The sequence below is a fragment of the Megalops cyprinoides genome, chromosome 9, assembly GCF_013368585.1.
Source record: "Megalops cyprinoides isolate fMegCyp1 chromosome 9, fMegCyp1.pri, whole genome shotgun sequence".
NCBI classification, from domain to species: Eukaryota; Metazoa; Chordata; class Actinopteri; order Elopiformes; family Megalopidae; genus Megalops; species Megalops cyprinoides.
The window spans coordinates 26,776,651-26,920,829 of NC_050591.1; the positions used below are offsets into that span (position 1 = coordinate 26,776,651).

A 144,179-nucleotide genomic window follows, 5' to 3' on the forward strand; every position below is an offset into this window, starting at 1 on the left:
GGGCACATGACAAATTACTCTACGAAGCAGCAGGTCAACATAGATCAACAATGTACTAAAATATGAATACAAATCTCTGTGGGAATCAAACCTAGCCGACATTGCAAAGTTAATTCAAAGACACCAGTTTTGTAATGTATTGTGATTAAAATATTTCAGTTGTGATCTATGTGAATATTTCAGCAATATCTGAGTCATTTAATATTGAGAATTGGAAATAATGGTAAATAAAGATGGAAGTCAGTGAGCAATACAGTATGCAATACAATATGATCAGGCAGGATTAGGTGTGTTAGTCCTTTACGTATAAACCAATCCAGTCCTTCAATCTCTCCACTCAAGCAACTCTGTGTTTAATATACTGGTTTATTTGCTTTCTTCTTGGTTCCCTATTTTATATATGATCTTACAAGCATAACATTAGAAGTCAATCAATTCATACCAATCTTGCAAATAAGGTATCACATTTGAAGAGCTTGTAGTACTAGAAATAATATGGACCAAAGGAAAAATCATCATAACATCAGATGTCCCTTAATGGCATACACATTTACTGAATAAACATACATTGAAAATACATTAATCAAGATCTATTCACATTTTAATCTCACTAGCAGCTAGCACTGAAGCCACCACAGCCTGTTTCACCTAACTTTTTGAATCAGCTGTGTTGGAGCAGGGAGAGATCCAAAACATGCAGGACAAGTGGCCCTCCAGGAGAGGTTTGGACACCCCTGATTTAAGGGTTTCCAGTGTTGGCTGTACACACTCAAACAGCTTCACTCTACTTCAATTTTCATTGCTCCTGCTACTACTATTTGATGTCTACATTTATTGTCTAAATTGCTTCACATTATATATGTTGCCTAGGATGGACAGCCACAGTCCCTTAAGATGGCTGTAGTATGTTTTTAATTACTACCATTTTTGAGTAATGACACAGTTGTATTTCTCAGAACATCACCCTGCCTTGCAGGGGTCATTTCTACACTTCATTTCCCACCATACACCCCAATCAATAGTTATTCATTTATTAAGACCGATATGAATTTTCATCTCCTTTGTTGAAAATCCATAATGAGACCAGGTTGCCAAGGAAAAGCAGCTGGAAACAGCCATCTGAGATCAGAGAAAAGGTCATCCTTTCAGACCACAACTGTCACCCCTGCACCTGAGCAACATCAGTCAGCACCACATTTGTATGCTTCAAACTTGTCTCAAAAGCCTTTTCCTCTTGGAAACAAATAATACTATATTGACTATAGCTGACTCTTAGAATAGAATATTTTAAAAAGCCTATTTTGTTAAACCAGTTGTTGTAAATTCTGATTCTGTCTTCATGAGGGCCTACTGTATATTTGAAACATTCTTTATCTCGAAGGAACTCTTTTTTTTATCTGATGTAAGCTGCCATCTTTCCTTTACCTGCTATGCAGTTCTTTCACTGCAGTGATCCAGAGAGTGTGAAATATAACAGCTGCTTTATGTCCTGTAGGAATAGACAAGTGTAAAGAATAAATGGAATGAAAATTTACCAGGGTGCCTGTTCTTGTAAAATACATTTATCCAACCAGGCGGTACATGCACACATTCCTTTTTGCCTTATTTCCTCTGGAACTTTTGTTAGCTACCTACAAGTGATACTACAAAACCTCAGCAGATACTTGCATCAGGCCAGGTACAAAACCGCACGTGATGTCAGCCAGGCATTGCAAAGGAAGATGAAGAAATGGCTGCACACAAGGAGGAAATATTGCTAAGAACCTGTACCTTTCAAAGGGATTATTTCAACGTAGACTTTTGCAAAACACTATGTGACTTGTGTTTTGTTTTCATTTGCACCATTAAAAAGGGTTCATTTCATGTTGCTAGCAATCTCTGTATCACATGTTAGGGCCTATATTTTCACCTTGCCAGATGTCACCAATTAACATGCAAGGTGATGTCGTTGATACATTGGAGATGTTAGAGAAAGTATTTCAGAAATATTTTGTGGCCTGTCCAGATAATATTGTGATATTAGTACTAACATTAATCTTTTGGTTAGGAGATCAGTTAGCTAGTTTGCCAGCTGGCTAGCTTTCATGCACAGCCAAGATGGCTGCCATCTGTGAAGGGCGGAAACTGCCAGATAAGAGAGATTTGTGAGACACTTTTTTGATGTAACATAGTTATACATATGCAATAGAATTATTGGGGAGTAGAAACAGTGAAGTGAGAATGCTCCAAGTTTGGATGTTTTTTCATGCGACTGTATGGGAATGCATATAAATTCTCTATGTCAAAATGAGATTAGATGGCCCAGAAATCTTTGTAATGAGTCAGACCTCAGGATCATTGTGGTTATTTCTGTATTATTTCTGTTTTTACAGGCTGTACTGAAAGAAACATTTCTTGTGTAGTGTGGTTATCCACACCACTGTGGCTCCATTCATTCAGCCCAAGCCACTGTTTTAGTAGTTCTGTCAAGGGGTGTTGATTCTGCTGTGTAATTTCATGTGAGAGGGATAAAATGGGTGTAGCATTTTTGTTTTGGTACCCTTTTTTACCATAGGATCGGAACAGCTGTGAAATAACAGAGTATTACCCATTGGCTGACAGCAGTGGCTAACTGAATTTAGCCTTAAGCTTAGCTAGGAAATCCTACTTTTCCAGTGGATTTAAAATGGCGTTCCTCGCCTAGTCTCAGAGGAACATCATCCCTCCCAGCCTCTCTGCCCTCAGCCTTCACCAGGAGACCCTAAACTCATCAAGACTCGCCCCAAAGTTAAGAGCCTATGAGGGAGATCAGTGGCCTCCTGCCACTTCACTCTGGTCTCGGGGGAAGGCAGACTTTTCGGGCCTGCTGAAGCACCACAGGAGAGGAGTGTCAGCAATTTCTCAGCAGAGGGATTAGGCCTTTTTATCGCTATCCACAGGTTGTTTCAGTTTAATTGGAGAATTCTAATGTGAGCTTGGATATCAGTGCTGCTAGTATGCTGGCGTTGCCCCTGTCCCCTATTTATCACACAAACCGAAGGGACTGAAGGTGCTACGGAGCCGAGACTGTGGAATTGCACAGTGGTATGCCGCCTCTTTAAGCGATAAACTCGGGTGACACATTCTGTCATGAGATCTATCTACTCATCTACACAATCAAAGCTTGTAGGAACAAGGCAATGGGAAGTGGTCCAGGCCTAATTGTAGAATAAAGAATAGAGGAGATTTTGAGACAAAACCTATGATTTTGATATGTTGTGTAATTCATGGATCAGATGCATGTGGTAGGAAACTTACAAATATCAGCTGAAATTGAAAGCATGGTAGGATCCTGAATCTCATCTCAAAGTACAACTAATTCAGTTGACAAGACAGACCTGCACACTATAAGTGGTCTGGTTTGCAGTCACAGAAAGCAGTTGCTGTTCAGTTATCCAATACAGAATAAAAAATAACTCATGCACACTGCTACCTGCATAGATGTCACTGGTGTGAATACAAAAAATTGTATTTTATGAATGAATAATTCTGAAAAGTATGTTTTCTCTCTAAGGTTTTACCCAACACCTATCTCACAAGTTTCTTAGGTATGGGAATACAATCATTTTACTTATACACAAGCTCCAAAAAAAAAAAGACATTCACATTGAGCCATTTACAGCAGCATATGAGCAACTTACATCGTGGGACAAAAAAACAAGATATGCATTCAAGTAGTTACTCTCGGTTAAGCACAAGCATATGAAAGTCCAAGGTCCCCCTAAAGTATTGAATTCACTGCTTTTACTTAGTTTGCATGCTCGTATTTGAAATTTTATTTTAATGCTTTTTTTGTCCTCTGACCTTGAAGACAATATCATTAATGATCTCTGACACTCACACACACACACACACACAAAGATGCTATAAGTGTTCTTTATACTTTTATGCTAACTGATGCTGCAAGTACATCATGCAAATATGTCAGCAGATAACTGAATACAAGGTAAACATCATACACTTTACATTTTCACCTTTATTTACAAAAAAAGAGCATTTGATACATATAAGTCTCCACAGACTTCAACACAAATGTATTTGCACTACAGTAACAGAGCAGGATTGCCCCATGGTAGTGATGGGAGATACAAATGGAATACAGCAGGGAATGGAGAGCAAAATGGGTCAGGCATTTTTTGGAGCGTTGCAGAAATGAAAAAAAAAAAAACTACAGGATTTTTCCATATCTCTATACATTTATGTTTGACCTTTGAAATACCAAAGATCTGTTTGATTATTAGTATTTTACATTTTTGTGGCACCCATGGAATCAATTTTTCTGTCTTAATTCTTTATTTCAGTTTAACTCCATTCCAGTGACAAGAACACCTGCAGTGAAAACATTAAGGCAACCTTTAACAAGTCAGGCATTTACGTCATGCATCTCATCTAATTGCACAGATCAACAGCATCACATTACATATCAGTGTATCATAAATTCTCTGAACTTGTGTAGTATGACACATGTAAGCCCATTGAGGGATTGCTTACCCATTCCTGTAATAAATGTGTGGCAAGGAATTGTCAACAACACATTACTGTTATGAATGTAATTCATTCATTACAATGCCTTCCACAAACATGTACAGCTAATAAGCAGTTGCTTGATGTTGTTTGTTACCATGTTGACAGTGTGATGCCAACTTTTACCAAGCTTTACTTTCACTTTTCACTAGTCATTAAACCTGGAAATTAAGCAAAACAGCCAAACAAACGAAAATGGAATAAAGAACAGAAAATTATGAATAATGCGTAGACAGTTCCTGGATGTCTTGTCGTTGTGTTATTTTTGTCTTTAAAGTGTTCATAAGACATCTTTTTTCTCAAGTTTCTACTACTTAAAAATGATCAACGTCCATGTCTGTTTTCTCCAATACCTTGTTTTCACTGACACATTTCTGTAAAATTTGTTCACACTAAATTTCAAAGAGGGAACAAATGATTCAGATCTGTTGCTGAAAACTTTCATGGACATTTCTGAGACTCAAGCCAAACAGAAAAAGAGATAGATAGATAGATAGATAGACAGATAGATAGACAGACAGACAGACACATTGATCTTCCAGATCTCATTTTTCATTCAGGAACATAAAGAAACAAAACAAGTATGCAAACTGACCAAAAACACAGAGTTTGGGAAAGATAGCAATACTGGGGAGCAGAATCTAACATTACGGACATCACACTTTGAGAAGTTTATGGTCTTGTACAGTTCTCATCTATCATATTATTTTATCTGAAAAGGGATAGACACTTATAGGACACTTTACAGTACATATGTAAGAGGGAGAGTTGGTCACTTCATGACGTTTATGTAAAAAGGCCTCATGGTGTCATTCTAAAGTCCATCTATGCTGAAAGACAACGCAATAACATTCATGTGAAACATTGGGTAGGTTTACACATTTCCAAATTTGCCTGAAATGCTTTTGTCTCCTCTTTTAGAATTCGGAGCACCAGATATCTTAATGTGTAAATATATGCATCAGCACACAAGGCATAAGATTTGCAACATTAACCCCCACCCCCAACAGCATGAAAATGTTTCAGTTCAACCCAGGATTTCATGCATATGAAGTATGGAAATCATGGAATTATTTTTCATCCCCATTACTCAGTCTCACTCAGTGAAGACAGCAAGTGATACTGAAAATGGATATGTTAGCTGGTTTCTAAAATTAAACACTTAAAACATTTGAAATATCATGTACAATGGTAAAGCAATGTATCAAATTTGTACTCTCTCTGACCTATGATGCTACCTGCTGAATTATATGCATACAGTACAGCAGACACTAATTTTTGGAATGTTTTTTCCACACACAGATATCTGAATTAAGCAGTAAAATGGCATCATGCAAAGAAGGGCCAATACTTGTCTTTCATTTACGTAGAATACAGTACACTAGTACAATACATAGCAGTGGATGTCAAGACACAAGGCCCAGACTGACACCAAGGATTCACTAATGTATGGATGGCTAAGATGAGGAAGCTTAGTGTGTGGAATGCAGGAGTTCAGATAGTCATCAATGGATTCATCAAATGACAGTGGAATCTGTTTTTGTGAGGGGTGAAACAGGTATTTAGTTTGAAGACTAATTATCAGGAGATGAAAGTTTGATCACAAGTTATTTGAAGATGAAAAGATATTGATGTAGTCATGGGAAATCACATTGCAAAATCAAGGATGACAATCCTCACAAAACATTCATTTGTTTCAAAGGACACACTTGGTTGACTAAGAAAAAAAAAACTTTATCTTGCAGTGGTATTTGATCATTCAAAATGTGGTTAATAACAAAATGAAGATGGGTTTGTTGTTGTTGCTTTATATTTAAATTATTAACTTCATCAATTTCACGAACAACAAAGTTTAAGGCCAGAGATATCACCATAGTTTTCTAAAAATAACGTTTATATTCAATTCGGTCTTAAGCATTATATATATTTCTATACTTTTTATAAAGAAACAATATGCATACACTGCCTGATATTTAAGTTTATTTTTTATTGTTTTGTGGTCAGACATATCACTTTTAAGATAACATTAGATAACATTTAACATTTAACACTTAATTGCTGAAGATACTGCAGATAACTGATTGAACTCTGGCGTTTGACACGTTTTTCTATCTCATGTGTTTGCACCTGCAAACAATGTTATTTTTGGCATCTCCAGAAGATTCAAATTACTTCCATAATATGCTCATTATTGGAGATGAATGTTACATGCTGTTTGCCTATATTATGTTGGTAGTCTTTAGGTTATGAGCAGCTGCTACAAAATTATTTACTCAGACTTATTCTGAAGCATGTACTCTCCAGCATCTCCTAACTACAAAGGTCCAGAATGTAACTGCATTGACCTTCTTATCTTGGAATGGCATGTGTTGCATTTTTTATGTTACATCCATATTTCTTGTTAGTTTCAGCTGCTGCTGAATTCATGTTTTCTAAGTCAGAGACAGAGAGAGAGAAAAAAAAACGAACGCTTAATTCAATTATTCAAACTCAATGACAAAATGGGCTGAGATTGGGAGAACGTTTGGTCTAAGAGTGTCCTGTAAAAGGAAAAGAAAAAATAACTCAAATTTGCTTTTCTTTCTGTTAAAATAGAGGCAGTGATTTATAATTAATGTAAATAGTGCAAACACAGCACTAACATCATATATTCACAAAAGAGAAAACACACGATTCCATGTCAATTACTGTACATCATGATTTATCTAAAAAATCGTTTTGACTTGGTCCATGTTGTGGATTTCTCTAATAGGATTGTGTTGCACACATTCTGGACATTCAATGTTTACATGGACACAAAGATGAAAGAACACTTCATGGCAATGCCTTTTTATTGTAGACAAATCAATTTTGCCCTAAACTATAGACATTCAAACCAAGTAGAAAGTAGAACAATTTAATGTATTTGTTGCTGTTGGTTGCACTGGACCTACTTATATCAGGATCTGTGTGTAAGAGTTGTGCTTCAGGATATCAAATGATAACAAAAGGATGGACATCTGTCCCTTTTCAATGTACTACAGTACAAACATGACCTTGACGTACCTCCCAATTACAAGTACGATACCATAGAAGTACGTTACCACAAAATAAAAAGACACTACTGGCTCCTACAGTGGAGCATACTGTACAGTTTGTTAAAATAAATTATTTACAGGTACTGTCAGGTTCTGACCTTGTGTAGGATAATGACATTTAGGTCTAGTTAAGTGATGAAACCTTATCAGTTCATTATGCAGAGATGGAATTTGCCTTCACAACACAGTACTGGGATACTCAGCAGTCTGTGAAGTAAGGATTGTATCTGCATTGGAACACTGACCTTGTCTTTAATGGTTGTTTTGCAGGTGTCTGTGTTTCAGTTCTATATCCTGTACCTGATTTGTCTGGATTTAGCTTGCCTTTTCTCTCTCCACCCACCAAACACACACACACACACACACACACACATACACACACACACACACACACACACACATACACACACACACACACACACACACAAACACAGGTGTCTGAACAGTTTCACATTTGCTGTGAACTGGTTTCAGAGGCAGCGGATTAGCACATCTCATAGCCCTTACACCTAACATTCATATCACACCAGGATAATTTTTTGATCCAACACTCTTCCTGTTATACCATTGTCATTCTATTCCTGTTATACCATGTCATTATAAGAAAATATTTTGCTTGAGTTACAGATAGATTGTTCTGATAGAAGGAAAAAGGTGTCCCTGTACATTCTAAGAGATGTAATGAAGTGTAATATTTCCGAAAACTGATTTTGTTTACACTTAAGGCCCACATGAAATGACCCAACACTGTCGAGTACACAGCATATGTTACCCAGAGCTATTAAAAGTCCACAGTTGCCACCACATATGGGAAATTGTTACTTGGAAATAAATAACATGTTAATCTGTTTTGTAAAAACAGACTGAAATCTAAAGAAAGGCATGCTCTTAGTTTTCAGTACAGCACTGATGCATTAAAAAGGGAGGAGGCATTCATAAAAATGTTATTTGATAATGGTAGCACAGGGCATAATAGTTCTAACAGGCAGGATATTACAGATATTCAATGACAATTTAGAACAATCACTGGCTCCCTCACGTTGTTATCATGTGTTAAAAATATTTCATCACACCGGGGATATCCTCATGAAATTTCATTCACGAGAAACAATGGACTTTTTCTTTTGAAATCAGCTTTTATACAAAGCCAGCATGCACTGCCCTCTGCACTCAAGTGTCAGAATCTTGAAATTTTAATATTGAAATGTTACAACTTCCTGTGACTGTATAGCGAATGGTATAGAGGATAATGTGGTCAGTTTAAATGGCATACCTGACCAGCCCTCGATTATTCACTAACACTCTGTGGTCTGTGCAGGACACCTTACACATTGACAGGGTCGCTTCTGCAATATTCACTGAAAAAGTAATATTAACCACATATAAATTATTTACAGTGGGAATCAACTCTGATATGGGAGCTTGCAGCCATGAAGACAGATACCATGTAATTGCAAAGAAAAATGTAACATGGGACAATACTCCAAACAAGTAAAAACAAGAAAAGTATTGGATATACTGTTTGGGTTGGTACTGTACAGTACCCGGCTGCTTAATTTTTTCTTTCTTTCTTTCTTATTCTCATTTTCCCAGTAATTTCAGAATTTCAGAATGATTAATTTCTTAATGTACCAATAGGAATTCAGAAAGATTCCCCTTGAGCTTAAACCAACAGACCTTTCAGGATTCAAGGCTTCAGGAAATTGTTCCCATACATTAGTGTAAGGAAAGTAAGATCAGACAGGATAAATAATGATGGCTGCAGATGTAAGCTTGAAACAAGGACTAAGAAGTCCAAAAAAATCACCTTGATTCCATTAATTACTTTGTTTTCAGTTATTTAGACTTAGATCAAAAATCCAAATTATACCAGTGATATTATATCAGCGGTACAATTCAGAGTTTGGACCTCAGTTTAAATAAATTTACAAGTACACTGATAAATAATTCAACACAGTATCCATTTTAAGAACACCCAACCATTACAAACCATTTTCAAGATACAAAACCTCATGCCTTTGATTCACAGCCATTTGTATAACCTCATTTTGTTCAATACGTGTTTTGGCAAACTAAATTACATATATGTAGACTGCTATTGGACAACTTTTGATCAACGGTCACTGGTTTTAGGTCAGTGGTTCAATATAGAAAATGAATCACAGCACACTATAGGTGTCTAAATGGCCTTGTATATTTTTGTGCATGTGCAATCCTTGTGGTTGCCATCGGTGTTAACATTTACAATACAAACCAAAATTGCAAAGATACTGTGGAGACACTTAACCATGGAATACAACCTACGATAAAGGTGGCAGTTGAGAGAAATGGATAGCCTCTATGGCAACCAAACAGACAGTTCTGATTCCTGCCTTTTTTGGGCCTTTGAGAAATGTGTGCATTGATAATGATGCACTGAAAAGATGAAAAGGTCTTTGTCTCTGGATTGAAACCCTTTTGTCCATTCCTGCCCACAAACTCCTCAAACACCAAATCCCGCATCTGTACAAATCTGGCGAGTAGGTCCCTCCTTAGCCAAAGAGACAAAGGCCAGAGCTGCAGCTTACTGCAAAACAAAAACAACACACGCACGTTTGCACAAACACGCTCACAAAATAAGGCTTGCTACACGTATCTTGTAGTACCAGACAGGCAGGATCTTTGAAGTCCATTGCTTGATGGATCTCCCACTCCTTTTCCTTCTTTCTTTATTTTCATCTTTAAAGAAATTCTGCTGCTTATGCACTCTGAACACCACGAGTATAAAAAAAAAAAAATGCTTTGCCGTGTACCACGGTGCTGGCACTAGCACTCAACAATACCTCCCTCCTCAAGGAGGTGGTGAGCCCATCTGTAGACACAGCTGCCAGCAGGAGTATTTGGGCAGGAGAAACCCGTCCCTTTGTCTTCTTGTTCATGTAGTGCTATGACAATCTTAAACAAGAAATAAAAAAAAAAATGTAACCAAACAAACCCCTCCCTCCCTCCCCTTCACCTCCAAAAAAAGGTCCACATTCAAATGTTCTCCCCTGCTTTTTACTTTATGTTCAGGCATGCTCATTTCTGTATCCCGTTGTCTGACTTTTTATGAACAATGTTCGATGTAAAAGCCAAGGTGCAAGCAGAACTCTACTTATGTGTTTGTGTTTTGTTTGATATCCATCGTGTCTTGCGCAGGTTGCTGGTTGGCAGATTCAACATATGTCTTGCCACTTAGTTCTTTAGAAGAAATTCCACAGCAGAGCTGATTTTGTATTCTTCCTGGGCAAACTCAAAAGATTGAACCAGTACCAACATTAGGGTAACCCTGAATCTATCCCAATGCATGAAAACATTTATTTTCTTTGTTTTTTTGCCATTAGAGGGAGTGGACAAAATGTAAGGATGATTAAAAAAAACACACCATGATCACAGAACATTGAAAACTCCCAACATTCCACCCATCCTTGGGCATAAAGAGCTATCGAGAGGGTAAGAACAAAGGCTGACTTTTCAAGTTTAAGCAGAGCCACCGGGTGAGGGGGTTAACAGTTAGACAATGTGTTTCCTATTATGTTTGAATCCACTAACACACTCTTTACATATTTTGTGTTTCCATTACAGTACCCCCTCCCCCAGCTGTATCTGCGCACAGATACCCTGCTTATAAAAAATGGCAACATACATAGCCACCACAGTACTTCTACTGTGTATCCTCTACAAACTGGTTGACATGAAAGTCTGATACACAACACTGTAATATGATGGGTATACCCATCTGAGTCTTAAGAGAGATGTGTCTGGATGCTTTCAACACTGGTGACAGTAATGCTAATCCCTGACTGCAGAGACTTATGGTTTTGAAGAATCAGATGATAAACATCTTTGGAAAGTAATCATTATCTATAAGATTTACTGCAGAATCTAGTCTTCTACACACCAGAACACATATCCTGCAAGCAGCAGCAAGATATGCTCCTATGGGGACTGTTATTTGTCTCTGTTGGAAAAGACAGGGAAAAAGACTGGATCAGTAGATACAGTAAGAAGAGAAGGGTGTCACTACCACTGTCATTCCAACCATCAGCATGTCCTGATATTTTTGCCCTCATTCCAGCTGAACTATCAGCTAACAAATAACCTCCCCATCACCTGAAAGCAAAGAAATTACAAAAACCATAAACAGTTAAAGCAATAAAATAATAATAAAATGATATATCCAGTGTAGAACATTCACAATATATGCACAGTACTCCTCTCCCCAACTCCCAAAAGTTAAAAAGTTTTTTTATACATATTTAATATTTATAATAACAAGAAAAAAAGAGACAAAAATACACAATTATTGACAAGCAATAAGCCTTCTGGCCTAAAAAGTCAATGGCAACTGGCATAAGTCCATTAATAAACATTTTTAGAAGCAGAATCTTAATAGCGATTTTCAAATGCCATGATGAAATGTTGTCACGTTGATGTTGCGAGCTCTCTGAACTTGATGTTGTAATTTTGATGTTGTTTACTTGGATGGTTTCTGATGGGAGGCGGGGGGTATTGGGCATTAGGATCTGGGTATGACATTAAAGGAGGGATGGATATGGAGGAATGAGAGGGGGGGGTGACAAATGATGGGTTAAGGGGCGTGACTGGATGCAGGAGGGGGGCAGGAGGTTGTTTGGTTTCGCATGCCACTAAACATACCACTCTTTCTTTGAAATGACAGAGCCGTCGGTTTGGGAGACCATGTCATCAGCGATCTCGGGTTCGGGGTCGTACCGGAAAGCAAGAGTCCGTTCATCGTACTCGCGGCTCTCGCCTTCATCCACCGTGAAATACGGCCTCTTCAGATCCTCAGTGTCTCCGTCAAAATCGCGATCGCTTCCCTCAAAGCCGCCCGGCCCCCCGATCTGGGCGGGCTTCTTCTCGTCATCTGAGTCCTCCGGGTACTGCAGGTTCTTGGGCAAGGGAGGGTGAGCGGGCAAGCCGCCCGCCTTGCTGTAGCCATTCCCAAACACATGCTTCTTCGTGCTGTAATCTCCCTTGAAGGTACGCTGGCGCCGACGCAGGAAGACGAAGAGGAGCGTGGCAGCCACAGCGAGCAGGACGACTCCCCCCACAGCGCCCCCGATGGCGGCGCCTGAGCTGTGCTGCTCCTGCGGGATCTCACGGCCCCCGGGTGGCGGGATGTTAGGGAATTCTGGGTAGGAAAAGACAGATGGAAGGGGACAGTGTATCAGTGCTCTGGTGTGAGGAGGTGAGGTGCTTTTTGTGTGTGGGTGTTTTTTTTTTTTTTTGGAAAGATGAGGGAAGGGAGACAAGGAAGGAAAAGCAAAGGGAAAAGGAAGGAACCCCCCAGCCCCCCAGCTCCTGAAAGGACTTCAGTCTGCAAAGCAAGTTTTAATTATTCTTAACCACAATCCTTTCTAAGAATTCAGAGAGCAGCCAGTCTGCCATGCACACCAACCAGTAAATAAGAATAATACATTTTCACCCAGTCTTTTTTATGGTTTTTCATTTCAACATGAGGTCAGAGGTCATGTAAGTCCAGAATAAACAGAGAAAATAGAGCATGCAGAGAGTAAATGCCAATGTACAGAACAGCATTGCAGAAGAGTGTAAAAAGCACATTTTCAGCAACATGCATCAAGCTTTAAAAACAGAATAAATAAACATTGCATCCCCATTCTTCCATTTGCCGAGATTTCACACAATGACAACTTCCATAATTCTATTATTAAACCTAATTGTCACTATTAAATAGATTATTATACATAAAGCTAATATCACATATGCTTGATACTTATTGCAGATACTGAACCCAAGCGTATTTCTTGCAGATACTGAACCCAAGCGTATTATGGAAATTCATAACACTGACCAATGAGTTATTCACACTTCAGCTGTCCCTTCCAAACACCCAGACTTGTTACAGAAAAAGCGACTTCCAATATACCTGTGAAAACTTGCCCCAGAAAGCTGTATTTGCCCTGAAAACACCACCTCCAAAACAGCTCCTTCTAGTGAGCATATGCCAAATCTCAAGCTCCTAGAAATGCCTCTCATGTTGGGCTTCTACACCACATTGAAAGAGGAGTCTCGATCACTTTTCATCATATTTGCTTTCATTGAATTAATTCTCATCATCCCCAACCAAAGACAAATTGTACACTCCAGTTCTTTCAACAACTGAGTAATCTTTCAGAAAAAGTAAAATCGTTATCTTAAAAAAAGGATCAAAGCCCTCCTCAGAAGTTGCACTTGACCAAACACGAGAAACTTTCAGATTCAACATAAAAAAATGAACAGCAGTCCCCCCACCACAACCACAAAAAAAGAAAATATTCCAGAAGATGAAAGCATGATGAGAAACAATCAGAGATGACATCCTTAATTCAGTTTGTATCCTCAGCGATTCAATTTCTACTAAAAACAAAACAGTGATAGTAATCACAGAAACCTGGGCAACAGCATTGTGGAGCTACTGTTGGACTTTGCTGCGGTTCAGACCCTGCTTCTTTTTAATCTCCTCCAGCTTTATCTACAAGGGTCAAAAGAAACTGCTTTTCAAAGACTACTAGTGCAGTAACTCATTCAGACTTAGTGCAAAAGCTTTCATGTTTTCTCCTGGTGTAACAATAGATAACAGGGTGTAAAGATGAAGTTAGATAACGTGAATTTTTAACCGTGTTTTTTCCTGGCCTAACCATCAGAGATTTTTTTGAATATGACATGTGTTTGTTTGAAAGTTTTGAAAGAAACCCGTACTGAACATGTAACAACCTGCAGCTATTGTGAAAGAGTTGCATAAATGACAAGGAACCACTGACTTCAGTGAGCAACAAGGCATAATTCACATAATCTATATGACATAATCCACATAGACCTAAACACCTTGCATGGACTTTTCACTGAAGATATCTATCTGCATTAATTCATGTCCATTCACAGACAGGTATTTATTGATAATAATAGTAAAAAATAAGATAATTCATGTGACATCATCCCTATAACTTAGATGCAACTTGTGACCCAACTATAAAACATGTTAGGAGGCAGAGGACCAAAACACATGCCACCAGTCCCCTTACAGCTATGATGAAATGGTAATGCTGAAACTGTTCTGATATAATTGGCAAGTGAGAAAAGACAAAACTAAAAGAGAGGCTAAATGTCAATCATAATGACTTTCTTATGCTCCAGATTTGGTTCTAACTTTAATCTCCAAAGCTCCAAACTTTCTTTATAGCTCTGCACTGTAGTTAAAGCTATTCAACCGCATGATCATTATCTACAAACTGCTTTTGCTCCAGGTCCCTAAGTTTGCCCATCACTCCACCCTTTCTCCCAATATATCATCTGCTTCCATTTGCTTTGCAGTGTCTCAGGTATCAGTTCTCTGGTCTTCAGTCATCTCCAAATGGAATTATTTGACCGTCTTCATTACACACATGAATAGAAAAGCAGAAAGAGGGTCACCTCTGGCAGAGAATCACTCCCCATGTCAAATCCAAAACAACAAAACTGTGGGTTGGAACGATTAAATTAAGGAAACCTCTCTCTTATAATCCCTGCATCTAACCTTCCCTGAACTCATTCCTGCCAACTTTCAACCAACCCCCTTCCTCTTCCACTGATTGTCCATTTTGGGTCAATCAACAATCTGTTGGCCTTGTTCATGTTGATCTCTGCAGTGAAAATGAATCTAAGACATTGATGCCTTTAACCTGAAATGATCTCCCTGTTAAGAGTAACCGCTGTAGTTCATTAGCTCAGGTGATCTGTTTAAAAGATTTAAAAAGACCAGGTGTCAGCCTTTATAACTCTTATGTTTGAGGGTAGATGAATAAGCTTCATACATGCAAAGAGAGGATTAAAATGCAACTACATATGAAAGGATAAATGGAATTAATAAAAGTAAAAGTGGATGCATGACAGAATTTTTATCTGCATATATGCCAACACAGCAATTATATGCCCCATCACCAGAAATTTCGAACTGGATGGCTTACTATGAGAATGGACATATTCAAGGGTAAGGCTGTGATATATTTATATTTTACTTTATCAAAAAGGACACTAAAATGAAAGTTCTAATAATAGGAGATCTGTCATAGCAGGCTTCGTCTTATAGGAGATCCAAGACAATGTTGGGGAATAACACATTGCTATCCAAAATACCACTCCTCTGCCTTCTCTCCGTCTCTCGTAAGGCCTCAAGCACATGCCTTTTTTCGAATCAGCTGGCACTTGTACTGTAACAGCTATGTTCAAAGGTTACGCTGATTTTACAAGCAGTCACACGCTGTAATGTCTTACTTGAGAGCTAGCTGGAGGGGGAATGGTGTGGACATATTTTGAAAACTAACAAATTTACACTGTCTGGAGTGAAAGAGAGGATGGGGAAAGGAACTTAAAGAAACACGCACCTTGCGAAGGTCCTCCCTCTTTATAGGAGAGGATTTTACTCTGAAGGAGTCACAGTTAGGAGTTTAAAGCATGTGTGTACACTGCAGCTGGGTGGCCTCTCTAGTTTTTATAATATCGACTGTTTATGGATTGGGTGCTTTTAAAAGCCCCTGCTGCATTTGCTCTTGACCAGGGTTACCTTTTCACTTACTCTACAGAAAAAAAACACTGTACATGGACAAGCATGCACAGGTACTAAGGCATTTCAAAATGTATTCTGAGACTCTGGCCCAGTGTTATTTTGTCTATGTGCACAAAAAAGGTGCATGATTGGTGATCACATTGCTGAACGACTGAATAAGTGGTGAAGGGCAAGCAAAATGCAAGATAAATACAGTTGTATTGGAGCGAAAGGGGTGATTCTACAGCATGCAGTAGCTAACAGCAACACCTGCCAGGAGTAAGATAAAAAGCCTCAAAGCAGCACAACAGCAGTCTAATACCATCCCAGGCAACAAAAGCCTGCTTCCATTAACAAGCCTATGGGAATATGCAGATAGCGAGGTAACCTTGAGTACCAACAGCCAGCCAGTTCTATTGAGATTAATAGGTGCCAAGCAGTGTGCTGAAAGGCTATAATTCAATCCGAAGTCATGATAGGTTTATAACATATGACAGGAGAAATTGCAGCCTTTAAATATTCCTGTCAAGGTGTGTTTTATTTTGTTAATCTTCAGATTTTTTTACAACACTTACACTCAATTTTATAGAACATATTTAATTCACATCTCTAAGCAATGTTATAAAATAAACTCTGTTCTTGTTTTTCAATTGAAACATTTACAGTAAGGGATATATATCTGCTGATTTTTTTTTTTTTGGAAGGAGGGTATTATGGACTTTTTTGACATGAAATATATTAAAACATTTGATGAATCAAACAGTTCAAAGACATTTAGAGCATGCTGATGTCTATTCATGTATCCCTCTTATGGTTTTTGATATGGTAAACTCAGTATGATTGTGTTTCTGATGCCCATTCTTTTTTCTTGCACAATATGAAGCTATTACTGTTTTAACCCTTCTCACTTCACTTGTTTCTGTTATGCCCGGAAATCAGAACAGTCCTGCGTTTGTGAAATTAGCGGGAGATAGGAGACTTCAAAGTAAAGTTTTATTCATAATTTATTTCAACTGCGGTTCATGTGGTCTCATTATATGCAGATGCGTACCTTTGCTGGACAAGAGCATCTGCCAAGTGACTAAAGGAAATGTACATGCAATATCTGTTGCAGTCCTAAAAGACAAATAATTCAAGGTTCTGGCTCAGTAAAATATGTGTCTGCCACCCACGTAGCTAACATAGCACTGAAAAATGCCAACACTGTGTGCTTCTAGAAGGTAGAAATTTACTAAAATACAGGAAAAAAAACCTTGCTGTCTGTCTGTGCTTTCATGTTTGGGTTGTGGAGGTGCATCTGGGCAACCTTTCCTCTTACGAAACCGGTGTTATGGGAGGTAACCGTGGGATGATACATTTAGGACCTGTTTTTGTTCAGCAACACTAACATTGTTTGCTGCTGGTCACGTGTCTGTGGGTGCGGATGGTGCCTGTCTCAACATGCATCAGGGGTGTCAAGATGCATTCCTGACTCCTGTCCCATCCAGGCAAACAGCGGGACCAACAGTCATGCCGGGAGGGAAAACACACAGAGAGAGAATTTGGGGGGGGGTTACATGGTATGTGTTCTAGCGCAAATGGAATTTCTGAGAACGGCGGAAAAAAAAAAAATGTTGATTGAGTAAATGTGACAAGAAGTCATGAAAAGAGACAGCGAAGTAGGTAAAACAAAGATAAATTGGGAGCCGGGGAGTAGCAGCATAAAATAAAGAAAAATTACATAACAAGAGTTACAAAAGGGGCAATAGGATCAGATGAATCTGTGACTCTAAAGACCTTCGTTCCTCTCATGCATGGATTTGCCCGAGGTGGTGAAATCATGGAGACGTAATGCTTCCACAGACTAAAACTTCATCAGCTGCAGAGATTTTGCACAGTGCATAAGAGCCAACAGCAAATACAGGCAAGGCTTTTCCTCTCGAACGCGAAGAGACAAGATGTGGCTTAATGTGAAAGTGCAGAAAGGGGGAGGAAATGTTCCTCGCTGTGCACAAGGTAAGACGTTGCCAGGGCCGTTTTCAAGAGCGCAGGATGTGAAAGTACAGCGGACAGGGGCTGCTGTGTAGCTGTGGTATGAGGCAAGGGCACCCTCAGAGTCCGATGCCCCTAGAAGGGACACTGACAACACTGAGTGTCAATGACATGTCTGCTGATAAGGGAGGCATGTGTGCTTTAAAGAGGATGCTATGTCACAAGTGTGCTTGGAACGGGAGATGTGCACTGTGGTGGTCAGAATTTCTTAGCATAAATGTATAATACAAAGGTTAAAGTTAATGAATGGATATAAGCTGTTCCTTTGGAATGGCTTCTCCTGAGCTGTGCATTTAACAGCAGAGGAGAAATATTTCCTTTTGTGAACAAACCAATGCAAATGAAGCACTGTTACGGCATTAGGACTGGCAGTTCCACAGGGTATTAGATACAAGGGAGATGGTGTCATCATGTGGTTGGCAGTTGGCAGTCAGCAGAGGGGAGGGGAGGAGCTGTGCCTTGTTTACAGAAGCCTTTTTTTTTAATTTCGTTTTTTTTTTTTTACATAATGAGTGAATCACAACTGCAGCAGGCACTCCCCCCCACCCCTGCACACTGGCCTTGGGTGTCTGTCTGCCCTACTTTCTCCTTTTCCTGGGGTGGCGGTCTGGATGAGGCTGGACGGTGAGACAGGCGGAGAATCTGAGGTGGACACGCTGTGCCAGCGCCCACCGTAACATCAGCAAGGCCCAGCCTCCCACTTCCCAGCGTCCCCCCCTGGAGAAAACATGGCGCGGTAATGGAGGGTCTGTGCAACACGATAGGTCACTTCCACACATTCCATTAACCTCACTGAATACCATCTGACAAATTTCGATGGCTTTCTGCTCCGTCTCATTTGTCCTTTCCTAAAATAAACAGCTCCGCCGTTCCCTGCCCGCTTCTGTCCAGGGCACACAAAATAGCCGCATTGTGGGATTTTCTATTTTCCTGGCCCACAATAGAGGCATAAGGAGCGACCCGCAGCGTGCGAGGAGGGGAAAAAAAAGCACATGCTAATTTCTAATTTGGATAATGAGGCATGAGCTTCCATGATCCAAACGGCGAGGGCCCCTCCTGGTGTGAGGAGAGCAGGCTGGCTCACTGAACTGTGAGCCCCCTCTCCCCACGTCACGCTCTGTTTGCCAGATGAGCTGTCGAGGGGCCCGGGCTTTGACGCTTCGCGAGCGGTCAGCGCATCATGGCCTTAAACCGGAGTGGCACTCTTTAGAGCGCGCCGCTCCGCCACCTGAAAGAGTCACCGCGGCAGCCGTTAAATCCGACCTCCTCTTTCTCTTCGTAAAGGCAGTCATTTAACAGCGTGTCCTCCCGATCCCCATAGAAATGATTTCACCTGTTCATAGGCTAATACACTGTGGAAATAACATTGCCTGCACCCCACCTTGTGCCTGCACAAGATTAAAATCGGGGCATGAATGTATTAATGTACATTTTTAATGAAGCAGATGACATGATGAAAATTATTTTCATTATTATTTATTATTATTTTTTTACTCTGTGTATTGATTCCCTTTCTGCTTATTTACAAAGATTCAAGGAAATGGTCAATATGTCAATACATAGTTATGTAACCACTGATTAATGTATGCCTTCCCAGATTTGAAAACATACAGATAAATATTTTATTGTGATATTTTAGGTTTTTTATATGTAAATATATAATGAAAATGCATATATAACTGTTAACCTAAATGTAAATGACAAGGATTCTAATTTTAAGTGCTTTTAGAGACAGTGCATACTTTCCTCCTAGACACAGTTGATTTGTAAGACCTGTAAAAATCTATATTTATATTTTTACCCATCATTGTATTCTCTCGTTTATATGAACGGATTGATGTATTTATGCCTCTCTGGGTGTCATTCACTGACCACCTGCTGTTCCAGGGGGAAGTGGTTGATGGAATGGTAAAGCTCATATTTTATTGGACGTGGATCTGGGTGTGGTCACCTCCACTGTATACATGAACTAGGCAGATAAGTGTGTGCATATCGAGTCTACACCCATGCATAGATCACTGAGCATTCTGAAGGGTCTGACTTTGTGATTTTGTCACATCGGGAGAACAAGGCTTGTCCTGACAGGTGTTCGGCAGATAAACACATTCCACATCAATGATCTAACCTAACAAAGGCCCCCTGACTGGGGATCAAGAAATAACGTAACAATTATTTGTTCTAGCGTAGGGGCATAGTTGGGATAGCATCCGGAATACTGGTTCATACACCGGTATATAATACAATGGAGCATATTTGAAATGAACACAAATATTGAAATGAATAAATTAAAAATGACAGTCACGTCAGCTCATTCCCTCATCAGTTTACAAAATGAATCACTGCAGGGTAACAGCATTACTAACGACAGGAAGACTCTGATGCTGTTTCTAAGTAATGAAAACTGACCACTCCTAAGGACCTTTTTGAGCTATGACTATTTGAATAATCACAGTCTTGTAGTTGTAAATGGCATTGTGCTCCTCTAACTTAAAGTAGTTCCTCTAATGGAACTACTTTAAAGGACCTGTCAATACAAGATGAGCACTGATGCTTTGTTGCTCCCAAGATTGTAAGCCAGTGCATTTAACTCTCTTACAGAGCAGTTCTTTGATGACAGAAGAACAGACAAGTGAGAAAAACCAGGGTTTGGTTCCTTTATATAAAATGCCTGTAAACACCACCTCGGTCTATCCCTCTTCCACTGCCCTCCCCTCCTTCTCTCTTCCTCTTTCTGAGTGAGACTATTTTTGGCCTCCATTTTATTCTCTCCCTTCACAAAATTCCAATATTGAGGCATTGGAGGGTTTCTATTCTTCAACAGCAACTATTTATTTATTCATATTTTTCTCTGGTGTGTCCATGTTTTATTTATCTCATTTTCACCTTGTGGTGAGTAGTTTTTTCTCTCAACTTCATTTTCTCTCTGAGGGCTGGGCGATTGCTTGTTCACGGGAGCGTGAACAGATGTCGACGGCGTTTGCCTGCGCTTTCAGAGGCAGCCATCCCCACGTTTTTTCAATAATTGAGGAGCACGCCGCCACTCACGGCCAGCTTAACCCCGGTGGCTCACTGCTTCAGCAGGCCCGATGACGCAGACCCTTCCAACACCAGAGAGAGAAAGCGGGGGGGGGGGGGGGTCGATGTATATCAAAAACAGCTATTCTCTGGATGGGTGGGTGTTTCTGCAGGCCTGGATACTGGACCATCAACCTGCAATGACCCCCTTCGGCTGCTATCCTTGTATATCCCTAACACTGTCCTTCACTTTAAGCTGCTGGGCAACTCACTACCTCTCACTTTGCTCCTAGCTGTGATGCAGACCATCTTTTTCTGTGATCCAGCTATGTTTCTATGCCAAAATGGAAACTGTGCACAAGCCAGGTTTACACTGAAGGTCAGAACTTATTCCAATTTTTGTGGGGTGAAGCAGCATCATGCACAAGTCCCACCCCTTGATAGGATGACATTGGGCCATTCTCATGTCTTTCACTGCTGAGTGAAATGCAAAGAGGCAATGGACAGCATTTTGAAGGGCACTGAACCCGTAACCTTCCAAGGTCAGAGACTAACCACAAGACAGTTCAACACCAAAGTGAGAATACTTTCTTAACAGTGGCACTGAAGGGTGGTTATGGCCTGCACCGCCCACAGACCAGCATGATTCTTTATGCTGACATTTTCCCAGCTACACCCTTCCCAGTCACTCTAAAAACAAATGGATGGCAGTACTGACAGAGGGCTGAACTGACTTCACTACACAGGGAGATGATGAAATGAGACTGTTAGTCAATTTGTACAAAGCCTTCATTCATTCACTCGCTCACATCAACTGGAAGGGACTTGTCTTGTTTGCTCTGTCTCCCTCAAACCGAACCATGTGTTCTGAGGTGACCATACGTGCTCAATCACTCTGATGAGCTTCCCACTCAAAATGATGTTTCGAGATGAATAACCATGTGCATAAATTCTCAAGTTAATTATCTTAATTACAGCCTTACTAGGTTTTCGTATGGTAGAAGAATCTTAAAGGGTCAACCACATCCTAGTTTTTCATCCACCCGTTCTACAGTCCAAATGACGTATGTCACATAAGAGCAGAGGTCTATTTGACTAATTACTGTTCCCATCAGAAAACATCAAATTCACAAATGAATTTATGGAAACAGCCTTAATTATAAGGCTCTTTAATTGCATCTATTCTTATGCTAACCTTTGTGAAGTCTAATTAATTAGCAGGTTACTTTGTTCCGTTGCAAAACTGGGACTCCATGTTGCTATGGTATGGCCATGCTTGTTAGACGTGCCTGGTGCCTGGTACATGCAGCTTTGCCTCTCTTTCTCACTCATTCACTCACTCTCTTTCTCTCTCCCACAACATGAGAATTGATTAAAAAAAGAAACAGGGCTCAATCTGTATATTATTATTTTTTGCATATGAAAAAAATGTGACATTGTGTAAAGTATTCCCAGAAGTCTTGTCTGCTGAGAGGTGGCCCTGCCTACGCCACTGACTGAGCGTACAAGCGTGTTAATGGAATTGCTGAGCAAACGAAGTGAGAAACTAATTGAAACTAGGCCTGTCGTGCACTTTGAGGCGAGGTTAAAATGTGCATTTGTATGCGGCTGCCGGAGTGTTGTTTTATTTATTGGAGCTTTTTCATTTTATGATATGGAAAAAAAGGTGCATTCTGCGTCACGTTGGCATGGAACACGACTTATCAGCCATTTTGATCTTGTCCTGTCAGCTCTGAGTCAGGACATCGGTTTATAACTCAGAAACCTTGCAAGTATGAAAACATGAGCATGAAACTCATTTCGTGTCTTGGGCTAACGGTGAAATTAAATGAAAACTATGTGTTGTTAAAAATAAATTAAAAATAAATAAAAGCAGTTCAGCACTTTGGGCCCTTAACAGAACCAGATCAGGTTTGACACAAGTGGCTTTAAATTTTAATCTAAGGACTGTCCTGAAATTATGTTAACTTGCATAACTCTTAAACTGACTAAAAAAGCAGAGCATGTTATTCTTTTCTGGATCATCAGCTAACATTCTCCTTCGGTATTCTTGGCTAAAAGACCTTTACATTCATTATTTGTGACCCTTAGCCAACGCCGACGTCGTCTGGTGGCATGATGTCACTGGTACAGAAGGTAACACGTGTCCTGGGACAGCAGCTTTAAATGGGCTGTGAGCAGTTGTGCCTTATCGTTACCCATATACAGGTGCTGAATACTGAGTATTCCTCTGTCTCACTGAAAGTCTGACGCAGGCTTGAACACTAGCCAGCGAGAAAACACTGCTAAATGACTAAGGCTGTCAGAAAACAAGAGGATCCCATATGGTGATGCAGCCTGAGCGCACTACTTTATCATGCGTATCTAGACATTACACATGACCAACGCTAATGCTATACAAAGCAGATGTGAAAATGAGACAGTCAAACTGTGCAATGAGTTCGTACTCGAGGGATTTTAAAAATAATCTTTATTGCCACTATAATTAAAGCTGTTGTTACAGGAAAACATACCAGTTTCCGTAAATGTTCAGGCTTGATCCGCACTAATTATGAGATCTTTCTCACTATTATGGAAACAAAAGCTGGGTTTTTTTCTCAGCTGTTAGATCTAACGTGATAAAAAAAAAAAAAATGTATAAATGGTTTATGCTGTGCAGAGTGGAACTAGATGGAGTTTCATTATTCTTCTTGAGCCCATGTATATTAGAGCACATGACTGCTGTTGCATGTGCTGGCCAAGCAATATATTCAGTGGGATGTTTGCATAGTTTATTTTCAATGGCTTGCCCCAAGTAGGCTTGAAAATGCAGTCAATTCATCAAATCATAATTGTTTATCACACAAGTTGTGCAATATATCTCCCTCTTTAAAGCCACTTGAAATCAACCAAGTGTCTGTGTCAGTTAACTTGCCCCAAACACACCCTTTGTGCTACCTCCCCAGTGTTGATAATAATATAAGTGCTGGAGCAACTGTTTCCATGGATCTTATTTCAAAAAATGATAAGCTGCTATAGGCATGCGAGATCACTGTTACACTAGTGCGTTACAGTGAGCTCATTACTGGTATTGCTGCACTATTAGAGTCAGATTGAAACACTGTCTTGGATACAAGTCCACACTTGCTGCTGCTGAAGTGACCATTCACCATTTCACGAGCTCCACCATGCAACGGACACACAGACTGAATGAGCGAGGCCTGTCCAGTGTGAAAGGTAGCACAGCTTTCCAATGTGTTCAGTCAGAGCCCTTAAACAGATTCTGAAATAATGCTGCCGATAACTGCAGCTGCAACACAGAGTGCAAAGACACCGGCAGCAGAAGTCTGAACGACTCCCACAGCGAAACAAAAGGGAAAGTGTTTTAGATGAGTTTGGCTGTGACTCATCCTCTCTTTTTCCCTGCTCGAAATCCAAAACAAAGCCCTCAAGTACTGGCTGTTCTGAGTATCACCCTACAGCCAGAGTCCAGGAGGTCTGCGTGAGGGACAGATGTGCGCACACACACACACACACACACACACACGCATACATGCGTTTTCACCTTCACTCGCATACACATGTTTAATAAGGGACATTGACATTTACAAAAGTGACTAATGGGAACCACAAGGAGACAAACGTAAAGAAGATGGATTATGCAGCATTTCTACTGACTTTGCTACAATGGACTACTAAAAAGACTTCTTCACTACAGATTATACCCCCACTTCCCCATTTGATACACAGATAAGGGTGAGCTATTTCTATTTCAAATTCACAAATGTCATTTTCACCTTGCCAAATTAGCTTCCTACCAAGCCAGCTCTTATCACTGCAATCACTAGTCTATCTTTGGTACTGTCTTTTTTTTCCCAGCTACGCAGGACAACGTTGCCATTGCAGGCCCAAGAAAATGTAAACGCAAAAAAAAAAAAGGCAAAAGTTGCAATGTAAGAACATAACACAGCGGTTGTTTTGAGAACAAGCAGAGACAGCGCAGAAGAAAGAGCAGAAGTAACCATGCAAGGCAATACACAGCAGAACACCCCAAAGCGGACGGGGAGAGTTCCCCCAGTCAAAAACCAGAGAAAATCTGCCAGAGTCACCACAAGCCTGACTGCTGGGATCAATTTCAATGATCCGCACAGCCGCATACTGTGAGATCAGGGAGACAGCGTGCTCTTTGACTGTAAATGTCTCCCACAATGCAAGACAGCCCAGGCACACCATTTCCATTCAGTCAGAAGCATACTGGTGCCCGTCACACAAATGAAAAAAGCATGGAAATGAATCAGTTTTTGTTTTTGAACGCCTGAGTAATGATATTTGACTACAAAAGGCACGGGTAGTTCTGAGAAATGTGAGCGTGTTACAGAAACAGCGATCGGCACTCCAAAGTTTTGCCCCCGTTTCACTTGTTGTTATTTTGTTCTATTTTGGATGGAGATGACAGGACAGCTTTATTCCCCCTCCACCTCCGCGTTTGCCTGGATCTTGCCTCTGGGAAGCCACACGCCGGCTGCCGGCCTGGCACTGTGATGTGACAATGAGGAATTCAGAGAGAGAGGGAGGCACAGACGCCTGATTTCTACAGCCCGTCACAAAGCACTGCAGGGGGTCTTGGTGTTGTGACAGGTGGGATTGCAAACAGACAATCACCTGGGCCAATGAATTTCGTGTGTATGTGTGTATATGTGTTTGTCCACATGTGTGTACACTAGGGATGGTAAGATTCACTGATTCGTATCAGTGCACCGTCATAAAAGTTCACGATGCGATTGCCCCGATTAAAAAAGTGTGCACCAGATACAATTTGGGATAAATTCGGCACGCATCGTTCCTAACATCTTTGCATCAGTAAAATCCAATTTATTTATATATAATTATTAGTAGAGGCCCTATGCCTTTATTATTTAGAAATGTTACCAATAATTTTATATTTAGATTGATTCCTCCTCTCTAAACTGTTTCTCAAGAGTGCTCTCTCATCTCCACTGCTGTCAGTGGCCAATTCTCGTCAAGTCTCTCGGGCAAGCGAGTTGGAGGCATGTCCGGGCGATTGTCATGGAGGTGGAAGAGCTACACATTCCACCGAATTGCTACAAATCAAATGCTGGGTGACACTTCGGATTTTTCAAGACAGACAGACAAAATATGTGAAGTAAAAATGGCACTTTTTAGTTAATTTATGATTTGCTGTCTGCTTAAGAAGAATGTATCGCATCGGCCTCAGTGATGGAGATGCACATCCCTAGTGTAAACATGTGTATGCTGGCGCACACCTGAGTAAGATGAAGAAATCCAAACAATTGTGCCCTGTGCAATAGGATAAAGAAAAGGATTTCAATCTGTACTGTCGGTTATATGGGTTTAAAGGTTAGCAGTGTGGCAGTGTAGCACAATGGTAAGGATCAGAACTCGAAAAGTTGTCGGTTCATTTCCCTGCTGGCGCACTGCTGTTATATCCTTGGGCAAGGTACTTAATCCAGAACTGCCTCAGTAAATATCTACCCATATGAATGGGTAACATATAAAATAAAACTATAACCAACGTAAATTGCTCTGGATAAGAGCGTCTGATAAAATGAGAATAATGCAACAATGTACATATGTTTAGGGGAAAGTATGGGTTTTAATATGTTCTGTAAGAGGGATGGTCGAAAAAACTCCAGAGGCATGTGGAGAAAAATGTAAGTATGTCCACCTACATGGTTTTCTGAGGGGACTGCACTAAACGCATTAATCAATCTGTGCCGGTATCGCATTTCCAGAACTGCTGGTGCTCAAGTGCAGGCCAAATGCGTTGACTCTTTCCGATAGCTCAGACCGAAAGGAAGGTTCAGCCAGGTGACCTACCTGTCACGTTGACCTCCACCAGCCCCGAGCGGGTCCCGATGTTGTTGGTGGCATCGCACACATACGTGCCGGCCAGCTCGTACGTGACCGGCCCTTTGAAGAACAGGGTGTTGTTGCGGATCTCCACGTTGTTGGGCAGGGAGCCATTCAAACTGAAAAGGACAGGAGCAAAATTAGACCCGAACAGCAGGGAAAGAGGAACTGCAGCCACAGACATGCTCCCTCATGTGAGAAACAGAAGGAAAACAACTCAAATTGGCAAAATATTACCGAAAAATGAAATCTCCTATGGAAAACAAACTGGGAGAGGGAACACATACCAGACATATTTCACTGTGATACATTTCTTCCATCATACGTTACAATCAACCTGTCAATGTTTTGTATGGAAAAACACAACAGGTCTTAGCAGGTTGGAGTTGATGCCTTAGGACACAGCGATTTGTCTTTAGTGAGAAAAACACTTTCCATCCTGCACCACTTTGCCTGCCTGACCCCTCACAGGGGGCTGTCAGAGGGCCAGTGATATACTGACGAGCACCTGAAACCTTGCGCGGGGCCTGCCTGTGGGGCTGACTGACTCTGCCCCCTTCATGGATCACTGCTCCAACACATTCCAAGCTGCCTGTTGCTTTGATCGAGTCACCTTACAAAAGAGGCCAAGCATTTTCACCCACTTACTCCAGCTGCTGCTTCTGCCCTTTGGTATGAGGGCAATTTTGTGATGACCTAGACTGGAAGGGAATGACACTGCAGAGTGGGTCAAATGAATCAATTACAACTGGAATAATTAGTCTTTTTTTTGTGTTTTTTTATAGCATGATGGTATGGATTACTCATGTGGCCTCTAACTTTGTTAATTTGTCTTTACAATCCCAGGTTTCAGCACGTGCTACTTTTTTATTTGCACAAACTTATGAGTGTGGTAGTTGCTAAAGTTAAAGGAATATGCTGTGAAAACTATGGAAAATGCATGCTGATTCCTCAGTTTCATCAAGGGCAAAGTGCATTGCAGTACACCACAGATGGAAAGTTCTTGCACAAAGCACCACTATCTGTATTGTGAAATCCACCTGTTTTCGCTGACAGAAGCAGAGGAAACATTGGACACTTCGCTTTGCTCGCCAACAGTGAATTGTCGAATTACTGTACTTCCCATTACAGCTGTTAACAGTTTAAGCCCTGCAATGATCTGTTATTAATTTCTGTAAACAAACAGCGCACTGCAAACAATCTCCTCCTTAACTCCGCAGCCCGAGTGCCAGAACATTAAAGAGAATGAAACGCCTCATTTATTGAGAGAGAAGCAGAGAACCTCAGAACACACGGAAAATTAGGTCAAGCTTCCATGTTGGGTACCTGTCAGGCATTTCAATTGTGATGCATTGATCTGAAATGAAGGACTTAAAAGGAATTGACCAGATGTCACCAACAGATGCTGTGCAGATCAGCAGCACAAGTTCAAATCTGAATTCATTGGAATTGTTTTCATGGACAAAATGGAGGACACATTTTAATTTCTGAGTTGTAATTTTGGGGATTTCAAACCAAGTACAGATACAAATATTTTTTAAAAATGGCTAAAAATTCACAGTCTTACTCTGCACAGTCACACTTCAGAGATGAAAGGATAATCCAGGGGCTGTTTTCTTTAGCCGTATCATAGATATCCATAAGAATCTCCAGCCATGCAAAGTGATGCAGTCTCTCTTTTCAGTGCACAGTAAGTCACTCAGCTGTCACTGTTGACTGATGAGGCCTATGCAGCGTAACTGATGGAAGGCAGCAGTGAAAAGCAGCCTAGACTTTGGGAAGTGATGAAAATAACTCTGTGCTCTTGTTTTTAATCATATGCCATGCAGTATATGTGTTTCACCTCTTTTGTTCTCCCCCTGTAACCTATCCCGTTCATGAGTGGAGGTGAGCGTGTGTGTGTGTGTGTATGTGTGTGTGTGTGTGTGTGTGTGTATGTATGCCTGTGCATGTGCACACCAGCTTGAGTGTGAGTGTGTTTGAGCGTGCGCGTGTGTGTGTTTGTGTGTGTACGTGCCTGTGTGCACGCACACCAGCTTGAGTGTATGTGTGTGTGCGAGCATGTGCGCCAAATAGCGCGTGTGTGTGTGCTTCAGATTAGACTGGACTGTCACAGGACAGTCCTGTGATGACCTCTAAAGAGGAGCCCAGGGGAAACATCACAACGGATTTGGCGTCTCGTTTCCACAGCTACATTGGCCGTCCCCTCCTATCTGTCAGTGCTGTGCCCTCGTCTTCCCTGATCACTGTCTCCGCTTCCCACCCCCTCTCTCTCTCTCCCTCGCTCGGCCCTGTGGTGACATACCCAGGCAATCGCATAACCCCTCCCATCCCTGCCCACCCCATCTCCTATACATTTTAACACATAATCTCTGTGACTTTCATGTCAGAGATTCGCAGTACAGTATGTGCTCTCCACTGCCCTAAAAAGTAGAGAGCACAAAACCACAGTGAATTTCTATCCAATTAAAAGCTGACTGTGGCTTGTGGATGAGATGCAGTTAGGGCACAATGGGCCATTAATCCACATTTACTGAAGTTCAGCGACACATTTCCCTTCCTGCCTTTCACACAGCAATTACAGGACAATTCCTGCATTTATCTCTGCGTTTCAGCACAGGACTCCCTCCCCATGCTCACCAGTGCACTGGGCAACCCATTTAATATCCCAGTTTCCAGAGAGGCATATCTAGGGCTATAAAGGAAGCTGGGACATTAACCAAGTCTATTATTTTCCTATTATGGCACCATGTGAGAGGAATGTAAATGGAAATAATCATTTGATTGGTCCACATCTAGGTCTTTTATTACAGCACTGCTCTGATTACACAGTTACGTAAGCCTACTCAATGCTTTCATCAGGCTAGCTATTGAAAGTAATAAACTCAAATAAAATTAAACGCTACCATAAACACGACTACTTGAGCACAGCTCCAGATGCTTTTAACGTGTGTAGCACTGTCAAAAGCAAAAGGCTGATTTATTTGTACTGATATATGACATTGTGTTTTATGTTAATGTGACACTTGTTTAACTGCAGTTGTCAAGGGAAGTTGACCTGAGGAAGAATGAATATATGTATCGATTTGTGTCCTTTGTGATGTTTCATGAGTACTATCATGCTGAACAACAGCATAATTGAATGACTGTCCAAAGAACACACACATAAAAAACTATACATGTATATAAACATAGACAAATATATGAATACATGGAAGAGGTTTTTTTTTTTTTTTATGGGGTAAGACTGGCACACGATGGACAAACCATATCATTGAAATTGAATACTTGGAATTGTGTGCAGTAGCTATTATTGTTGTTATTCTTTGGCAATGTAGTTCTCCACTATCACATCAATAGACATTATTTAGATTTTCTAAGCAGTTCCTTTAACATTTAAACCTATGGCACCTTTCAAACAGTTTTCAATAATTTGGTACTACACTAACATTTTTTTATAAATTAGCAGTAAGGACATTGGTACATTGAGTAAGAGGATATTTGCTGGGTCTATTAATAATGACTAATCGGTTGCTGATTTACTGAGCAATTTTTTAGTCGGGTACTGTAATGGAAGTTACATCACAACAACCTATTTATCACCATTTGCTGGGGAAAGCCATATGCTGGCCTTACAGTCTACCTCTCTGAAACCCAGCTATAGGAGGGCATTGTTTGAACGGTGTGGTTGACATGGTTAAGGTTGTTCCTGTGTAATATTAGTACAGTGGGAGTAACCGTGCTGTTATGGTTACAGTGGTTACATTTATCTATGTAAATCATGTGGAAAACGCTGCAGCTCATATTTGTCTGGGGTAACATCCAACAGTAATATTAAACCTCACAGGAGGGAACACTTTCGATAAAAAATGATTGATAGGGCAACAGAAGCTCCAAAAGAGGAATTAAAGCAGATGATCTACCAGTGTTCAATAGCCTTTGCTCCCACCGCAGCCTGGAGCTAGGGGAGTGAGAACAATGCTCCTCAGTTTGGCTGACACATCCCTGCTGCTCCAGTCTACCACAACAGATAAACCGCCGATAGACAGGACATCCTCATTTTGAACACTGTCAGCATAAATATACTGCAAGATCTGAAGACAAATAAAAAAACTATACATGCCTTTCTTGTTTGATTGTCTGAGGCTTATATAAATTGCCATATACTGAGGTATAATCATTCCAGTGTTTGTAACAGACCCCCATCATAATTCACAGAATGCGTTATCTTGGTTATGACTAAACATGCTAAGGTTGACTGGTGGGGATAAGCATGGGGAAAGAGGAAGTGAAGTGGAATTCATAAGCCTACAAAGGCCTTTGTTTTATTCCACAAGTGGAGTGTAACAAAAGTGTATTTCAAAATACCACTGTACATCCCCCACAATATTCATTTCACACAAAACTGATTTCTGCTTAGGATTAAATGGCACTATCGTCAATGGAACGTCATTTCATTATGCTGACTTAACTTATGTAAAGCATCTCACTTTTAAGCTGCCAGTATGCCCTCTGGAAAAAAAAATAATTGTCTTCTTTAGTGTGGAATGAGTCACTTAAACTGCATCGCGTGCTATTGAGCGTGTTCTCTCTGCACATCTGAGGGGGTTGTGTCACACTCACAGCTTCCACTGGTACACCGTGACGGGAGGGTTGGCGTCGGCCTTGCAGGTCAGCTGCACGTCCTGTCGGTTCAGGTACCAATTACCGTCAAATCCTTCAATCTTGACCTCTGGTTCATCTGCAGAGGGATGGTTCTGTGGTTAGTGCTCCTCGCACACAATACAACTTAACCCTACTGGCCCTGACATCTCCAGTAAGAGCATAAGTGGCAAAGGAGAAACATCTGTTGGCCAATTAATGGAAACACCAAGTGACTATGAGAACTGGGAGGCTGTAACTATGACAGCAATAGTTATCTAAATGTACTCATTATAGAATGTAATGTTCCTGAAATTCAGTATGTGTGAAAACACAAAAATACAAAATATATACCATTTGCATTTACCCTTGAATATTAGGAATAACAACAAGCTGGGTTAAAACAAATAACTCTAAACAGCAGGATGTCCCATGTCCCTGTGTGAAATGGAGCATGATGTAGATCTTCATGAATAGAAGAATTTTAAAAAGGGAATTTTCAGACACTCACTGTCCCACATCTGGGACTTGGTGTCTGTGGGACTGCCCATGTTAAAAGTGATGGCCCTTACACTGCACATTGAGGACCACGCTGTCTGTGATCCTCTCGTTGCGGTAGGTAACAATGCAGGTAAGCTTCTGCCGATGCGTCTCCCGGCTGGGCACCACCACGTAGTTGCTGCGCACCGTGACGGTCCCGTTGGCATTGCGCGTCTCCTGAAAAGAGGCCTCGCCCTTCAACCGGGTGTCCCAGGTGATCGTGCTGGGTGGCTTTCCGTTAGCCGAGATGCAGGTGGCCACAGTCATCTTACGCCTCTGTGCCCGTGCCACTATGGTTGGAGTGGTCAGTGTTAAACGGGTCATGGGCCGAGCTGGAAAATAAGTGAACAAACACATAAAGAGATGAGGAAGAACATCCATCCCTGAAGCGTCCTAGGTTACTCCCAGTGAAAGAGATGTGGAGAAACATAAAGTGCCCAAAATTATTTGTAACTTCAAATAAAGTTTGGTTCCCATACTGAAATTGCATTTTTTTAATTAAATATTGTTTATGGTTATTTTAAGAAATGTACACACATTTTGATTTTTTCCTAAAACATTTTCACTTGTTAAAGGTTGTATTCATCAACACAGTGTTAGTCATTTTGTTTTTGTTTGTTTAGGACTTGCATGTATGGGCGAAGCAAATCCCACCGGGAGCAGTCATGAACCTAATGAATTAAGTGGGGATCAAATGCAAAAACAGCATCACTTTGCAGCAACATAAATTAAACAACCTTTTAAAAGGAGCCCAAAGCAAATACACTCGCCAACAGCTCAGTCACACTCAACAGCAACTTGCCTTCCCAAAAGCCTAAAGTCATCCAATTTCAATCCTTTGTCAGCTGCCAAATAGCAATTAGCCAGCGCTTCATCTACAGAAAGATTTGAATATAAGGACGAGCTACTTGTTATCAGATAGGAATGCATGGTGCTTGCTGCAGATATGATATAAAGAGCGCACTCTGTATCTTATCAGTTACTTGCCCACATACACGTTCCTGGACTTGACTGAGTCTTGTTGTCTTCAAAGGAGACAGAGGCTTCTTTCCATGAAAAGAGGTTCTGAGTCGACAAGATGGGCTGGCAAAGGGACCACTTAAGACCAGCTCTTTTCTCCATTGCAGGCTTAATGAAAGCCACCAACATTCAACAACTAATTAGATCTCTAATAAGGCTCAGCACACAACCTTTTCAAAGGATTCTGCTTAGCTGGTTCAACTGCACCTCTCTCCACGTCTAAAGCGATGTGATTTGGGTAGTGACCTGACACATTCATGAGCATAAAAATAAGTGCATTTATTGATTTATATTTCACTTAATTATCTTCCCCATCCAGCTCAATGCTGATGTGAGAGTGATCTATTTATCAGCATTAAGTGCTCCCTTAGCAGAGTACATTATGTGAACATGCTATACTACTGGTAAAAAAATATTTAATTCGTCCAGATTGTTTGAAACATTAAAGTTAACATTTTCTATTTATAGTCATAATTAAGTTAACCATTAATACTCATGCATATTAGAATGAGGACAGAATATAAGATCATGACACAGTGTAAGGAAAATGCAAAACCTGCATCAGTGTTCTTGGATGGTCACCTTATACAATCAAAACTAACTCAATTATCAAGGGGGGTTAGAGACAAAGGGAGTTGATTGGCATGCCTTGATGTTGACAATGACCATTTGGTTGCCTTCCACACCACACTCTTTGTTCCCGTATGGGTATGCAATACCCCTGTCCCTTCCCTTGAATAGGATGAAGGAGGAGATTCTGTGGAGCCTCGAAAACCTTACATATGTAAATGTACATTTGTTTCTCTGCCATGCAATCAGGGATGGGAACCTGCATTTTATTTCAGCATTTTATTTCAGGTTTTGGGTATAAAAGCTTGTACACATACAATATCATTTTATAATTGATCTGCCTTGCTTTTACCCGGTATGTTTCATACTGTAAATAAATACTAGTGTTCGCTTTGTTATTAAATTGCTATTAACATAAACTTTGGAACTATGAGTCTTACTTCTCAAGAAGGAAAAATCCCTACAATAGCATGAATCTTTTTGTTCAATTTTAACCAAGGTTGATTGGTCACAGTGCATCCCAGGTTTTTTTTTTCCCAAACTGGGAAAAATGTAAAGAGGAGATAACTTACCATAGACAGTGAGGTTGACCATGTTCTCACGGTTACCAGCTGGGAAGGTGGTGTACTCGCAGATATAGGCGGCCTCGTCAGAGAGCCGGAGGTTGGAGAACATGATGGTGGTGTCCTCCAGTGACGGCGTGCGGTGGCGGACGGCCGGCTGCTTGAAGGTGACGCGGTCCTTGAAGGGCGGGAGCACGGACACGCCCATGGTGGGGTTGGCGATGGCCACATTCTGCTTGGTGCCGTTGAGGAACTTCTGCCAGGTGACCTGCGAGATCTTCACGGGCGGGTTGCTGTTGACGAACAGACAGCGTAGCTCCACCTGGGAGCCGACAAAACCGGACTTCGTGGCATCCATCTGCACACTCTGCGCTTTACCACCTGAGAGAGGACAAGAGACAGACACAGAATGGGTGAACTAGAAGGTTCGCCTACAGGCTAAAATACACCACATGCGATATATCAGGCAACCGGAGAGTTATGGTCAATTTTCACTGCATGATACAGAAAGTGCAGCCAAGGAGAGTAAGTCAATACAACCCACAAAGATTTACAGACAGACTAATCAGAAGCAGGCTGCCACACATTAAAAACACAAAGGCACACACACATACACAGAAAAAAAACATTACTTTATTGTAGCACAGTAGGAGCACAGCAAAACAAAAACCTAATATGAAGATTATGACAGTGCAAAATGTATTGAAATTATACTGTTTTAGCCCCGGTGTGAATGATGACAACCGATGAATCAAGTCTAAAAGAAAACAGCAGTAGTGAGCTGTTTGCCAAGTTAATTACCACAGATGTAAAGTGTTCAAGGACTACCCATCTTAAAAATAATTCAACAAGACGACGCACTTTGGAGTACTACAAGAGGGTGCCTGCGGTTAAAGGGTTCACACTGGCAGCATGAAAAGCTGACTATCGACAGATGACTTGAGAGGTTTTGAGGTGGCTCGCACAGCTGGATTACAACAACGCTACTACTGGATTCAGTGACACCTGGTGCTGTCACTTGTCACTGGCAATCATAAGGGCATGCCCCATAGACCAACCCCTTCCTCCTTCCTGTGGAAGGCCACACCCCCCTGCCACCAGTCCTGTGATGAAAGACATCCCTACACAAACTCACTTCCTGGCTTCAACATTCTCTGCCTCAGTGGCAGCGATGTTCCCATTGTTCTCCTCCTACCCTGGCCCTCGGCTTCTGAGACATCCTAATGTCCCCGGTCACTCAAGCGCCTCGGACAGACGCTCCCTCTGTGAAATGAAAAGCCCACTCGTCACTCCCCCAGTCCTGTAGCTCGTCACAGACCTGTTACTCCATTGTCTCTGGCAACATTCATCTCCTCTGCAATGTCCCTCCAGGTAGTGTCCAGCTGGTTCTCTTTGCCTGGTCAGGACTCCACACACAAACATGCTTTTCCCTTCCAGCTATCAAATTAACCACCTCCCATCACCTTCTCTACAGACTGAATTCCGCTGCAACAAAGGAAGAAATTCCGGTGCTAATCACCATAGGTCCATGCAAGCCAAAGATGCCTTAAAGCGCAGTTTAAAAGGAAGGTAAGGATGATACACTGACATTTTCAGCCTCTGGGAAAGCATAGGGTACTTGACTTGTGTTATCAATCACACTGACAGGAACAAGGTGGCAACGCTGTATCCCAAACCAACTGGCAGGTAAGGCAAAAATGTCAGACAAGGGAAAAAAAATAGTAAAAATAATACCGTAGTAGATTGGTTCGAGAATTCTATAATGTGTGATATCAAAATATGTCAGTGTTAGTGGATCTGACAGAACACAAAGCTATAGCTCTCTGCTAGGGTTTGATGAATATCACTGTGTGTTTGGATCTGGTGCTAGGGGAATCAGTTATTTTTCTCCGGATTGCCTTGCAATGCTCCTTAGTTTATACCGAGATTAGCCTTCAAGACTAAAAACAGGGGGATTGCAGTGCACCACGTCCACTGAGACACTGATTTCCTACAGGAGACTGCTTAGCCAGCAAACTGAAACTACGGCTTCACCCCACCTGAGGTCCTGTAACATTTGTCTGTACATAGCCATACTGGAGAGCACCTCAAGTGAATGATCTGTAAGTGCTGACTCCACACAGCACCACTGTGAGCCAAGGCCTGACAACAGAGGAAGGTCTTACTAGGTCCTTGCACCCTTAAAGTGCTTAGTATACATATGAATTATTCTTTAATGATACCGAAGAGATATTTTCACCTTCACGCAAAAGTGATCCAGAAGTTTTTCTCTTTCGGAATCCTCCATCCTTGCTAGGCGCACAGACTGTGTGTCGCAGATGCAATTATAACGTGCATCAGGGTTCCAATCAATTTGTTTGTCTCTCCTGCTGACATCTGTTTTAGACTTGCCGGTGAAGGAAAATCAACTTTCATTCAAACTTGATCGCAAAGAGAGGCCTGAAAGCATGTAATCTGCCCTTCCTAGACTGCGTAAACAGTCTGGAAACATGGCATTTTGTGCACTTACTCACAACTACTTCAGGGATTTCACAATGACAGGTTGATTGATTCAGACCGAAGGAACAGGCGGCCTCATCTGCTCTGCCTCAAAGGACCTGTGTCCATGTGCACCTTATGGGCTGTAGGTGTGTGTGTGTGTCTGTGTGCGTGTGTCTGTGTGTGTGTGTTTGTGTTTGTGTGTGCTACTGTGTAACAGTACGTGCATAACGATGCCATTTGAAATGCAAATACAATTTGGAGGGTGCCAACACAGAATTATTTTTGACTGTGAAGTGAGGCAAAATACAAAAAAAAAGTGTATTCCCAGTAAAATGAATGCATGACACACATACTAAACACTGCCACGAAGAACAGCCACCGGTAGCAACTCCTAAGGCCCAAGTGGTCCTCTTGCAAGAGTGTTGAAAATAAACAGCAGCAAACACAGCTGAGGACTGGGGGGGGGGGGGGGGGGGGGATTGGTGTAATTAAACAGCAACGGCCCCCAAATCTTCTCTGTGAAGGACTGCTAGCCTCACGGGACAAGTACTGAAGAGGTTCTTTGCAGAGGACGACAAAAGGAGCTGTAATTAGAGCCCGCATTACCTAGCTGAACAGCTGCATGGTGAGAGTGCACTGCATACTTTTACTGGAAGTGGGATGTAGTTGGTTGAGGGGGCAAAAAGGCCACAACCTACCAGCATTAGAGGTTGTGCCTTGACTTGTAGCTGCCAGAGGGGAGGTGAGCCCTGTCTGAATGAGGTGTGTGTAGTCAATGTGTAGTGTGGAGCAGTGCTTAGGGAAACAGATTTGAAGATTTAAATCTCGGGCCGGGGTAGTGCTGTTACACCCTTGAGCAAGGCATTTAAAGTGGATTGCTTTTATTAATTCAGCTCTACAACAAATGTACATTATATAATAACATCTAGTGATGGAAATCATCCTCAAATAAGGGTATGCAAACAGATGATGTAACATGCTGGTAGAAAACAAAGCGATAACCACCACCATGTGTGAGTGATTTTCTCCCACATGACTTCTTTCAATTGTGATATCATGAGCTGCACAGGGTGGCTGGGCAATACCTGCCTTAGATAAGACAAAAGGGGCCTTTCTTTTGCCTCCAAACACCAACCCACGATTATGCTGGTATGGGTCCCCGACATGGTGGCTGCGTACACATAATCACACTTTGGTCATCAGGAGACAGGAAAAACACGTTGTCTAACGCTGTGCGTGGGCAAGAAATGTTTGCGGAGCACGTCACAAAGCAAGAACTTTTGAGAACCGAAAATCAAATCAAATGTCCTTGAGATGCGCACAAGCAGATTAAAGAGAGCTCAGCCTGCCAGCCTCAGACAGGGCCAGCGGATCTCGCTACCAGAGGCGTTAACGCCAAGCCCCCCTTTCAAATCAATTACGGCACATTCGCAGCCAAATGACATATTCTCTTATTGAAGTCAGTTATTGTTTCTTTGTCTTTATCAGGGTGAGGCAAAGCTCTTGTAGACCAGTGGTAACATTCTGCTGAGAAAAAAAAAAAACAACAACCTTGTGCAATGGATTTGAATAGATAGAAGGGAACGCCCTTTTACTGAGCAATCTCTAACATTAAACATGGATTAACATGGCTGATGCGGATTAATGAGTATTTGTCTGGTTTGGCAGAATATCTTTCTAGTATGGAACAGAAGTATCTGTAAGCCATCCCTGTGCAGGAACACTAAAGTGCTCTAATAAAATGGCTCTAAAATATTCATTTTAGAGCAATTTTCACTGTGAAGTGACTGTATTCTTTTCTGGAGATGTTATTTGTGCCCATTTTCAGTGCATTGTCTGTTCTGACAGCTTGAATCATGGGAAAATCTGCCAATCTTTACCCTCTCTGAGGGCTCACTGCATACAATTGCGCTTTGATCAGTGTTCCTACCTGTGGGGCTTTCAAAAGATTCAAATGCTTGCCAAGGCTATGTATATCACACAGGTCAGAACATCCTGTTTCAGTTCAGTCTGTATGGACATTGTTCTTCACACAAATTAGACCTCTTTGTCACTTTTATTGTAAGCTTCTGATGTCTTCGTAGTCAAATATGTGAGGCAAGAGCAAAACATATTAAGTGCCCATTACAGTGAATGAAGCCTATCTAGAATGCATACAAGCATATTGTGTTAAAGCATGGGTCATTAATGTGCTGCTCTGCCTCACGGCCAGACCACTTTTTCACCTTTGGGGAAACTGAATGAAATGCAGCTGTGTAAAAGCACGTCCTGAAACTTCAATTTTCGAGGCCATCACACTGAATTTACAGATAAACTGTTGTGCAAAGGATCAGCCAGGATTAACATCTGATGACATTTATTTATTTATTTATTTGAGAAGTGCTATTTTATGCAGAGCTGACATGAATGGTCTACAGCAGCAGTCCAACAGTGCATTCTATGTGGGTCACAGAACTCAGACAAGGGGGCTGTAACCTGATATCACATCATGGTAGAGCGCGCACACACACAGCAGCAGCAGAGAGGGCAATGGCTGACTGCAGAGGCAGAGAAACACAAGGCGCTTTGTAATGTACACATCAAAAAATGCTTCCAGTATGTATCAAATTTTGTGGATTTAGTACTGTGTCCTTTGCTGGCGTCTGTCTTGGTTTGGTTAGTATCAGAACATACCCTGATGGGAGGGGAAAATCAACATAACCAAGGAGTCTTGGCTTTTCTGTTCAAACTCCGCTGCAGGTGAATGAGGTTAATTATAAGCATGCCCACTGGGTCTAATTACTGCGGTGTTTCATTCTATCTATTGATGTTAAGACAAGAACATTTTTTTTTTATTCACAGTTCCACTGAAATAATGGAAGCTGTGCTGAAGCAGGACAGCATCACAGGCGCCTGGGTAAACACCGTGGTGGATAATGGCCATTTAATGCAGTCCCAGTTCCCACGGCTGCAGAGCGGACTTCTGTCCCATTCATGGCCGCACGTGGGATGCGCAGGGAGCCTGTCTCTCTGCCCGGGACGCCACCTCTCTCTCACTGGTGGGACAAGCGTAAACAGAGCTGCCATTCTCTCCAACTGTGCCCCTCTGTCCTCCTTCAACGGAACAGCTTTTCCCCCCATGACGGCCTCAACACTGGGCCCGATTTTCCACTCTGGGAGAACAGTGGCAAACTGCCCATCTAATTAATTTACTGGGGAAAGGGAAGTTTGGCCCCATTGGAAAAATAAAGACCATTGTGCCATAATAATCCAGCAGTCAGACTGACGGTCATGCAGATAGATAGTTGGATAAATAAATAAATAAATCCCTCCTTACACAGTAAGACCAATCTGTGTTTTTCTGGAAATGTTTTGGGAATTAGCCAGGAAGGATAGAATTGTCCGTATAGAGACAGAATGGTTAGCAGGCGTGGGTGTATTAGGTGTGCCTTATCAAATGAGCTCAAGGAAGAAACCAGCTTGTCGTTTCAGTCTGCGGGCTCTGGGGAAAACAATACGCACATTGACATCGATGCCACAATGCTGTAGCCTAAGGCACCTCTGTCAGGTCAGTTTTTATGTAAATTCAGAGGGCAGCTGTAATGGGTAGAGCCCCCACCCTCATGTAAACAGAGTTACGATTCCTGTTTAACCAATGACCGCCAGCTCTCCTTCTGTCCCTAAGCAAATATTTACAGGTGGCGCGAACTTGCTTGATACAGATGGTTAGTACCTGCACTTTTACCGCTGTGCCCACACTCGACAGTGTTTCTATTCAAGTTTCTATTGACTCACTGTATTATATTCCATCCGGTAAAGAGCAAGAGCTGCTGCTCCAAACGAAATGTATTCATTTACTTAGCATACACCCCAGAATGACTTTCAGGCCTCCCACACTGAGGACTGCTTTCAATGCACAGTGGAGAGTTAGAGGTAAATATACCTCTCAAGGGTAAAATGGCAGCGACCCACCTGGGATCTGAACCAAACACCCACAGGTTCATGTCTCCAGTGCTCTGACCAGAACAGCGCATGTAACTCCGTGCCCTCTTCTGTCCATGGATCACATCCCACATGACCAGCCTATGAAGTAGCGGTTGCTGAATACATACAGTCCCACACAGTTTCCTGCTGTGTAGCTTCAGGGCAATTTAAACGTCAGGAGAATGCATCATTTCGCCTCAGTTCAAGTGTATTCTCTTCATTGAGGTGGAATGACTCATTTTTAACATGTATCCTTGGCAACAATTATACTGTGTGCTATGTTGAAATAGCGTACCGAAAGCTAATAACCAACACAGAAGTCCCCACAAAGAGGTAGCAGTGACACAATAAAATCAGCCTGGAATGATATCAACCCCTTATCAGTAGCAAGGAAATACAAACATTTCCTCGCTGAGAGTAGCCATGTACAGTATATATAATGTTTCTATAGTTATAATGTGTTCAATGTTAGTCGAGAGATACCGAGCCATTCCCGCTGTTTCACATCATCCCACACTACAAAGTCTCAATGAGGAAACTGCGGTTTCGGTGGTGCCGCAGAGAACAAACACAGTGCTGTCATTACATGCCAAACTGACTGCATGACATCACCCCTGATACTAAACCACAGGCCACCTGCCATTAGCAGAAAGAACATGAAACTAAGAGGAGAGAAAAAAAATCCTACATTTTAGCTTTGCCAGTGCTTACAGGGGCACACACTTTGATATTTGATGTGGCAAATTAAACATAAGGGGGTCCAACACTGTGACTGGCAAACACAATTCTGCTGTTTGACCTGTTAATTAAATTAACTGAATAACTGACTGACTGATTTCTCTCTCCCCCTCCCTCCCTCTGTCTCTCTCTTTCATGTATCCTTAACGATAAAGCATTTTTTATGCAAGGATACTGGTAACCAGATCCAAGGATCTAAATTATTAATGTTCTCAGTCACCAAAAGGTGCTATTACAACACCTACTGCAGCCCCACCGCAGCAAAATGGCGAATCATTGGCAGTGAAGGACTAGCAACCCAAAATGAAACTGACGGTATTCTCTAGAGCAAGCGCAGCACTATGATGAAGATGTGCAGCCTTGTCACACCAAAGCCCGCATGATCATTCAATAAAGCCCTGCTTCCACAAAAAATACAAAATACAGCACCGAAAGGATAAGAACAGTTCACTGTGAAAAACGCAAGATGTCCTTCAGCTATTTACGCCAAACTATAAAGGGTCTTAATACAAAACCTAAAATAAATAAATAAATATGAGATGATAGACATTTTACTGAGTCTACAGAAGTGGATTATAGGCTGCCTCGGCAATTCGGGGGGGGGTGTACCACCTTAGGAGGGGGGAGGGAGGAGGGGAGTGAGTGGGCTTTCAACACCCTGTACAGCATTGGAGCGACACTGCAGGTCAGAGAGGCTAACCACAGGCAGCACATTACAGCACTCGGGATACTGAAGTCAAGGAGGTAGTCTGGCTCTTAAAGGACGTATCCCATTCTATTTCTAGCGTTAATACCTGGCAATACCAGCTTTCCCCATGCTGTGTCTGTCTCTGCAGCATGACTGCGCTTCAGGTCTAAATAACAACTAAACAGCAAGTGCAATGAGAAATACATATAAAACAATGCCATAAATACCCCTCTCCACATCTGTGGCATTGATTAAAATACAAAACAAGTCAAAAAACAATAAGTCTGGAATAGGGTACCTCATGATCCAGAAAAAAGAGCAAACAAAGAATAACACGCACACTAAAATATTAATAAACTGTATGCATACACACACACACACACGCACACAGGTCTATAACTGTGATAGTTAGAATTTGCCTCTCTTTACTTCCTGTCAAGATCACAACTAATGTATTTCATTTATTGAGCCAAAAGAGCAAAAAAACACTATGCTGCCTGAAAGGCATAAAGTCAAAATGTCTTCCACATGCCAGATAAGGTGCTGACGCCATTTTATTTCTGTTATCCTCCTCTAATGAGCACACATGGTTGCTCCATACAGCATGTTTTTCTCAGGCTGCTTCACTTGACTAACTCGCCCCTTCCAGTATGCAGTGGCTTTTCCTATTTACGTCTCTGTCAAATCCTCAGCCCTGGTTAACAGGGAGAGCTGAGAAAAATCACTGACCCATGAGGGAGTCTTATTTTACGATATCAATATTGATGCTTTGCAGAGGGTTTTCCATGACCTTAACGTAGGAGAAGCAATGACCTAAAATGTTCCTTCAGACATACGACCTGCGGCCACGCTGACCTTTGAAGCCAAACCGCATTATTCGATAAAGACAGCCTGATGTCTTCACATGCGAATTCCCTGATGAGGTGTCTTTGCACAACCAAAGTTGCTCATAGTATGAAGCTGAGAAAAGAAAAAAAAATCTCATACATAAAGAGGCTTGGAACGGATCAATATTTAACGAGTATTGTTTGTGAAATCCTCCAAGCATCCCTGCTGCCTTTTTACAATGGAAGAAGGTCCCCACAGGAATATTCTTGGATTAAAAAATATCACATTCTGAATTGCTTATATTTATAAGACACATGGAGAAAATTAGCAGGAATCATCCCTGAAACGTAGCATGTCTCCAGCAGTGTCTGGGACGGACACAGTACACAGCAGTGGCGTTTGCCATCCATGCTCCTAACGCTGCTCCTATCATGCAGCATTGAAATAGGCCATTTGTGATATCAGATCCATTAACAAGTCTGAGCGGGAATTCACACTCCAGCTGGAGAAGGCAGTGGGCAGCAGACCCTGTTTGCTTTCAATTAGAAGGCAGGCTTGGTATGTGGTGAGTGTGCTGCCCACGGGGGCTTCTGACAAAGTCCATCCTACTGCTGACTCTCACTGCCAGAGGAGACAGAGTGCTAAGCCCGAGTGAGGCCATTTCCTTAATATAGCATACACAGGCAAACAAACACACACACACACACACAAATGTATGAGTTTACAAATACACACGCTCATGCAGACATGCACATAATCAGCACCAAAAATTGATTCACAGATGGATTCTGGTATTCTCAACTGCATGTTGCATTTTAGCCACATATTCTCTCTCTCCTGTATGCCACACACCTTTCTATGTTAAAATACTTGTTTTTATACAATACCCAGGGCCACACAGCTATGTACACACACACACACACACACACACACACTCTCTCACACACACACACATAGGTTGATAAAATCATTATGTTTAATCCTTAGTACTTCAACAGTTCAATACAGACTGCTAAAATAAAACAGCATAGTTTCCACCTTCTCCAAGAGGAACTTCAAGGTTAGCTGCCACCACTGTTTTGGCTTGGTCTACCACAGGTATCACATCTCCTTTCAAAGAGAAGAGAGTGATGTACCATCTACCATCTACCAAGTACCATCTATCTATGTCACTTTCATTTTAACTGAATTTATATTTTTCTCATTCCTTCCATGTTATGAGTTCAATGGTCAAAAGAATCTGACATTTGACAAATATTGTGCAAAATGATGAAAAAAATGATGAAAAAATTAAAAAACTTTCTTAAATTCATTACTCAAAATTAAGCACAGGCCTGACATTCAGTAAGACCTAAAAGCTGGTGACTATTTGAGGGCATGATGCGGCACAAACATCTGCACAGATTCACTAATCTTTATGTCATTCGAATGGTTCATCCCATTTGCTATGCCCGCTACATCAGCCGATCCACACAGTTATCTGCAAAGAATTTCTCGCAGCATGACGTCCTTAACCAGCACCAAATTTGGACTTGAACAGAAAACGCCAGTGCCATTTGAGCATATGCTGTGATTTATCTGGCACTGGTGCGTTTGCGTTTTATCGGCTGTATGGTATGTTGTGTTTCCTACAATAACATGAAAAGCATCTGTCTAAGAGACACGGAGGAAAAAAAAAATCCCCCAGGAACAGGGGAAGATGGACTCAGCAGAGAAAGCCAGATTAAGATTCCAAAGTTACTGGACAGTCCAGCCTCATGACATATGTTAACACAAGATATCTGATATGTAGCTGAATTTGGCAGCCAGTCCATACATGAAAATGAAGAGCGCAGGAGATATTTCATACAGGCGTCTATGCCTTTAAAAAGACGGGTCAGGAAGCTGAAGCCATGTTTGCCAAGTGAAATTTCTGATAACTTCATCTTGCATACGCACGGTTCTTATGAAGCAGTGCTGTTTTCCCTCTTGCTGTGTCCTTAAAAAAGCATTAAGGCTGTCTTTTGGCACCATAACTGGGGTAAACCCAAACAAATGGACCTACAAGAGAGTAATGGAAGCCAAACTTTTGCATATTAATCACAGAGTAACAGCACAATTTTGAAATTGATGAAAATAGACAATCTGAAATGCTGAACGTTGAGCATTACATTTGTTGGCGGTTCATAGTATTCCATTCAAACGGTCATTTTCACAGCTGTCAGACGGCTGTTGAGGTTCTGAAACTGGCAATATGATTCGTATGCTCAACAAATTGTACCCATTATGAAGCTGTCAGCAGGCGGCAAAAACGTCCTATGCAAGCATTTACCTTCAGCATTAATCCTCACCCAACAAAAACAGAAGCTATGTGCTGCATTCGTAGATTGACCCTCTGATTTCACACTCTTTACCTGACATCTCTAAGACAAGCTTATATTTGTAAAGCACTCAATATGCTAAGACATAGGAGCAGTCCTGCATGTCCTCTGTGTATACAAGAATGTTATCATCAGCAGCACCGCATCCACACTATAAAACCCAGAGCTGTAACAAACTGAGCAGGTTATCCATTCGCAGGGAAGATGCACACAGACACAAATGAGTTAAATGAGTTATGTGTGCCCGCAGATAATTGCAGAGCGCCAAACAATTTCCGAACAGTTACATTGTACTGCGGCTGTTCTTCTAACAGGCTACGCCATTAATGGCTATCAAGGCTGCGCAGTAATTACCCTCTAGTTTCAAAGATACTCTGTAGTTAAACTTCGGAGTGCGTCAATCTGGAGACGTGGAATGCATGCTGATGAAGTAAAACATCATTGTTTGCATGAGGTGAAATAAGACTGCAAGAATGGAATGAGTTTTGTCTGGTGTGCTTTGATGATGAGAAGAAGTGAGTACATAAATAAATATAGCTGACGGATCGTGATACTTTGTTACTATTGATCAGAGGTTCTGGAACACGCAAGGATCAAGTTCCAGGGAGATTCAACGACTCAATTACACCGTATCGAAATTACTGTCACTCATGACTGTTAGGCAAGTGCTCCTTTCAGTGAAAAGACCTATTGAAATGCCTTTCCTGTACACTGCCCAGAGATTTGTCCTGCTGGGGCTCAGATTTATCAAAGACGCATCTGGTGAGAATGACTGTGCATTCAATCTCACCCTTACATGTACTCCATCTCATCTAAAATAATTACTGAATGTTCCAGCACTTATGAATAGACACTTAAGAAACAGTCTTGAAGAGTCAGTGGTATAGACCTCAGCCAAACATGGCTGCAAGCCTGAACAAGAACAGTGACCAACACCACTGTAATAACCCTCACTAAACCACAGCAATACAGTCAAGGGATTCAGACTGGCTTTATAAGCATGACAAGAATTATCTTGTGTTACCAAAGTTTTTAGGAGACGATGAGACCAAGGCTTCCTCCCTCTTTCAGTCAGAATGAAGTGAAATGACTAATAAAAAATACATAAATATATGTAATTCACCCTTACAAGAATATTTTAAGAATAAACAAACCACAGATTCTTAAGAGTTCTACAATGAAGCCTTTCATTTTATGACAGGCAGTTACATTCAGCCCTGCTCTCTCAGCCTCCTCTCATAGCAGGGTATGCAACTTTTCACAGTTGGGCAGGAGTGGAAGTTGTGCTACCATCACCTGTCTTGTGTCCCTCTCTCCTGCTGTCATTTGGCAGAGGTTAAGGTACGTCTTGGTTTATAGGAAGCCTGGCAAACTTCTCAGTCTCCTTCCTCTATTCTCTCCCTCCCCTGCCGAGTAGAGACTCCGTGGTTTGACAGGATTGACAAGCTCCCCAGCAGAGCTGATTAGAAGCTTTAAGGTCACAGAAGTGGGACAGGCATCAAGCGCACACCTGTCTCTACTCTGTGTGCCATACCCCGCTGGGCGTGGCAACCGTCCACAGGATCAATAGCTTGATTAAGCTTCTTATACAGACTCCATTCTGACAGGGGAGTGCTTTTTAGTTTCTACAAGATAAACACTGCTCCACACCATTCTCCTGAAAGATTTTTTTTTTTTACAGCAAGGGTAAGAGAGCTTAAGTATGGGAATCATTCATTTCAACAAAATGACAAGCGTTCAGCAAAAGTGCTCTCACCATTTTAGTCTGACATAACAAAACAGAGTTTCCTGACATTCTTCTAAATATGTAGCACAGCAAGAGGTGGTACACACTTTCTATGAATAGACTGTGATCCAATTTCTTTTTTTAACTGAAGGCATCATTTTATTATATAACTTTTAAATGAAAATGAACATGAATAGTTAAAAAAAAGATAATGTGCAAAACTGTTTTGGGAAAATAATTGTGAATTATTTGATTTTGGATTTCACCTGAATTATGTTATAGGTTTCTATACATACATTTCAATTTAGAATACTTCTGCTCATATATATATATATATAAAGATCATCTAAAAAAGTAAACCAATTTGAACTTTTCAACTACTTTGAGCTTTGTAGCTTACTGTATATAAGTTTATCATCTCCCAACAAGTTTTGTCCCTGTCAAACATCCTTTAGCCTCACAGTTATTGCTGCCTGGTTTCTCCCTGTGTACTGTACAAAATACCACGTTCATAACTCCTCAGCAACTTGCCTCACTGCAAGGATTTATGAAACCCATGACAGTTGTTCGTATTCATGAGGGGACATATCAATTATTTGAATTATCTGTTGGCTGCATGTTTTGTTACTTTCAGTGCTGCAACAGAATTGGGATGGCACGAATGCAAGTCAGCAAATTCACAGGTTGATGGCACCCTGCCTTTTCATTAACAAGACTGTCCATACAAACACTTTCCTACAGACCAACTAAGCTCATTTAAACAGATAAAATTTGAAAAATACTTCTAATACATGGAATGACACATCAATACACGGATGATAAAATGGTAAGATGGCAAGATGAAACATAGGGCCAAATTCCATGAAGTATTAAGGACACACTGAGTAGCAGTTCTTTGAAATTATGTTTTTTTGTGTGTTTCCGTGAGGCAAGGTGGCCAAATTTGTTTACTGTGGTTTGGATTCATTTTGATGTCATTTTAAAGGCACATCTAAAGGCAAATATTTGCTTTGCGCATCTGAGATAATTAATTTTGTACCTTTGTGCAAAAATGTTTTTTTTTTTATTTAAAATAATACAGGGACAGCTCACATCTAGAAAAAAATACTTCAGTCATTGTTTCTGGATAAAACACAGTGCCTCTATCCCCTTCTATCCCACACAAAGTGGCTACCATTTTACCACGTATGATCGGTCACGAACACGAAGAAAGAAAATATAATGAATTACTCTGAAGCAAGACTCTGCCATTATATCCCAATGTGTCATCTGTGTTACCCATCAAACCCCTGTCTGATAATCTCTCTAATTTCTCATGGTTTTGAAATCCTCCCCCACACAAAAGAGTGGCCCAACCTGTCTGTTTGGATATGATTCAGTGCTGATGCATAGAGATGCATTGTGCTCTCTGCATTATCCTCGAGGCCTAAGTGGAAGTTTGTAACACCTGTTCTCCCACCTGCATCCACTTACCCTTCTATTTGTATTTGGCTCCTGATAGATGGACAGGCAGATAGTGAGAGAGACAGAGGGAGAGAGAGAGAAAGAAAAAGAGCGAAATGTGGTGAGGGAGACTGGGATAGCAACAGAGAGAGAGACGTGCTTCATTGAAAGGGCGCAGCAGCTCAACATTGTGGTGAGAGGTACGTGTTTGAGGTTTGAATCTCAGGTTGGCCACTACACCTAGGATCCAGTGCAGTTTTCTTTTTCTTTATATTGAGATATATATATATATATATAAATGACCATCACCTAAAATATGTAACTCAGCCCAAAGAAAGGGCATCTGGCAACTGCAAATAAAGTTAGCTTTACCAGCTAGTTTTTACCTTGCCTGGCCAACCATTGAAACCTGGTCGTGCAGTGGTTCTAATATTGTTGACTCCGTATGGTTTTTTGCTTGTGTTGTACTCTCAATTGTATGTTGCTTTGGATAAAAGCATCTGCCGAATGAATAAATGTAAATGTAAAATAAATATTGTAATGGAAAAGAGTATGAGTGCCTGGTGCAGCACTGGTGACAGAGGAACCAGAAGGTTGTCTCCCCCCTGCACTAACAATGCTCTTGCATCCAAGTGTGCATAAGCTAGCGTTGCCATGCCATTAATGTATTATATTATACTTTGGCAGCACATCAACAAGCTCCATTTTCATTATTGTCTTTCTCAGTTCTTCTTTAAGACGTGTTTTTGGGAGGGGCTCAGCTAAGCCCTACAGCCCAGATTCAACACTGGTTGTGTAATCCACCAAAAATGACCGAAAGCCCACAGCGGCAGGACAAATAAGGTTGGTAGGTAAGCAGGTCAATCTCCCTACACTGAGGCACCCTGCGATTCGTCAGGTACCTGTGACTTGCTCGGATGACATCAACGGAGGAGCGCTTATCCTCCAATTAGCTCCCACTTCACTGTGGTGTAATGTGTGACTTGTGGAGTGCGAAAAATAGCTGTTGGCTGCCTGCGAGGGTATCAGAGGATCACATTCGACTCACTTCAGTCCTCTTGCAGGACTGCAGAGGTCATTGTGGTGAGACGAGTCTTATGTACAATTGCTGATTCCAAAACAGGAATTCATAAGGGAGAAGAGGCATTAAAAGGAACCACTTTCAGTAAAACATTTGGCATTCTGTGCAAGATTAGGGATTTTTTTTTTTTTACTTTTTCAAGACAGCCTGCAGTATGGGCATGAGAATAGCAGTGCTTTATGAATGCCTCACCTAACCATTAACCACAGCCTATGTTCAACAAAGGCAAGATGTAATGAGTGAAACACAAAACTAATTTTCAAAAACATGCCGATTTAATTGCCATTCATGGAGAATACTTGTGCTGCTACCATTCTGGTGTGTACGGAACTTCTCTCTCTCCTCTTCATCAGCAATCACAGATTTCTGCACCGGCGGCACACCGTACTTCTCACCTCTTTTTCCCAATGAGTCATGAAACTTTTTTTTTGTTCTATCAAATCCCAGGGAGTGGCAAAGCATGCTCAGGCAAGCTGTCGACTCTGCCTCTGGCAAAAGATGCAAAGTTACAGGAGGAGCGATTTCAACATCTCAAATATAATCAGCCTTTTCGCCATTTCAAAACCTGTAACCACAGAATCAAGGGTGGGCATTCCCTACCATGATGGCAGGGCAAGTACAGCTGAAACCTCCTGTCCACCACAGTGTTTTTTTGCTGAATGGAGGGAATGTGTGAATGGCACCAGCACAGCGTCGGAGAGAGGCTCTCACACAGGTGAGGAAAGTGGCCCCTTTCTGAGGTGTATTTGCAGTCTGTTGTTTTAGGTCCCTGCAGTTGCGAAAACCCACACGACCCGGCGTGCTAATGTAGCACCCAAACACACCATTAACCTCGCACTGATGCTAGTAAGGTCACAGCGAGCAGCTTCATCTGGCCCATTTTGCATACGCAGTGATTACCGCCACACATTTGGCGGCTCAAGGGGACGTGTGAGTACACTTGAGAATCTATAAAGCCTCATTTAATTGTTAGTCACAACAGTCAATAATCATCAAGTGGGGTAATGTTCAGGTATTCAACTCCAATAGTTTGTTGCCATGGCATTGTCAACCTCTGATACTGTAAACTGAGTAATTGCAGGCCTTCTGGGCGTATTTGCATCAAAGAGGAGTTTATGATTCTAATGAGCTGTGTTTCTAGCATCACAAGTCATATTTAGCATGCTAATGCCAGATGACAGATTACTTGTTTGATATTCATGAAAGCAACTTGGTGCAAGAGTTTTGTCGTTGTTGTTATTTCCTTTGTTTCAAGTAAGAGGAGTAAGAGTAGAGAATATATGATGAAGCTTGTGAGCAGCTGGTTTTTCACTCATTGTCAGGTTTGACTTAAAATAATATCAGACAAAATTTTATGTGAATCCTCTGAAGCTCAAATGAACTGACATTTCTTGACATATTCAGTTCATGAGGAGGCTAATTAAACACTTGGGCTTCCACCGCTCCATTCCAAGGCATGTCTTAAAGTTTGTTTTTATTAGCAATAATTGGGGAGTGCACAGTTCACACCCTTTCACCGAGAGTGAACTTTCACGTGGGCACCCTTCATGTGGTCCAGTCATTCTTTGCCATGTATCACTTTAATGCCCACATTTTGAGGAAAAATGAGAGGCAGAGAAAATCTTTAATTTTTCCTCTATAAGCCTTATGTTTGGGATGCAGTCCAAGCTCTCAGTCCAACACTGAACTTACAATACACCCAATGTTTTTAACTACCATACGCAGGACATACACATCTCCATGCGTATTTTCTGATACAACAAAAACATCATGGACTGACTAAAATAATGGTAAAGCCCCACAGAAAACTAACTTATATTGTGCTGCTGGGCTGCACAGATGGTTGCACACACTCCACCAACACCACTGGAGTCCCATCTCTTTATAATTCATATTATCTTGTTCCTTACTATTTATGCTCAGAAATGATCCATTTGATCCCAGCATGCAATCCTTTTATTTTCTTGCCTAATATTTCCTAACAATTACAAGCAACATAGTGTGGTAATTAAGCGCTTTCCTAAGAAACTGTGCATAACGCATGCGTTTAATTCTCACTAAATACATTTCACACATGATCAAAGGCAACATTTTCCTCTGAAGCGAGTAAGTTTTATGTTGCTAGGCAATTAGTCAAAGAGTCAAACAGTCAAAATATATTCCCAAAATAGATAGATCTTTTACTAATTATCATTGCTGTTACAAAAAGAAAATGACAATTTGTCACAAAAGAAGAACGCTTAAATCTTAGTCAAGTGCTGGGAATGGTCTTACAGCTATACAGATAGTGGAAGGCCCTGTTGTATAAAATGCAAAGGCTAGGAGGTGTCAATCAAAATCAAAATGATAAAATCACATAAGCATCAGCGAGGATACTTTGAACAAGCCCATCTTTATTCTCTCTCCAACACTGAATAGGGCCATGACTTTTCTTTGGCAATGAAAATAATCTAATTAAATCTCCGTGAAGAGTTGGGAGGGAATGAAGGACAGTCCACAGGTGTCACTGTTCTTGGCTGATTAAGACAGACCCCTCTCTCGTGGAGAAAACACCTTTCCAAAAACGAGCAGCTTAGCCTGTTAACGCACCGCCGTTCGCCTCCGGGAGAACAGGCGGAGCTGGAAAGCTAATGCTCTGTCTCTCACAGCTAAGCAGGCTCGACTTTGCCCAGCTGACGGTCCACGATCAGTTGGAACTCCAAGGTTATTTGGGCGACAGATTGCTCATGCAGTCACTGCGGACAGCTTCACGCATAGCTGGTGGCAGCACTGTAATCTGCTTTGCTTGGTTTACCGTGGGGCTGTCAGTACTTCCGGCGACGGCTCCACGGCATGAGTGTCAATTTTCTGTGTACCTGACCCTTTCTCACTGCCTTCCTAAGGCGGTTTCAGTGCAGGTGAGATGTCAGCTCAGGTTTTAGTGCCAAGAAGCATATACAGCATCACAGACCCAGAGAACACTATTTACCTTAAGCAGTGAGGACACTGTTTGCTCTGACCACATACTTCAGAGTAATTGCTTTGAAAACAGTCGACCGCGACATTGTGTCTGTGATGCCTGCTGTTTCCACAGGATCTCAGCTGTGTTAGAGCTGTCCGTCTTGCAGCCATTTGGTCTGTCAAGGTTAATCACCACCAGCAAATGAAAAAAGTGTCCCAGTGCACCAAAAGACCCAAGGGGCACAAGCCTGTATTACAATCTGTTAAACTTCCTTGTTATATCTTATATAATGGTTTCATGGTCTGTGCTCTATGTGAGCGGAGGTGGAAAGGGAGGGCTGCTGGGCTCGAGTAGGTCTCAAGGGCATCATTAAAAGGCAGAGTTTCGACCAGAACTCCTGGGCCACAAATCACTTGGGCTTGCCCTGTCTTGGCTTGTCGTGCAAACCACTGTACCTTTGCTCCTGCATACTGAACAGGACCCAACAAGAGCACTGCTCCTGGACTGTTACAGGGTCATCTAGGGGCAACCGCAGTGCTGGATCACTGAGTCAGCTCTGTGAAGTACTCCCCGAACACATTTGGAGGTTTTATTACGTAGAACACGGTTACATTGCAAAGTCCTTATCAGCGACCCAAAATTCCACATGGTGCCTCTAGGTAAAACATGAGTGTCAACAATCCTGTGTTTCTTTCACTGTGTGGTAAATTTCATTTTCCACACTGATTTTGCATGTATAAACTTTCTTGCCTTGAGCTTTTTTTGAATGATTGAAATAAGTTTTAACTGGCCACACAGCATAAAGGAGTAATGGCAATTACAGTGTTTTCTAGACAAATATCTGTTTCTGATGTCTATGGAGTCAGCCAATTTTGAAAAGCTTTCAAATAATTGCTTTCATAGTGCACATAAAACATAATTATTATGTCAAAGGGAATCTATACTACAGTCATAACTACTACCTATATAAGGGGAAATAAGGAGAAAATCACAGCAGAAAATGTTTTTCAATAACATGACATACCAATGCAATAACCTCCAGATGTGCCAATATGATTACTGTCCAGGCAAACCTTGTATTATTCTTGAATTAATCAATATCTTCTGTGAGTCATGAAAATGACACGATCAAAACAAATAGAAATGACAAAACATTCCAGTTTTGGAGGAACAGAACAATATTTGGTAAAGCAGAAGATCTCACTGTGTTGTGATAGCATCATTCTCAAGTGCAAGACCTGACAATGCCTGTACTTAGTCCTGCCATTTTCACCAACCCTAGCTTGTTAAGAGCACTAGCTGAATTAATGGTCCATTATATTTGTGCCCTCTGCAGCTATGGGCAGAGACACAGACACATTGTCGTGAGCGGAGCCAACAAAGGCAGACATCGCCTGTATTGATTAAAAGACCCGTGGCTCAAGGCTTGTATGCCAAGGCATGTTTGCCAATGCTGTAGCTCTCTCTGAGCTATGCCCTGTTTGACCTTACCTTGGTCAGACAGACAGCAGGAACCCACTGAAAGATATGGAACACTTTCATTGTTGGACACTGCAGTTCCCTCTTTTAAAGAGGGCTGTGTGTCGCGCTGGGTTTTGACAGGAGAACTGATTACAACGGCGTAAGCAAAGTGCAGACAGCTGAAGGACAGCAGCACCGTTTTTTCATAAGGGGGCCCTGCTTTCTCTACAATGGCTGAATGCTGCCTGCTTAACACAGTCAAGTTTAGTTGAGCATGTGAAAAGGGTAACGCCAAGTACCAAATTCACAACAGCATTTAAACTGATGTGGGGACTTTTACCCATTTCAGCCACATATCCTTCCAATTTACCTTTTTAATTAAACAAAATATTAATATTAAAATTGACACAAGTACAGACTGCAGTTTGCAGCTGCAGAAACGGAAGCCCATATCTGTGGTGCTCTGCCTTCTAGTGATCTGAATAGAGGAGACATGGATGCTGCTAAGATGAAAGAATGATACACTGCAAAAGGCGCTATACTACAAATATTTCATACATCCAAAGAGTCAGCCAGTAATGAATAAATGAACACTTTTTGTGAGAATCGTCTCAGCCTCCTGCTGAGTGGTCCTTTTTTGCTTCTGAGATATATATTACGTTATATGACTTATTTATCAGATGCGTTCATCAAGGTCGCCTTATATGGCTTATGTTATCCCTATTTACAGCTTGAAATCGTAGCAACGGAATTCAGGTCAAGCACCTTGCTCGAGCGTACAACGACCAGTGCCCCACCTGGGAAACGAACCCGCGCACCCCTCACACGCCCCAGCTCCCGAACCACTACATCACGCAGGCACTATACCGTATGGAGGCTCTGTCAGCTCTGCCACTCCACCCACAGCATGCTGCACAGCACTCTCCTGCACTCCTGCGTCCGGGGAGAGAGCAAGCACATGCAGCAGCTGGGATGCCACGTCGGGGGGGGGGAAGAGAAATGCAGCACTCCTCTTGCCAAATGCCGTGATGAGGGAGAACGAAGCGTACATTGCATCAAATTTTTATATAAGCATCAGTGCACAGCTTAGGACTGCATTATGGAACCAAAGCAGCAGAAAATATCCTTGAGGAATGGTGGAATGAAAATGTTTGGTTTATTTATACAGCACAGACTCTGCGGTGTGGAGTAATTAAATGAATTTTAAAAAGTGGTGAATGATCGCACAAATGATTAAATCCCCTAAAATGTAATGCAGTTGTAATACTAACAATAATAGTCATTATAATAGTCAAATTAAATATAAACATCACTGTCTGCCCATCAACCCATCTCCAGAGTGGGGAACCTCTATGCCATAAATACTCAGGAAATTATCACAGCAACCACAAGAAAAAAACAGAGGGGTTCCAAAATTCTGTCCCTAGACACCCCTAACCATCCCTGACCATGCATCTGTTGCACCCCCGCCCACCCTCTTGAAATGTTCAGCCACTAACACACTTGCACCATTTGCTTCCTTTTCCCAAGCACTGGAAGCTGGGAATTTAACAGGCACAACTTGCACACATTTATGACAATATAAAAACATGTAAAGCCAAGCTACTGCCAGCCTGCTACATTGGCACAGAATCAACGTTTTCCATTTGTCAGTACATACACTGAAAAACATCTTGTAATTCAAACGAATACAAAAAAACAATGATGACGACCTCATTATACCGCATGGTTAAATTTAACTACACAACATGATTCTGCTTCGAGAGACCTCTCTCTCTCTCTCGCTTTGATTGACATTGTCACGCTACATCTCACATGTCCTATGCCCCTGTTCCGCTGCACACCTCAATCTGCACCCTTAGACCTGCAAATGAACGGGACAGATGTGCTGCACAGCAGTGTCTGTGAGTGGGGACAGGCTGAAGGAGAAAACGTCTCCTTGGAACAATCCCGACATCCAGGTAACTGAAAAGAGAGAGAGAGTGAGGGAGAAAAAAAAAGAGCCAGCTTGTTTCCAGCCACATCCCCGCGCGGAGGCTACTGCCTGGCAATGCTGTGCTGAGCAAACAGTACACAGAGAAAAGAATTTGGCCCCCCCCCCCCCCCATGACAGTGTGTGTTTTGTCTCAGAGTGAAGACACGGAGCAATGGTTCAGGAAGGGTCAATTACATATTGTGCAGGGAAGTCAGTGAGGCCTTGTTCATTCACGAGACAGTAAATCAAGTAACCTTACGTGCTGGAGACGTCACTGCTGGAGAACTCAAAGATACAATTCAATACCTTTCCTTCGGCTTGAGGGGGACTAGTTAGAAGAATGTATGCTTGACAGACCAGGCTACAGACGAGAGAGAAAAGCAGGGAGATGCACCCTGTGCATCCCGAAGACAACACGGCACACCTTGAATAATGATGAAGCTGAAAGGTCACAGCTCTAAAGTAAGAGCACATCTCTCAGTGAAAGAGAAATATATAACTATATTAAACAGTAGGTTCTGTAAGGTCAGCCGGAGTGAACACTCTCACCCACGCTCTTTCCTCAGCTCTTCCAATATAACTGAGCTTGCTCCACATTTTCAAAAGGCACACACACGCTTGCACAGACATACACACATAAGCAGACAACACACAGACAAAATATACAAACACACCCCCCCTACACACATACTCACACGCATACACACATGCACACAGACATAGACACAGGTATAGGCAAGGAGACACAAGTACCTGCACACAGACAAACACACACACACACACACAAGTGCACCCACACACACATATATAACAGACAAACGCACACAATGCCATCCACAGATTCAAACAATCCAAACACCAGGGGCAGGTTGAACAGGCAAATCTTCCCAGATTAACACCACCAGAGAACTAGTTGAACAGCTCTTCCCAGTTTAACCGTCACAGTTTTTCTTCCTCTTTTTTTGAGCTGGGGAATCTTGCCAAAAGTGGTCACTCCCAAAGCGGTCTTCCCAGTAATTGCTACACCTTTTGCAGAAGTGCCACACTGTCAAAATTAGAAGCTGTTAAATCCTCAGACATAGTAAAATCCAGCAGCAACAGGCTGTCTTTTCACAGCCTTCATGCATCAGTCATTGACAACCTCCACACACTAGTGCCTAGTGTAAGTCAAGCAGAAAGAGTCAGGAGGTGAGAAGGAACTCAAGCAACGCAAGACCCGCTGACACTCCTTACCAAGAGCAGTTTTCACAACCTCTTTAGCCTGAGACTCGAGGGGAAGCAGAACATATAGATTTATAGAAGACACACAGAAGAAGGAAAAAGCAAAAACATTTTCTCATTTTCGACATTTACTTCGACCAGTTCAGTCCTGTTTTAATTGCATACAGATGGCCTTGCTGTAGTTTTTGGCCAGGATCTGTTTCTGGCTCCTATCTTCCCAATAAGAAACACGCTTCATCTCAAAAAGCCACAAAAGTACCTCAATTCAATTCACCCCTGATTATCTCCACTCCTCATTTAATCCAAGTTCATTATGAAACCCTGGAAATGGGGTGGTCAGAGAAACCAATAAAGAATGCAACATTTCAGCAATGAAGCGTTAGAAAACAAAGCTAGAAAATTAAACTGTCAAAGGGAGCTGCTCTACATTTGAGTTTGGCTTTCAAATACTTGTCAAAGAAGAGTAACCGAGGTGCTGTTAAGGTAAGATACTTGTCCTTCCTATTGTGGCATGACCATGAACTCTGCAAAGACTAAGAAATAAACAAGAGCGGGAACACCGAGCTTCCATCTGATAAGTGCACATTGTAATTGTTTATCTGATGGCAGGACGCAGTACCCTGCTTGGGGACATCACTAATACAGGCTTTGAGTTTCCCAATATTAAAATAATTCTGCACTTTCATTCACCTATTATATGAGGCTTATTGTCTTTTTATTGCTAGGCATTGCAAGTTGGAAACCTCACCTCAGCCATGTTTTTCAAAGATGGGCTGAGACAAGGGAGTGGAAGAACATATCTAGAATTCCGAATATTAAAAAAAAAGCATGTCATCTGAACACAAAACAGACTTCCGCTGCTTTCTCCTGTAACTGTTTGTAGGTTCTTATGGGATGAGCTTTGAGAGAAACAGGGTTTCCTTGTGCCAAAATCACAATCTCCCTTTCCAGAATTTACACTATGAGCACTGTACAGTGCTGGCAATGTATAATGTAACAGTTCCTTTGTAAGAGCACTCTAGCATATTCCATTTTGATTGACCGGCTGATTGAATGACTACCTGATTTATTGATTGATTGATATCATACATACCAATCAAGGTACAGCAAGATTTCCTCTAGGATACACCACAAAAAATCCAATTGATCTGGAAATGTGAGGCTAATATTTGTGTATTCTCTCATGACAATGGCCCTCAAATTTCTTCTTCCAACAAAGCAATATTGAGCACTACAAGCTCAGAGCCCAGACTCACTTAAGATAGCAAGGAATTGAGACATGGACTTGAAGTGGCAGGACTGATCATCTACTGAGTACATTATCAAACAATACCAAATGTCAGTAATGCTTTTACATGTCAAACTATGACAAGTTGCGAATGCAATTTGCACGTGTGACAAACAATATCTTTTACTGAATTGAACAAGAGTTAAAAACAATATTTTTAAGTATACCTTCTTGTTGTTGGCTCTACATGTTTCACAAACACAAAAATGTGTTGCTTGACCTAATTAATACGTTCACTGCTTGTTTGCTATTTGTTTATTGTTCATTCTGACACTGTTATAACATGTCTTGGACATTTTGTTACTTTGACTAGTGAAGCTTCAAGCTAAAGGCAGAACATACTGGTGTGCACTTTCCAAGAGACTGTCATTTACTGTTACTTACACAGTGCTGTATGCCCCTCTGAATGTGCTTTACACAGACAAATTGAACAAAGCCATAAAGCCGTGCTTTCATCGGACATTCTAGCTATGTAATGGCTGAGAAATGCCCCTGAATATACGCAAATGACTGCACAGAGATTAAGTCAATGAGAGCAGAAGACTTATTAAATCATTTTTTAACAGCAGACACACTTTTAATCAGACGGACAAAACAGAATAGCTAAGTTACCGCAGGGAATATGACAAAACGCTTCCTTAAATTAATGTGAATTAGCATACATAATGCAAGAGCAAAGGAAGCTGAAACAAATGTGGAATATTTTGTAGACATACTGTGTTAAAAGGACATGGCATGACATTTGCATTTAATGACAAAATCAATGAATAGCTCTTCCACAAACAAAGCTTGGGGATTGTAAGAGAATTTTATACCTATTCCAGTAAATAAATACTGCAGATACAAAACATAACCCATTTTTTATTTTTGTTCTTTGTAGCCTGAAATTTTCATATAACCTACTGCCAACTGTACATACCAATCAAAGGGTACATTGCAAGGAGGCTCTGGGAGAGACCTGCCATCATATATTTGAGATTGACACAAAGAGCTCAACTGCAGCGGATCCGCCATTGTTTTTCTTCTGCGTCGGCACCTGAGCCATCCTCTGCATTTCTACATTTACCCTCTTGCTGTCGCACTGTCTCAGTGTCCCACAGTCCACCACAGCCTCTGCTTTCTGAACGCCCCAAACCAGTCAGGGAGGAGAGTAAAACGTAACCTGTGGCATAATCCTCTGCGCTGTCTCACACTTTCCGTCACTGCGCCCCTGCACCTTTCTCCCGCTACCCTCCCTCCCCCATTCCTCTTTTCCTCACATCCTCAGCCTGCCAGGCCGTTGCACTCTGCCAACACTTCTGCAAATCATTAGCACCTGGCACTCCTCCACTAATTGCATGGGACCAGGTTCTCGGCCCCCCTTTCGTGGCTGCAAGGTGGGGCCTGAGGCCATCGCTCTGTTGACTGCAAAGCACGGGAGACGGCAGCAGCCGGTCAGCAGATCACAGGCAGAGGAGCTAACGGTGTCTGCCCTAATCGCCTTTCGCGATGGCGCGTCTGAAAGCCTCTCCTGTCGTCATCTGCACCTGGCTCCAAAGGTGGGGGGGAGGTGAGCCAGGCAATTATATTTGCCCCGTCACTCACTCCGTGCCAGCACACACGTAATCTTAAACCGTCTCAACTGTCCCTGTACAGCCTCACAGCCCAGGGAATTTCTCTCAGAAGAAGCTGTCACAGGTTGCAGCTTGTGAGGAGTGGGCTTTTGACTCTCTTCGTACTTTTCCAACCCATTAGTGTTTGAATATGCCCTTCTTTTTATCTTTTCCACTGACTCAATCCCTTCTTTCTTCCTCCTACCCAGTATCTCCAATATTCAGTATTCCAACATATGAAACACACTCATATGGCTATACATATGCATACATAAATATGGAGCATTTCAGAATTCCTCTGACCTTGGATGATCTGTATTAAAAGAAAGGTCATTAGTGGCTGACATGGGTTAGGCACAAAATCTTAACATAACTTTGGGGTGTGTTCATCGTTTCTGCTACAGCAGTGCCTCATACAATGGTTACACACATAACCAATTCACCCTCAGTAACACTCCTTTCCCTCTTTGCTAGTTTTCACACGCTACAAAGGTGAACCAGGCACTTTTCATCTCTCTTCCCTGCGCATCCTGGCTCAGAAGGATGCTAACAATTTACAGCACTGCAAAGCCCCTCTCATCAAGGAAACTAAGATAAAGCCAGACAAGGGCTTGGGGTTACAGCTTTACTGTAAATACCTTTTTTAAAATCCCCAGCGATAATAAAAAACACACAAAAGTTTGTGAGATCTCAGGTAAGTTGCTTAAACTGAGCAGATGCAGTGTCTCTGTGTTTGTCCTACTGAAATAGAGACACTGTGTGAAGCATGAAAAAGGAAATGGGTAGAATTTCAGCTCTTCAGCAAGGAATGCAAAGAAGGAGAAAGGGATAGTGTTACAAGCTGAAGGTTGGAAAGTGCTCTTGTAAAAGGTGTAAAATAAAAAGAATGTATGTACATTTGCTAGGCTGAGGCTGTAACTATATGGGCTTCAGCAGATCTCAGAACATACTGTAAACCACACATTCAAGTTCAAGGTGAGAGAGAGCCTTAACAATAACTCTCTGGCTATGGGCACCAGGAAATGGTAGAGTGACGGTCCACCTGGAAGAAGTGTAATATCCAACACCCACAGCAGGTTCCAGCTTCCCTGTCTTCACAAAGAAGTGATGGAAAATAAACAAAACACACCAAAGCAGTTTCAGCTTTCTGTGGACCTCTCTAGCCGCAAAGCTTTTATCAGCAACAAATGAAAGGTATATCAAAGCACCACTCCTATACAATCAGAGAAAATGAAGTGGAACACATCAAGCAGTGACATAATTATATGCTACTTTTATGATGCAGTCTTACCAAGCTCTACGGTTAAAACATGAGCTTAAGGGGAAAAAAGAAGGTTCCACGCGGTTGCTTGACACAGCATTGTATATATGCTGAATAATCCACAGTGCCCAAACACATCACTTACCAGTTCCATTTCTCTTTCACATACAGGTGCAGCATTAAGCATGTAATAACAAGTGCTAATCTTTGGAAATTACAGGCTTCCCAAATGTACATAGAGAAAATCATCGCCTTTTAAGGATCACTGATTGGCAGACATTAGTGAATTAATTTTGAATACAGTTTTTGATCTCTATGTAAATATATGTGTATGTATATATAGATAGATAGATAGACAAACACACACATTATGTATGTATGTATGTATGTATGTATGTATGTATGTATGTGTATAACAAACCTTGAAGTCATACACACTGTAAAATACCCTGTATAATCATTATATCCACTTCATCATCCTGGACTGCTTTTAATACTATAATCAATTATTTAACTGAAACCTCTAAAATGTGTTTTTTTTGTCCAAGAGATCCTGTATCAGGCTGCCTCTGAAGGTGTAATTCAAGACATTTAATATTGCAAAATCCACTTTAGTAATTACTGTAAATAATCAAATTTGCATAAACTATCTCATCTGCCTTTTTTATTTTCCCTAATATGAAGTAATTCATAACTACAAACTCATTACCCTTCCAATCTACATGCAATTGTTTATTCTACTGAATGGAAACAATAACGGCAGCACTAAGATACAATCTAATTTTAGTGTTTAATTTTAATCTAATTGTTACTTTATATTTTCTGTGTAGTGATCCACACATTCTGGGGGCACTTCAGGTAAATGCAAATTGACATTCAATGTTGCCACATTATCACCCTTTTAATTTTAAGATGTAAAGCACAACCAGTATTGTGTCATCCTCATCTGCCAGAGGATATGCTATGAAAACAAAGCCTCAGACCACAAGGATTCTTAGTTGCATTTATGACGGGCTTACCAAAGGCAACTGGTTTTCGGCTGATTCCAAGGTGCTGTGCAATGTAACCCCCAGGAGTGCAGAAATGATGAGTGGGATATTGACCCAAAATTACATTACTCCTAGTCACTTGTAGAACTCAGGTTGAACGAAAAACAAAACAGATATCAAATATTATATTATATAATATATGCAGCATTCCTGTCAAAATGTTAAAATGTTCTTCATACGTCATCAATTTTAATGTTAATTTTACATATGTGTGTATGTGGATGGAAAAAGAGATGTTGCCTTTTAATCAATATTAGATAAATATGAATTATACTGGCAGTGATGTTAGCATGTGAACATATCTTGATTGATTATATAGTGAAATTGTTATACTCCAGCTGACCCGTTGAAATAATATTGTAACACTGCTACAATGCCTGCTGTCTTCAGTAGACTTAGCTGCTTGGTTTCATGTAATTTGCTGCATGTCAGAAACAGCATTGTGCTACAACAATAGATGCTGTGCTCCATTTGTAATTCCAAGACCTAGTACAATAACATGTCATAACCTTGAAAGTAAGCACTTTATATGTTATACATCTGTGTCTGACATTAACTAAGTATTATCATGCACACACGCACACATACACACACACGTGTGTGTGTGTGCGTGTGCATGCTAATAAGTAGTCAACATCAGTCTGATACATATAACTACTATATATATATACATATATATATACATATATATATACATATATAAAGCTTTTCTCCACTTCAGTCTCTAAAATGCAGCTTCTTCATGAACCAGGTTTCAGTGGAAAACAGCCTTGTCAAGGCCTGTCTGCCTGGCCTCCTCTTTGTGCCATTGTCACTTAGCATCTGTAAATCGCTGTTGGGGCGAATGCTACCCTGGCGCTGGCTCCAGCCTTCCCTCTCAGGACAGGATGCAGAACAAAGGCCCTGGCATGATGGATGATGATAGACTTCTGAAACTGTATTACAGCGGAAAGGCAGGGACTTTGAAGCTACTTCTGATGGAAAGGATTCCAAAAGTATGATAAAATTGAGTATATACTCAGTCGCAGCAGGATAACAAAATTAAGGCCCCATCCCCATTCCGTCCTCAAGAACCTTAAACATTGAACAGTTAACAATGATCAGAACATAATATTTAGCCACCAAACATTGTCTATACATTGTTTGGGGTGGGGGGTTGTAGCAAGAAATAATGTTACAGTCAAATCACTGGCCAACATGTTTGCTTTCTCAGAACTTAAGCAAATATCTTGCAATCTCCCACCTTTCGTGGAGTGTGGAGATCTATATGGAGATCTGCTCATCTTGGCATCTCCCATTCTTGGCACTGGCAGACATTTTTCAAAACCTTGCTGCTCCCCGCCTTGCTTGCCTGATTATCACTGCCACCCTAGGGGGTTCACTTCCGGGTCAGTGGCACGGGTGATGGGGAATGACAGTTCAGCCCTTCGGATGACAGCCTAAATGTCATTGCGGCAGCCTCAGCTCGGGGGACCCACTAACAGAACCCGTCTTATTAGACGAGGTTGTCTTAGAAACACAAATGCATGCATGCAACAGCGAGCACTCGCCCACATACTCACCCGAATGAAGAGAGCGCAGTGATGCATTAAATTTTAACGAACAAATTCTGGGACAGGCATCGTTTCAGTCTCATCTCAGATGTAAAACTGAGATCCAGTCGTACTATAATAAAGAGCTTTCAAACAACTGTTCTGTAGTTTATAGCATATGACTATAAAACTATAAAATTCAATTTGGATCAATTTGGAAATCAAAATGTGGATAACTGCATAAGATATACGATCACTTGAAAAAACATTTCCTTCATAGACAAAAAAAAAAAAAAAACTTGTGTCTTGGTGTACTCATTCATTCCTGCCACACAATGTGAGGTCCCTCACTTTCATGAAAAAACTCCTCACCCATAGTCTAAGACTAAAAATAGAAAAATGCAGCAAGTGTAAAATACATTAACTTTCGCTGAAGTACAGCTCTGACCTTGGTAAATGCATCAAGTCACATCTTACCATATCTGAGCTGGAGTGTCTCTTTGTATCCTTCTCAAAACTGTGGGAGTAACATCTTATCTGCAGCGACATTCCATTATTTTTATTAGTGCTCTCACAACTATGTAGCTAATTTGTGGGTGCCATGAAACCACTGGCAGGTATTTGTCACAATTAAGATAAGCTCCAGGCCTTGCAACATTAAACATGCACAAAAAGTGCTGGACCTGGTTGTGGCACGGCAGTTTCATCCTCACGTTAAATCACCTTGCGCTATTTTACTGCTACCCTCCATTTTACGGGGCTTAGCGCTAAAACTAATAACAATTCCAATTATGTTAAAACCGATTTTAATGAAAAATCAACATTCCTACAGCTGAACGAATAAATCCACCCACAGGCTTCGCCCTTGCTTGAGCGACAGGCGGGCAGAGGGTTGCAGCTGAGGGAAGGGATCACGTGGCAGTGGCAGCAAATGCATGTGCATCGCTGCACGCCCCACTATGGCTCCGCGAACCCTCCGAGCAGGGCTTCATTTCATATGCGGCCGCACGTGAGGCTCTCTTTTCCTGCGTCCCCGTTTGCCGATGACACTGGATGCAGGAGCTGGTGGGCACAGCGGCCCGGCAGCGATCTCTGATGGAGTAGAAGCCGTAATTGAACTTCATTAATGGCCAATGATTGAGAGCAGGCTGAGAGAGACTGCAACCACTGCAGCAGAACCACTGCTGACTTTCTTCTGGGAATCGACTGACAGAAGGGACGGGGTCATCTGTGTCTGGCTATCCAATTATGAGAATAGCAGCTTAGAGATGGGAAAAACTCATTACCCCTTTTTTTGTTTATTTAGGCTGAATGTGGTTTCTCAATCGTTGACGTCCATGTGTTTTTCATTACCAGCTAATGTGCTGCACACCATCCCCATAGCCTTCCGAACAAGAAGGAGGGAATACTCTGTGACACTTTCTTCCTTCAAATAAAATATTAAATCCTTCCCTTTTTGGTGACATGGGGGTCATTTCAAATTTTTTATTGTGCTGTTTCTCCTCCACAGAGAGACATAATTAAGAGTGTCACTCTCTAGGATATTTCGGGGCAGGAAAAGCAATCAATTAGCTCCAAATGCTGTGATAATGCTCTAGTTATATGGCAGGAGACGTTCGGAGTGATTCACGCCGCAGAGTGCCCTCCTCATGCGCACAATGAGGTCAGCACGTGACCCCCTCTGGCTCCAAAAACCACACATCCCTCCCGCACTGCTGCAGATGAAACAGTCGAGACCTTCTGAATGACTGAGTGGACCTTAGGCTGTATAACATCCAGCTGTATTGCCCTGAAACAAAGGCCCTGTTCATTTTGCATGGCTGTTCCTACCTCTGAGGAATATGCTTTGGAATATCGTTTATGGCAACCTTCTGCTTGTTTTTGGACATGCTATTGTTTCCATAATGTTTTCCACTAATATGGAAAATATGATTTATTTCCCATATTAGTGGAGCAGGATAATAATAGTATTTCTAATGCTTTCCAAAGGTAAATTCTCCTTTTGGCTATTCTTGGGATTGTTTTCACAGAGCTTCATGTTCTTGTACCTTACCAATAACAACAATATTATTGTTGTATTACTTGAATATACCATTATTGGACAGAAGTAGGGACAATTCTATAAAACACTTTCAAAACAGATCAAATCTTGCACAAGGTTAAATATGTAGAAATCCCCTAGTATGGTATGGAATACCTGAATGTGGCCACCTCAGACTGGCAGCTTGGTATCTTTATTTGCATAACAAAATTCATAAGAGTCAATGGCAGTGCAGGAAACATGCTAAGAATATAACTAAATGCTGTCTTTGAATGTACAGCATGAGAATCTACATTATGACAAGAATGCACATTGAAACCATCACAGAGGAGGGATAGGACAGAGCATAGGCAAAAACAAGTGCCAACTGTAGCTACCTTGGCAGGGTGTTCAATCCTGTGTTTAGACCACAAAACCACTGAAAACTATTACCACTGGAAAGCTGTTCCACTTCCAGTGGAGTTCAGTGGTCTCGTAAATTCAAGATTTAAAGGTCATTGCAGTTCGCCTCAAGAGCCTGCATGCATGCAATATATCTACCCCAAAAGCAAAACATTTAACCCACTGTAAGAAAATATAAACTGCCAAGAGCAATGAAGATTTAAATTATAATACAGAGTTCATGAGGTGATTTGCATGTGAGGTTGCTCAACAAAATGAGAGATACTGTATATCAAGTCCGGTTTGGTGGGTCTGTCTTTTCACAAGGACTGAAAGACTGAAGTTCAGAGCAACAGATGGTTGGTCTGCTCTGAGACAGGACCTTACACCACAATTTTGATGGGTGACAGTGCTTATCAATTCACACTTACAACAAAGAAGGTGGATGAAACATCAAGACTAGGTAAATATGCAAAGATGATTGATTTAATGAAGGAAAAAAAAACAAAAACAAATGCCATAACAGCATTCATACATTCAAAAACTACTCAAAGAACTGGCTGGCAAAAAAAACCTTGAAGGCTTCACGTCACCCCTTATTATCTGTGGCAGCTGTTGAGTACATTTCTCTTTCTCACCTTAATTTCAGTTTTGCTGTATTCTCCTCTCTGATGCTGCCTATCATGTTGTGCCTATATGCCTATATCAAAAGCCTTGATGTACAAGTATGAATAACAAATAACAGATGTTCATCTAAAGAAAACAAAAGTTTTGATATTTTAAATGATTTCTGACAAAGAGTAGGATGTCAGCCAGAGCAAAAACACATAATTAGCAAAAGCATTAGGAAATATTGCACGCAGCCTAGTAGGCAAGAAACCAAATCTTATATTTCAATCTCAGGTACTAATTTTAGAGTAGACCTCACAGGTCCACCACAGTGAGCTAAGCATATTACTCAGTTTCAACTACATAAGCACAGACATGAGTACAACAAATAAGTACCTCGACTACACAAGCCTGAGAAAAGAAGGAAATGCAGTCGATAACAAACAGCACAAAAAATGAGAACATAACTCCTACCTGAAGGTGTCACATATGTTGCCTGCATCATAGACAAAGACCCTTCGCTGCACATTTGTTATGCCAACACAACAATTCAACAAAAAGGAAACGCCAAACATTATTGAGCTGCAAAATCTGCACAGGGTAAAAATGAAAGGATACTTTTGCCAGAGTCACACGGTTTTTACTGTTAGACCTACACAGCACATATCAAGGCTAGTTCAATAAATCACATTATGCAGGCATACAATATTGTCCTGTTGTGCTGAGATGATGCAAGAAAGATATTTGTGGTGTTCTGAAGGATACCGTAAGAATAAGGCCATGTAAAAGAAACAGAGGATGAGAATAGGAAAACACTACGAACAGAGATTCTCAATAAAAAGTCAACAATATGAAGAGAAACAGGCTTTTCTTGCAATGATCCCAGTGATAATCCTGTCTTCCTTTATTTCTGGAGAATTTGTCCCAAATCCCTCTCCTGAAAATCCGTTCTGTCGCCATTATCTATCTTTGAACCAGCAAAAGCACAGAGACGTTGTTTGAACAAAAGGCATATCTTTGGATCACAGTGTCAGTAGCCCACCCTTGAAAACCTTTTCATTTCAACAAACAGCACAAAATTTAATCCGACACAGTTTTTTGTCTTCTGTTTAAGAATTGCAAAGCGTTTTAATTCAAAAGCGTGGTTAACATGTTTACTGTCAGATTACAATACTCTCTGTTGTATGTGAGAGGGATGCCAAATCATTACCCTGGTATAGTAGACTACACAAATAAACAAATCGGGACTATAGACAAACACTTCAGCTCTCATGGGTATTCAGTTGAATTACTCAGCAATTCTTCTAGTATGCAATTGCTGTAAATGATATATCCCATGGAAGCTATGGGCAAATGGCAAAAGGCCCAAACTCCAGCTACTCTATTGCCTCTATAGCGAGCTTCCATGTAGGATTCCTTGAATCTTTTCCTTTTTAATTTCACCTCCCAAACATCCCCCACATTCTACCTAAAGATTTTGGCTGAACGTTCATGAATGTTTTGGCAGCATGGCTTTAGACTCCTTCTTCCACCACTGGCACCATCACCATCCTACACACCCACCCACACCCTGCCTTGTCTCCATCTCTTTCTCCAGCTCATTCCACCACCTCTTTAGGCACATGCCCTAAAGCCATTTCCCAGTCCACTCTTTCCTCTGCTGACTGTTTAGGATTCATCATCAAAGTCACATGACTGCTTCTCCTTTCCTCGTTGATGTCATGTGTTCACCACCTCCCCCAACACATCACATCTTAAGACACCCAAAAGTTACATGCAGATTCAGTGAAATCGAAATGAATAATGCCAGTATTGCATTTGATATCATTAATTATTATGCATAACAGTAGGTTGGAATTGGGAAACAATACCAGCTTCCCCCAACTTTATTCTTTGTACATTTTTTGTATCTACCACAAAAAAAATACAGCTAGTAACAGAAAAAATATTAGATAAAACAGTTATTCAGATCACATTCCACTGACACCGCACACAAAATAAGTCACACAAATCTGTCATTGCTTCCCCGGAACACAATAACTTTATCTGTGCGGTAAGTGGTTGTGCGGATTGCATTCTGTTTCTCGGTGATGGATTTCCAAATCCGGGGCGCTCAAACAGCTGTGCGGGAGAGCACATCCTGTCGGAATGAGCTGCCAGACCGATGCCTTACAGATTGGATGTCATAAATGCGTCCTCTCTGTCCCCTCTCCCGGGATGTCACGGCTCCCCTGGCGCTCTTTCAATGATGATCAATTTCCCATCCTCCATCCCTTAGCCAGCCCTCGCAAAAATCAGCATCCATTCAGTGCAAGTCAATACAGTAAAGCAACTTATTGTGATCTCCGAGGGACCATGCACCCGGGAATGGAATGAAGAAGAGGAATGAATAAATATCATAAATTAATATGAGAAGAAAACAGGAGATGCGTCACAGGGGCGTTCGTTGTATGCTGGGGCATCACATTATGGTGTTTTAATTCTACTCTTCTGTTCTGCATGATTGATACCTTTTGCCGTTGTATCAGTGTGGTGCAGTGCAATCAGTTATTCTGTATAGCCCATCTACTTGAAATTAGCATACAAAATACATCCCTGAAATTAATGAAATGGCACTCACTCATGTAAATAGAGGATGTGATCCCTCAGCCCTGCATGGCTCATAAAATGCATTAACACACTTGGGCATTCACCCCCAGTTAATCCAACTCAGCAAATGCATAGTACACTGGGGCACTAATTATAGCCCAGCTCTGGAGTAACCTCAGTTTAAATTGTAATGAAGGTGGTCATATATATGTTGATGTATGCCATATGTCATTAACTGCATTTTTTTTTTTTTCTTTTCAGTATATGACTAATCCCACCCCCCAGAAAGACCCCATCAAACTCAATGCACAGAATGAATGCCGGGGCCTGCCTCATGCAACCTTTGTACAGAAGCTGGAAGAGTCAGGTAGCGTTAGCAACAGGAGTGGTTATTACAACCTTCCAAGTCCCATGTGACCCAACACAAGACATGGAGCAATACCCCCTACCGTCTGCCAAGACAAGTTTGGACCCATCGCAATTACCGGAGCAAGGCAGACGATCCCACTCACCCTCAGCTTACATGCCATTTAGCCGACGAGGGATCAAGCGCTCATACCCAGTACGCCTGACAGCACTGTCATGTTTCTTTTGAAACTTTTTTTTTTGTACTTTTTTTTAGAAAGAGAAGGAAAAAGGCAGAGGATTTTTGACAGGATGGCACGGATGCTGATGTAACTGGCATCCAAGACAGCAAGATCTGACAAGCGCAGCAGGAGGTTTGAATGATGTTACGCAACTGAATATAATTTGTTATACAGCTGCTGCTATTACCGGGACCCAGGAGCACACAACACATCAATGATACATACTGTGTCTGATGCGGTCAAGAGTACACACAGGGATGAAGACACATATTAATGGCTAATACCTATCAGAACAGCACCTGCAGCATGGCCCATCTTTTCAACACAAGGACAATGAGAATGAGCAACAACATGCATTCACATATACTTTTCAACACAAGGACAATGAGAATGAGCAACAACATGCATTCACATATACTTTTCAACACAAGGACAATGAGAATGAGCAACAACATGCATTCACATATACTTTTTCATTCAGCGCTTAAACATGTAAGGTGCAAATTAAACACTACCACCTGTGACACCTTTGCAATAATAATATAAGAAGCAAATATGAAGTAAAGTAAGCAAGTACAGTAAAGAAATAAATTCCTGTAGTTTTCCTAGTGTTTGGAAATACCTGAATATGACAGAAATGACTATCAACCACGCAGATGATAAGGTGCAACCATTGGAAACGCTGTCAGCAAGAGCAGGGATTACGAAGTAAACTCGACTGACACAGCAATGAAAAAAGTTGATATGCACAAAGCCGCTACACTTCCCAAAGGATGCCTCCCGCAGAAATTATTTTCAGAGAGTACAGAAACACAAAAGGGACCCAGTAGAGAAAACAAGACTGTGAATATGGCACAGCTGATGGAGGCATTCACATCATTAAAATCATGCAAGCTGTTCAAATAAAGTGATGGGAGATGTGCAATTTGACAGTGTGAGCCCCTGAAAAAAGCCTAGAACATTTTCAACATCCAGACATCACGCAGGCTTGCTTGATATGAATGGTGCTGAGGAACCTAGCAAGAGGTGACTGACTTGTTAACTGTGTCTCTGAACAGTGCCAAAGCGTTAATTGGAAATGTTGTGTCCGCTAACAAGAAAACCAAATAAATAAATAAGGCAAAGAACAGCGGTGGAGCAACAAGACAGCTATCCAGATATAAAAGGACAGTTTACCTTTTCCACGCAGGCCATAAATAGAGTGTAGTATGGCTTATATGCTGCTTAATTGAACACAACATGACTTTCAAAGGTCAAAGTCCTTGCATGGATGACCCACTCACATTAGCAGAGGCCCTTTTGACAAAGCCGGAAAACAAGCTATTGTTCGAAAAAAATGGGTATATGGGAATCCTAATCATAAAAATGCAACTGAGAGGTTCTCCATTGGTCTAGCTAGAAATGTATTTGCCCTGACCGCAGGCTGAGCGCTACAGCCCGGGTTCAAAATCAGACTTGTCATTTGATGACAATGACTGGGAGCCTGAGCAGCAGAACAAATTGGCTTTGTTCCTTCGGGGACAGGGGTGGGAAGATCAACCCGGGCTTCCTCATCTCACCACTCTCAGGCGCCCTGCGATTTCTCAGGCACCTCAACATTTCTTGCCTGACAACAGGGGAGCACCAGCTATCCTCAAATGAGCGTCCACTTCACTGCAGTACACTCAACTTGTAGTGCTAAAAAGCAGGTTTACTGCATGCAAGTGTGCCAGAGGATTGGATCTGTCTCACTGCAGTGCTTCTGCAGGGGTGCAGAGGTTATTGGTCAGTGTGATGAGCTCAATATACAGTTGCCAATTCCACAACAGGGGGGGAAAGCATTGAAAAATGTAACTGAGCTGAGAAAATGATGATAAAAGTAACAAAAGCATCACATAACTTTATGACTATTATCTTTTAAATGGCAGCTTTCCCTAGCAGTTATCTTTGTTTGGGGCTAAAGAGGAGTCTGTAATTCAAGGAGTACCATTTTCAGAGTGAATAAACCATTTAAAAAGGGCATGTTACTGAAAAACTGACAACATAATTTCACATTGCTTTCAAATGGCAGAATGCTAACTCTTCTATTGACATAAGGCAAAGTGTTGAGGAGCCCTGCACATTTGTCTGATGCATGTTTCTATTCAGATGAGAAAACATGGAAAAACATAACATTTTTTCTGTAATAGGATCAATATAAATGTATTTTTTGAAGTTGTTTTTAACTTGTCACTAACCTGCCTTTACCTGGCAACAGGGTTGATACAATGTATGATCTTATCCCATTTTATGCTGCCAAGGACAATTCACTCAAAAATAGCAAAGAGGAAAGAACAGATACAATATAAATAAAGCACTCAACATCAGCAATAATTAATATAGTGCACCATAGTGCCTGTGACAATCTCATGCGAAAACAACGTGACAATGGATTAACTCCGCCCTAGCCATTTAAAAAAAGTAAAACCTCGATATGAGTACTGAAAGAGAGCCCTTAAGTTGTCTGCTGATCTCTAGTTGTTGTTTATATTGCAGTTGTCTGGACTGATGCTAACCTGGATCTGCATGCCCCAGACAGACGCAGTAGCAGTTTGATTACAGCTGTGTGCACGCTCAGTGGGATAAATAGTGTGGGCAAAAAGGCTTGAGCTTGATTTGCTGAAGTAGAGTAGGCGGGGCATTATCGTCGACTGTGTAGAGTGCTGTCCCATGGCACAGTTACAGTGCCCCGATGACTCCCTCCAGCTCCCCACCCCCAGGCTCCCCCCCCCGCCCGGCTGGTCAGTACTCGGTAAATCCGAAAAGCCTCCCAGCATCACCATGGTGACGGGCCCCAGTTGAACAGATGGCCCCAGTGTGCTGAGCGGCAATTAAAGAGGGAAGCGTCGAGCGAGGGGGGAAGAAAGTGGGTCAGGATCAGGGGGAGAAGGGCCGGGAAACGTGAGGCTGCCTCTCCGCCGCAGGGCTGCGCACGCATGCACACACACACAAACACACACTCACACACGCGCACGCGAGCACACACACACAGCCACGCTCCACTGCACCCTGCCTCCCGGCACACCATCCCCCCAGCGAAAACAATCACCCTCTCCACTCCCCTCACATCAGCTAACATTAGCGTGTGCAGGGGGTACGGCTGTAGTTCTTGGGGCAGGACTGAAACCAGGGCCTGGCCAAATGCAATGAATTAATTAATGCACTTGAATGCTGGGAAAAACCCATGAAATTACAATGGCAAACAAACAGCACTCTGTCAACAGGATTAACCCCTTAAAGCCCTTCAAACATCATGCAAAATTAGACCGCTGGCATCGGGACTACTTCCACAACAGCAACGCAATGATGAATATTGCATTCTTTCTTTCCAAGTTCCCACTAATTCACCTACATTGGAGATGAACGCCTTTGTCTGTGGGACGCAAATCCAATCGACTTCATCCTTCTCCTATTTCCTGTTGGAATTTCTGAAAATGCATTACAATAAGTAGAAGCAGGTTTAACCACATTGCCCATGTAATGAAGTTAAGCTTTAAACAGCAAAAGACTAAAACTTCCATGACATTTGTCATCAGCTCACAATTTACTGTGAACACATTACTGATCCGTTCATTCACTGGGAGTTGTCATAAGCAGAACTAACAACACACACACACACACACACACACACACACACACACACACACACACACACACACACACAAACACGCACACACCAAAACAAAATACAAAAGTTGTTTGTGAATGTAATTTTAATGGAGAGCTCTCCGAGTTCTGGAGGTACATGAGCCTCCCACATTGCGGCTGGAAAAAGACTAACGAGCTGGAAAGAATTGAATGAACTTTTATTTGCACAGCTCTTTTCATCCAGCCAGCAATCCCAAGGTGCTCTCTAATGGCGCTCCCGCTAGAAACACAATTGCATCCTGAACCGGAGTCAACCCTGGAACACAGCGCCATTCACTGCGCCTCTGCGGTGCTACCCCGCACAGTCCCCCACCCCCTCTCTCTCCCTCCCTCTGTCCCTCCCTCCCTCTCTCGGCCCACGGAGGCCGTGTGTAAATCAGGCCATTCCTTCAAATTCATTTCGCATTTTCTGCAAATCTGCAAATCTGCAAATCGTAAGTCTGTGTCTTGGAAAAGGAAGCTTGATTTTTTTTTCTTCTTTTGTTTTTTTACACCACACTTCTGCATTTGGCAACGTACATGATTCCAGTTCATGTGCTGGAACAATGATTTTTTTTCTTTATAAGCTGCTCAGTAGGGCCATGGTATTAGATTTCATTTATGTTTGGCAGTCCAAAGATTTTTTTTTTCTTTTTTCCCCCACCATCACCCTTCTTTTTGTGTCTAGCATTAATACATAAAGAGTTCTACACGCACACAATATGCAGCACCAAAAGACATATATAGATACATGTCTTTGATCGACATGGTAAAAAAAGCAGTATCCTTTAGGACAAAGTGTCTCAGCAAAATAAATGCTAATTCAGTCATGCAATTTAAAGCACTTCAGATTTAACTCCAATCACTGTGTCATTACCTCAAAACTTCAATGTTTAGAGTCAGTCTGAATTAAACATGTTCAATTTTTGAAGCTTTGAGTTACTGTAGTGAAAGAAGTGCCAAATGAAATTCATGACAACAAACAACTTTCAGTAGGCCCCAGTCTATAAGTCTACAGGATGCATGGGTGTCCATGAATCATGAGTATGAAAGTGGGTGACTGCATGCATGTGTGAGAGTGTGGGCATACCTGTGCATTCATTCATTTGTGCGTGTGAATGTGTATTTATTTTGTGCTGTGGTAAAACAGAGCCCCACCCCCCCCCCCCCCCCCCCCCCCCCCCCCCAACTAACTCCCAACCTCAGACTGTGGAATACAACAGGGACTTGGTCCCACCCACACAGTGGGTCCCACCGATTTCTTTGCTGGCGCTTAAGACCTTACCCCGCACCCCAACCAGTGGATTCCACAGTCAATCCTATAACCATGCAGGAAACCTGCTGGCAGAATCAATGTGGCACAGTTTTTATAGAACTGTGGCCAGAAGATTCCAGCTTTGATGCCCATGTGGAGGAGTGCCATTGTATTTCACTTTAATTGGTTCAGCAAATATCCAGCTGCATGAATGAATAACATGTAGAAATGTAAGCAATGTAACTTGCCCTGGATAAGGGTGTCTGAAAAGCAAATAAATAATGTAATAAAATTCCAAATAGCCTTGCCTGCAGGCACTAATGGAATAATAAAGTTATTTTAAGTGGTAGTGGTGCTGGTTGGAGGGGGGGTTGCAGTGGCATTTTTCTACAGAAAATGTCTATGTGAAGAGCTCTTCAGTGAGAGTCAACTATTGGGATCCACAGACAGATACCATTCGCAGTGTACTGAGATCCATCCAGTCTCTTATGCTAGGTGGGGAGACTGTATGCACGTATGTGTCAAGAAGCCATCGATAAATAGCTTTTGTAGATACATAAATAGTGGATGTAGACCACCCCCATGCAGCATACAGGAAGATTTCAAACTGGAGCCTTTCTCTCACTTATGCAGTTGTCACTGATCCTCACAAGCCGTTATTTTCCAAGTGTTGCTCTCTTGCTGGAATTGACAGCAAGGAGACACCTGCCCTGAGTGTTCCTCCATGTTACAGGGAAACAATCAGGTCCTCTTTTAAAGGCAGGGTTCTCTCCTTTCTTAGAAAGGAAAAAAAAGAAAAAGAGAGACAGAAAGAATGGAAGGGGTCGATAATGGCTGCCCTTTACAGAAATCAAACCTGGAAGAACACAGTTGCATTCTGAATGCAAGAGCCACAGGCGTTAAAAAAGGATGGAGATATGGAGCCAGGGGCAGGCTCAATGGGATATGTCTCCTTAAAACCCGGAAAGTTCTTTAATGCTACTCTCTCCCGCAGACACACCAGACCCACTCTGTCCCCAGAATCATAAAACTCAGAGCGTAACGGCGCTGGGTGACATTACGTTAGGGCATTGATCTGAGCAACCCAGGACGTCAGAAATGTTCTTTCAGGGCAGTCATTGCTAAAGCGGGTAGGACACTCACAACACCACCTCTCCTTTGCACAGTCCTTCTGGAAAGGAAAGAAATCAATCGATAACTATCACACGCACAGTATGTGCACTATGAAACCAAGAGAGAGTGCTTCCACACATGACCTTCTAGAGAATTCAGCAGCTTGGTGCAGCTCTTCGTTTCAATAGACTGGTCTTACACGAACAAGCCATGGACCAAACCACTTTGGTACATTCACAAAGGTAGTATTAGAAAACGCTTGGTTTGGGTGTATTAAGATATACTGAATATTGTAGACTGTCTGCATTGTTGTATTTAAAGCTGTATCAAAAGCAAAAAAGATCCAACACAAGTGACAAGTAAAGCTAAAGAAAGCGAAGTGCTCACAGCAGCATGGGATGCCAGTGACACTGAATGGAAATTGGGGGCTGGGCTGAAAGGCTCACATTAGCTAGTGGATGTGCATCCGAGGTAGGGTTGGATGATGTGTACCGAATTGGCATGTCTACGGTGAAACATCGTGATGGTTGATGGACGATGGACGTTGGGGGGGGGGGTGTGCAGTGGTCATCTTATAAAGGTAAAACCATGAAGCAAGTAGGCCTATCTAAAAGCATTGGTGTGGCCTATTGAATCTAATTTAACCAGGCCCATTTAAATTATTTTGAATTTTGTTATTTTTGTATAATTCATTTAATTCGTGTAAGATCTAGTACAATTCTTTCAAGATAATTGCAAATTTGTTTTGCATTTTTTGCTAAAATAGGGCCGCTTCAAATGCAGTGCAGAAAATTAGGATTATAACAGCCAGTATGTGACAATAAATCAGCAAGAGTTTTCCATAGTCATTACAATATTAATAATTCATTGATTATATTTTTCCTAAACATGAAATATAGTTAAATGTGCAGTGTGAGACATGGTGAAAAGGGTTAATAACAATATAACAATTAGGAATTATTTGTTTAAGACAGGTAGCCTATAGCAGAGGATGAGAGAGTTCGCTCTGTAGGTAAGTTTTAATCCTCAGTTTAGCGATACAAATAAAGACTTGTCCCTGATTTACTGAGGTAGGTGCAAACAAGACAGATTTAAAAATAATTTTGTTTGCGCCTAAATTAAAACTGGGCGGTATAGTGTGATTAACCCTTTTGCACATACGATCACACCGGTGTGATCAGCCGTTTAGCACGTATGCTAACACCGTTCCGATTAGAACATGAGATTCTAGCTAATTCTAACATTAAAAAATATAGCAAATGCGGCGGTTAAAACTATGATAAGCTTAAAACGCTAATTAAAACATACATAACCATATAATGTAACATGTGCACTACATAGCATAAAATAAGTTACGTGCAAAAGGGTTTAATGAGCTGTCTTTCCTTTAAATCAGGTGCAAGGAGCTAATATAATAATTAGAATAAACCCATCTTTCATTTTTGCGCTCTCTGGCTGACACTCCTTGAAATATGCTACATATTCATCAGTTCTACGGCTCAAGTTGATCCCCGGGGAAATCTTTGCAAATATGTAATAAATATATTTTTCTGTGTTATAGCCGAGACACTAGAATTATAGTGTGTGTGTAGCAGGGTGCACCCCACTGTCTGTATAGATTGGGGGGGGGGGTTTAAAATCACAATGACAGCTCAACATCGTGATGTCTTTCAGCCATCGGCCCATCCATCGGCCCAACCCTAATCCAGGGTAGGTCTACCCAACACAGCATGGAGAAATGAATGGACTACCTTAAAAATGTCTGGTGGCATGCAAACTGAAGTGCACATTCATTCATTTATTTATTTATTTTCATGAAAACGTGCACACCGGTTTTTGAAGGTTGTACAGTCAAAGCTGCAGTTTATATAAAAAGCATCCAGTGACGTTATATGCATGGCATTGATGACAGTCAAAGACAGAATGAAAATGGGGTTATTTGGCTGACTTTCTGTAAGCAAAGTAACATTACAGTGAAACTCATCCAAGCCTGAAATGTACCGATCGATAGTGGACCGCATTAGTTACTTTGGCTGTAGCCCATGCTGGGGAAGTTGAGAGATCAATGTCAAAGACCAATGGCATTTTGCATTTGTTGTTCATCTTTGTCAGTCTGTGCTGAAATCTTCAGAGGAGAGCCTACGGTAACAAGCTTCCCTCTGTTGCCTATCTTAGATGTTCATGTTGATTCATAGGGATATATAAAGATGCATAGAGATTCACAGATATTCAGAGATGTTCATCCCTTAGATACGCTTAATGGGAGGCAATCTGTATGCAAAGATAAAACCCATTAGCGAACCACCCTGTCATGTTTATGTCTGGTTTTCAGTTTAGCTGCCGCCTCAGGCCTGAAGCCAATAGTCTCAGGTTATGTGTTCTTATGTACCTGATGTATTTGGGGACAATGGATATCTTATGTTTGCCACAACCATACACTGTCTATACACTCATGAAGTAACTGGAATAAACAACATTCAATTAATTGTAAAATGACGATTCTTCCCATGTTGGATTATCCTGAGGGTTTTCTTAGGCTAACAAAACCCACATAGACTTACAAGCAGCTTGTGAGTGAGTCTGTCTGTCAGCCTGTAAAGAGGACTCTGTCCATCCGTACAGAGGCATCGACACATAGAGTCGCTGCATAGAGCTGAGCCTGGCAAGAGGGCGGGGATAAGCTGTTGATCAGGGAGGATAAATAAACGAGTTTGTGTTTTCAGAGCAGGGCCTTGTATGTACGGGCCGGTGCTTTGAAACCCTGTCGGCTCCCAGAGAGGAGTCGGCACAGAATATTAAGTGAGAAACACTATCACTCATTAAAAAAAGAAAACGTTTCATGTAACAAACCCCCTGTTGTCTACCTCAGCTGCCTGCCCGCTTCTAACCCTTGCTTTCAGAAAGCTCATCTTCAGACAGCCATGAGCGCAGCAAAAGCATGGGCATACCCCAGCTGTAGTATTCCCAACTGTTCAGCACATATAGTTCACCACATCACCCTCGAAAAGTTGCGTCCTGTTGACAGAATTTACCTAGGAAGATGGAAATGAGTTTATTTTTTCCTTATTTGATATTTCCAACATTTCTGGTTTCTCATTTTATATAATTTGGTAAAGAGAACATAATACATACAAAAAACATAACCTGCCCATTCTTGAATTATTCTTATTAAGTGCGGTGAAAAAATTGTTACCAATGATGTGCTCTACAAATATTGGCTAACTTGAAACTGTCACACAGATATTACAAGACATCATCTGTACAGAAATCCATTCAGTTTGTGTTATAGTTGCAAAAATAAAAAAAGGAATATAGCCTTTTTTTCTTCCTCTGTCCAGCTTTTCCACAGACTAGTAATCACGTGGCCTAGTCGCCTTAATGGCATAGCAACCCAGCTGTCTGTTTTAAATTGACATGTTCAAGCTGAGGGGGAGGCTAGAATGATCAGATATGCATTATTAGACGGCCATAGAGGGTTTACAATGCGCAGTGGGACTTATCCCTTCCACCAATCCCAGATCAGTGAAAAAAAGCCCCAGCTGTAAACTCCAACAGTTTTCTCCCACTGAAGCAGTGTTAGAAATAAAGTGTCATTTATTATTATCGTTTTCCTGGCTTATTGCTGGAAAATACTACTAATAGCCAGTGAAATAAACCTTCAGAGTATAAAAGTATGTGTTCTACTTTGAGGTTTAGTCAGTTGCCCCAGAATGCCTTTAATTTAAATCATAAATTGATTTTTAGGCACTAGATGGAGTTTTTGAACAGCCAGTAAAGAAAGGGCAGATGATGGTGAAAAGAGGTTGCGCTTCTGTGAAGAAACGAGATTTAACTATTTAATTTCTGAGTCAGGAACAGGATCACTAAATCAGATTAACAGTGAATCAGAACAGCACAAGCAAGATTGGATCCTGTTTATTGATTTCCTTTTTTCCTTACCTCAGCGATTCTGGATTTGAGTTGAAACAGAACACAGTCTCAGGGACTGTACCAGAAAATTCAGGCTGTAATCTGCAGATAAGCCTGGTCTCTGTTCTGCTTCACAAGGCGACTACAACGAGAGGTAAAGTGTGTACACAAATAGTAGGAAGGAATGATGGTGCTTTTTTAACAGTGGACGTCCCCCCCCCCCCCGCTGCCCTCCACCCAGCTCTGTCCCACCAGTCAAAACATGCAGACACACCTGTCTGGAGCTGCCATAAGATGGACACCTATCCAAGGGAGGTGCTGTGACATTCTCTCACCCTGCTATCTACCCTGCCTTTCTCTACTCCCCCGAATTCCAGATTTTACCCACAATGAATAATCGCTGTACTCATAGTCAGTAGAATCCTTCCATCCATTAAAATCCTTCATACATTCCCAGAGAATAAACTTTGCTTCATTGCCTTACTTTAGTGCACATTAATGGATGTAATGGAGTAATGTTTAAATGTATTTTTGTGATATTGTACAGAACACTTCCTAACAAGGTCCGGGGTATGGAAAGCACAGGTAAATAATCTTGGTAAGTGCATCTATTACGGGCACACCAACCGTAAATGCCCAAGCAGTTCCAGCAGCTGCCCTTTCCAGGCAGGGAACCTTCTGTCTCTCTTGCTTTCTCTCTCATCTCATACCTCAGCAGGACATAAACACACACACCAGGGAAGCAGGATCAAGGCTTCATTTGCATTCACACTACAGCCATCAACAGCAGGCTCCAACAACAGTGTAATCCCTTTCTCACTTCAACAACATTACTGTTACTGCCGTTGTTACGGTTTTCTCTCTAAAGGGGCAACACACACAAAAACATGTATGTTTGCATGTGTATGAATCCGCACACAATGACAGACACACAAGATGAACAATTACACACATGTTTACTGCATTTCTGTTCCTGGGGTCAGGAAAACTGTTCCTGTGCTTCCTGATGTGTTGAGCAGACGTCAGCCTGACACATTCTCTCTTTCTCTCAAAGCACACCTGTTACTGGCAAATGCACTTTGACCTTTCATGTCAAATGGTCATTGGTTTTCTTCATGTCAATGGCCACTTGGCTAAACTAGCATATCATCAGAAAAAATAAAGCAGTCTACAGAGAAAACCTGGTGTGGATTGGATGGGTAGAATCCAGGCAACACCTATTGACAGTCAAAGGCCAGAAATCACCAGTAGAGAAAACATAAGTCCAAAGAAACAGAGGCAGAAACCAACATAGGACTCAGCACAGCTGAGCTGGGTGTTTAATGGACAGTAATGTGAGCCTGCATGCATTGCTTGGATTACATCTGAGCTTTACTCAAAGTTTAATTTTGAGATAATTGCATTTTCATGATTGATGAGCATCTATCATGTCGAGTTAATTTCCCAAATGGTTGGTCCAACCAAGATGAGGGGAAAATCAAAAAGGCTAGCATCAAGGCAGAAACACATACTGTATCACCACCCTCCACAAGGGAAACAATATATAACCGTAAACCACAACTGAGCACCTGGGTCCTCCAGCAAGTCCCAAACAATTAATGAACACTGCTGAATACAATGGAGAATCAGCACAAAACAATGCCAAAACACATAACCACACTACTCCACAGGAAGAGGACGTCTCTTGCTGATTGCAGGGCAGAAAAGAAAAAGGGGTTTTAATGAACAAGATCATCAATACAGGTTCCCCGGGAAACACTATGACTTAGTAAAAAAAAAAAAAAAAAATCTCTCTCACGAATAACTCCATGTTAATTCCCTTCAGCGTATGAATAAGTAATTACAATTATGTGGCTTTCTTGAGAGGCAAATGGGCAAGTCTGCTTCTTTGACTATGCAGGAGAAAAAGTAGCATTCCGGGCAGCATGTTTTCTTCATTAGGGGTGGACATTGGGTATTCTGCTTTAGTTTCAGGGGCACCCAATTCGATTGTCATTACTCTGACAGGCTACTGCCGATAACATCTTTCCCAACGGTTCACTTAAGGAATTGCTGGCCTGGCCTCGCTGATCGTTTCTGATTGATCAAGGGAACCCGTTGCAGTTTCCATCATTCAGACGCTCCCAGCCGGTCCCCCGTGTCAGGCTCGCACTCTGTTGCGCTTGCTAAGCCCCTCATCAATTCTAAGCCCTCGGCTTCAGTCCCATTTGAGTGACTCTGGTGTAAACTCCTGAACGTACCTTCCTTCTATTCGTTTTTCAGCTTTAACTGTCTTCTTTCATCACGATATGTTATCGAGTTTGTTCTTAACATCTTCTGGTTGTGGTCCAAACAATGATGGGCATAGTTTACATTACAGTTGTTTTAGCCTTCATGCCTTTTTGATACATATGTTTATTATTATTTTTTTTATCCCAAACGAAGCTGATGAATATGTGGAAAGCATCTACTTGGATGAACCAACCATACACCCAATCAAATCCATTTTAAAGACTTTACTCACCTTAACATCAGAGTAATATTTCTCTAGAGAAATTAAAGAACCCTTGTGTACTTTATGCTAGTATATATCCCTGAAATATAACAGGGAAGGAGAAAAGAACAGAGCACACAACCAGGCCTAATGTATAAGGCCATTGGCTCAACTTCCAAATTAATCTAATGAATTTTAATTAAGTCGACAGAGCAATTAGCAGGCAGATGGCAAGTTTCCTGTCTCATAGCTGGTAAACAACGCAGCGACATGGAAATGTCTCAACAAAACAGCTGCATATCCTGGATATTAACATCAAGTGCAATAATAGAAGGATTTTCCCACCGTGGGAGTGAAAGCTGAAGGCAGTTGTCATTGGCAGGGAAAATTTCAAACTAAAAAGTTAATCAAGTAACAACTGGACAAAAAGCAAAACGAAAAGCCATCAGCTTGCCCACATGCCAGCAAACATGCCTCGTCAACATTTCTTGCAAGCTTTTACTGTAATTGCAAAAAACAGTGGCCAACTCCTCAGCTGTGTGATGAAAAAAATCAGGCAAAATTATATTTTATGATGTTTATCTTTTGATGAGGTCTGACCTCGTTACTCCCTTTTAAACTGAGAAAAATGGAGAAATTAAATGTAGAAAATTTTTGAAAAATATTTAAATAAAATATGTCTCTGCGTTTCTGACAGCAACCTCATGGGCTGTCATGGGCTGGGAAAACACATCCCTTTGGGAAAAGTGGGAGGTGACAAGACCACCCACTGAAAGGCCAAGCTGGGAAGAGATCTCTAGAAATCAATGGGGAACAAACCGTTTCTGCCCCCAGAGGCAATAAAATAACAATGGAGGGTTAAATCAAAGTAAATAAAGCCCTTGTTGTTATGCAAATCACTTTTTTTCTTTCAGAGCAAATGTATTAGTCCATATGGTGAAATGTCTCTTGTTTCTGGCTCAGAGGTATAGAAAAACACACTCAAGTCAAACAGAGTTTTATGGAAATATGTTATGAGAGAAAATGTTGATGAGATTTCAGAATGTGGAGGAACATTCAGAGGTTATATTTGGCTTTGGTCGACTCTGGGCTGAGGCATACCTGCAGCAAAGGCCAGCATTTGAGTTATCTGCCCACAACATTCATCCTCATCTCAAATACAAGCCTAGTTTTCCATTTTTACTGCATATTCATTCTTGATCCTGGCATAACAAAATATCACAACACCTTACCTTAACATTCTTTTAATAAACATTACTTCACTGTGGTTTCATTCAGCAGTTATAATGATGGGGTGTTACTCACGTATGTTGTGTGAAAGCTTCCTACAACGCATGTTCATTGGAAGACATTATCATATACATATGCACACTTTTCACATTCACACTACCTCTAGTGTAGATTTATTTAAGACATTAAAACATCCATTCTTCAGGCTCAACCCCATGACGGCCAAAATAATTTGCAAAGTTGGGAAGATCAAAGGCGGCATTTAGAGCACCACCCTGTAACCTTAGGGTGAAAGACTCAGTGCATCCCTCCTATTGACAAGCAATTAAAAACACTGATGATAAATGACTGCAGAGCATCAAAGCCAAGCTTTGAAGATTCAAGCCACAACTTGTTTAACTTTTGGCTTGAATATCTTTAAACCTCCGCTGTGGTCCTCAGTAATCTGCACGAAAAATCTCAAGGATCAGGGGTGAATGAATTATAGAAATATAATCAATGCAGATCCACAACACTTCGACTTGTGAAATGCGGGGAAAAAAATCTTCGTGATTGCACACCATTGCAATATTTTTAACTGGATTTCAGTGGTTAACATGAATCCAGAGATGCACAAAGCTAAATAAATGCAGTGCCTCTGTAATCCTGGTCATCCACATTAGCAAAAGGATCATCTCAAAAGGAATCAGACAAGGCTGTTTGATCAAAGCAGTGCATCAGTCTGAAACAGGTCACATGGTAGAGGGAGCCACGCTACAAGGTCAGGCATTAAGAATCCTCTTTCAAGACTTTGCAGGCTTTGAGGATGCACAGCAGAGAGTTCAACTAAGCAATTTAATACTTTAGCCGATTTGGAAATTTTGTTAATTTTTTTCTTCCCATTTAATGCCATACTTTAGTATAATTCCCTTGGGATTTAGGCAAGAAAAGTAAAAACATCATCATTTTTCAAAATGCCAATGGAAATCCCATTAATGGCCCATTAAGATATTTCCTTCATGTTAAAATCAATAAAATATTTTGGGGATGCTACCCATGTCAATTTGTCTGCCCAACTATTTTGCCTGTATAACTCAGAGAAAAGTGTTATTTCATGACTTTTGCAATGACACCATTTCTCATAAACCTAACCTTATTTACACAATAACATCTGTTGATTCACTTACTGAATATAGGTGCCATAGAGTATGGTTAAAAAAGGGAATGTAAAATTAGCTTAAGTCAAAGCTGAAGCAAAAATGCCACTTACAAATAATTTTTATTGAATGGTTTAAATCTGCTTCCAGTGAAGTACCAATTTAACAAGACACTTAGTTAAACACATACACTTTCTTTGGGTGATCCATTCAAAATATTTAAACCACTGATGTCTACCCCTAGCCCTGAAGGTTCACAATCCAAGGGGTTTTAAATGCTCCACACCAAGCAGCTGATTCACACCTTGAATGCTGGATCGTTTAACCTTTCATTCAATCAGTGGCCGTGATTAAATAACCAAAATCTGTGTCTGGAACAGAAACCAAAGTCCCACTGGTGGCACTGGTTTAGACCACAAATATCCATTCCTAATAAATGACTGACTGTGAAGACAGACTGCCTGCAGATCAATGATTTGCATAATGTTACCATTTTTGGCTAAATACACCCAACCCAGTAATGAGCTAACACATGCAAACACACATGCATCGTGCAGCTTTTAGTAAGCTGATGTTGAAACGCTTGTCAGTTTAATGTTCAGTTGGCTTCTACTATTCACAGGCACAATGCTCAGTCCCCACCCCCGCCTTTGAGTACGTAACATTTTTGTACATAAACAGTCTAAACAAATCGGCAACAGAAAACTCAGAGAAGGTCTACAAAGCCAGCACTAATGAAAAATACACTCACAATGTTAAACAGCTCCATTCTCATTGAAAATCAACTAAAATACATCATTAAAAACAAAACGTAAGTCTGGACATGCACAACATTCAGCACAGGACGGATTTTGCTTTCTTCAATTTCAGCACTATGTTTCTGCATTATAAGAGAAGACTGCAATTACAAGGGCAAATAAAACATGCTTCATTGCACTACTGTTGACCACTTTCTACATTCACTTTTTTAAAATATTTGCTGCCATAGTGGAGCCTTCCAGATGATATATGCATAATGCAAAAAATTAATTATTCCTTAAAATTATTTGAACAATCAAAGGATCAGTGGTACAACTTGTATAACTGATGAGAACAGAAAAAATACCAATTCAGGTGAACTGAAAGGTTGTCTTTGGGATGTTTATTTGCACATGAGCAGCCCAATGAAACCATTTGCTTTATGACAAATTGTTTGTTTGATTGACTGAAATGAGAACAACAAGAACTACTATACTCAGGACAAATAATCTGAGGAACATTTTATTAAACATGAACTAAAGTAATTATCTTAAGAAATTCATTTGTTCATTACTCTGGACAAAAGAAACACTGTCGGATTGTTCCATGTAGTTCCGCAATCCCTCAAACTTCTTTGCAGAAGATTAAGCTAAGAATGTTACTGTTCAGACCAAGTCTTCTAAAGTAATTCCAAATGTATGGGTTGTGTATGAGTACATCAGTTGTAAATATATGCAATTACCCATGTCTATGACCCACATAGTTGTTAACTGTAATGTGCACAGCAGAGGAGACCATGGTAGTGAGACAAAGGATTAAGGCGAGTCAAGAGCATACATGGACATTTACAAGATTCATTAGGCAGCAAGCTTTAGTCTTTGCCTCAGAAATATCTGAACGTAACTCTACTAAACAGCAAATACATCAATTTGAGATGTTTTCCAAGCCCAGCTTTTCAGCTGCAGGTAACTAAGCCAGTGTTTTGCACACACAAGACAGACTGAAAACAATCAAAGGATCAATGTAAGCAATGGGTACGCAGGCAAAGACCCTGTGCTTTCTAATGATGCACTGGAACTTGGGGTAACATGAATAAAATGGACAATGTTACACTAGGTTCTAATGATTTCTTCATAGTATATTAGGGCCGATTGTTTTTAGGATTAAAAAAAATAAATAAAACCTAACGGTGACAGAGGACAAAGCTGCAAGGTGATAGCACATGTGCACTCCACAATGCAAATGAGAAGGGAGTATGCTCAAATGTTCTGTTACACAGCATATCATTGCATATTGAAATCATAACACTTCAGTTTTCCAGTTTACAGCAATGTATATGGCAATGTAACATGGATTTACTATGGTGAACCATCATGTGGGGGCACAATAGGGCTCTTGGAGCAGAATTACTACGCTGCAATACAGGCTAGAATATATACAACACTGAGGATTAAATTTCAATGTATTTCTTTGCTTTACTACAATAAGCAAGAATTTACTTTATTGTACAATTTAAGTTATGCAATTGTGAAATTGTACACAGCAGATCATTGATATATGCAGATCTAGCACCTCATGAGGCTTCAGAGCATATCTATTGTTTATGGCATGGTGAAAATACAAATGAAAGGGGAGTAAGGACCTTGTCAGCCATGTGTGTTTGCAACTGTGTGTGCCTGCATGTGTTTGGGTGGGTGCAAGTGATCATTTTTGTTTGACAGGTAACTTTTTTTTGATTGCACAACAAAGAGATAGAGATTGTTCCGAGCGTGAACTGTAAGTGTTGTTTGTGTGTAGAACAAGAAGCATTTACTATTAGGATTTGAAAAATGCACACTTCATGTTTGACATTAATGCTTTTCCTTGCAAGACCGAGGGAGCAAAACAGCATTTTAGCCTGAACTGCTCATCATTTTGCTGCAGGGAGAAAAAAAGCCACACTTCCCTGGGGACTAAATTGTGTTTGCTCCATTCTTCTGGTTGTTGAAAAAGTCAGCCCCTTGGCAAATCCCTTTTTTGGATATAGAAGTATATTTTATGAAACAAGAAAAATAGCATGGAAAGTCATTCTTGGCAAGTTACATTTTAAAAAGCATTTCATGTCCCTTTAAACCAATTTACAACATGCATATTCATTTAAGCTGCCTGCAGTGAATTCTTTAACAAGTAATGCATAGGTGCATAAAATCATTTAGAAGAATTGTGATAGAATGTAATAAAAGTAAACATATTACTGCACCTACTCCATTACTGATGTCCAATGACCTTCACTTCAGCTTCATCCTATTTATCCCACTCCAGCTGTTCTGAGCTGGCTGATTTCATTACCATCAACAATGGTAGGATTCATCTGTGGAAGAACCAATGCCTACTGAAGGGGGGGGGGGGGGGTCTTATACGTGTGTTTGCTTAAAATATCAAAGGTCTAATGAATATAATTTACTGGCCTACAGATTAGTATTAATCTTATTCAAAGAAACAGTAGTGACTCCTCCTCTGAAAGTTATCAAGAGCTGAAACTATCCAGCTATTTCGATTGAAACATTTCCTGTGAAATGGAATAGGTGGGTCTCACTGACGAAAAGTACAATACCCTACAAATAACCAAAGAGATTCTACAACTAAGGACGTTTTTTTTTAACCCGCGATTTTAATCATACGATAGTATGCTCAGACGTCTGTATGATTTTTGTTATATCTAATATCCATCAACAGTCGTACATACCTTGGGGTCAATATCAAAGCAGATATATCTATTTCATATTTGCGCCCTGTGACAGCTGGGTCTGGAAAGGAAAACATCCATAACATCGCAGGTTCCATTCCAATTTGGGACACAGCCATTATGCCTGGGAGCAAACCCAAAAGACGCCAGTGTACAAGCTGTACAAATTCATAGTACGTCAAATTTAAGTCACTCTGGAGAGGGTAAATAATTTATGTAATGTAAATTCGCAACTCAGTCTTCCATACAAGCCATGTAACATTCTCACCCGTGAATTGGATCATTTGTTCGCTTCGGGAACTTGAGGTGGGATAAAAGCATTACTTTAATTTCACTAATAGCAGCATTACTCTCTTCTAAAAATGGAATTGGTCTGAGTTTAATATCCCATTTTATATCCAGTATGTGATGTCACGGGCTTTCCGCTAATTCAATAAACAAGCCGAGTACCTTTGGGCTTGTGACCCTTAATTGAAATGAATGTTTCCGTGTCTCAGAAATGGCAACCTTTTTGACAGCATGTCTTTTAGAAAAAAAAAAAATATATATATAACCATCTATGTTCTGTTTCCTTTCTTTGCTTAATGGAATCTCTTATTTAGCAACAACACCTAATGGCGATATTACCGTATTCTGGAAAGCATGGTTTTTAAAGTTTAAGTTGGCAGTGCGCCTTGGATCCGACTGCTAACCTCCTGATTCGAGCCAATTTTGCTCTGCAGTGCAGACGACCTCCCTCCCTCCCTCTCCCTCTCCCTCTCCCTCTCCCTCTCTCTCTCTCTCTCTCTCAAAAATTCATCTGCAATAAAACATCAAAAGAGACTTCTACGTTTATAATATAATGATTGACTTCTGAATACATACATTCCATGCTTTAAACTACAGTCCATTATACATACACGTTATTTACATATACTTCAGGTAACGATCACTAATGTGGTCTCACAGAGACTACTTTTAAAAAGTGGTGAAAATATTAGAAGTGCAGTCACATTAAACCAGTCTCGGGTACATAGAACGCATGCAGCATAAATAACATTAATACAATCTACAATGAGCAGGGTCAGTGTTGTGAAATTTGTGATATAGGTGTTTCAGTGCCCTACTTCAACACTAGTTCAAGCAGCAATGGTCAGATCCAAAGCTCGCCTAAGCCTCAATTAAAAAATAAAGCGTACATTCTACGTACAATATAAGTGCACTATGTGGGAATACGCATTAAATGAAATTATATGGAAGGAATTACTCTATATCTACACTTTTTTGTGAAAATGGTATGGAGCAAATTACAGATAACATACATTTGTCATAATACATTTAATACTTTTATAAGCATCCGCCATTTGTAGCCTACAAAAAGTGCTCATTCCAAGCGTGCTTACTAGAACGTATGTCGTTGCACTAAATTAAGGGCTACCGCAACATTGCGTAGTGATGCGTGTTCATTATTAGGTGGAGTGGGGGACATTCTCACCTGGGGAAAAATTCACTGTCCCCATCACTTCTCAACTACCCCCCCACCACCATTATAGATGTATAATCTATGTTTTCATCACTATCGCCATCTGCCTGTATCAGCTGTTATTTCACTTTGTACAGCCTCTGACGAACAAGTTTGAATTCGTCTTTCAATACGTTTATAAGAAGCTCGCGTTTGTTTTAACAGATCAATTATACTGCTAAATCACATGTAACATGTTTCAATTTTGCAGGAATGTCATACTCTGAGTAAAACAACGAAAAACAGCACTTAATTATAGATGCCACCGTACAACTGATAAACTACTTCGACTTTTGTAAACAATAACGACAGAAGTGACTTCACCAAGGTAACAGAAAAAAATGGCGTGGAGGTGTCTTACCTGGTACGTTAACAGCCACCAGGATTATCCAAAAACTCGTGAGCATCGCCATGGCCGTGTACGGTTAAGCCTTTCACAAAATATCCGGACTTTCTTTTACACCTCGGCAGTGGTTTGATGCGTTCGATCAAGACGATTTCGGTCAGGCATGCAACTTCAGCAAAAGATGCAGACCAAATCCCTGTCCTGCGTTTTGGGATAAGCAGATCCCCCCGTCGAGATCGGAGTTGGAAACACGCATTCGAAACACCAGAGCCGTTAACAGCTAGTCACGTTTGCTCTTTTGAGGGGTCAGTATTTCATCCAGTTATCCCAGAGCTTGCCGACTTCAAGATGTGCGCCCCACAAAAGGAACCGCAATGAATGAGTATGTGTAGAGATATTTCCTTTGGTTTACTGCAATGCAAGGCGCTGGTAAGTAACTGCCAGATGTATAGAGAACAGCACTTTATGCACTGCGCGTAGGCTGACTTGCAGATCGTGAGGAGAGCTCGGCGCTTGGAAACCACTATGAAGTTCAGTAATTTCTGGTTTTCTGACCACAAGATTATCCCACTGTCCAAAAATCCAGATTTTCCCACCAGCGCGGTAGATGCGTGTCGCTTTACCCCCCTGATTTTTTTTTTAACTGAAATAGAGGAGAGGGGCGGCAGTGACAAGTTCCAAAATATTCACCGTTAGTTCTTTGCAACTGTCTGCCTCCAAAAATGCGAAAGGGAATAAAATATATCCACTTTTAGCATACGACTACTGCAAATAACTTGTTTAGTCTATTGTAAGTGTTCTCAACGCAAAAGTAGATGCTGAAAGTTCAGAAGATCCGGGTCTGTCTGCTGGGTTTGGGGATCTCGGAATGTTTAGATATTTTGTAGGCTTGATGCAGTCTGCAGGACAGGGTGGCGTCCGTTCGCTTGTCCTGGCGAAATGATGCTTTCCCTTCAGGTACACAAGTTGGTTTCCCCCGATACAATTCCAGGCTATACAGACTTTCCTGCTGAAGCGTTTCCACTAGAAGTGCTACAATAAAACTGACAACAGCGGAGGAGAGATCGGGATCACATGACGCTAGATAAAGGAGGAGCCTGGACTGTCATGCAAAGCAGGTAGGAGGACTTACGCGCAGAAAATGAAAAGTTGGCTCTCGTGAAGGGATTTAAAGCCACAGAGTCAGCTGGCTCAAAGGTAGTGTCAACCTGCGTCACTGTGGACAGTCTCACAACACTAGCAGCACAAGAACAAATTTAACCTCCTTCTGCCTTTAAACAAATGCAGAAACTATTGTTGCATATGCAACAAAATGCAACTGTTACACGATGTGTGTAATTGAAGAGAGTGGAGCTTTATTTATTTGCTTATTAAAATGTACTCCTCACGTTGGATATGACAGTAGTTGATGTAATTTTGTTAGGTATTTACTATATCTCTAAAAAGCAGTACATGCGTGGACATTTACCCAGAATTTTATTTTCCATGTCTGACTTTTCCGAAAGGGCCCTGTAGATAGGGTTGTGCTATATGTGTTGGCCAACTTACAGATGGACTTTAGTATTCTAAAAAACTTAAAGTATATACTCACTGTTACTGTCCCTTCATACATCTATGCAATGTAATATAGCTTACAAAAATCCAGCTGTCCCATATTGTGGACATTTCTGGTAGGGTATTAAAATGACAGCTTATAAAGATTTATAAAGATTTGCTTCAATAAATTAACACCAGTAAATTGAAGGTGTGCACTCTGCAAAATCTCGTGGAATTGCTTTCTGATATAAACAGCATTCTTGTTTATTTTGCCAGAAAATGATTATGAGTGTTGTGCAAGAAAATTGTCACTGACTGCTGACAAGACAATTGATTCTCATCTGAAACCCCCAATCAGCTTAATCCGTTGACCAAACACATCCATTTTTGTTGCTATTTATTTATTTATTTTTTTTAAGTTAGTTATAGTAGCATATTTGGACATTCTGAAAGACAGTGTTTTGTCAGGATTTTCAGTTGTAATTTACTGGCTAGCTTTCATAACATTACCTATTTTGCAGTGTTGATAATATTATTGATTTGGTGTTTGTGAACTCTAGCTGCTGTTTGTGAATATTCTATAATTAGTGCATAATGAGTTTTGCAGTTTCCAGTGTTCTTAGAATATTGGTAGCCAGCTTGCAAAAAAAAGTAAATCCAGTCTTATGTGTTTTTGTTGGCATTGCTACAGTCAGAAAGGTCAAACAGCTGCCCATCTTACTCCCCTGAAGTGGCTAGTTTCTAACAAAGGCAAGATTAAAATGCCTCACCAGTGCAATGCCACATGTCACAAAACTGTCTTTTTCCCTTGTAAGAATGGCAGAAGTTCGGTAGTACGGAAAATTGGTTCAGTAAGTTGAGTTTCCTGCCATTCTGACTTAATCTGCAATGAATTTAACTGCAGCTTATCATTTGCATTTCACCTCATTTAGCAAGATACGGTGGCAAGACAATGTCAAATCTATGTAGCTAGGTAATATTTTGTTTCTTAGATAAGTTATTGATGACACGTTTTCTACTTATGAATTGTTTATTAAACTATTAGCTAAATAGTGTTAGATAGCTTGCTGCTATCCTCCCATAATAAACAGTCCAAATGGCAGTCGAAAGTTTACTTCCTACCATCTGGAAGATACTTTCTGTTTTGGGAGATGAATAGCTGTATTAATTTGAAACTTGAACTGTGGCATATGAAGGTAAACTATATTGAGTTTGGACAATTCTAATTTCCATCATACACTCCAGCAGAAACTAACTGAAGAAATGCAAAATCAGGACATTCTCTTTCCTAGATGACACCACCCTCATACTTCAAGGACCAATTAACCTTTGATCCATGTATCTACCCCCAAAACCTCACCAACATGCATGACATAAGAAAAATTGAATATGGACAATTATTGTTGTTTTACCCTGATCATTTTTGATAAAAAGTGGTCAGTTATTCCAATTACTCAGATCTATCTGCAACTACCTGCTGCTTTTAGCTGCAACAAATCTACCATTTAAGTATCCTATTCCCATACGTGATTCAGTTGTAGAAGGACTTGGTTATGACTCTCATTTTTGTTAAATTTGCATCGCTTTAAAAGCTTAGATGTACATGAATGTCTACATTGAAACGCATTGCTGATGATGATCAAGTGTACATTCATGTTAAAACTATCGATAAAGCACATTGTCCTTAACTTTGATGAACTAACGTAAGCAAGGGAAGCATTTATTCTTTAAGAACGTCAGAAGTTCAGAACCCACCAAATTCATAATATTGTGTAAAATACCGAAAATAAATGCCTGCTGAACTCACGACAAGTGTCCACCAAATGAGCCACTTGCAAGACATAGATTAGTGTTTTACAGTATTACTAACATGGCAACCTTCAAGAATTCTAAATAACATAAAAATTATTTTTAACAAAAAACTCAAACAGATACTAACACAAATAGTTGTACCCTATCTGATTGTGTTAATTGCAGCATTAACTTCTGCTGGTGGTGAAATGTCTTGCTTTTACTGTATTTTTTCATATTTTTGTTATTTGTGTTTAAAATGTTTTCCACATGACTTTTTCCTTTGACTTTATGATGATGATGATGATGATTATTGGTGGTAGCAGTAGTAGTAATAGTAGTAGTAGTAATATGTATATTCCTCTTTTTATTGGCATTACTGTCTTATTCAAAGTGATTTACAAGGCTGTAATAGCATTGTGCCTTTTTTTCTCAACTGTTAAGCTGTGTTACCTATAGCCTCCTGACATTCCAAAGTCATAAAGGTCAATAGATGGGAAAGACAAGTTCAAAGCAAAACACTCCCCTCTTGTGGTAAGTGAAACCTTATAGTATAATAAATTGAAGATATAAAGTAGTCAGGCCCTTTCAGTGAATTCATGAGGTCACACAACATTCTGCTCAGAAGTGTTAAACCACAGATGAAGCAAATGGATAAACAGTTGCCATTTGAAAATTCTGGAAATGTGAAGTAATATCTAAGGCAGATACAACTCTGATGCAATTCCCAGTTCTTGCTGATTGTCTGTTTGATCCTTTTCTCATAACTTCTTTGCTTTTCTTTCCCTCTTGTGAAGTACACAAACCAATTCCATGTAAATATGTGGTATATAAAAAACCTGTGACTGATTGATTTAGGAAATGCTCTACAGTGCACCTACCAACAGAGGGCCTGGAGCAAGCTCAAGTGGGTGACCTGTTATCACCCTACTGAGTTCAGCAAACCAAAAGGTGTTCATGAATAATTGATTTTTTTTCCATAACACCATAGCTGTTGAACATAGTCTTTGTCCTTCATAAGAGGGAATTTGCAGCCAAATTTAGCATGAGCTTGCATAGGCTTTGATCTGTGTGAATACAGCCAGAGGGACTGTTACGCAGGTTTTCCTCTGGCAAAGCTTTGGACAAGTCCTGCTGATAGGAGACCAGGGGAGAGAGAGAGAAAGAGAGAGGTGAAGCCAAATAAAGGAAGCCAAAAATCTATTATTGCAGTGGCCTTTTGGATTACAATAGCTCTCTGCAGAGTTGCAGTATTGTCTTTTAACCCACTAATAACATTACTGATGTGAGATTTTTTGCGTTTGTATTTAGTGCTAAACCCAAAGACTGCAGGGCATCAAAAGCACACTGATGAATGCTCTGACATCACAATCATCGATGCAGGGAGGGAAGGCAGTAGAAAGTGAAGCCTGTCAGACTGTGACCTGTGTCATTTCAGATGGGGGCACTCCTTCTCCTGCAGATCACATCTACAAGTCCAAATTGTGGATATTCTGTTCCCCTCCCAGACCCCTGCTGAAGCCAGATAGCACTACTCCCCAGCAGTTTGTGGGATTAATACTAATGACTCCATTATGGGGTCTGGCTAAAGTTGTGATTGATTTAAGGACTTGCTGATGTAATTTAATGTACTTACACAAACCGAGGGAAACTCTGAAGTTCACTAAGAAGCAGTCAGATGTTCTACTAGAATTTGGGTGGATCGAGAATATGCCAAGCACTAACAAATCATGGCGAAGGTGCTGAGGATTCATCTGCATGCTCTTACTTAAACATACTGTACAGTACAAACATCATGTATTATGTCATCACTGATGACTGGAAGTTCTTTCAGGATGCATGGGGATTTTAACATGTGGTATTTGCCAATACTGGATTGATAATTCTAGTGGGTGAAGGGGTTAATCAATGGAGCTTGGCAGTGTTGTTGATTCAGTATTATTGGACTAAGGCTATCTAGATGGGGTGTGTTCAATTTACTTAGCTGCTTCTGCAGCAGTAGAAAGTAAAACAAATTTAGTTAAATTTTGGAATTGTCACCAGTTCTGTCACTGCAGTGAGCACACACACACACACACACTCACTCCCATGTACATGGAATATCTATTATATACTTTTAATGTACATTATATATATCACATTGCAGTTTGGTTGGCTGTGTGCATTTTTGCAGTTTTTGCAATACCCTGGGCGAGAAATCAATAAAACCACTAATCATACACTAATCACACATTACAAAGCTGGTCCCATTAGCAATTTTCCATTTAAGGATACAAAAATGCTGACACAAAGTTTAATGGCTAGTTGACTTGGGAATTTTAGTTTTTGATGGTCTGTGAGTATCACTGAGATGAAGAGCTGGTTAGGTGCAACAATCTTTTCTCTTAATGCAGGATACAGGTTATCCTTTTTTGTAGAACAGACTTGAAAACAACACAGTCTGCAAAACAAATTGTCTCCAAAAACTTGAGGGGACTGGAACACTCAGACCTACCTATGTAATTTATTTTATCTTTATTTTCTCCACACAGTAAAATATTCCATTGCTGAAAGCTAATAACTATGATGGTAAATTGGGTTTAAGTTCTTCAGTCATAATGATTTTTACTCTGCTGCACATCAGGCCATTGGTGGCTTATTTATCTTTTCAGGTCCAACACACAAGAAAATACTACATTCAAATAAATGTATAGTTAATGTTGAACCAGATATGTGATAACCACATATTTTTTCATCGCTGTGTACTGTGTTGGTAGCTAGTAGCAATCACCTCATTGGCTGTTGCACTTTTTCTGTTGTGGAATCTGAGGCTGTGCATTCTACAGACTAAGAAGGTACTTGGCATACCTGTCATTGCATTTTTGCACAGATCAGGGGTTTAATGAATTCCTGATGCTTCTCATGAAATAAACCAGGACTGAAAATCAGAATTGTTAATGAGCCAAAACTCACAGCAAACAGACCAACAGGACTGTGTACAGAAACCTTTACAGTTTTTTTCCAAAACAATCTCATATGATCACAGCTGAGACAATAACACGTCTTAGACATTGACAGAATGGTGAAATGTTTCTCTGTCCAGTAGCAATCAGAGCAGGCTGCCCTTTGATGTGTGCATGGCAGTGGTTCTCTCACTTCCATCTGTGGTCCACTTATGGCCCAGATTCATCAGTCAAGCTGTCCTTCCACGGTACATGATTATAGAAAAGCTAAGAAAGAGACAAGTTACAAGTGGTCTGTGCGATAAAAAAAGTATAGACACCATTTATAAAAGGCCTTTTTTAGTTTCCTAAGAAATTATCTTCGGCCTATCTTTGCTCTCCACTTTATGTTTCTTTATGTCTCTGAAAAATAGAATCATATCAAATCAAATAATGCTACCCTTGATTAAAAAGGCTAATTTTGGCAGACTGGAGTACCACTTTACCACAGGTTTCTTCATCTGCTGCCTTTCTGTGATGTGCAATATATTTTTCCAAGGGCACAGTATGATGAAGCCCATTATCATCTTTTTTCTGAGTTTTTCTGCAGCAGTAAAGTCCTGAATGAAAGCATTAATAGTTGTAGCAATACGCCTGTGCTGAAACGTTTTTTCTCAATTTTAATTTCCAGCTATTACCAACTGCTGCACTGTTCTGCTTTGCTTTAAAGTTATTCTCTTTTGTTTACATTACATAAACTTTGCTTGAACAATCATTGCATTAATTGCAACATATTAATGCATTTATTCCCAATAGGAATACGGAATAACCTACTGTTCAATATGAAGTCTGAATCATAAGTGGAAATATTTTATTCTTAAGGGGAAGCACCAGTGGTATAAAAACCCTGTTATTTTTGCAGCCTTTTTCTTTCTACCACTGTTTTTGAAACAATCCAGATGGCTTATTGAAAACCAAAATTTTGGTAAGATGATATGAGACGATGAGCTGATTCTGATTCTGTAGCATGTGCTCTGCCACTCTTTGATAATGTGATTCTGCTATAAAATCCAATATGACATTTTTACAATACAAAAACATTCTAATAAATCAATGGTAGGGCAAAGTGCCCTGAAATGTTTAATAATAATAATAATAATAATAATAATGATAATAATAATACAAACTCAGTAGTGTAGTATTTTGACTTCTGAGACCTAGTCTTAGGATGGATGGAATGTAGCTCTTTGCATTGTGCTGTACTCACTATTGGTTTTATTTCAGATGACTTACACTACAATGAATGCAACTGCGTATGAAAACTTCAGCGCACGTCAACTCCCTTTTAGAATCTGTCTTGTGCTAAAGTGTAGCTTGTCTAAATGTGGAATGCTGACAGTTTATATTATGCCAGAGCAGTGCCTTGATCACGTTGTTAACTTTCAGCCAGCCATCAGCCAGTTAGAGAGAGTGTGACTGAAAGATTAATTATTCTGGCCCGTCTGTTATAGCTGGAGAGAGAATAACGCAGTTGAAGTGCATTCAGTGTTCTGACAGCATTATTGTTCGCCTAGAAATCTTTGACTTGGTCAGCTTTAACTGGAACACCTTAGAGAATCACGTGGATCAGGAGACAATTACCATATTACTACCTTGAGCAGTGGTACCTCCCAGAACAGGCAAAACACGATGCAGCGTAGCATGTTAAACACAACGTGACTGTACTGCAACCCAGACCCCATTTGAGCTACTCTAGCCTGCAGCCTGGGGGGAGGCTGCATTTCCTCAATTGAGAGAAGTGACTCATTAAAATGAGGGAAAAAATTAAAATGCATGTGGAATAATCACACCTTTCAGTTGGCATCCATTAGTTCCAGTTTATATATCATAATTTATTTAGCTGCGTTTTGTGTTTATTGTCATAATTACACTTGAAAGAGAAAGATGCATCCTGTAGTTCATGGAAAAGAAATTCATACAAGGTCGTCCTAATTCACCCACTCTCTCTTTCAGCTTCATGACTCAGAGAATGTCAGACATACTGGGTAATGGAAAAAACATTATAGAAAGCATAACCTTTTAACTGAAACTTAATTCCCTCCACCCTACATCCTGCTTCCCAAACTACATTAGAGACACAGATATACAAAAGCAGGAATCAACAATATTTTGGTGTGATAAGAGTACATACTGTATATCTTTTTGGTATTTTTTGCACTTCTCTAGATTTGAAAAATGAAAAATTAATGCACTTTTGGCATTTCTGTACATTTATATTCATTTTGTGGATGCTCTTACATGGGTTATGGGTCGACACTGTGCTCTGTGAATTATTATTATTATTATTATTATTATTATTATTATTGTAGTTGTTATTATTATATGTCACTAATGTTATGTCACTAATGTTCAGCATCACTATTTTTCACCAGATACTGTATTTACATAATATACTATAGCTATACTTACACTATGTTAAATGCTTTCCCCACTTGTAATATTTGGTTGAAATGACATGAGGATGTAAGCTATTAGTCCATCAAATGAACAGTGCTATCTGTGCCAAATTAATAAGCAGTGCATGTGTGGAAGGGTGAGGTGTGTAGAATCTACCACTCTAAGATCAAATAACAGGAGAGGAAGTACTTCAAAGGAAAATGCTACAGTGATCCTTATCAGGAAACCAGGATGACAGAGAAAGGTAATTTTAAAAGCAGTGCAATAAATCACTTACCCCTCTAAATTATTAAAAGAGAGGAATTAAAAGCAATCTGACCAGCCGTTATCACACAGAGAATAGAAAAGTAGCTGCTGGTGCAGGAATGTGCTTTCATTTTTAAATGATGTACACACTACTCAGAAGTGTAACATTTAAATTGATAACATTGTAAGAAGAATGAATAAAAAACCTAGATAGAATAAAGCAGTAGGGGGAGAGTGATGTGATGTTAAGTGTGGACCTGATTTCAGATGTGGAGTGAATATTGACCTGCTGAAACACACATCTGAGGTGTGAAGGGCTCTCCTCTCCTTTTCTTCCCTCATGGGCCCCACAGGTTTACAATAACGGAACACTTGAATGGATAGGCAGTGCTCCTGCCATTCTCAGAGAGCTCTCTACCATCTGGGCAGTGTTGATGTTGCAAGCTTGCAAGAATTGCAAGAATAATGTGTCATCATGCTAAATCAAGACATTCATTCAGCCAGTCATCCAGATATAGGTATGCTGTTTCTTTTGCTATATTTGACATTACTATGTTTCTTGTATGTATTTTCATATTTGTGCCTAGCAGATGTACAGTGCTTATCCTTTTTGGTAACTTGTGTGGCTGGATATCTACAACAGCAAATAAGGTAAAGAGTCTTGGATGGCATAACAGCAGTACTAGATTTTGTATTTCAAGCTGCATCCATAAAACCTTTTAAGCCACTATTAAACTGCACAGCTACTTGTTTCCACAGTCTTTGTACTCACAGCCAAATCATAGCTACATCTCTGCACTGGAGAAAAACATGTACTTATAATCAGATTTTGTCTGCCGAAATATGCTATATAAGGATCGGATTTTGCAAAAGGCTGTGTTCACTTGTAAATGAACTGACATATAAGACTGACCACTGGATTTAATCAGGATTTGTCTGTTGCTCCAACTTGATGTATGCACTATATATTTATGAAAGTGTTGCTTTTTTCTTTGCAGACATCGTTTGATGAGTTCTGTAATCACCAAAATGAATCATTACCTTTATTGTTTTAATCTACTCAAATATGGGAAAAAAATCATTCTCTTTTGTTCAATACAAAATCATTTCTCTGTTTCACTTTCCTGCTTGCCTTCCCATTTCTATTCCCACACATACATTCCTTCCTACTGTATCGTGAATGGAGACATTGTCTGTTTTAATCCCCTGCTGAGTTTCAACCATGCTAATTGGATAATTAGGATGGAATATTCATCTACCCACATGCACAGTGGCTTATTTTATATGAATTTCTTACATTCTAAATAAATAAACCTTTCCCCTAAATGTTCAGTTAAACCAGCAAAACAATGCTACCTATGAATAAACTGAATTAGAAGGTAGTTAAATCTCTATCTCCTCCTCTCAGTTTATGAATAACTTTTGTCAGATGTCATTTATACTTTCTGTGGCTCCACCTCAAGTGGAGCTTTCTCAGCTTTGGCATTGCCATTAGTGGCTAAGTGTTCATAATGGGGAAAACAAAGATTGTCATGGGAGAGCAATTACAGGATCTCAGTTCTCCAGCACAAACTGGGCCACAGTCCTTTGTGTGTTCAACTCATGGAGTAGGAGCACTTCCTACGCGGTATAAAATTACACGGGCCAGCTAAGCCCTGACTCAGGACCTCCTCCACTAAGTACTCCAGGATATGCTACCACACAACAGTTTTGGTTTCACATCCAAAGCAATTAAAAAAAAAAGTTATGTGGAGGCACCTTGTCTTTCCACCTCAGGTATTGAGCAACAGGGCATAATGGCTGCATTACCTGAGTGGGTGCCACATGTAAGTGTGGTTCTTTCTCTTTCTCTGAAGTGTTGATGTTAAAACCATTATATAAATGCAACAAATTAAGTCATGGTTAATTTGTTCTATTTTGGAACCAGAGCTGGTTTTGAACTTGTAAAAGTGTTTTGCTACCACTAGCCCATTCTCTCCTGTCGTCATGAGGACAATGGCTAGATCTCCAGAGGGGGTGCTGAAGTTAACTCTGCGGTGAGGGCACAACACTATCAAAATGTATGGAAACATTTCTATAAAAGTTAGCATACACATGCATATCTATACATATGCATCACATTTAGTGCAAAGGCCAAGTACAGCTGTTTTATCAAGAATGATTATGCATTTAGTTCATGTGCTGAGTGTGAACAAAAAGAGTGAAAAGAACTAATGATCTCTGATGCATCCAGAAAAGCCATAAATAATGTTCTTTACAGATCTGTACTAATTGTGGTCCTCATTACCTTTTATGCATACAATTTCCTAGCAGGTCTATTGCAAAATCATAATACAAAGCTAATATGTGCACATAACTTGGTCCTTGACTTTGACACAAAACTAGTTTAATATTTTGTGTATCTTTCATAAGCAGAGCCACTTTCTTCCCAGTAGGCAAGAAAATAGAGGGATTGCTTTTTTTTCATAATCCGCATTGTGTTTTATATATTTTTAGATTCAATAGCGAAGTGGATGTAAAATTAATTGCTTCTTTTCTAATTAGCTTGGGAATCCATTGTGATTACTACATTTTAGACTTTAGCATACAGCTGCTTTTATGTTAAGATGCAAGCACTCTGCAACATTCATTGACATTTGTTTGTTCTGTTGTTTGTGGAGAAAGCGGAATTGGTTCTGCATTGACAAAATCTCACAGCAAACACCAACAGCCATTGTCATGCAAATATTGACTTTGTTTTTCCAATTCTTTAAATTACTTGTAATACCATTCTGAAAATAACTTTGACAAACAATACAGGTCAGCATGTAACCCCCCTATTTATGCGGTAATGATTTTCTTTGATGCTTAGATTTGGATTAAATGTTCGCTTGTAATAATACGACACAAACAAATCAAATTTTGCTTTTTTTTCCAGGTAATGGCTCAGCCTGAGAAGATTACAGATGAACCAGATCACCTGCTAGAGGTTGAAAAATACCCAGGGCTTTCCTTTCTCTAGATGAGTTTCATGAGTATCCCATTGGAGGGAGAACCTAGGGTCTGTAGAAAGTGGAAAGCTAATATTTGTATTTAAAAGAAGAGAGTAAAAACAATAAGATTTTCCTAATTCTGTAAAAAATATGGTGTTTCCAATTATTCCTATATAATCCTAATTACCACAGCATATCAAGTAAATTAATATTTTAGCTTGTAATGAAATTAGTGTGAACATGACTAGATTGAAATGAGAAAAGATGCTTAGGAGTGAAACAATCACATTATTCACAGAGACTGTTTTTAGACATGTGATAGGTGCAGTAGTGCTGTCACTTTTGGATGGATTGGACCAGTCTTGTTGAGAAACACTCTAAGTTTACTTTATATATCACATATCTTTGGCTTCCACTGGAAGGAGGACACCCAGAGACATGTATCTGGGGGCGGCAGTGCACCATAGTGGTTAAGGAACAGGACTTGTAACCGAAAGGTTGCCGGTTTGATCCCTACTGGGACATTGCTGCTGTTCCCTTGGGCAAGGTACTTAACCCACCCTCAATAAATATCCAGCTGTATTAATGGATAACATTGTGAAGAACTGTAACCTTTGTAAGTCGCTTTGGATAAAAGCATCTGCCAAATGAATAAATGTAAATATATCGCCCTCACTCATTCCTGCAGCAATGATGTTTTCATTCTAAAGCTCACAGCCATTATATAGTGTCTGCTTTGTTCGTCTTCGCTTCGTATACTGTGGTCCAATGGAAATGGAAAAAACACCTCGCTTTGTGAAGTTCAAGGATATAGTGGATAGACAAGAGGTATAATATGGTAGGTTTAGAGATGCAATGCCAGTCATGCAACAACATATTGTCTGGTTTTATTGTTCTGAGAGGGGTACCACTGTAGTTAATTTGTATTGGAGCTGATGCGTGGTGATCTATGCTTTCTTGTGCTTCAACCTGCACATACTGTATTTACAGAGAGTGGTGTGATTATTTTATTATTATATTATTACTTTAAACAAGTATTACACATCAGGATAATGTGTCTGTTTATTCAGTTATTAACACTGCACCCTGATGGTTGAACACCAGGAAATAAACAGAGCCTGTGAACCATTCTTCTGATTCTCAGCAGTAATTGAAATACTTGGTCTTGTTACTGACTGTAGTGATCCATGGAAGCATAATAGACACAGCATATTCAATTCCCACAGACATATGTGTCCACAAGACTGTAGGTTGCATTTTCTAAAGGATTACATGCGTGCTGTGAGCGGTAATGGTGATGTGTTTGTCATGCTAACTATGACATAAAGTGACTGTGTAATTACCTCCATTACATGACCAGTCTTAGTAAGTTTGTAATTAATTTTACGCTGACATTGGCCACATTCAGCCCACATTCTTTTGCTTTTCACCTTTCAAGAACATCTGGCCCTGAGTGTCCATCAACATATTACCAAAAACAGTCAGTGTTACACCAAAGTGGTCCTCAAACCACCACTTTCTTAATTAGTAACTTCATGTCAAAATCAGAGATGTAAGATTAATCTCAATTTAATATTGACCTAGGAATGTTTTCAAGTATGTTAAAAAAGTGTTAAAAAATGGCCTACTATGAAGTATCATCAACCACTGACCAAATATTGTTTGTGTCAGTAGCCATAACCAAGCAATAAAACAAGAGTCAATTCAATTCAAACCTGAATGAAATAAGACATTATAACATTTTTTCAAGGATTAACCAATCTATTTGTAGCTCAGTTCATTCCTACAGGATATTTTTGATAATGCTGTCCAGCTGGTGTAGCTTGCCTTTCCACACCTCGGCAACCGTCTGAATAGCCCTAAAATGCTCTATCACTCATTTGGCAGCCTGTTTTCCCCCTTTACAAAAAGTGTGTGGCAGCCCGGGGGCTCCAAAAACGATCTTATATCACATCGCTTCCCTCGAGGCCCTGTCACTTTGCTGGATGGATGGAGAGCCCAATCCCTCCCATTTCTCCTTCTTCCCCCCTGTGTCGTTGCTTTCTTGCTTGAATTGAATGATGCTTGTGGCTGGCTTTCCCCTCAGGACACTGTCAACAAGCTAGCAGGGTGGAATTAGAGGCCTTTTTGCTCTCCTCCTCCTCATACCATTTACCATCCCCTTCATGATTATAAATAATTATGATTTATAATTGTAGGTTGCCACTTGCCTTGAGCTGAATGTTGCTAGTTTATTATGATATTGGTGCTGTGAGCAAACGGGTGAGGCATTCTAAGAAATTCCCTTCCCTTCTTCCTCATATGCTACCCCCAAAATATTTCCTTTGCTTGGGCAGCCTGTTTGCTCCTCTATTCTCATAGTCGTTTGCATGTGTTAACACACACAGAGTTGAGCATTGCCGTTCACTACTATAGTCCCTTGGGAGTCCAGCAGTAAGCAAGTTCAGAACTTGAGTAGGCCCTTGTGGGCTCTCCCCTTTCATTTCATTGCTCTCAGGGAGTTTCTGTGTTTCCCAATGTTATCCCCATCTGCTGTGATGCTGTGATCTAGGTTGGCTGTTATTCCACTACCCATGTTTGCCTCAGTCTTGCTTATCCAATAATCAGTCGGTATGCCACACAGTTCACATTGTATTTTTATGTTATATTTCACAGCTGTGTAAGCAAACCTATGTTGCCCAGAGGCACCCCTGCTTAATTGCCCGTAGGGAGATTCAGAGTGGGTGACCTGTTTTGTATTGCCCGTGTATACATAGCTATTTACTATTTGATTTAGTATCATACTCAACTGTCAATCACATGAAGCCAGCAGCGTGCAAAGTTGCATAGTGTTTCCTAGCCATGTCATCTGCCTGCTGTTCTCGGACGTGAGAAGAAACACAAGAAATGGTGCTTGCTCACACACTCAGGACAGTAAAATGATAACTTGCCATCACTTCCCCTGTCTGTGGGGTTTCTGGCATGGGTGCACAATATGGACTTTCCTCATCTGGCCCCTCTTATACAACTCAAGCCTCTTATGAGCTGTTCTGAACTTTACATATCTTCCAAAGCATGTATGAGCCCGCATTCAACAGCTCCACCACAACTGTACTCTACCCACTCCTGACAGCCTAGAGATGCTAATCTCTTAAGATAGATCTGTCCTGTGATGCTCATTTCCAGCAAGGCAGCCAACGGGTCCTACCTAACCTCACTTTGCCCTGGCTTTATCAATGAAGTCTCAGCCCAGGGTGCCCAAGCAATTAGTAATGCCCCTATCCCTCACTTGCAGTAGATGACCCTGAGTAGCGTGGGTGTGGAGAATATTGACTGTGTATTCTGCAATCTATTGATGACTGAGAAGTGAACACAGTCACCCCCTTGACATTAAACTAGTCTCGCGGAGAAGCAGCAGAGATCCAAGCAGAGCTCACTAGCTTCAGGTGGACAATCATTTTCTGCTACAAAAGTTGGGTAAAGAAGCTGGGTTCCTGATCTATGTACCTGGCATTCTGACGCTGGCCATCATATAGTTAACTGCAGGCTTTCTTAGCTTCAAGCCTCAGCGTGCTCTCTCCACGAAGGGACATGTCAGATGGGGTCAACGGCTCCTGGGAGCAGTGATGGAAATACACTGTGAGGACATGAGGCCAGTTATGACTTTGAAGTGCCCTATACAGCAGTAGATTAGTTAGCTGTCCTGGGGAAGGAGTCCATGTAAACTGACAACCTCCACTGAAATCAGCAGCTCAGGCCTTGGACATCAGCCTTGGCAATCAACATGTGTTATTTCCAGGTTAGGATTGATGATGCAGAATGGTTCTTGGCCCTGAGCTACCATTGGCTGTATGTTTCAAACCACTCTGCGGTTCTGAACTATTCCTGCTCTCCACCATGCCCCTAATTATGTACCTCCTCAAATAAAAGATTGGTAGCTCAGAACTATCTCTCCACATGATTGTTGCTGAATGGCATTCAGCTTTGTTGTTTTTTGATGAATACTAAGCCCAATACACTTGCAAAAGGGGGCACTTCAGCCACCGCATTGCTCATGGTGTTTTGTTTTCCCTCCAGCTGAAAAAACAAGGAAATCCCACCTTTTCTGTAGTGGATACTTTGATTTGCTGATTGAAAGCCTATCCAATGTCTCCAACTGAACTAACCCTAAGAAGCTAACTAATACACTATGAATCAAACAATTTCAATATAAGAAATGAATATATTCAAGAGCAAAACCTCTGTTCCCATGGTGCATTGGGATTGCTCCCCCCGCCTAGTCTAAATCCATACTGTGGTGCAGGCTGCATGCATTTATACATGCATGTGTCTTGAATTTTGTTCCCACCCATGATCATCTCAAATTTCACTTACAGTTTACTCAAAAACATATCCTTTGCAAGGTTTCTGAAGTCAAACTGCCAAAGTAGGCTAATGCAAGAGGACCTAGTGCTGTAAGCATGGTTTTGTATCACCAGATCTTTCATTTTAAAGTTGAGCTTCAAAAGGCTGCTGTGAGTTTGTGAGTGACCAGTAGGCTATCAGCATATGGATGGGTGATGACATCAGAAGAGCTATTTATGTGGCAGAGAGGGGGATTAATTGACACTTTCCTTTGCCTGAAAGAGTCACATTAGAATCAATTTTTTTTTTAAATTTTCAGTCCCCCTGTGAGAGGGAGAATTAAGATAATTATGCATCATGCCTGAATTGAATAAGCAATGCCCACCCACACATCACCCGGTTTATTAATTTATTTTTATTAGGACAAACTTTCTGTTTCTTCCCAACTTTGAATTATAATTGGATTTTTATGCAATGGAATGAATATAAATTGCAAAGATTTTTATCTGTATTCGTTGTGACAGGTCCCCTCAGTTTTCTCAATCATGGGAAACCCAATAACAAAAGATCTTGGTTTGCATGCAACTATCATATACCTGCATGGGTTCAATACCTTTTAGGCATGGGGTGAAACATTTCACACCTCAAAGAAATGGAATCAGCATATACATAATCTACTTTAGTGCTTACTCACACGCGGTTAGGTAATGTTAGAAATACATGTGCCTTTTAATTAAATATTTGTCGGCTCCACTGTGGCAGTTTACCTCAAAGCAGCCGCGCAGTGTCAGTGAGCATGCGATAATCTGGCTGATGCACCTTTCGCACCACATTTGAAATGACACGCCAGCACGCCTGCATATCTTTGGGCAGCTTGGTCTGTCTGTTCGCACTGATAAGGTGCATTCCGATTACAGCAACACTGTAGCTGCAGTGAAAATCTAGCAGGTCTCCATTTACGGAAAAATAAAACCGAGTCAACACTCCTGAGTTTATATAAATCAGCACGCCTGGACGCAGATAGCACGCCTCCCTCATGCCGGTCCCAGGCCCCACTTGAAGTCGTGATATCCCACCAACCTGTGTTCTGCTCTGCAGGATTACGAACAGTAGCTTATAAACATAGCTGGAGGTTATCAGTTTCTACCTACCGGTAAAAAAATCCTTATGCAGTCATAAAAGACAGCAATATTTGTTTAGTGATAAAAAATAAATAAAATAAAACAGCTTTTTTACTTAAAAATAAATTTAAAAAAATTAAATGTGCAATCTGTTTTGGCTGATAAAAGTGCTCAGAGCTGGTCTTTATTATCTGTAGTCCCCCTGCTTACAACATAGCGGAAATTTGCTGATCATTCTCCCAGCTCAAAGAGCAAAGCAGGAGGCTCAAGGTATGACTTTATCTCCTCCTTCCACATGTAGCACAACAGAATTTTACAGTAGATTTAATTGTTTGACAAACATAATTGCTTGCATTTTCACACCTTTGGACTATTCCGATGAGTAAGTGTCTTAGATATGAATACATCTGTCATCGCAATGATCTATTACAGCAGCAGATGCTGTAATGTTATGTGTGACAGTCACAGTACAATGGCAAAATATTAAAGAAACAAAATAAGAAATGAAATCGGAAAACAAAATCATACTGATACACGAGCCAGAGAAAAAAGTACTTGAATCATTCAATGGCTGACTGCATAAATTTAGGAAGAAATCATGTAAACAAGGTGAAGAGGAACAGAATGACACTACAACACCCATTCACATTGTCAGGTGAAAATCCTGCAATGCACCTCATTGCCAGTGTCTGACGTAAATTCCTTTGATGTTCCTTTGATGGTTTTATCATCCCTATCGCTTTTTTTAAAAAAGTCACAGAATTGATACTATGCATATTTCTCATCATCCCCAAGTCTGCTGCTGTCAATGATTAGAATCTGACAATTTCACTTTTCTAATTTAATATGTTTCTCTCCCCTGCCTTCCACATGCATTGGGAATGATTTTTTTTTTCCAAATGGTCTTCCAGGCACTATCCAGACATTTTTTTCATTTTTTTTTTACCCATTTCTGAGAAAGCTGCCAGTTAATTAAACAGATGGCCGATAGAAGTGTCTGTCTGGATAACCCCCTGATTCCCCACGTTCCAGCCCCTGGAGCCTGCTACCTCTGCCCCAGCGGAGGCCAGCATCTCTCTCTGTTTTGGCAAAAGAACAAAAATAAAAAAAGAAACTACGGAATGGAATTTATCTCATTTTAACTGATTTTGAAAAGCGAGTGTTAAATAATGGTAATTTTTGGCAGTGACATTTTATTTCAGATACTTTACACAGTCCCAGAATGGACTGTTTTTGTTTGCTGTTATATTGTGTACTGTAGGCGTGGTGTGGATAGGTGTCTTCTACATTTCAAAATGTTTTCTTGCTTCCACATCTGTGCACTTAACTGTAGTTTCGCGTGCAGCATTGATTTGCCCTTAAACTGTCTTGCACAGATCATTCATTCTGAAACTGCAAATTAGCACAGCAGGAATTTCCTCGGCATTGCTCTTATGGGAGATGATTCTGCAACTTATTTTGACCTGATAATGATGTACAGATTCACTGTGTTGCCATCATGCCACTCGAACCCACAGCAGTGTTGTCAGTACAGACATTAAGAGGCAGTAAATTAGTGTCTAACGATTGCCAGATGCTCCTGTTTATTCTGTCATAAAACCAGATTGGGTATTGACTCTATTGTTGCTTTTCGAATCTGTGGGCACAACTCTGATACATTTTTCTGGGAGTCTTTTTCTTGCACCTACCCATTGTAACCTTCAAAAATCATGGCTTTGACTTACTAATTTGAGATCCTATGATAAGTAATTGATGTAATTTTTCTGTAACGAATGCCAGGTGAAAAGAAGTTGCCATATAGTGTCAAACTGGGGTTAATATTGCGGTTAATGTTAATGTTTCCCTTTTTTAGCACTGAAACTGGTTGAATGTCATGGTTAATGTCATGTCATGTTAAAATGATATAGAACAATTATTCTGCAGCAGTCTTGTCAACCCTGAATAATGCTTGGTTTAACACCTTAGCTTGGTAGATAGCTAATATTGCAAGCATAAAACTGAAATGTCTGAGCATTAACAAAACATCTAGCCTTATATATAAATACTGTACATCTGTACATGGCAAGAAAATCTACAGTTTCTATACAGCAAGATAGAGTGTGATTCATTTGCACAACACCCGCATGAACACTTTTCAATTGATTTACCAGGAATTGCATCTCAGTGGATTATTTTATGGTCCATTGCTTCTTTTTCAATGTGTATGAACGAATACACTAAGTGCTAAAATATTTACCTAGTATTCTGCAGGTAAACCTGCAGCACAAGTTTTAAAGGTGAATGCAAAAAGTCCACTTACTATAAAATTACGTAGCATTTTCCAGGATACATTCCTAGTAATTGGCGTGTATTAACTTTATGCAGTCACAATAAATACTGGCAACAGAAACAATGTTATTATTTAGATACTTATTAGTATAAACATAGAATTATGGGTATTAGAACACAAATCAAGCACAAGGATGCCTGAATTTTCATGCAAACAGTCAGAAATTACAGCTGACAGTGATGGTTTTACCATTCAATTGCTCATTTGTTTCACAGGAATTACTTCACATAAGTACCAGTTATTACCAGGTAGGCTCCTAGTAAATATACTAGGAACTATGTTGGCATTACAAAGTAATTACTCATTAGTATCATCAGATTTTCCATGTACTTTCCTGGTAAATACCATGTCAATAACACACTGCAAAATATAGCACTACTGAGATGGTAATATTTGCTGAAGCGCTTCCCTTGTTTGCAGCCATATGATAATGATCATTCTCTTTGACTAAATTACCTTTTCAGTATTGACCATTGTTCATTTAAAACATTTATAGAAGGATCCATTTTGATTTCCTTGTAAAAATCTCATTACCCGAAACAGTATGGAGTTTGATAAGGAGTTAAATCATTTTTTCAAATTATCACTTAAATGAGCCATGCATGAGTGTGTGTGTTGATGCTAAACGATTTAACTCATTACACATTTAGCTTAAACACACACACACACACTTGCGTGTACATACACATGCACGCTCACACAAATTTTTTCTCATTGCGTTTTGCATTCCACTTTCGTTGACAGCCTTCACTTCCTTCTGTCAGACAGATGATTTCCTGGCTGTACCTGTGGACATGGGTTGAAATACATTACCCTAACTCTGTCAGCATCATAAAGCTCTGCTCATTTGCTTTGAAGTCACTGTGAGTTTCTTACTATGATTGATGCTGTGTCCACCGATAGCACATTGGTGACACCAGGATGACCCATCCCAGGGGGCTTTTCTTTCATGGTTTATGGATTAGAGAATTAATTGATTCATTATAGATTTCCCTCTTAGTTGTTAGAATTTCATATGTGTGCTATCTCCAGACCACTTGTCCACTAATAAGCCCGTTTAGCAATTTTTTGTCTCTTCGAACTCAAGAATGGTGTATTACTAGAATGCTTCAACCCACAAACCTAAAGCATACATGTGACTTGAGATACTTTTTTCTCCTTTGAGATTCATGTTGTAACAGGTGACGGCAAGGATATGGCCTGATAAACAGAATGCTACAGATTTGATTTCTAAGTGGGACGCTATAATTACAGAAAAGTGTTCAGAAAAGTGCTTCAGAAAATAACCAGATGTATAAATAGAAAATGCAGATAACATTATTTATACAATTATTTATACCAATTTATTACCATGATTAAAGAAAATGAGTGTAGGATGTGTGTTGGTTGCAAAAAATGTAACTAGAATTTGTTACTCTAAGACACAGGTTCACCATCTGTGGGAATCAGGCATAGACGTCCCTCTAGGCCTTGCAGTAAGTTTTTTTTGGTCCTCACTTTCCTGGTCTCTAATAAGTGCAAAGCACTACTGTACATGGGTTGCTGGTTTGAAATCATACAGCAAATCATTTTTAATGTACTATAATAATTTGTGGTAAAATCAGCCAGTTGGCAATCATTTCCAAGGAACAGAACCTCTCCAGCTAAATTTGGTGGATTAATTTTCCTGTCATTTTTAAACTACAACACAGGTACTGACCTCATACACTAAAAGGCATACTTTTTATTGACAAGGACAAACTACATTTCACTACAAGCAAAAATGTAGAGAAAATGTTTTACATTTACAAGAAAAGAAATGTCCACAAATAATTGTCAATGTATTGTGTGCATATGTTATACTGAAAAACAAAGTACTCTATATTGTATCACGCCTGGTGCTACACGCCGGAAAATGTTTAGTCAGGATATGACTTCCAGCAGGTCCATTTGGAGCCCTCCACAATGTGTTGAATTGCAATTCCATATTTTTTGCGGAACCAGTATAATGAATTGCATTGTAATATACATATAATTAGTATACTTTTTCAAATATATCATCATGGAATTTAACTGTTATAAATTCACCATTTTGAGTGTAAATTACCTCATGTACATTTGCAGTGAGGCAATCCTGTACTGATATCACTTTGTGTCAGTGCAATTTGAAAGCATACGGATTCTGATTTACCAAATGTAACTGTTTGTGACACACAGGAAAGAAAATGATGCAGGAAGAGGCTGTGAAAGATGAAATGGTAAAACATCTCTGGGCCACGCTTTGCATGCTATCTCGCGGGTATCATTTATTATGGTGCTGTTATGAGACACAAAACAACAGCTTCTCATTACTGCCTCTAAATCAGCTCATTTTAAACTACAATGTGAAAAATGGAATAAATGCAGCACATACACACTAAACCGAAACCATCATTCAGTCCATCCATAATGAATTTTAGGCTTAGCTTTGTGTTGGCAACACAACATTTTTTCTTTGTTTCCTAATCAGCACTATTAGCTTGTCATTCAGTGAAATAAATGAAACATTTCATGTAAAACATGGAAAATTGTTACACTCACTTCCTTATTCAAAAAAATAAATAAATAAATGATGTTTTACTGTGTCTCAGGGCTGCCAGGGAATCAGACTAGCTGTGCAGACAGGATCAAAAAGGGGTTCAAGAGTAAATAAAAAGTCTATTTTATTTATTCATTCAACACAAACCCTGTAGGCCAAATAATAGTAATAGTAATACTAATAATATTAATGTCAAAGGAAAAAGTCCTATGGAAAGTACTTTCACTACAAATAAAATTAAATTAAAAATTACAGTAAAAGGAAGACAATTCACCACCAGCAGAAGCTTATGCTGCAATTAACAGCTACTATGCCTGTGTGTGGAGCTGACGCTGTCGATAGTGCAGTATTGACTACTGTTCCAAAAGCCAGGAAAAATTCTCCCGCAGACTACTTGAATGCTCTTTTGTGCCACAGTGCAACGTTGGTAGGGAATAGTTGCTACAGGCGTGGGTTCCACATTGAAGCTGCTGTTCATGTCACTACCACAATGGAGAATCACATAAGTGGGGCACTGTAAATGTCCACTGTGATGCTGATGTTTGCATTTACCCTGACCGTTCAATTGTGTTTAGAGGTTGAGACCACAACCTCTTTTTCAGTTGATTGATTTCAATATACTGTAGATGCCCTATGGTGTTTGACTGAGCTATGCACATGGAGAAATAAAAATGGTTTTAACCTTTAACATCATTGTAAAAATAGTCTTTTTTATAAAAAAAAAATCCATGGAGCGATCTTCCCAAAGGCATCCAAGATTAAGAAGACAAGGTAATAAGGACAAATGAACGAAGAGTTCTAGAGACTATTTAAGTCACAAGCCCAGTCTTTCCAAAAGAAAATGAAAGGTTTCTCAAAAATGCTCTTTTAAATCTGTATCTAAAATAATGATATTTTCACAATACACACTTCATTTTGTGGTTTTAGAAATTCATTATCATTGTCCTCATTTTTCAGAGGCCATCTCATGCCATGCATGAACCTGAACTATAGGTATCTATGCAGGGGATCTTTCACACTGAAATCATTAAAAATAGACAGTTTGAAATGTTAGAAGACTAAGACATGGCCCCACTAAAAACTGATTTTACCACTTGAGGTCTGGGCCATCATTACCTGAGTTCCACAGGGATAAACACAGGAAGATGAGCATTAGCAGTCCAGGATCTGTTTATCTCACTCATGGTTTACTTTATGTTGCTACTATACGAGGTGATTCCATGGAAGAATCAGATTTCATGATCCTCTCTATCAGGCTTTCAGTCCTTATTTTCCATTAGCAATATATAACACATTTCAACTTTCTGTATTTTGCTGTTTTGAAATGGTGACATCTGGAGGCTTAATGTTTCCTATGGGAGCGAACAGAATCAAGGCAGTAATATAGGTGTCAAATCTTAGTCACACAATGACTGTGTGTGTGTGTGCATGTGCATATACCAAACACCCTGTGAATTTTCCAGAGATTTAGCAGAACTGTCGAAGGATTGCAGGACACATTTTGTCTATCTACCTTTCAGCAGGAGAGTATGCTCATGCTTTCAGGATTATCCCTACTGCGATGCGTCTTTGTGAGTGGGTACAATCCCAGATAAAGAAAATCCCCTGGATCCCTTTCAGACTATTCTCATCCCCCATAATGGTCGTTTTTACTAGCCAAATGTTGCACGATGGACTTTTATGAGAGCATACTTAACTGATATACTAAGGGTTGTGTTAAGAATAATAATAAAATAAATAATGAAAACAGTGCAATTTTGCAAAGTTCTTGAGCACTATACAGAGTGTGATCACACTGGAGACGTTTGTAGAGCAGTGAGTCAGTCCCAGAGTCCTTTGCTACAGATGTGAGGGGACTCTTGGGAACATGATAGCATCTATGGTCTCTGTCACAAGAATGTTAATGGAAGGAATATGGATTTTGTTAGTGCTCTAGCTTTCCATCTCTGAGAACTCTTTGTTATAATCAATATCAAGGTGTGTGGGGGGAAGATAACATTGTTAACACTGTGACCCTAAGTTCAGTGACTTTTTCACTGTTTCCCAGTGTCTTAATTCCTGGTGCAACAGATATTATATTTTATAATCATTACACCACAATCACTTCAGGTATTGAGATGAGTGGTGAGATTATTCATTCAATAAGGAAGATGTTACATTTGGATGAATTAAATGGTTTGGGAAAAGGTATCACCCCATTGCTGAACTCATCATTGCTACAGTGGTATTTGGCAAGACATTGTGGTTGTGAATGTAAGACATTGTGACCACTCAGTTGCATTGAAAGGGGATGGTAAGACTTCATGTTCGTGCATCTCCCTTCTACATCTCAGCTGTTCAGCATTTTGCATGCTCTATTTATTTTTGAATTAAGCCATAGATATGAAATATGAATAAGAAGAAAGATATTCTGAGTTCAACCATGTGTTTGATAGCATAAATACTTAAAACTGTCATTGAATAAATAATATCTTGTTACATAATATCTTGAAGTTTAAATGGGTTGATGAAAATTCAGGTAATTGCTTTCCTAAAGAAACAATGTCCATCTAATTAATCTAAATAGTTGCATTTGTTAATTTTATTATTAATTTTACATTTAATACTTTGAAAATTAAATATTGGTACTTTATCTCTTCAATAAGATGTGTGTTTATATCAATCTGGTAATTTATAAAGGGCATCAGCCCTGTTGTTTAGGTTAGCAAAGCTGCAACCATAACTGCGATTTTTTTATTATTACTATTATTATTAATAATTCTTTTTAATCATAAGGAGCTGATACTTTTGTATCAAAAGCCTGCAGTGTCTTCTCTTGTTTCTTGTATCATTCTTCAAAGCAACAAAGCCTGGCATTCAGAATAGACTTGATAAACCCAGAGAAAAGGAGATTTCTCATTTCAAAGCATTTTAAGTAAATATGTAGACTATCAAACATAATAAAGCTTTGGTGAGCAGGAAATGACTTACTTTGTATTGTATGAATATAAATGAGTGAATCATACTTTGACTTATTCCTTGAATATTTGGTGTAAATAAATATTAAATGCCTGGAATAACCTGACTGATATATCTCAGCTGTTCCATAATGCTATGGAACATTATCCAAGAGTTGATCACAAGCTGGTTTTGGAATGCTATTAAATAATGAAATTAACACACATGAAACACATTACCCAGAGGCACAAAATAGCCAAAAAGAGTGATGTGGAGATTGAGATTATAAGATTGAATCCTATCGATGTTTAATTTGTGCATATCTTAGACATTCAGAAACCGAACAGAACTATGAATCACATTTGTTCATCAAAAACAATATATGTACACACTGCCATCATTCAATATGGTTTAAATACAAAGTTAAAAATAAACTCTCTCTTTCCTGGTGTTGTTTGAATGTACCATCCTATTAACAATATAGCTGACTGATCTCTGTTGGAGTACAGTCATTCCCATAGGCTTGAAGCCTATCTGCCAGCTCCATTTTCTGCAAATGTTCCAGTTCACTCAGCAAGAGCTTTTTCCTCAAGGCATTTGGATTGCATCTTGGAAATGTCCAGAAACATGAGTCGTTAATGTTGTCAGAAGATGGATTAGACATACAAACCATCCCCTAAATCCTTGAATCTTTTCAGCATTCCAAAATGATTATATATAGTTCTCTCAAATAACAGCATACATTCCATAACTAAAACATTTCTGCATAAAATATATTTTAGCTAGGCCATAATTTGTCACATTTACCTCTTGCTGCCAGTCCAACACATGTAAATGATCAAATTCCTCAGGAATTAACCCATGGCTGCATGTTAACAAAGGTTGTCACAAACAGGTGAATCAGTCCCTCTAATCACCACATCATAAAAGCATAAATGGTGGTCTGAAAAAAAGGAGAGAATGAATCCCCATTGTCAGTGTGTGTTCAGTAGACCTTTCTTTTTACAAAACCATGAAATTTAGAAAGTCATGCAAAGATATTCCACGAAACACCCAACAAACGCTTGAGAGTAGTTCAGCTGATTAAGGTGCTTGTTTGATTCTGAGCTTTGTCACTTGCCAGCAAAGACTGGGAGTCCACAGTGGCCAGACATAGCTTCATTCTCCTGGGACATGGTGGGTTTTTTCACCCAGGGTCCTCTTGTCCCACCCCTTTGCTACTGTCTAGTGGCTTGTGAATTACCAATGAGTTGCCTGGATGACAACAGTGGACATGCACTTATCCTCCAGTTAGCATTCGCTTCACTGTGGTGCACTGTGGGGAAAAGACCTTGAAGTGTGTGAGTGCTTCAAAGGATTACATTAGTCTTGCTTTAGTGCTCCTACACAAGCAGAGAGAGGCGTGTTGCAGGGAAATGAGCTAATGTCGTACAGTCAGGGGTTCCAAAAGGGTGACATGGAGAAAAAGCATAATGTAGTAAAATAGCTTGTTTTTTTTTTTTTCCTCACTGCAAGAAGAGTCAGGTGGAGAGTCCAGCACTGAGCTGCAACAGAGCTGTCTTGCCTCATCCTTTCTCCCTCTTATTCTCTGCTTGCATTTGTCTCTCTCCCTTTCCCTGTGTGTGTGTAAAGCCTGCTGCTCGTGGAGATCACATTGGGCACCAGCCACATCCCATATTTCAGTTCCCAGTCATGGAAAGTGGCAGCAGGAACAGAGGGGAATAGGGTAGGGTAATTCTAAAACTTCACCTCTCCTGCCTGCATTTCATGAAGGTCAGAAGGTGAATATTTCAGCCCATTTAGCAAGATAATGAAACTACATAATAATCAGCTGCTCAAGTAAAAACAAATGGAATGGATTGTGTACCATCTGCCAGGGGGAATGTCCTATATCTAAAGGGATATCGAGAGCTTAGCTAATTGAATGACAACATTGACACTCTCCTGGTAAAGGCATAATTTTCCCTTAGTAGGAGATCCAGCATATGAATCAAACATCTACACTAAACTGACTTGTGGGTGAACATTTTGTTTTCATCTTGTCTGCTGCTATCAGGTCCCAGTATCTCATGATTATGTTGCCATATCTATTGAATAACAAAAAAATAATAGCAGTAAGACACTTTCCCATCCACAGGTATAGATATTGACAATAAATCTCATGGCAAACTAACAAATTAACTAAGTCAAGAGTGCAAAAATTTAGAGAAGATGGCAAGAACTCTGCACAACATGACATTTTATACTCCAGAATTGTTACCTGTATACTGCTGAATTTACCTAACAAGAAGAAAAAAAAACACAACACTTATATCAAAACTAAAAATACTACTATCATAATGCTTAAATGGATCAGTGCAGTATTCCACTACTTGTGACCTCCGAGAATACTCAGAGGTCACAGCCCAGTTGCCTTGACCCATTGAAACCATGTTTTGCTTTGCTACCATGGAAATGCCAGCATGTCTGGAGGAAGAAATAACATTGAAGGAATAAGCTCAGACTAATCTGACCCCATTTGGAACAGAATGGAATAATACCAGATCAGTTGGACCCTGAGACCTAACACAGTGAAGACACAAAGACTTCCAGTAGCTGTCCAGTTGAAATTAGGTGACATCAGATCCAGGCAAATCCTGCAGACCTGGATTCAGTGTTTCAGACTGAGCACTGATTAAGCTGAATTGAACTTACAAAAGTACTGATCATATAAACATAAGATGAGCTCATTTTTTCATGCATTGATGTGACTGCACGTTCTGGAGTGCAAGTGACTATAGACAACACAATTTTCAAGCAAAGTGGCCTGAGTTTGTGATGCAATCATTTCTGTCTATTACAACACTTTTTAAAATCCATCGTCTGGTGCTTGTGTCTGTGAAATAATCATTACTTTGAAGTACTACCCTCTTCACTAAGCCTTGTCAAAGTATAAGAGAACTAGCACCCATTTATTTCTCATTTATTGGTTTTGAGGTTATATTGTGTCTCTATGGCTGTGTCTTAGAGGCACTTACACACGTATTTCAGATAAATCTAAAAGACTTCATTATGATTCTGTAAAGAAAACAGATAAGAAATGAAACATCTGTGAAACCAAACAAGTCACCCAATGCCTTACAAGTACATCAGAACTGCAGCATGGGTAAGCATTAGTAAACCTCATGTATGCGATTCATATCCTAGCCACCATGTCATTTTTTCTCATCTAGGCAAGGGGACTGGGGCAGTCAGCTGTACGTGTGGAGATGTATTAGTGTCCAAGAGCAGATAACCAAAAGGGGAAGCCTGTCTTTGTGATTTATTCCAACTGCAGAAACCCTTTTTTCCAGCCAAGCGTTGTCAATCCTGTCAGCATCACCTGGGGTTACGTCAAAGCACTGGGGTGTAAAGCAGAGAGACAGTTGTTTACAAACTCATCTGTCTGTCCGTTTATTGTAGGAGATGGGAAATTAAAAAGCAAATAAGGAGGGTGCTGAGGAGACCGTACGTCTGAGCAAAGGGGACAAACGAGATCCAAAGTTTGCTAGACAAGTTCCCTAAAAGAATGAGAAGGCGTCATCCTTATGGACCGATCATATTAGTATCATGGATAAATCAATCATTCGTGTTTTTGTTTAGTGCCTCTGTAGGTTCCTATTGATTGTCTTGGACTCTCGTTACAGGAAACAAAAGCAAAACAATTCAATTTCAAATCATGGGGTGAGATTCAAAACATCCTAATAAAGAACAAATAGAAAATAAATAGATTTTATATGTAATTTAAAAATACAAATGTAACCCACATAAATAGCATAGCAAGAAATAAGAGGATCTCCAACAAAGAAATGCCATAATAAATCCTTAGCAACATAGAAAATCTATATTAACCTTTGACCCTGTGCTTTCTTTGCCAACTTACTTTTTCAATAATAAGCATTAATTGAAATTGAATGTTGGCTGTTATGTACGACATAGTCAATACTGTCATTGCAATTTTGTGCCTATTCATTCCTAACTTCCTGCCTAAGTTAAACATCTAAGAGCAGAGAAGGAGAGCAAGACACACACACTTCTGTTGCAATTCCTGTGGAAACAATCTAGAGCAACATTGTACAGTTTGCTCCTTTGTAAAGCAAAAAAGCTGAGCCTTAATGACTGTGATATCTACAATTTACAGGGGATATATTATTGCCTTGTCCTTGAAAATAAATTGGGATAGCTACCAATACTTTTTCTGTTAAAAAGCTCTTTTCTTGTCATGTTTTTATTTGCTGACCTTTTGCTTTTTACCAATGACAACTGACTCTGAGCAAACTGAGCACGTATACTTGATTGTAGTTTTTCCAATTCATAGCCATGACAAATACAGGCCTTCTGCGATTTATAACAATGTGTGTTCATTTTCTCAATATTGCTGTAACAGTCTACATACTAATGGGCTAATGATTCAGATGAGTGTTTATCCATGTAAATAGGCTCAGGCTAGAATGGTCACATTCTTACTTTGCCAGCTGGTATGCTAGAAGTTCTTTTTGTTGTTCTTGATGACTGTATAATGATCACGTTTGTGCAAAGACTGATGTGTTAAATGAAGGTACTTTTTTGCTGTTTCAGCTGCAATGTTTGGTCAACATAGTAAAATTCCTGGTTATATTTTTCTCTGCCAAATCCGTCACTTGCCAAATGGCTTGTGTTACAGTGTTGCAGTGGAGACCATCAAGTTTATAAGAAAATACTGCCTGTGCTCATAACAAAATAGCTAGGTAATTAAACTCTTGATTAAGATGCCGAAGCTATGTTTCCACAGGTAATCCCAGACCCAGTCCCACATTATACAAAATAAAATTAAGACACTCTTTTACAGCAATGTTGAGCTCCAACATGGTTTTAGATGTTTTCTACTGATTGTTAATGGTCTGAATACATGTTTTAAAAGTCATTTTGCCTCTATGTTGGTTCACATTGTCAGGACAATGAGAACTTTCCAGAGAATATATCATTCCAACTTCCCTCAAAAAAACAAAATGTGGAGGCAAGTGGAGGTAATTCAGCACCATTGTGGCCTCACCCTTAAGTGTTATCTCAAAACAATAGAGAAAAGGTGTAAAAATAGCGTAAGCTGTAAATAAAAAAGATGAAGCATAGCAGCCTAAATATGTGGCAGCAGGATAGGGAACAGCTTTGCTGCTGGAGCTGTCAGCCAGCCCACGGTTGCTGTTCAGATTTATGGCTGTACGGGGAGCATTACAATCAGAAAACTGATCAAAAATTTTACCAAAAAACGTGGGCACATAAAGCTGTCAGTGACAGCATGGAAAGAGCATTATTAATGATAAGTGGGAGGACTGTGGGACTGCAGAGCAAGCAGCAGCACTTTTCTCTTTTTTGAGAGAGAGAAAAGACAATGCAGACTGGATTAGAGTCATTCATATGAGAGATTAGTCAACTATTTGAACTGAACTGAACTGGTTGGAGTCTGAATAAAACACTGTTGTGCTGGTTAGGTGTATTTTTTTTTTCTTTCATGCAGAAGGATGACAGCTTCCCAGGGCAGGGATGACGATGATTTGACTCAGAGGTGTAGGGGGAGAGAGAGAGAGAGAGAGAGAGAGAGGGAGCTGCTCCTGGTATTGTTTGAGAAATGGAGTGGATGATCAACACAAAGGCCAGCTGAGTATGATGCCACAAACAGACAGGAGAGAAAAAAAAAAATTTGATCTGCCGTGGCAACGATTTTCTATTTCACATTGTGAGCAGTTCATCCAACTTGATATGACCTCAACTGGACATTCTGTGTTGTTTGGCATGATTGTTAATTTGACAACAGCTGTTGCAGTGTCAGTTAGAAGATAATAATAAGTGCAGAGATGAGTTTCTCTTGGATCCAGATCTCTCTGTCTTTGTCATAGCTACCAAACAGGGATTTTGCAGTCATGAAAACATCTCTGCATGTAAGGTCAAAGTTCAGCCCTTTGCCTCTCTCCTCTTGGTTACTTGACATGCTGGTTTTGTAAACAAGAAGTGGATCATTTCAAGACCCTCGCTGATGCTGACATCCAAAATTCAATCTTTCAAGTGGGTGTCATATTCTATGAAGGATAACACCTGGCTTACCTATAACCTCTCCATTCAGGAGAGGAGACAGGAAAATGATACAGGATCTAGAGATTCACACTAAGCCTTATTTGGAGGAGGGTGGGTAAATTCAATAATAAAAATTTGGGATGCACACGAATGCTACAGGTATCCTTGTACAATCTGATATCAGTCTCATGGTATTTTTGTAATGTGGGTAATCTAAAAGTGAATTTGTTCATGAGTAGTTTTATTGAAGAATACTGTTTTCCCTTTTCCCATTGGAACAGTAGAAACAGGGCCATGTGTATTTGGAAGTGTAACCATGACAACGATACAGGTGAATAAAATCTGACAATGTTCACCATAGCTTTGAACAATACATACACATGATCAGTGTAAGACAATGACATTAAATGAAAAGAGATATGCCCAGAAAAAAATGGATACTTTGAGAAAGCTGCATTGTTCTAAGTTTGGTATGACAGCTAGATACTTTGAATATGTGTAATTTAGCACACAGAGTATAAATGACACAAAGATTACGCATCACTGGTCTTACTTCACCTTTGGCAATGACAGTGAACGAACAATGGTTGACTTAGCGATAGTCTTGGGTAACAACTGTGTACTTTGCTGATAAGACAACCAAAAAAGAAAAAAAAAAACCTTTCAGTTTGAATATTTGTTTAATATTACTCAATAAGATTATGCTGTACTGTATCTAGAATAGGAGGAATATTCTTATCTAAATTTTCAATGATTACACAAAACTAAACTGTTTTTTACAATTTTTTGGCACAGCTGAGCACTGAAAAAGCACATTTCAGTCTAAGACAAAGGTACACATAACATTTCTAGTGCTTGAAGGAAATCTCAGGCCAATTGTGTTTATATGAATGAGGAGAGTTATTCATGAGGGCAGTATCTTTGCAATGAGTTATACATGGAACAATGGCTCTCCTCTCTGGCAAGTTAGCACATCTTGCTTTTTATGTTTTCTTTTTCCTGTTCAGAATAATTCAGTTCAGGTGCAACATTAATTGTTTCTGAGCCTCCCTCCAAAAATGTTTTGGTGTGTGTTACATAAAACATAATCTCTCTTGTCAGTTAGACAATCAGGACCCTTTCACTTTGAATTCACACTGAAGAGCAATTGACACATTGCGCACATGTGAAAGCAGTTCAGTGTTCAGTGGCAAATTCTGCAGTGTGGGATGGCTCAGTTCATGAAATATGATATTGGGAAAGATATGCTGCCCCCAACCCCTGCCATGAATTTGGGCTCCGCTTCAAAGGACAACTATCTGATATGTATGAGTATCATAGGGGGTATGGTCCAAACGCCCCTTTGAGTTGGGTTGCTACCATACTTTGGTGCAGCAGCACTTGGTTCTACCTGCTTTTACATACCGGAGATGCCTATTACTACCCAACTGCATGGGTAGGATTTATTATTGTGAGCCAAAAGTATGATATGATTGCAGGGGTTAGTTCCCATACCTCCTTCCAATGAGCATAAGGAAAGATATGGGTTTATCAAAGTGACACACAATACAGTGTTGAAAGGGTCCTGACAGACACACAGGTGTGTGCACCAGTCTCACTTAGTGTTTGGGGCTGATGACACCATGAATGATGACGATCCCGGGGGAGGGTACCACCGCTGGTGTGAGAGACCTGAGCTATTCAAGGCAAAGGAGCTGCTTCCTGATCAAGCTGTAAAGTCAGCAAGTTCCAACCCATTTCTGAGTTTATTAGGCAGGTATTTGGGGTGATGTCCGCCTATGGTGTGGGACTTGCACTGAATGTCAAAAAAATAATCTGGCAGCCATTCCAAAACCATCTTCATATCTGTTACCACTAATCAAGGTTCCATTTGAAAGAATTGGCATGGATGTCATTGGAGCATTTGAACAGAGGACTAGGGTTCATCTGTTTGCAATGGCTCTAGTGGACTATGCAACTCCTTACTGCAAAACAGTGCTGCTTCACTGAGGTGCTGGGGGTTGAGCATCTAGCAATCTGCAATCTGTCTATTGAGGAGAAGCTTTCCCTCATGTTCTCCTGTATTGGAATTCCAAAACTGAAATTACCATGGATCAAGGTCACTGTCTTAAATACTGAAACTGTATATGCTCCTGGATGTCAAGTCTGTCTGGACCAGTGTTTACCATATAGTAGGATTGATAGGGTGGTTCAGCAACACTTTGAAGTCTATGCTATCCATGCAGACATTTACAACTGGAACAAGCTAATCCACCCCTTGTTGTTTGCTGTCTGCAAGGGTCCTCAAACCTCCACTTGTGTTCTCCCTTTGAGCTGTTGTATGGGCATTGTCCAAGAGACTAACCCAAATTCCACTAAAACAAAATTCTGTACATCCTAGATCTGAGGGTAAAACTACATTCACTTTTCCAAATAACACAGAATTATCTCTGGGCTCAGGAGAAACAGAGACAGCAGTACAAAAGGGGAGCCATTTTCAATCTGGGAAACAAAGTCCTCATTCTCCCTCCTTCCTCCACATCTAAATTGCTAATGCAGTGACAAGGACCATTTGAAGTTACATTGTATATTGGAGATGAAGACTATCAGGTCATTTGCACTAATGAGGGGTGAGCACATAAAATATATCATCTCAACCCCCTGAAATTGAAAAAGGAGGTAGAACCCACCCTATTGGCTGCCCCTGAATTAAAGGAAGAGGAGCTGGGACCAGAATCAAAATAATCAGACTCTCTTAGGTTGTCCTCTCTCTAGGGGACAGCAAATGACAGTGGAATCATGTTTTGCCTTCTACCAGGCTGAATTGATCTCATAACACACCATATAAAGATCTCACTGGGTACCCTCTTTGGGACTTGGTCATATTATCTGAACACGGAAAAAAAGTTGTTCAGGAAGAAACATTGAAAATGTTGGAGTTGGGAGTCACTGAGAAATCGCAAAGTAGCCAATGTATCCCCATGGTGCTTGTTTCCAAGCCCAACAAGACTGTTTTGTTCTGCATTGATTGCCAGAAGGTCAATGCAGTATCAAAATATGGTGCTTACCCAGTTCTATAGGAAATATAGTTTACAGTTTTTCTTCTTTTTTTTTTGGTCACCTCAGTTTTGCAACTGGGCAAACATTAATCGCTATCCCTGCATACGCAATACATTTGTTTGAAAGGTGAAATATAATAGCACATTTTGTCTTGTATAATATCCCATTTACACGGCTAGTCTTCCCATAATAAACTGCACAATATAGTCAAATTTGAGAAATAGATACTATTTAAGGTTTTCTCACATATGTCATATTATCTCAGGATCAGCTAGGTTATAATACAGAAATAATACAATTTTGCAATAATTATAAACAATAATTTGTTTCAAATACTCCCCTCTCTCCCTGCATGCATTTGAAGGAGTATGCCACTGTTCATGAGTATAGGAGGAAGGGCTGCTTTTGTTAAAAAAGAAAGAAAAAATAGCAAAAAGTGAAGCAGGTGAGCACCAGCAAAAATGCCTTTTAGCTATAAAGGGAAATGAATATATAAAAAGGCCAATTGGCAGCTAAACACAGAGGGGCGGAAATGTTTGAAAGGATCAGTGAACAACTTCAGGCGAATTGTTTCATAAGGGACGCTGAACAGAGCAGAGCAAAAGTTGCTAAAGAAAGTGTTGTCTCAGTGCATAAATGTTGGGATGCCCTTTGGAAATTAGGTAGTTCTGCTAACATAAAAGAAACTGAGGATACAGTACATACCACGTGGCATTTGCACAAATTCTGACTCAGCTGAATTTTCTGCTTTGAGAGGAAATCATAGCACTTTGTCAGCTCTGGACCTGATGTAGTATACTAAAACAGAAACTTAAATGCAAAAGCAGTTTTAAATGGTAAATGAATAAACAAAAACAGAGAAATTATTTACAAAAAGACTATAAAAACAGAAATCAGTGAAAATCAAATACAACACACTGACTGCAATATTTGACCTTTTGACCAGAGTTTTGAGTAAAACTTGTTTTATCCTTTTTCGCCAAAGCCAATTTTTTTTCCGCTGCCATGGGCTCCCAGTCATCATCAGCTGATAACACAGATGGGATTGAACACAGGCTGTAGAGCTTGCGCTCAAGGCAAGTGCCTTAACCACTGAGCCAATGGACCAAGTTTTGTTAAAATCTTGAAACATTTGTTTTATACGCCCAAGACATTCATTATTACAATGCACAATGTGTAATGAATATTTTTCCTCATAATTGTCCATGTTGTTGCACCATAATATGAATTATTTTAATTAATGTGGAAGAAAAATGTGTTCATGTCCGCAGCATGGCAATGCACCTAAAAGGTAAATCATTCCATATGTTAATGGGGGTGATATCTAGTTATTGCCTGTAAACACTGTGCATCACCCATGTAGTTTACATTTTCTCCACATCAATTTCCTCTCATCTGAGGAGAAGAATAAAGGCAACATACACCAAAATAATTTCTCTCTGTGATGCATAGAAAGGAAACGCTGCCTCCAGCAATGTCAGTGTGACTTACAGTCAACCAGAAATAGGTACTGGAAATAAGAGGTGAACATGTCATCCTAGCTTAGGCCAAGAGGAGAAAGGGCTATGTGAGAGGACAAGGTAAAACAATCAAGTGGCTTACCGATAGCCTCGGAGAGAGCACTTGGGCTTGAGCATGCCGTGCGGCTCATTTGGGACCGGGGTTTTGTAGGGTAGCGTGTGGTGGGTGGTGAGTGGGAGGAAGGGATCCTGTGTGGTAGCCGTCTAAATAAAGAACCTGAGCTCAAATCAAATGTAACTCTTTAATGTGCCACGATGCTGCAGTGCACTTGCAGTGGTTTAATTGCTTAGGTTTCACTCAGGTGTTAATTGGCGGTAACGCACCACTTGTACGACGCAGATAATTCTCAGATAAAAAAAGGCTAACTCCACAATTTGCCATGTTCCATTTAAGTCACATTTCTAGCTTTCTTTTCACATCAAGGAGCAATCTGCCAGCACATAACACAACATGTCAAACAAAGTGATAGTGCTCTTGGTTCAGCCTACTCGGCAGGGTACCAATAGCAACAGCAGGCTGCCTTTACTAAATGGTTTAAAAATAGCAGAATCAGCTCTGGAGAAGCAGGGGCCATACTACAAGGTATTATGTAACAAAACGTCCTCTACGGTATGTAGTGTTCTAAAGAAATGTCTTCTACAAATAACCACATCAACATAAGCGCCATATCCAGATAATATGAAGTAATGCACAAGGTTGTTACCTTTTTACCTTTTTGACCTGGATCATGGAGACATTACTTTTACACAAGGAATTCTGCCATTGTCATATTTGTTAATATTTAGTTAAATTAAATTTTGATGGCAGACAGAAGTAAACAACATGGTTTAGAGACAAGCCACCTCTCTGTTTCAGTTCTGCTTTGCACACAAAAATAAAACACACTTTTCCTTTTTGCACACGGCAACTGCATCCGTCTTCAGGTTTGAGGGAAAAAACGACCCTTTTAATACGGGGGGGGGGGGGGGGGGGGGCTGGATGTGTTTTCTTCAATTGACTTTTGCGGCACACGTGGACTAGAAATCCTGTCTGTTTGAATGTTTGAAAGCAGACCGAGCTGGAGACTGGAGGGAGAATGCAGAAGAGTGATTCTCCTCTCTCCCCACGGTCAGCTGCGCTGACACTGTCCACGGAGTGTCACATTTAATCAGGCTCGCCGTGTCCTTCAGAGTGCGGTCGGCTGGAAAAAGCAAAATTCCAGCAGAATTGTTTTTCTTTTTTTCCTCCTGCATCTCACTCCACCTCTCTCTCTCTCTCTCCCTGACAAATATTGTGCAGCTTGCAGCTAGAACAGGAAACAATACTGATGAACACGAAAGGAATAACCACATCTGCATTTAAGAATAACACTGTTAGTACAAGCCACGTAGGAAGGTTTAGGACAATTATTTTGGGATATTTAATATATATTAGAAAGTTAGATGTTCAGTCATTATAAATTAGGTCAGACAATTGTAATGGCAGATTTCATGTCAATCAATTCAGTCCCAATACCTGAAAAACAAAACCACCTTACTATACTCAAAGAGCTAACTAGTTGTAATGGACCTGTAGTGTACATTTAAACCACTCCTCATCTGGAGAAAATGAAAGTATTTAAACTGTAATGAGTTAATTAAATGTATTAATTAATCAATCGGTAAATGAACAGATAAATTCTCTCCTCCTTAGAAGGCAAACAGCAACAATGGTCTTATTAAAATCAGATAATTAACTATTTTAAGCATTTCAATTACAATTTATGTAGATTTTGCATTTAAAACTGGTTATGACTGCCCCAATCTAATATACTGTCTTAAAGGTGAAAACAGGCATTTCGTTGGGGTTTTAAAATGAATCATTTAACACAGAAACATGCGAGAAAATAAAATTGTCATTTTACCTGAAGCAATATTAGGGTTTGAACCAACTGAATTTAAAAAAGTTGGAATACAGTAAAAATACAGTATGCGAATGTGGGAATGAGTTTTATTTTGACATTTATATGAGCTTTATACTAAGTGGTGATAGGAATGCAATAAATCAAACACATCAAATTCCTCATACAATATTAATGTGCATTACATGGTTAAAGTTTTTATTCAATACTGTCCTCTGACATGGTGACACAGTTTTTATTACTATTATTATTATTTAATAGTATTAAAAATTGTATAGTCCAAGTAATTTGAGACTTTTGGAATCCTTACTTTTTTGGATTTTATTACTTACATGACAATGCTATGCTATACATGTCTGTGTGTACTAGGTATATGTAATTTTTTCATAAAATTTTGCTCCATACTTGGACTTAAAAAGTACATGTTCCCCTAGTCAGAATGTACAAAAAATGCTTGAAGAAATGTATCAGGCGGCGCAAATGCTGTTAGTTTTCAAGTCAGTGTCTTAATGCACCAGGTTTGTTCTAGCTTGTAATCGAGTCTGTCTGTACTCTAATCACCGAGCTCTGTATACCAGGCTCAATCACTTGAAGAGGGAGGGATGACACATTGTTATAAAAATGCAAATGAAATATTGCACATAAAAGAACGGTCCGTGTCTGTGTTTCTGAGCCAGTGCTAACATTGCTGCCGATAGCATTACGGCTGTTCACAGGCATAAAATTGCCTATTGTTTAAACAGGCTAGTGACAAGATTTCTGCAAATATTATCTAATTGTAGCATAATGTATCAAACGAAATTTCTTTTCCCCTATTTTAGAAGATCAGATTGACAGGAAATGAAGGAGATTTTTCATTCCTACTGTTTAATATTGCAATAAGCCTCAGTGCTAGGAGCCTTTATTGGAAGATTGTTATTAAGTGGTAGTATTAGTTTTGATTGTCCTGTTACTATCAACTACCAAATGTATGTGTATGTGGGAACTTTAGATTTACTTTTAAATGTCAAAGGATGTGTACAGTATGGTCCTCCACACCAAAACAGAAGGGAGCTAAACAAAAAGCCAGGTCATGGGGATAAATAGTTCAGCACTCAGGGGGACAGATGTCCAGTACTCAAACTTTAAATGAGGAAAGTTCAAAGTGCTCATTGTTAGAGACCAGCGGTTTGACAGATATTTTGTGTCTGCCTCTACAATTGTCTCTCTTAGGATAGACCGCCTTTTGGGCCCGCTGTTTTCCTGCTGTGGGTGGCGAGGTGCAAGGTTCATTCAGGGCAACGGTGCAGCGTAATATGGGAAGCAAAATACACAGCTGAGTTTTTAGATCATGCTCTCATGTCTTTGAAGTGTTGCTACAGAGGTGAGGTGGGAGGTGAGAAGGCCAGCATTTTACTTTCCTGCAGGCATGAGAGGTTGCTATTCCTCTCACTCTGGTAGGTAACAAAAAGTTCCAACTGCTATTTTTTTTATGCTAACACTGTGCTTTGTGTTCCAATTGGGCTGAAAATCTCTACTCTATAAAGCACAGATATTTTGTTACAGAATACAGACTATTGATTACTGGTTACTGAATCCCAGGTATATCCAATATTCATATTGTCCAACAATATGCAGCCATACACTATCAAAAATGTATGTAGCTAATGTGTTCAAAATGCATTCACTTTATCAATGAAAAAATTAATATCAAAGCTTGCTTAAACATTAGCATTAAAACTATGGCACTGACAAACAAATAAATATCTTTGAAGTAAACGTAAGAGTCAATGAAGCTGAAAAAGTAGGAAAAGATAAATAGTAGCACCACGGCACTCCTACATGACCCACATTATCACAGTGCTATTCAGAATGCACTACTTGAACTACAAGTGAATGAACTACAAATTTCCTTAATTTCAGACATCATAGTTTGTAAGTCGAGAGGTCGGAGACGTTGGTTGCTGAGGGGTGGCGGGATGCGAACAACTAAAGAGGGCTATACCCTCTCTGGCAAACACCAGCCACAGTCTGTTCAGCACTCCAGGTGTCTCAGCAGACTGGGAGTGATTCAGGACAATGGACAGCAGCGGCCCTTTCTCACAGGCTGGGCAGCAGCTGCAGCTTGCTGCTAATCACTTTAGCTGCTGCTTGTTACCTTATTAGCAGGCTTGTGTAAAGGCACAGCTCCCTGGGCACAGCCTTTGTGTGGCTCGCCTGCCACCTCGCTAACCCTGCGTGTTTGTTCTTTTCTTTTAGACTGCCGTTTAGCAGGAACTAGATCAGGAGGGCTATGTTTGGCACTTATTCCATACTGGTACGACAGAGAGGGGGAAATAAGAGCTAATAATAAGCTAGATTCGTCATCTGTTCATTTTATTATAATCCAGTAACTGCCAAGCTCAGTAGCCAGCTGTGTCATATGAGGATTCCAAAACAATCTAAAACCAATAGAAGAGCAGGACAAAAATTTTATCCATGCCTATGAATGCATATCATTTCACTTTTTTTTCTCTTTGTGATGTACACCCTTTCAGCCATGTAACTTAAGGATCTGTTTGTCTGATTATTTATGCTTAGAGATGTACTTTTTTAAATCACTCATTTTGGAAGGATTTGGATGGAACAAACATATATTTGTAATTGTAACATTCCATAATGTCAGTGGTTATCTTTAATCACTTGCAAGCTAGACAGACCTGTGACATTTGATTGGACTGATTGATTCTGTCATGACCTAATAATTTTGTCATGGAACTTTTTGCCTTTTGTTTAATATTTAACCTTGCATCATACATAACCCCTAAAATGCTAGGGTATCTTGTCTTCGTTTCATGTGCCATGTATTCCTATTATACCTGTTGTCTGTTCTTCTAAATAGCTGCATACATCCATTTATCCTAGAGGGTATGGAGTATGTATGCATAGCTGATATCCAAGAATGCACTGGCATTGGTATAATAATGATGCTTGCAGAAACACACAGTAACCCTTAGCAACTTGTGTGCATGTAACTAAGTATGTAAGTATGTAAATACCTGCACCTCAGAAAATATAACAGCAATGGGGATTGACTGTCTCATCTGTTCATGCATCATCATTTCACACTATTTTTTTTTTCACCATTTTGCAGCCAATTATCTATTGCTGGAAGTTTTCTAAACATTCTTGAATAGCATAATAGTATTGTGCCTGGGTAAGATGCCATTGAAGGTAAAGCTATTTGTTCATTTACGTTTACATATGTGAAAGTGATGATGGCCTAGGTTCAAAAGCATTCATAGCATAGTACAAGTTGTGACATAAACGTAGGTTAAGGTTATGTAAGAATTCCTTGATAGTTTGATGGATTTAGTCTCCCTAAATGACAGTAACACTTAATGAAGCTGGACATTTTTTTTTTTTTTTTTGCTTCAGGGAAAGCAAGCCTCACTGTTCCCTTTAAAAACAAGGCAACATGCAGGTGGAAGCATATGTTCAGAAAAGGGTCAATCAGACCCAAGACATCACACAATCTGTTGCCTGAAAGTGAAACACAGCACAGTAGCACGACCAGGTGGCTTACAATGGCAATTTTTATTGGAGTACATGGAATTCTCATCTATTTCTTTATTCTCATCACATTTGGATGGTGTCCCTGTTTTAATGCAACACATTCCTTAAATAAACTTACCTGTATAAATCAGCAGACTGTTAACCACCCTAAGCTGGCCATGGGGAAATAAATCTCAAACTGCTTGTTTTATTTTCGTTTTGATTACTCAAGACTTTGTGCATTGTGGTAGTCTCTAGGGATGACTGTGCTGTTATCACTTAAGTTGAGGAACATGGTAGAGACATCTTCTTATGGTAGCACTGTAGAAACAAAGCTGGGATTACGGTTCTTTACCCGGTGGTGCAGCATACATTTCTGGCATCCTCAGAAAGAATACATATATTATACTGTGACATATGCACCAACAGGTCAACAGGATAATATGGAAGAGACCTGGTAGAAAGTAACACTACATTGAACTGTATCCTCAAGGCTTCCTTAGAACTGCAGGGTGTTCCACAGACTTAGAGCTGGGAGCTTGTGGGAGGAGGAGGAGAAGTAGCTGTCATGAGCTAGCTGCACCTGAACAACCCCCACCACAAGATCACCACCTGTCAGCACACCAAAATGCAAGCAGCGATTAAAAGCGGCTTTATTTTAGTTTAGTTGCATTAAATGAGCATTTTGCTGCAACTTGCAACAATAACAGTCAAGCATTCGTTGCAGCAACCTCCCCTTCTCTATTCCCAGCCCTAGTTAGGCTAGATATGACCCTCACCCAAGACAAAGCACACGCTGCAAGAAGCATGCTCCTCCACCCACGCAACCACCCACACTGTGCACCCCCACAGCTAAAAACACATCCTTAGCAGCACGGCTGTACTGTAACCCCTTCTGCTATTACCCCCAGGGCCTGAAACCCTCCCCATCGAGGTAGTGCCCACTGCCTGCAGCAATGGACTAGTCACAGCTAACTTGGGAGCACCCCCCCCCCACACACACACACACACACACAACTGACACAGAACAATAGAGAACACAACGAACGGATGGTGCTTTAGCCCCCCCCTCCCAAAAAAAAAAATACAAAAAACAAAAAAAAAAACAATGTTCTGTATAAGTCTTTCTGCTTATACAGACACTGCTTTTAGCTCTACCAGTGATTAGGGTGGTCGGCTGCATTCTCCCTCCCACTGCTGACACCAGCTCACCGGGACTCCTATCAAGCAGATAAACAGTTCAGGACATGCAGCTGACCCCTCCAGTTGCATATGCTGCCAATCGCACATATTGCTAATGCCACCAAAATTACACCCAGTAAATATGCAGAATGATGAAAATATGTTGAACAATTAAAACCAGCTGTTGGTTGATTGTTCCAAATTTCATAAACATTTGGCAAAAAATATGAATCACAAAAAGCTGTACAGTTGGATAGCACTTCAGTAACGATTTATCAATGTTGTAAATATATATATTTATGTAGTGGTAATATATATATATATTTTTTAAGTGGTGCAAAAAGTGAATATAAGGTGCCACTATGGCCAGAAGGTGTGTTACAAGTGATATTGGGCAGTTACACATTTTTACACAAAATAATTAGTGTTACAGGTTGTAAAATGTTAGCAGATACTCTGAATCTGATAAGTGGGAGAGCATATTCTATAAGGCAGCGTTTCCCAAACCTGTCCTGGAGGACCACTTGTCCTGCATGTTTTAGATCTCTCCCTACTTCAACACAGCTGATTCAAATGATCAACTCGTTATGAACTCCTGAAGCTGCTTAATAACAAACTGATGATTTAAATCAGCTGTGTTGGAGCAGGGAGAGATCTAAAACATGCAGGACAAGTGGTCCTCCAGGACAGGTTTGGGAAATGCTGCTATAAGGAATCATTCACAGCATGTATCTTTATTGGTGATTGTTTTGAGAATGCATGGGTGCATTGATAACTTGCATTATGCCACAAGCAGCATCTTGCGTAATGAACAGCATGTTAGTTCTGCATGTAATTAATGTGTTGCTGCAGTTACACACAGGCACACCCACAAACACACACATGCACGCACGCACGCACGCATCCACACGTGTGCACTGATTGGCCAAACATTGTCCACTCCCACTCCCTACTGATAAAAAAGCATGAAGCAATGTGTATATAAACATTTTCAATATTTTTGTAATGCACAACAACAAATTATCATCTGTATTAAATGATAAATGACCATATCAGAGCAGGACGTCCATGGTGGGCTGAATTTGGCAGCTAGTTGAATAGCCTTGCATTAAAGATAAAATTAAGTAGAAGGCCAATTATTAGTATCTTAATCCTTTTCACATATTTTTGTATTTTCCTACCATTTTTTTTACAAGCAATATAGGGATTACAATACTTAAAATGTCAACTCCCAGACAAACAACAGAGTTTAGCACACGTTTTTTTAACAATTACAGACTATAAATAGCAATTTATCCTGAGGAGGAAATTCTCAGGATAGCGCCTCAAATCAAGTTCTTCTAAAAAAGAAGAGGAGCAGAAAATCCCTCCAAATTCATCACAGATAATCAAGAATTATTCAATACTCAATCTCAAACTCACATACTGAGTTATCAGAATAATGGAATTACTGTAGCATGAAATATAAAATGTTGCATTTCTTTTGACTAACCCGTGCTAATTTCACATCTAGGAGCTTGAAGTACCCCCTAGCCAGCCAATGCACATTATACTGTGTACTGAAGCCACAGACAAGTTTTATTTTAATGTAATCAATAAGCAATTTAATCCCTCACCAATTTGTAACTGGTACACCTTGAAATTGTGTTTCTAATTTAGTCTACAGTGAAATCTGTCTGAACATGATGTATTCTAATTTTGGGGACTAATATCCATGAATGTCATTGGTTTGAATCTGAGAAATTTGCCTGTTATAATTATTTTATGATTTATCCCATGTAATTATAAGGTTGTTTTTATACACTGAAGTATAATTACTGCAATGGTGAGCTTTGTTTTGTTGGAAACTGCATATGCTACATATATTAATGCATTCCAAGTGAAGGAATTTTGTAATGATTGACATCATTTTTGCCAGATAAAATAGCGCTTTATTGCCAGTGTTATACATTCATGAAATCATGGACTTCTAAACATATTTAATTATTGTGAAAATGAATACTTTTCTGTTTGAAATCTGACCAACTTTCAGTGAGAAAGTCTCTAGTTCCTTCAATATGTACACATGATGGTACTGCATCAAATTCCAGGTATATTTCTGCAAAGATGCAGAAATATACCAGAATAGATCTACACTATAGGAATGTAGAATAGACCTTCAAAAAACTGTATTACGGACATTAAAAGGCAAACTTTTAATCTGTGCATGATCCTTTTGAAAAGCAGGTGTGACACCATGCAACACACACCACTTATCCTGAACTTTATGGCATCCGTAAGGAAGAGCAGGAGAGCAGTATAAATATAGCAGCCAGAGGGAATTTACTGCTTGGCTCTCACTGTGTATGATGGAAGTATAAATTACCTGGGCTTATCTGTCACCATAGTGCATGCAGACTGGGGCTAATGGCATCATTTGATAATGCGGCTCTCGGAGTCAATGTGCCGAGGCGAAACTAATAAATTCCACAAGAATAACAAGGCAAAATTAAGATTTTTCAGTAGCAATCAGTTGGTTGCTGATTACCTGGGACCTCCGTTTCAAGAATCACTCTGTGTGCTTTGTTCATTTCAACTATCAAGCTCGAATCATGAAATACATATATCCACTTGGACTCTCCCTTATCAATCATTACAATTGCCCCATTCTGCACTGACAGGACCAAAATTAGGATGATTTCTCATTTCTGATGGTGACCTGGGGGACAGACAAAAAAAGTTGGGTGAGTTTTGTTTGTATTGTGCCAGAGATTTATGAAAATATGTTAATAAGGCTACTTGTGTTCATCTCTATAAGCGTTCTGCAGAGCATTCAGCTGTATGACTATGACTTTGACTATGACTTTGTGTTGTGGCAATATGACTCCACTTTACCTTACATTACATTACATGTTTTTAGCAGATACAGTTATCCTTCATGACTTCCAGCACAATAGAACATATGTGTATCCATTCAAGTTAAAGGAGCAACAGTGTCAGACCAGGCTAACACCACTCACAGACGAGTGAGTGTAAGCATAACACCATTCAAGCCCTACCACAAGTTAACCTGCGCAACCTGGCTAGGCAACAAAAGTCAAGTACACTACGATACATCAATGATTGGAACACAGAATCCAAAATACAATACTACTCTTCCATTTGTTCTGCTTTAATTACTACCTCTAATACAGAGCCATCTCGTGAGCTGCCTTGGTGCTAAGGAACACCTTTTTGCTCATAAAATCTGCAGCACTTGTAAAAGGCTATGGGGTATGGAGTTGGACATTGTGTGAATTTCTCTTTACTATGAATGTCAGTGCCTTCTTCATGAGGGCTCCAACCCAATTGCTCAATTTCGTTGTAAACCTCTGCCCTGTGTTAGTATTTTCACACCCTCACTCTCTTTGGAAATGAATGTGTGATACAGCGTCTAACAGCCCATTACAGTGCGAGCAGGGACAAAAAGTGCCCCCTGGAGTCTGCAAAGAATGTGTCATGCAAAGATGCAGAAGGAATTCTGCCACGTGGGTTTTAAACGTCAGAGAACAGCAGGGTGATTACAGTCCCATTTACACCTGCTCTGTTTTCAGCCGCAATAATTTCAGTCACATATTTCTGCCTGTTCTAAGTTAAAAATGAATGTGTTAATATTTAATAGACAGACATATGGCAGCATGAAAACAATATGTGGAACACAATTCATCATCCCATTAGCTCCACTTTAAGTAACAAATCCAGGCCAAATGAGAAATCCAGAACATGATGACTAAACTTTGGCCATACACACAATTTTAAAGTGAAAGGTCTCTTTGAATGTCTAAATCAAATTATTACCCTGGGAATAAAATTTCCACCCTCTTTTTCTAAAGGAAACTAATGCTTAAAGACACATTTCATTCATTTGAGAATAAGATGGTTACCAGAAAGCTCACTTTCTCAAATTCTGTTTTACAACACAGAACTGCAGTTGTACTGTAATTTAATTGCATAAGGCAGATGTTTTTATTTTGCATAGACAAAAAGATAGAAGAAGGCCATAAAATTACCACGTTAGGTCTCAGAATGTGGTAAACCTACTGTAGCCATTGCTAGAAAACCTAAGCATAGCCTTTCTCTGCCAGATGATTTTTGTGAAAACTAAACACATGGAATATGTGATGTAACTTTGCAGTGCAGTTTTGTTTTTTATTTTCTGAACTGTACACCACCAATTTGTTCCCCTCCTGAAACAGAGTGATTGCAGCTTTAACACCAGCAATCTCTGAGAGGGGCACGGAACTGCAGATCATTTACAATCCTGCCAACAAGCTGAACTCAGGTGGCAAACAAATTCTGAATCATATATACTTCCCAGTTAAACCCAGTGCTTAAGAACAATACCTTAAGAAATAAACAAATTAATCATTTAACTCATGAATGCTATCCTACATCTAATCTTGCTCGGAAAAGGGAAAATGCTGAACGTTACAATGCTTTCATGTTTTCAGTTGGTTTGCTAGAGTTAACTTTACAGTTTGCTTCTGGTGTATAGAATGATCTATTTCTCTGTGTTGCTGTAAATCTAACAATTTGTAAAAGGAAATTAAGCGTACAGAGAGGTTGAGGGTACAGAGAGGGTCAAAGAGAAAAAAAGAGTACAAGTTTAAAACTAATTGCTGCTCAACAAGGATCAGCTTGCCCTCAAAAGGACTATGATTACTATGATGTGACCACATTAAACAAAGGCAGAGAGACTGTTATGATGTTCTTCAGAAATGAGAGGGGAAGGGGGGACTTCCAATCTGATGCTGTCTGTTATGTTATTCCTATGTTATTAGGGGCCTTGTCAAACTTGTCTTCATAAATGATAGGCCTTTGTGATAAGGTCTGAAAAGCCTTCCATTTATTTATTTATTTATTTGTCATGAAAAAATACAGCAAACATTTATAGAAGCAAATATGCACTGGAGATCTCTCACACACATATAACATACTGTATGGCAGTGTTGATCTGTTCAATTGTGATGCACATCTTTCCTGAGACTAACTTTTTGAGACAGATTCACAGTTTTTTTGCGATATTTCTCCTTTCGTCCCACTTTGTCTGGAAATTAGTGAAGAAAATAAGATCCAGACATCTTATGCATTTTAAATCTTAGGTATGCATATAAACAAGTACGTAGTGTTCAGTTATATTGCACTTTCTTGGAGGATTCATTTCAGTTCAGTTTCAAGTTGTTGCAGTCATGATTCATGACTAAATGTGGTAAATGAAATTAAGGCCAAGCTGCTGAGAATTTACGTCATCAATGATTTTATAACTTTATAAAATCATGTATAAATGAATAAGATCATGAAAGTCAACTATGGCATTCACAGGGATAAAACTGAAAACACATTAAATGAAAAGAGTATTTCTGGGCTCCTATATTACCTATCCAGCAAATGCCATGAGTTTCAAAAAAGAAATTTCAGTTTGTGTGTGTGTATGTGTGCGTGTGTGTGTGTGTGTGTGTGTGTTTTAAAAAAAGGATGTCATATTGGACCCAAAATATAGAAATTAAAATGAATCTGCTGCTCCTCTGTGAAAGTCCAAATCTACAGATGGAACAGCAACGTTAATCCCCTCATTTTACCAGGAAACAAATTTCTGTTATCTGAAATACATAAATTACAGCCTCAGAAAATTGAAAGAGCAAATGGCATTATCAAGAGTAAACAGTATGCCTTGTAATACGAAAATGCACAACAGTCTACAGAGCTAACCCGCCCAACCATGATTGAAGGTAACTGTTTGTAATTCTGTTTTCTGAGCAGGTACCAGTTCAGATGCTGCTGCAAATCCACAAGTGAAAAATGGGTGCATTTTGAAATTGCAGCAACATTGATTAGAATGTGAAAAGTACACACATTATAGATTTCAAAATTTCAGTTCAAAGAGGTCTGGAATTAGTGAGTCATTGAACAACAAAATAGAAATCAGCCTTCATTTTTAAAAGGTTTATTTTAAATCCACAGTGCACAAAATAGAGCACATTTTATTAGGAATAGTTTCCTTTAATGAATATAACCATAACCACAGAAAAACATACATTCTATATATTTATTTTTTGCTTTTCTTCTTAATTCCTGTAATCTTTTCCCTACAATTAGAACAATTGATTATCAAATAAATGTCCAGCCAAATGGTGACTTTGCTCAGACATTCCTCAGAGCTCCCATAACGAGGAGGCAAACTTAGGAGGCAGAGATTTTGATTCAGGTCGTCTCCGCCTGCTCGTCCTCATGAATTGAAGCAGAACTAATAAGTTCTTGAACGTTGTGTAATGGCGCTTCCATCTCATTGTCATGCTGCTCTCTCGTTCTGCCTGGACCCTCTGTACAACTCTGTCAAGGTGGCGTGAGGTGTTTTAACCACAGTTCTGCTCATGGCCCTCACGGTCTCTGTACTCTCAAAGCAGGCAAAATGCGTACATTCCCGGACAGTGAGTCTTTAAATCTTCCAGGTGCAGCTGAACAAACTTGTGCAGACCGAGTGATACTGGTAATGCAGGACAGATTTTTTCATTGGACAAATAGGTATGAATGATACCATGGCTTGGAGTTTGGCAGTTCACAGTGGGTGTATCACTGCAGATGTGTATATAAAATGGGTCTCAATGCTGCTTACTCTAGGACTGATAACAGTATGAAGTGTCACTAGTGTGGGTGATGGCATCATGTTTTTCAGGTTGACCTGTCTTTCCAATGTCACCTCACTAGCCATGTGAGTCTGTAGAGGATGTGTAGGAGCATCTCTTGGGCACACTTTCTGTTGGATCAGAGGGCTGATCTCTTGGCTGTGGAAGATGCATCTGTGCTGATGTATTCAATTTAGGTGACAAAAATGCTGTGAGGAGTGGAGGGAAAAATGTGTTTTGCAGGCAATATCGTTTCTATTAAGACAGTTCCAGTGGCTGGGTTCTTGGATTTATTTTAAACCAAGTCCAAGTTTCTATCCAGTACTCCCCCCTCCAATTCTCTCCATCAATTTATTCCTAATTTCATTTGGAACAAAAAATGTCCCTGCCTTTGTAAATCATATTTACAAAGACAAGGTGAACCAGACCTACTTAAATGTACTACAAGTCAGCCAATATGCCTATAGCTACACTTTGGATGCCCACATTTCAGAATAATGATGGCCCCATTTCTGTTCTCATGTCTAACCACCTATTCAAAATACAAATAACTACATTATAAAAGATAAAGATTTGGTTGCAGCTCAGATTGAATGCTTTTTGGGTTATTTGGTTCCCCCTACGCTGCAACTCATATGGCCTGATACAGAATTTGGATGGGGAAATACAGAATTAAAAAATTACATTAGATACAGCTACGTACATAAGCAAGTTGTTTGGTTACAACCATGCAACCAAAGGATCATTGATCAACTTAAGATTTATTCCCTGGTTAAAACTTCTCTGTATCTTACTGGTCAACATTTGTTCGGTGTTCTCCATCAAATTCTTCCCTTCAAAAGCAAAATAGAGAGAATGTATCATTATGCAGACCTCAGCTATTTTGAGGGAATAAAACTCTAGCTACATTCTACCATATACTTATTTCCTGTGAAATAATATGACCCTTTCAGAAATATCAAATTTTATTTCAAACATGTTAAAGCACTAACAAATTTTACTCAAAAGGTAATGTTCCACGATTCAAGGTCACATAATCAAACACTTCATTTTAGAAGAGAAATCAAAAAGATGATGCATGTAATTTGCTTTGAATTCGAGTGTTCATAAGTATGGGTCAAAGAGAGACCAAACAGCATTTCTCCTGGATAGAAACTGGAAAAAAAATTGAATGAATGTCCTGCGGAATAGGATTTTTAGTTTTGTAGAAACTATAAGAAATTTGCTGATAGGGGTACCATAATCTAAAAGTCAAATGTCCTGAATATTGTTTGCTCCACTGCTCTCAATACAAAAGTATTGTTCAAATAAACGAATCAGCATATAAACAGTATAAAATAACATCCATCCACAGAAAGACTTCTAGGGTAGCTTTCTGTGTGAAACTTTTGGCATGGCAATAATAGCTCAATATATGACTTAAATGGAACCAATTTTAGGGATCAGTTAGAAAGCAAACAATTTTAGTGATTGTCACGTTCTGTAGAGTGGCAAGAGGGGAGTACGTACTGTCTGGGACAACACAATAAGAGTTTGGACAGGAAAGGTTGACTACTTATTTACACACACACACACACACACACTCACATACATACATACATACATACATACATACATACCTAAAACAACATTCTATATCCCCCTTCAAAAGGTTTTACAGCACTAGGAAATTAGAATAATCCTCACCCATTTCAGGAGACTCACTTCACCAGTCTACACTAACACCATGAAGCCTCATGGAACGTAGATAAAAAGACTTAAAGTCATTTAATAGCACAAGCCGAAAGTGCCTCAGTTAAGCAGTTGAATGAAGCACACGCAGATTCAATATTAAATAGTTTTCAGCATACAACTGGAAAGTCACTGGTTTTACTTCTGCATGGGTCAATACTGCAATATAGTGCTATACTGCAGAGCATGGTAAATATTAATCTGTGCAAGCATGAAATTTAAGCAGTTTATATCACCTTGTAGGAGGGTATAAGCAATAATGTGTTGTAGCTAATTAGCCTTTGAACAGAAACCAACTAAAAGAAGAGGGCAAGAACAAATATACCACATTCCTCAGCCTGCAGAAAGGTAGAAACTGACAATAGTGATCCTGTGATCATAACTGATTGATTTAATTATGTACAAGTATTGTAGAGCAAGCATGGCGGTCTTACTCTTCCTATTCTCTGTAACAATTTGGGGTAGTTAAATGTATTGTACAGCAAAATAATTAGAAACAGAAGGAAGTTCGGATAGCTTTTGTGCAAATGAAGTTGTTCAAGTGATTGATCAGTTGCAAACTAATTGAACACATTTGAATGATGTATCATTTTATACATATATGCAAAGGCAGGTTTTCTCAGGTTGTCAGAATCTCCCTTCCCAGTGAGGTCAGTTTGCTTGTTTACGCATGGAACCAAACTCAATAAATGAATCAAATGAATCAAAATCAAATGAAATATTCCTAGTAATAATATAGCTTGTCATAGATCTAAGAGAAATTTGTTGGAATACCAATGAGTAAAACTACACCTGCAGGTACCATAACAGCTTCAATAAAGACTGTAGGCAAGGAATATGGTTGTATTGGTATTATTACCACTAAAGAGTCTTAAATGGTGTACGGCTGTTCATGTTGATGTTCATCCACACCAACACTGGGTACTGATGTCACAGTCAACCCAAACATTGCAACAGTGGCATTGTATTAAAGATCTCATAAAATTACAAGAAAACAGTTGAGGATGAAGGTAAAACTCCTTACAGAAAATTAAATGAGAATTAAAAAAGGTATAATTTTTGATGTGTACCCTTGGGTTGTGGAAGTGAGGGCAATCAAGGGAAGTTAGATGGGTTCTGGGCAGAGCCCTTGAGGTAGCTGCAGGCAATGACAGAAGGGGGGGGGGGGATTATGCTGCAACGCTGTATTATGGTGCTGCCAGAGAAAATGACAGATAGTTGAGCACAATGCCACAAAAATAGATCAGAGGATTGTATAATTCAAATTTCATGGGGATTCATAAACTAATGGCATCCAAATCCAAGGGAGAGGCTGATAAGTGTCTGTGTGTGTGTGTGTGCATGTGTGTATGAGTGTGTGCAAGTGCATGTGTTACATTAGTTACAAATAGTTATAAATGGCATATCTTCTATAGCCACATACCAAACTACATTAAATCATCATAGCTGATTGTTCTTTTAATTGCTTTGCTCTTGGCATAAATTGGTTTCTCATTCTAAGTACACTGGTGAGGCAAACAAAACATCCAAACTGGCTCTATCCTTTCTTAGTTCTATCTTTATATATAACTGTTTATCCAGCAGAATTTGTCATATCATGGGTAAGCACCCATTAGGAATTAGGTACAGTGTCAATAGTCCACTATTTTGTGCAATTATACAGTTAAAAAAATTAATGAAAACATGGCCAAAAAAAAAATCTGATTTTGATTATATTTACCAGTAAGCTGAAATGGTCATTATTTTCAAAACCTCTATTTAAGAATAAATGATACACAGTATTTATGGTGCATCTAACAAGTGAAATTTCATTTATAACTAGAATGAGTCGCTTTCCAAAATCTGTTTATACGGGGTGCATGTGATTCTCTACAGCTAATGGAGGTCAATGTTTATTCTGCTCTCAATGCTGTAAAGCAGCCAGGCATGTAAGGGTGATCACTGGATTGGAGAGCTGAGCATCACAGAGCCACAATACGTTTATTTTCATGAAAAATTAACAGAGTGGAAAATTTAAAACATTCACACAGAGAGTAAATGTGTCAAAGACAGCTAGATGGTTTACTTTTTGTCTTTAAGATACTTAGTAAATATGTTGGTTTGCAACCTCAGCCACGTTGGGCACATTTATGACACTTCAGATATCTAGAGCTCTTTCATGTGTTTTGTTTCGGTGAAGGAGAGAACCAAATTCATGTACTTCACTCATAGTGGTCTATGGGAATGGAAAACAGCTTCATGACAGATTTCAAATCTGTTTTTTGCAAGACATTTACAAACTATCTTCATTTAGACTCCTAAGTGGCTTGGAACATAAAAGTGGTTGCTCTAAGCACACACTGAGCCTTACAGCCGGGGTTCAAAACCGGCTGTGTCATTTGCTGACAATCATCAGGCGATCACATCAGCATGACAAAATGGCCTTGTTTCACCTGGGACAGGAGTGGGCACATCAGCCTTGGTCCCCTTGTCACCCTGCTCTTGGCACTCTGAGATGAGATACACAGATAGTGTCAGGGAGATACACCTGTCTTTCAAAGGATTTTGCCTCTTGGTGCACTGTGGGAGTTGTAGTGTGAAAAACAGTGTACCTGGGCGAGTTCAGCAGTTGTCAGTACATTAGTGAAAAGTATAATTATACAATGTATAATTGGCGGCTAAAAAAGTTGGCTGAAAAATCCAACAATAATGCCTATACATTGAATATTGCCATAACACCAAAGAAACATTATTATTTTTGATTATTATAATGTACATACATTTTTTATGTACAAATATCTGTTGTTATCCCTGTCTTTTTGCAAACATATTTAACCACATTTGAATAGTAATTTTGATGCAATACAAATGTAAGAATGTTTAAAAATGGTTTGTGTCATGTGCATTGGGGCCCTGTGGTTAATGATATAGTTTGTATGATGCATGATGCACCAGTCAAATTTTAAACTCATTAAAGTTTAGGAAATATATCCCCTGTGAGAGCATTGAAGTCCTACTAATGACTTGTTTTAAAACCCAATATTTGTTTGCCCCAGATGTGTTTTATACCGGTCAGTGCTTAACCGACTTCTACCTTGT

At 40.1% G+C, this 144,179-nt stretch overlaps 1 protein-coding gene across 1 annotated transcript; it reads right to left on the reverse strand.

Moving 5' to 3' along the window:
- Window positions 1-10,648: 10,648 nt before the first annotated feature.
- nectin1b (nectin cell adhesion molecule 1b) lies at window positions 10,649-91,377 on the reverse strand. Its single transcript, XM_036536734.1, has 6 exons — window positions 90,355-91,377; window positions 34,443-34,814; window positions 32,313-32,612; window positions 31,723-31,840; window positions 27,067-27,218; window positions 10,649-12,792 (listed from the first exon to the last, which is right to left on the reverse strand). The coding sequence occupies exons 1-6, from the start codon at window positions 90,404-90,406 to the stop codon at window positions 12,287-12,289; spliced, it is 1,500 nt and encodes a 499-aa protein (XP_036392627.1). The 5' UTR covers window positions 90,407-91,377; the 3' UTR covers window positions 10,649-12,286.
- Window positions 91,378-144,179: the final 52,802 nt, after the last annotated feature.

What these genes read in the sequence shown, in the direction of transcription:
- nectin1b (XM_036536734.1), bottom strand. Translation starts at nt 90,406, where the DNA reads ATGGCGATGCTCACGAGTTTTTGGATAATCCTGGTGGCTGTTAACGTA. An exon ending in GGTGGCTGTTAACGTACCAG is followed by an intron (nt 34,815 to 90,354) that starts GTAAGACACCTC and finishes GTCCTCTCTCAG; the next exon opens with GTGGTAAAGCGCAGAGTGTG. An exon ending in CGTGGTCCTCAATGTGCAGT is followed by an intron (nt 31,841 to 32,312) that starts GTAAGGGCCATC and finishes ATCCCTCTGCAG; the next exon opens with ATGAACCAGAGGTCAAGATT.